Source organism: Protopterus annectens, chromosome 1.part1 (genome assembly GCF_019279795.1).
Source record: "Protopterus annectens isolate FY-2018-M chromosome 1.part1, PAN1.0, whole genome shotgun sequence".
In the NCBI taxonomy this organism is placed as follows: domain Eukaryota; kingdom Metazoa; phylum Chordata; order Ceratodontiformes; family Protopteridae; genus Protopterus; species Protopterus annectens.
Genome location: NC_056726.1, coordinates 1,125,212,578 through 1,125,356,756, shown reverse-complemented (window position 1 = coordinate 1,125,356,756; position 144,179 = coordinate 1,125,212,578).

The following is a 144,179-nucleotide window of genomic DNA, read 5'->3' as shown; positions in this document are numbered from 1 at the left end:
GACTACTGTATACTATATTAAGCATGAGTATAACAATCGACTCAGATGTCATGGAAAAGACTACTATATATTATAGTAAGCATGGGTATAACAATCGACTTAGATGTCATGGCACAGACTACTGTATACTACAGTAAGCATGAGTATAACAATCGACTCAGATGTCATGGCACAGACTACTGTATACTATAATAAGCATGAGTATAACAATCGACTCAAATGTCATGGCACAGACTACTGTATATTATAGTAAGCGTGAGTATAACAATTGGCTCAGATGTCATGGCATAGACTACTGTGTACTATAGTAAGCATGAGTATAACAATCGACTCAGATGTCATGGCACAGACTACTGTATACTATAGTAAGCATGAGTATAAGAACTGACTCAGATGTCATGGCACAGACTACTGTATACTATAGTAAGCATGAGTATAACAATCGACTCAGATGTCATGGCACAGACTACTGTATACTATAGTAAGCATGAGTATAGCAATCGACTCAGATGTCATGGCACATACTACTGTATACTATAGTAAGCATGAGTATAACAATTATCTCAGATGTCACTTCACAGACTACTGTATACTATAGTAAGCATGAGTATAAGAATCGACTCAGATGTCACCGCACAGACTACTGTATACTATAGTAAGCATGAGTATAACAATCGACTCAGATGTCATTGCACAGACTACTGTATACTATAGTAAGCATGAGTATAACAATCGACTCAAATATCACGGCACAGACTACTGTATACTATAGTAAGCATGAGTATAACAATCAACTCAGATTTCATGGCACAGACTACTGTAAACTATAGTAAGCATGAGTATAACAATCGACTCAAATGTCATGGCACAGACTACTATATACTACACATTCCCACATCCTTCAGAGTCCATCATATCTTCTTAGACAAGTGGCCCATTTCAATTCTATCTGCTTCGACAATGTAAAACAGACAGTAATTAGTACTATGCATTCCAGTTAACAGAAAGCAATTACAACAGTGTTGATAGAATGCACAGTGCTAAACTAAATACAGAATGCTTTCAAAAGAAGGAGAGTTTTCCTTTCACTAATCTCAACCTTCATTGGAAAAGGTTTATGTTGTGCCTTCACAAATCACTGCAACTGTGACAGTACTCTTTGTGATGCAACTTGGCTTCAGAAATCCATTTTACGAAGACAGCAGCCTTTCTGACATATGGGATACTACTTACAGTTCCTTGTTGCAGGTGTAGGAAGATTTTAGTTTCATGGCAACACCAAGAAGGAACCATGCAGATAAGAATGCACAAAGAGGCAGTATCCACTCCTCAGGCCAGAATGAGTCGAATAATGACAATCTAATTCAACATCAGAGGATACTTATCCATGGATACCATGGCTATTCATTGCAAAATATCACTAGCGGGTACGAGCAGCCCCAGTAGCTTCCCTGTTTTCCTGAAAAAACTCATTGTGTAAATGGCCTTCTAGCCTGAACAAGAGCACAGTCAAAGCATGGTAGTGATAATGGTGGCTGACAGCACAGGTCCTTATGGTTGTGACTGACAGACAACTGTGCTTCAGCACATCCTTCAGCACATCCTTAACAAAATTGTTTTGCTACAAGTTCCACTATTACACAATAAGACAAGTTAGGCAGTGGAAAAAGGCTTCTACAGCTGTATAAGTAAAAAATGTACAAGTGAGTCATTGATAAAATGATACCAAGATTTATTAACATAACCATAAATAACCAATTACTAGATCTTACACAAAGCAAGATGGACACATTCTCTCAACTACATATAGGAAGGAAAGCAATATATAATATAAATTGAACACAGCTTACTTATGACCTAAGTAGACTATATACCAATGAGTGTTGATGAAGAATTTTTAATAAATCATGGTGTTTATCAACTTTTCATAAAGAATGTCCAAAGTCCTTCTTATGTGCTATGCCTCATGCCAGACAGATGAGTATGTTATCTGTCAACTGCCTTTACTTCTTCCTCCCACATATCTTGGTTAACAGATGCAATGTTCATTTTATGTACTTGATTCCAAGCCCTCTCCAGGAAATTGTATTTGATGTATAAATAGACAGTGTTCTAGTAAAACACATTCACTTTCATATTCATGGATGACTACAATTAGCTAGCTGTGTTAGCCTGACCCTTAAAAATAGAGTAGAAAATACATTAAAACAATAGGTAAATAGTTTATATGACCATTTTAAATAACATATTTATCAGTATCTGATAGCTTTCCCTAAAATCTGTAGGCTAAGTGCACTGAGGGCCATTTTAAGTCTAGCCAACAGCACAAGGTCAAAATCAAACCTCATATCTCATGTCTTTATTGGAAATTTTAAATTATTTTGGCCATCTAGCTGTGTTTTGTTTGTAAGACCCACACACCATGTGGTTAGCTGGTGATCCATTTTCACCATTTAGTTAGCTGTTGAGCCATTTTTGGCTTTGTTCCTAAATTTTGTAATTTATTGATCCTTGCTGGTCATTTCTGGATTTCTCTATTATACTGAAAAAGCTACTAACATAAAAAATAGACATAAATGATCATTATCAGTTGTTCCTCATAGGCAACATTATAATTTCCAGTATTTAAAATGTTAGATTCCAAGTGTTACATCTTTTTTCTCTACAGATAGCAAGATGAAAATGATCTCACTAAAATAATATTGCCATTTGCATATATATCGACATAGTTCACAGCACTCAAACGATAAAGCAATATCTTGTACAAAATCAAATTTACCCCACTAAATCTTAATCTGTGGAATAACCTTTTAGTTTCCTTAACTCTAGCATCAGTCCAAGTAGAATGCAGAAACATTAGAGCAGACCAAGACTGAGTATAACTATAAAAAATGCATCAATTAAATGCATAAAAATTGTAAAACTGTTTAATAAACAAAAATGACAAATACAGACAGGTAAGCACCTTCACCAACATGGCTTCTTCAGACCATACACAGAGTAAAAACAGCCAGCTTAAAAACTATCTTGCCCAAGTGCAATTAATTAATCAGTCAGAATTACTTGGGGTCACTTCAAGTAATGACAACTAAAACTAATGTATCACATCATAAAAAACGTACAAACATCTATAAAAATATGTAAATACAAAATAATGTATAAGATATATATACATATATATATATATATATATATATATATGTATATATATATATATATATATATATATATATATATATATATATATATATATATATATATATATATATATATATATATATATATATATATCTATACACACATACACAAACTGATTACTTAATGCTCAGAGCTCGCTCTAGATTTAAGAATAGGTTTTAAAGGGACTTTGTCATTAAGGCCAAGTCCCCGATCTGCTCTAAGCCTAATAATCTATCTAGTTTCTCTCCCCTTAGTATAGTTCCTAACATCTCCACCATGAGTGTTGGGTCTGATCACCTTAATGACCAAAAATTTGAAGGCATGTTCAGAACCTCCTTGTACAGGCTTAGACAGAGCATTATTACCTGACTTAACTCTAATATGATATAAATGCTCCCTTATTCTGTCTCTAAACTTTCTCTCAGTTTTACCAATGTAATATGACCAACAGGATACACAATAAGCTAGGTATACAACATGTTCTGTCTGACAAGTAGATACTGAATTAAATTTGTACTTATATTTAATTGTAGGATGTGCAAAACATACACTGCTGTTTATATACCCACTATAATTGCAACTGTTACAAGGAGTAGTACAAAAAACGGTATCCAAAGTCACTGTATTGGTGGAACCCTTAGGATAGCATAGCAACCTTCTCAAATTCAATTTATTCTTATAGACAAAACTGGGAATATCACCTTTAATCTGTTTGATATCATGATCAACAGTTAGGATACCCTAATTTTTACTGATAATTCCTCTGATCTCATCAGCATCATGTTTATAAAACAATGGCGCCTTAACCTGATGGCTTAATTCCTTCCTCACATTATTGGATGCATCAGTCTCATGGTCAGAAAAATATGGATATGCTACATCTGTCCTCAACATAGATGTTCCATCCATTCCTCTACAGATTTCAAAGTTGTTATATCGTCTTGTTAAGAGCCTCTCTTTTAGGTTTAATATTTCCGATTGAAATCCCTCCTCAGAGGCATTCAACCTCGATGCACACATAACCTGACCCCTTATCACATTCCTAAAAACATAGTTGGGGTGCATACTATGTCTATGTTCCTGTAGCAAGTTTTCCTATGCACTCCAGTATTTACCATCCCATTTTCCAACCTCTCTATCAGGACATCAAGATATGCTATTTTAGTCTCAGAGGATGTAATAGTAAACTTCAAAAAACTGGTCAATTCATTCAATTTTTGAAAGAACAAGACCAACTGTTGTGAACTCCCTGTCCAAATAAAGAACAGGTCATCAAGAAAATCTCTATAAAACAGTATATATGCAGCAAAGTCATGTAATCTAAATAAATATTCTTCCTCCTAGGTGGCCATAAACATGTTGGCGTAGCTATTGGCACATGAAGTGCACAATGCTTTGCCATATTTTTGTATGTATACCTGTTCATAGGTGTGTACTAGGCTAATGACCCTGGAGCCTTTACAAGCCTAGCTCATAGAAGTGCTGCCCGACATTAGTTCCCAGTGCCTCTATCAAGTAGATCCACTGAAGTGATCCCCGGGGTCAACTTACTATTTCCCATCCACTCATCAAGATTTCTCTTGAAGAGGGCCAGTGAGGTTCTCACCTTGACATATATGGGAAGTTTGTTCCAGAGAATGGGCAGTGTCTAGGTTATGACCCTATCCCTCCAGCATGTTCTGTTGATTGTGGTAATGACTTTGAGGTCTTTGGAGCATGTGGTTCAGAGGGATTGGGATTTCTTTAGATGTAGCATTTCTAACAGAGCTGGGTCAGATATGACTTTGTAAGTCAAGCAGAGATCGCTTCTTAGTAGACGATATGAGACAGAGAATAGCTGGAGCTTTTTGAGTCTGTCTGTGTACGACATGTGTTTAAGGCCTAGGATCCTCTTTGTGCCGTACTTTTATGGCCTTTCCAGCTGTTGCATCTGTCTAGTGAGCTACATGCCAAATGGGGCATTATACTCAATGACTGGCCTAATGAGGAAAGAGTAGAGAGAGATGATGACCTCTTTCTTCCTGGATACAAAACCCTTGGTAATTAGGACTTTCTGACCACAGTGGCAATGTGGTGGTTGAAGGAGAGGTTACTGTCAACTGTGTCCCCAGATCTCTTATAATGCCTTCAGTGTTCATTGGGCTCCCAGCAATCCGGCAATTAGTGGGAATTGAGTTTTTCCCAAAGGGGATGATGACGCATTTTTTTGGCATTAAGCTTAAGGCCATGGTTTCAGTACCAGTCATTGGTCTCACTGAGGCCTTTCTGAAGGATGCCTACATCACCTGGGTAGTTAATAATGGCTCCCAGCTTGCAGTTGTCTGTGAACTTGGTCAGACAGAGTTCCTCTGTGTTGGCCTGGACTTCTGAGAAGTAGATGAAAAAAGGAAAGGACCAAGGACTGATCCCTGTGAGACTCCACTCGTGACTGGTCGGCAGTCTGACTTGGAGCCCACTACTTTCCCACTGTGGGTTCTATCTGTGAGACAGTTTGCAACCCACCTAGTGATATAGGGGTTGATGCCTAGTTTGGTGAGTTTATCAATAATTCATGAGTGAGGAATGGCATTAAGGGCCTTGGCCAGATTGAGGTAGGCTATATGAACTGCCTTGCTGTCATCCACAGCTCTGGTAAGTGACTCAAAGAAGTCAACCAGGTTGAGCAGGCATGATCTACCTTTCACAAAACCAAATTACATGGGATCTAGCGTTTGGAGATTCCCTGTATCTTTGTTATTTAGGTTTATGATGATGGGCACCATAGCCTTACATATCAGACTCGTCAAGCTAATGGGGCGATAATTGCCAGGTCTGTAGTCACTCCCCCTTTATGGAGGGGGATGACTGTAGCAGTGCGCCTTTTGGTAGGGACAAAGTCTGAGGTGAGGCTGTGACTGAACAGGACACACAGATGTGGTGCCAGTTCACTTTGTAGTTCATGCAGAACACTTCCAGGGATATTGTTTGGTTCCATGGAAGCTGTATTCTTGGCCTTGAACAATACAGCTTTAACCTGTGCTGCAGTAATGCTAGGTGCCCGGCATTCCTCTGGTATTGTGATTGGTCCTTTGAGGAGGGGAGAGGGGTAAAGTGGCACTGAATCTGTCAGCCAGTATGTTGGCAATATCTGTTGGCTCAGTATAGGAGGTGCAATTGTGCAGTAAGTGAGAGCAAACCTGGGTATTGCCATGGAGATTTTTGATATAACTATAGAAAGCTTTGTGTGCCTGAATAGGCATACTGATGTGATAATTGATAAACATGATTCACAAATTGCACCTGAATGTTAAACCTGATGTTCTTCACTCTGAAGTTTTATCTAGTAGTACTTCAGATGGTAATGAGCTTAGTAACAGAGGCTCCATAGTTGTACATTCACTAGGATCTGATTTAGACAGAAGGTCCCCATGTCTGATACTGTTAGCCTAAGTGATCATCTACCAAGTTCTGTGAACAATAGTATTATGCCCCCCTTCGCTTTAGCCATCAGTGGAGAATAGGGGATGCAGGACTCGCTCTATGAGCAGAGGGAGACAGAAACGGAAGTTGTCCCCGGAGAGGTCATCAGGTCAGACAATCAAGAAAATGTGGGTTCGGATGGGGACACGTTAGTGTGGAACAATTCCAAATGTGCCCTAACTCCTGATGAGACTGAAGTCCTAGAGAAAGGCTTATCTTTTATCCCTACATGTATTGTGAATTAACTGATACTGTTTTGGATGTTAGAGTTTTTACAAGGAATGTTTTGTTGAAATTGGAATTTGGAGGTGCATACCCACTAATGATATCCATCATTTTGGGAAACCTAGTGTGTATATGCCAAACTCTCATCCTTTGGTCGATGCTTTCATTAAATTAGTCAAGGATGACCTACACAAATTATACTCTAGCAGAAAATGTATGTCACAGAATAGGAATGTTAAATGGTTTAATCTTATTATGAAACAGAGGGCTGAGTTCTACCGGTCCAGCTGGTGAACCTGGGAATCTTGAGGCAATGTTACAACTGCCTCATGTACACAGACAACCCTCTCCTCCTCCCAACAAATTCCAACACATGTGAGAGATGCAACCATATAGCCATACTGGAGGCTAAGCTCTCTCAACTCAGTACTGGCGAAACCAGTCAGGAGGAGAAGGAAACCACACTCACTACAATTCCAGTCTCACATAGACCTACCACAACAGCAAACCAAACACATAAACACAAAAAAACATACTCGGAGGCTCTAAATAAAAATATGCCTAAGCAGCAGAGACCTCCAAAGCAGGCACCCAAGCAACCGCTACCCCAAAACAAAACACGTGCAACACATAGCTCACAAAGCCAGTGTGCCGAACAGTCACAGCCCTTAAGGCTAAACAACACACCTGATACACTTGTAATAGGTGACTCTATCATCAGGCACACTGACGTCCCACTCACCAGGCTGAACAAGGAGAAGGTCATGGTGAGCTGCCTGTCGGGCGCTAGGATCCGCCACATAATACAAGCAATCAGGTCACTCCAAGGTAAGTACAAATATGACTCAGTCATTGTCCATGCTGGTGTGAATGACCTGAGATGTACCTCCCTGGACTACATGAAAAGAGACATAGAGGAGCTCTCTGAGCATGTAGCCCAGGCCGGTGTGACTCTGACCTTGAGTAGCATCTTACCCTCACCAAGAATGATGCCACATTATGAAGACAAGATGATCAATTTCAACAATTGGCTTAAGTATTGGTGTCATTCAAAGGGGATCCAATGCCTGTCAGCCTGGGATGACATGCTCGACAAGCCACGATGCTTCATTAGGGATGGCTTGCACCTGTCACCCCTGGGCTTTTGGATATTGGCAAAGGCTCTTGCTACCCCCATAGTGCCTTTTTTAGGCAAGGCTCAAAAGACAAACCCACCTCCATAGGTATCACAAGGGATAAGAAACTAAGAGCAATGCTACTCCATGCCAGAAGTCTAAACCTCAAGATGCATGCACTCGAAACTCTCCTTAGCATGGAGAACATCGATATCTGTGCAGTAACAGAAACCTGGTTCAAGGCTCCAGAGAGCACCCCAGCACTACCAGGTTATACCTCATACCATGCTTTTCGGCCCCATAACTTGGACCGTACCACAAAAGGAGGGGGAGTATCAATATTTGTTAAAGATACCCACACCTCCAGGTTGGTGGCACAACACGAAGCATCAGAGACTATCCATGTGCAACTAACAGTGGGTAAAACTGCCTTCCAGTTTATAGCCTGCTACAGACCACCCTCCCAAACCCAGGAACCCCACTCGACCTTCCTGAGAACACTGGAAAATATGAAGGTCTCCCCAAACACTATTATATTGGGCGACTTCAACTACCCAAACATAGACTGGGAGCATTACTCTAGCTCCAACACCCTAGCCCAAAGGATCCTAGAATTTATAAACTCAAATGCTCTGGAACAACTTGTTACCACTCCCACAAGAGGGGACCAGACCAGAAGTGTATCCCTCACTGGTAAGATCAGACAATAAACTAATCTCGCTGGATATTCACATCCCGAATCCACCCCCTGCCCTGAAAACCACAGTGAAAAAATTCTTAAAAGCAAATTTCATACTCCTCAAAACCGAGGTGGAATCCTTCAAAGCCCCCGGGCCTGTGGAAAATACGGCCCAGATCGCAAAATCCTTTATAAACGCATTCTATGAACACCTTCAGGAATGCATGGATCATGCAATCCCAAATAAAACCAAGACCCAATCCTCCAAAGGCAGACGTCCTGTCTGGTAGACCCCAGCCATAAACAAACTATACAATAGAAGGAGGAAGCTACTAAATGATAGAGCAAAATCCCAAAAAGGGAAGGCATCTCTGATCACTATTAGCAAAAAACTACGGGCACTCATAAAAACGTCTAAGGCCAGCTTCGAGAGAAAAATTGCACAGGACACTAAGGATAATCACAAGGCTTTCTTTAGTTATGTTAGGAACCTGGGTGGGAATTCCCAGATATGCTCAGAATTAGTCCAAAATGACAAAAAATACACCGAACCCACAGGCATTGCCAACATCCTAGCTGACAGGTTCAACCAAAACATAAAACTACTGTTCAATCTTAGCCTTACTACAGGGTATGTACCCAAAGAGTGGCGTAGAGCAACAGTGGTCCCTCTCCACAAAGGTGGTGCCTCAACGGATCCTGGAAACTATCGCCCCATAAGCCTGACTAGCTTAGTCTGCAAAGCTATGGAAAGGATCATCATGAACCTCATAAATAAAGATATTGGGGACCTACAGACACTGGATCCTACCCAGTTCGGCTTTGTTAAGGGCAGATCCTGCCTCTTAAACCTGGTTGATTTCTTTGAAACAGTCACCAAGGCCATTGACGAGGGGAAGGTGGTCCACACAGCCTACCTGGACCTTGCAAAAGCCTTCGATACAATACCCCACTCGGGCATTATAGATAAGCTCACCAGCTTAAATATAAACCCCTATGTCACTAGATGGGTTGCAAACTGGCTCAAGGACAGAACCCACATGGTTAGAATTGCTGGAGCCATGTCAGACTCCAAACCAGTTACAAGTGGTGTCCCACAAGGCTCAGTCCTGGGACCTCTCTTGTTCGGTATATATTTCTCGGAGGTACAGGCCAACACGGAAGGACTGTGGCTGACCAAGTTTGCAGATGACTGCAAACTGGGTGCCATAATCGACTCTCCAGCTGACACAAGCATCCTCCAAAAGGGCCTCATAGAAACAGACAACTGGTGCCAGAGCCATGACCTCAAGCTAAATGCCAAAAAGTGTATAGTCATCCCCTTTGGCAAAAACAAAGTGCCCACAAATTACCACATAGGTGGTAATCCATTAAGTACAGAAGAAGTAATTAGGGACCCGGGGACCCAAGTTGATAGCAATCTCTCATTTGACAACCACGTGGCCAAAGTGGTTATAAAAACATTTTATATAGCCCACCTAATCATGAAGGGATTCACATCTAGATCAGTGGAGGTCATCGTGCCTCTTTACTCATCCCTCATCAGGCCCATAATTGAGTACAATGCCCCTTTCGGGATGTACCTTACCAGACACCTGCAGCAACTGGAAAGACCCCAAAAGTACCTCACCAAGAGGATCATAGGGCTCAAACAGATGCCATATGCTGCCCGGTTAAAGAAACTCCAGCTCTACTCAGTGGCATACCACCTGCTCAGAGGCTATCTGTGCCTGACGTATAAAGCCATGTCCAACCCAGAATTAATGGACATGCTGCACCTCAGAAAATCCAAATCCCATCGAGCTACGTGCTCGAGAGACTTGAACCTCAGCACTGAAATAAATAGGACATGCTGGAGGGACAGATTCATAACCCAGAGGCTCCCTTCACTCTGGAATACAATCCCAGTCCAGGTTAGGCAGAGTCCCTCATTGACTCTCTTCAAGAGGAATCTTGATGAGTGGATGGGAGATCGTAGGTTTACCCCGGGTATCACTTCTCTGTCACTGTTAGACAGAGGCACAGTATACTAACCTCGAAAAAGGGCATAGCAAAATTAATTTAAAATGGGTGGCGAAAGCCAAACACACACTGGCTAGGCTTATAAATGTCCTAGGGCAGATAGCCTAGTATGAACCTATGAACCTATGAACCTATATTGTATTTAGGCTGGATGATAAAAGTATACCCACTATTATCATGGATATATCATATTATTTTTCCATGATGAAGTCTATGTTAAATGATGTTAAGTTTATTCACCTTTTGATATGGCACAAGTCAGTGTTATAGTTGAAAGGATAAGTTTTATGCTTGAGGATTTGTTTGAGTGAACAGATTACAAGGGATCTGTATTGTTTCTTTAAGGTTGATGATCTCCTTATACCCTCCATCCAAGGCCTGCCAAAGATACATAAGGATGGTGTTCACCCACTGATGAGACCAACAGTAGCTGGTGAAGGTTGGTGCACCAAACCCTTGTCATTATTTGTAGAGAAGTTTTTATGACTAGTCATTGACAGGAATGTCTATATTCTTAAGGACTCCAAACTATTTTTGGTTAGATTTGTATGGTTTCACCAAGCATCTTTCTGCTGAAGCAAGGTTTTTATTTGTAACCTTAGATATACAATCACTGTTTACGGTTATACCGAATGCAGAAGTGGTTGAATGTATCCATAGATATCTGTTGAAACATGGTGAATATGCTGAATCCTTTGCTGACTTGTGTTCTCTATTAGAAGTTATCTTTGAGATCAATATTTTTGTTTTTGATGAACAGGTATACATACAAAAAGATGCTGTAGCTATGGGCAGTTTGTGTGCAAATAGTTACGCCAACATGTTTATGGCCACCTGGGAGGAAGGATATTTATTTAGATTACATGACTTTGCTGCATATATATTATTTTATAGACATTTTGTGGATGACCTCTTCTTTATTTGGACAGGGAGTTCACAACAGTTGGTCTTGTTCTTTCAAAAACTGGCACAGCTGTGATGGCTTAGTGGTTAAGTGCAGTGACTATAGTGTACAGGGTCCTGGGTTCAAGCCCTGCAAGGGCTGTTTATTCAGCTCTACTCGACAGAGGCACTAAGGTTGGGTGGTATGATGCCAGGGTAATCCTATGGGCTAGGCTTGTAAAGGCACCAGGGCCAATAGATTAGTACACACATAAACCTATGAATGACTTGACCACTTTTTTGAAGTTTATTATTACATCCTCAGAGACTAAAATAGTATATCTTGATGTCCTGATAGAGAGGTTGTAGAATGGAATGGTAAATACTGGAGTGCATAGGAAAACTTGCTACAGGAATATCCGCTTCCATAGACATAGTATGCACCCCAACTATGTTCTAAGGAATGTTATAAGGGTTCAGATTATGCATGCATTAAGGTTGAATGCCTCTTAGGATGGATTTCAATTGGAAATATTAAACCTAGAATAGAGGTTCTTAGAAGAAGGTTATAACAACTCTGAAATCCATAGAGGGATCCATGGAATATCTATGTTGAGGACAGATGTAGCATGCCCGTATTTTTCTGACCGTGAGAATGATGCATCCAGTAATGTGAGGAAGGAATTATGCCATCAGGTTAAGGTCCCATTGTTTTATACGCAGGATGCTGATGAGATCAGAGGAATTATCAGTAAAAATTGGGGTATCCTAACTGTTGATCCTGATATCAAACTGATTATAGGTTTCACTTCCGGTTTTGTCTATAAGAATAAATTGAATTTGAGAAGGTTGCTATGCTATCCTAAGGGTTCCACCAATACAGTGACTTTGGATACTCTTTTTTGTACTACTCCTTGTAACAGTTGCAATTATTGGGGGTATATAGATAGCAGTTGATGTTTTGTACATCCTACAACTAAATATAAGTACAAATGTAATGTAGTAGCTACTTGTCAGACAGAACATGTTGTATTCCTAGCTTGTTGTGTATCCTGTTGGTCATATTACGTTCGTAAAACTGACAAAAAGTTTAAAGACAGAATAAGGGAGCACTTATATCATATTATCATATTAGAGTTAAGTCAGGTAATAATGCTCTGTCTAAACATGCTGTACAAGGAGGTTCTGAACATACGTGTAATTTTTGGTCATTGAGGTGATTAAAGCTAACCCCTGTGGTGAAGATATTAAGAACTATACTAAGGGGAGAGAAACTAGATGGATTATTAGGCTTAGTGCGGATCAGGGACATAGCCTTAATGAGAAATCTAGAGTTCTGAGCATTAAATAATCAGTATATATTTATATATATATATATATATATATATATATATATATATATATATATATATTATATTATACATTATTTTTTGTCTATTTTTATTTACAAATTTTTATAGATATTTGTACATTTTTATGATGAGATACATTATTTTTAGTTGTTATTACTTTAAATGGTCCCTAGTTATTCTGATTGATTAATTAATTGCACTTGGGCAAGGTAGTTTTTAAGATGGCTGTTTTCACTCTGTGTATGGTCTGAAGAAACCTTGTTGGTTAAAGCGCTTACCTGTCTGTATTTTTCATTTTTGTTTATTAAACAGTTTCACATTTTTATGCATTTAATTGCTGGGTTTTTTTTGTCGTTATACTCAGCCTTGGTTTTCTCTACTGTTTCTGCATTCTACTTGGACTAATTTTTGGATTTATTTACAACAGTAGGGTGTTTGTTTCTTTGAAGTTTTTCGTTATATACATTTTAACTCTAGCATTAACTTAGCATTTATACTCACCGTAAATCATATAAACAAAAGCAATTATTAATTGATGATGTGATCTGTAAAACTGCCCATCTAATGAAAAATAAAGATTCTTACAAAATATCACAGTTTTCAAAGATCTAATTCAGTTTTTGTGTTTCAAAACAAATATATCAAAATATTATGTTCAGATATACTCCTTTCTATTTCCTTGTTTCTCAGGTACTGTACTATTCTTTGCTAGTCCCATGTTCGCATTTGTCAATCTATGAGCACTAAAAAACTCATACAAGATGTCACAGAAATACAAAATAAAATCTAGCTTCCCTTTTTTTTTGCGCTTTTGCAGAACTGCACATCATAACAAATGTACTCTACAGCATGTCATTTCTCACCGAATATTAGCATATCTAGAACAAACTTAAGCTAATATTTGCCTAACTCATACCAGTTGAGTAACATGTATGTCAGTTCTTTTAGTAATACATTAATTTTCATTTTAGGTCTTTGCAGTCATATAACCCTCATTTCATTACCTCTAATGAATATTAACTTTCCTCTCACATCACCCTTAAAAGAATTTGAAAATTACTACAACACAAAATTCATGTGAAAATATAATCTTTTGTAGACCATTGTAACTTCAGAAAAAGAATAACTTTTTTAATTTTGAAAATCGATATACATGCATATGTGTACAGTAACCTGGATGTAATCATAATGCATATACTATAGTAAGCATGAGTATAACAATCGACTCAGATGTCATGGAACTGAGTACTATATATTATAGTAAGCATGAGTATAACAATCGACTCAGATGTCATAGCACAGACTACTGTATACTATAATAAGCATGAGTATAACAATCGACTCAAATGTCACGACACAGACTACTGTAAACTATAGTAAGCATGAGTATAAGAATCGACTCAGATGTCAAGGCACAGACTATTGTATACTATAGTAAGCATGAGTATAACAGTCGACTCAGATGTCATGGAACTGAGTACTATATATTATAGTAAGCATGAGTATAACAATCGACTCAGATGTCATGGCACAGACTACTGTATACTATAGTAAGCATGAGTATAACAATCGACTCAAATGTCATGGCACAGACTACTGTTTACTATAGTAAGCATGAGTTTAACAATCAACTTAGATGTTATGGCACAGACTACTGTATACTATAGTAAGCATGAGTATAACAGTTGACTCAGATGTCATGGAACAGAGTACTATATATTATAGTAAGCATGAGTATAACAATCGACTCAGATGTCATGGCACAGACTACTGAATACTACAGTAAGCATGAGTATAACAATTGACTCAGGTGTCATGGCACAGACTACTGTATACTATAATAAGCATGAGTATAACAATTGACTCAAATGTCACGGCACAGGCTACTGTATATTATAGTAAGCATGAGTATAACAATTGACTCAGATGTCATGGCACAGGCCACTGTATACTATAGTAAGCATGAGTATAACAATTGACTCAGATGTCATGGCACAGACTACTGAATACTACAGTAAGCATGAGTATAACAATTGACTCAGGTGTCATGGAACAGAGTACTGTATACTATAGTAAGCATGAGTATAACAATCGACTCAGATGTCATGGCACAGACTACTGAATACTACAGTAAGCATGAGTATAACAATTGACTCAGGTGTCATGGCACAGACTACTGTATACTATAATAAGCATGAGTATAACAATCGACTCAAATGTCACGGCACAGGCTACTGTATATTATAGTAAGCATGAGTATAACAATCGACTCAGATGTCATGGCACAGGCCACTGTATACTATAGTAAGCATGAGTATAAGAATCAACTCAGATGTCTTGGCACAGACTATTGTATACTAAAGTAAGCATGAGTATAACAATCGACTCAGATGTCATGGCACAAACTACTGTATACTATAGTAAGCATGAGTATAAGAATCAACTCAGATGTCTTGGCACAGACTACTGTAAACTAAAGTAAGCATGAGTATAACAATCGACTCAGATGTCATGGCACAGACTACTGTATACTATAGTAAGCATGTGTATAACAATCGACTCAGATGTCATGGCACAGACTACTGTATACTATAGTAAGCATGAGTATAACAATCGACTCAAATGTCATAGCACAGACTACTGTATACTATAGTAAGGATGAGTATAACAATCGACTCAGATGTCATGGAACAGACTACTAATTATTAAAGTAAGCATGAGTATAACAATAGACTCAGATGTCATGGCAGAGACTACTGTATACTACAGTAAGCATGAGTATAACAATCGACTCAGATGTCATGGCACAGACTATTGTATACTATAATAAGCATGAGTATAACAATCGACTCAAATGTCACGGCACAGACTACTGTATATTATAGTAAGCGTGAGTATAACAATTGACACAGATGTCATGGCACAGACTACTGTATACTATAGTAAGCATGAGTATAAGAATCAACTCAGATGTCTTGGCACAGACTACTGTAAACTAAAGTAAGCATGAGTATAACAATCGACTCAGATGTCATGGCACAGACTACTGTATACTATAGTAAGCATGAGTATAACAATCGACTCAAATGTCATGGCACAGACTACTGTATACTATAGTAAGGGTGAGTATAACAATCGACTCAGATGTCATGGAACAGACTACTAATTATTAAAGTAAGCATGAGTATAACAATAGACTCAGATGTCATGGCACAGACTACTGTATACTACAGTAAGCATGAGTATAACAATCGACTCAGATGTCATGGCACAGACTATTGTATACTATAATAAGCATGAGTATAACAATCGACTCAAATGTCACGGCACAGACTACTGTATATTATAGTAAGCGTGAGTATAACAATTGACACAGATGTCATGGCACAGACTACTGTATACTATAGTAAGCATGAGTATAAGAATCAACTCAGATGTCATGGCACAGACTACCGTATACTATAGTAAGGATGAGTATAACAATCGACTCAGATGTCATGACACAGACTACTGTATACTATAGTAAGCATGAGTATAACAATCGACTCAGATGTCATGGCACAGACTACTGAATACTATAGTAAGCATGAGTATAACAATTGACTCAGGTGTCATGGAACAGAGTACTGTATACTATAGTAAGCATGAGTATAACAACCGACTCAGATGTCATGGCACAGACTACTGAATACTACAGTAAGCATGAGTATAACAATCGACTCAGATGTCATGGCACAGGCCACTGTATACTATAGTAATCATGAGTATAACAATCGACTCAGATGTCATGGCACAAACTACTGTATACTATAGTAAGCATGAGTATAAGAATCAACTCAGATGTCTTGGCACAGACTATTGTATACTATAGTAAGCATGAGTATAAGAATCAACTCAGATGTCTTGGCACAGACTATTGTATACTAAAGTAAGCATGAGTATAACAATCGACTCAGATGTCATGGCACAAACTACTGTATACTATAGTAAGCATGAGTATAAGAATCAACTCAGATGTCTTGGCACAGACTACTGTAAACTAAAGTAAGCATGAGTATAACAATCAAATCAGATGTCATGGCACAGACAACTGTATACTATAGTAAGCATGTGTATAACAATCGACTCAGATGTCATGGCACAGACTACTGTATACTATAGTAAGCATGAGCATAACAATCGACTCAAATGTCATGGCACAGACTACTGCATACTATAGTAAGGGTGAGTATAACAATCGACTCAGATGTCATGGAACAGACTACTATATATTATAGTAAGCATGAGTATAACAATAGACTCAGATGTCATGGCACAGACTACTGTATACTACAGTAAGCATGAGTATAACAATCGACTCAGATGTCATGGCACAGACTATTGTATACTATAATAAGCATGAGTATAACAATCGACTCAAATGTCACGGCACAGACTACTGTATATTATAGTAAGCGTGAGTATAACAATTGACACAGATGTCATGGCACAGACTACTGTATACTATAGTAAGCATGAGTATAAGAATCAACTCAGATGTCATGGCACAGACTACCGTATACTATAGTAAGGATGAGTATAACAATCGACTCAGATGCCATGGCACAGACTACTGTATACTATAGTAAGCATGAGTCTAAGAATCGACTCAGATGTCATGACACAGACTACTGTATACTATAGTAAGCATGAGTATAACAATCGACTCAGATGTCATGGCACAGACTACTGTATACTATAGTAAGCATGAGTATAACAATCAACTCAGATGTCACGGCACAGACTACTGTACACTATAGTAAGCATGAGTATAGCAATCAACTCAGATGTCATGGCACAGACTGCTGTATACTATAGTAAGCATGAGTATAACAATCGACTCAGATGTCATGGCAGAGACTACTATATATTATAGTAAGCATGAGTATAACAATCGACTCAGATTTCATGGCACAGACTACTGTATACTATAGTAAGCATGAGTATAACAATTGACTCAGATGTCACAGCACAGATTACTGTATACTATAGTAAGCATGAGTATAGCAATCGACTCAGATGTCACGGCACAGACTACAGTATACTATAGTAAGCATGAGTATAACAATCGACTCAGATTCAATTCACAGACTACTGTATACTATAGTAAGCATGAGTATAACAATCGACTCAAATGTCATGGCAAAGACTACTCTATACTATATTAAGCATGAGTATAACAATCGACTCAGATGTCATGGAACAGACTACTATATATTGTAGTAAGCATGGGTATAACAATCGACTTAGATGTCATGGCACCGACTACTGTATACTACAGTAAGCATGAGTATAACAATCGACTCAGATGTCATGGCACAGACTACTGTATACTATAATAAGCATGAGTATAACAATCGACTCAAATGTCATGGCACAGACTACTGTATATTATAGTAAGCGTGAGTATAACAATTGGCTCAGATGTCATGGCACAGACTCCTGTATACTATAGTAAGCATGAGTATAACAATCGACTCAGATGTCATGGCACAGACTACTGTATACTATAGTAAGCATGAGTATAGCAATCGACTCAGATGTCATGGCACATACTACTGTATACTATAGTAAGCATGAGTATAACAATCATCTCAGATGTCACTTCACAGACTACTGTATACTATAGTAAGCATGAGTATAAGAATCGACTCAGATGTCACCGCACAGACTACTGTATACTATAGTAAGCATGAGTATAACAATCGACTCAGATGTCATTGCACAGACTACTGTATACTATAGTAAGCATGAGTATAACAATCGACTCAAATGTCACGGCACAGACTACTGTATACTATACTAAGCATAAGTATAACAATCAACTCAGATGTCATGGCACAGACTACTGTATACTATAGTAAGCATGAGTATAACAATCGACGCAAATGTCATGGCACAGACTACTATTTACTACACATTCCCACATCCTTCAGAGTCCATCATATCTTCTTAGACAAGTGGCCCATTTCAATTCTATCTGCTTGGACAATGTAAAACAGACAGTAATTAGTACTATGCATTCCAGTTAACAGAAAGCAATTACAACAGTGTTGATAGAATGCACAGTGCTAAACTAAATACAGAATGCTTTCAAAAGAAGGAGAGTTTTCCTTTCACTAATCTCGACCTTCATTGGAAAAGGTTTATGTCGTGCCTTCACAAATCACTGCAACTGTGACAGTACTCCTTGTGATGCAACTTGGCTTCAGAAATCCATTTTACGAAGACAGCAGCCTTTCTGACATATGGGTACTACTTACAGTTCCTTGTTGCAGGTGTAGGAAGATTTTAGTTTCATGGCAACACCAAGCAGGAACCATGCAGATAAGAATGCACAAAGAGGCAGTATCCACTCCTCAGGCCAGAATGAGTCGAATAATGACAATCTAATTCAACATCAGAGGATACTTATCCATGGATACCATGGCTATTCATTGCAAAATATCACTAGCGGGTACAAGCAGCCCCAGTAGCTTCCCTGTGTTCCTGAAAAAACTCATTGTGTAAATGGCCTTCTAGCCTGAACAAGAGCACAGTCAAAGCATGGTAGTGATAATTGTGGCTGACAGCACAGGTCCTTATGGTTGTGACTGACAGACAACTGTGCTTCAGCACATCCTTCAGCACATCCTTAACAAAATTGTTTTGCTACAAGTTCCACTATTACACAATAAGACAAGTTAGGCAGTGGAAAAAGGCTTCTACAGCTGTATAAGTAAAAAATGTACAAGTGAGTCATTGATAAAATGATACCAAGATTTATTAACATAACCATAAATAACCAATTACTAGATCTTACACAAAGCAAGATAGACACATTCTCTCAACTACATATAGGAAGGAAAGCAATATATAATATAAATTGAACACAGCTTACTTATGACCTAAGTAGACTATATACCAATGAGTGTTAATGAAGAATTTTTAATAAATCATGGTGTTTATCAACTTTTCATAAAGAATGTCCAAAGTCCTTCTTATGTGCTATGCCTCATGCCAGACAGATGAGTATGTTATCTGTCAACTGTCTTTACTTCTTCCTCCCACATATCTTGGTTAACAGATGCAATGTTCATTTTATGTACTTGGTACCAAGCCCTCTCCAGGAAATTGTCCTTGATGTATAAGTAGACAGCGTTCTAGTAAAACACATTCACTTTCATATTCATGGATGACTACAATTAGCTAGCTGTGTTAGCCTGACCCTTAAAAATAGAGTAGAAAATACATTAAAACAATAGGTAAATAGTTTATATGACCATTTTAAATAACATATGTATCAGTATCTGATAACTTTCCCTAAAATCTGTAGGCTAAGTGCACTGAGGGCCATTTTAAGCCTAGCTAACAGCACAAGATCAAAATCAAACCTCATATCTCATGTCTTTATTGGAAAACTAATAAATATTTTAAATTATTTTGGCCATCTAGCTGTGTTTTGTTTGTAAGACCCACACACCATGTGGTTAGCTGGTGATCCATTTTCACCATTTTTGGCTTTGTTCCTAAATTTTGTAATGCATTGATCCTTGCTGGTCATTTCTGGATTTCTCTATTATACTGAAAAAGCTACTAACATAAAAAATAGACATAAATGATCATTATCAGTTGTTCCTCATAGGCAACATGCCTAATATAATTTCCAATATTTAAATTGGAATTCTGGGATACTGCAGAACTTGGGAGCTGTTGTGTTAGTGTTCATGACCATGTTTCTGTTTGCTGCATTACATTCGTAGGATTTTTTTTTCACTCAAGGGATCCTTTTGTTGAGTCATCTGAATATAGTCATTGAAGCCTAGTGCTCCTCATCGGGTTGTCCCCTCCCTGCCGAATTATTTCTTGGTTCCCCAGAAGCTACAAGGCAGGCGTTTTGTGTTGGCACCCAGGAAGCACCCCAACTACCTCTCAAGTGCTGGTTTTAACTTCTAACCTCATATTATTTTGCTCATTGAAGCCTAGTGCTCCTCATCGGGTTGTCCCCTCCCTGCCAAATTATTTCTTGGTTCCCCAGAAGCTACAAGGCAGGCGTTTTGTGTTGGCACCCAGGAAGCACCCCAACTACCTCTCAAGTGCTGGTTTTAACGTCCAACCTCACATTATTTTGCTCATTGAAGCCTAGTGCTCCTCATCGGGTTGTCCCCTCCCTGCCGAATTATTACTTGGTTCCCCAGAAGCTACAAGGCAGGCCTTTTTGTGTTGGCACCCAGGAAGCACCCCAACTACCTCTCAAGTGCTGGTTTTAACGTCCAACCTCACATTATTTTGCTCATTGAAGCCTAGTGCTCCTCATCGGGTTGTCCCCTCCCTGCCGAATTATTTCTTGGTTCCCCAGAAGCTACAAGGCAGGTGTTTTGTGTTGGCACCCAGGAAGCACCCCAACTACCTCTCAAGTGCTGGTTTTAACTTCTAACCTCACATTATTTTGCTCATTGAAGCCTAGTGCTTCTCATCGGGTTGTCCCCTCCCTGCCGAATTATTTTTTGGTTCCCCAGAAGCTACAAGGCAGGTGTTTTGTGTTGGCACCCAGGAAGCACCCCAACTACCTCTCAAGTGCTGGTTTTAACTTCTAACCTCACATTATTTTGCTGTATGTCCATCTTGTTTAATACTTTAGTAGATAGTGAGCTAATGTGAGCAGCACACACGTGGAACCAGCTAAAGTCGCCTTCTTTCCCTTGCATCCCACCATTACAATAGTAGCTTTACCCTCATTCCTCTCATTTCCAGTTAGGTTTCCTTACTCTACCTTGCCTCTGTTTGGCAAGAGTCACCAGTGTCTGCTAGCCTTATCACATCTAAGTCGTCCTGCTTTCTTTGTCTTTGTTTTTCTCTCCTTTGCCTTTTGGTACTCTCTGGCTGCTTTATCTGTTTTCCATTTCTTACTACCTAGTGATACACTAAGCGACTATATCCTGACTGTAAGTTGTTGTTGGACTTACTCATCCCACTATCTTCTTCCCTCTGTAAAGTATTTTCTTATACATACCATGTACCTTTTATGCTATACCACCTGCATAACAAACCACCTCAATACTTTCATATTCTTATTTTCCAAGCTACGTAGTGTTTCAGCTCTTCTACTGAGCTGATTGGCTATGCTCTCTCCTCTGGCTGTTTCCTAGTCTTGTAGATTCCCACCCCTTTTTCTCAGCCCTCCTCACTCATTGGTATTCTCTCTGCTCCCCCTCCACCTTAGCCTTCTAAACTCTTTATGTAGTAGCTTCCCCTCCGTGGCGCCATCTTTAAATCCTATTTTCTACATTAGGTGTCCCCCTGGTCGACCGCGTGGTGTGCTGCACATAGGAATTTATTTAGCTACGCAATGTGTCCTTTGTTCGGGTAAGAAATGTTATTAGTCCCTGTTACCATATAGCTGGCGATATAACTGTGTGTGTTATTTAGACTGTTTTCAACTACTGCATTGATCTTTCTGCACAGTTCAAACATTTCTTGTGATTTCATGTCTGATTTGCTTTGGTTTCTGAGTTGCCTTACTCCTTGAATTAGACACATGTGTCCTGGTTAAGATTAGGTTACTAGCTGTTACCTCCTAGACATTGTACATCCCGCTTTTCTAGAAAGCCTGGTGTTTGTTAATACATTGTGTTGTACAGAGGTTAAACCTCAGGAAAGTAGCGTGAACTGGGTTTGTTTTGTGTAACTTTTCCTAGCCTAGCTCAGTGACTGCTTGTACATATCACATCCTGTTTTGTTGAAAGCCTCATGATTAACTAATGCTTTATGTCGCAAAGAGGTTATAACCATAGAAGTGCAGTGAGCGCAGTCCTTACGCAGCTTGTATCTAACTTATCTGTTGATAAAGTTATCTTCAGGATGTTTCACTTGCAATAGTTTGTTATTATTTTAATCACTTATTGCGATAACCCTTATTCCTGTATCTAGCATATACAAGCTACAGTGTTTACCAGGATAAAGTACATTTCACTAGCATTGTTCTGGGGCCTTTAAGCTGGGCGCTCCTTTTGTGTTACGACTAGATACTTGTACTAATGCAATGCAACTGCTACTGTTAATGTTGTATGTTACCTTAATTTACCTGTTGCCATGAATTGTAAATGTTTATCCTTTTTACCTCACCTGTATTCTTTCTACTCCTGCACCTCTTTTCCCTCTCTTGCTAACCACCTTTGTAATTCCTTTTTGTCTTTTTCCTAACCTTCCTTCTCTTGTTTTTTTCTAGCATTGAAGCCTAGTGCTCCTCATCGGGTTGTCCCCTCCCTGCCGAATTATTTCTTGGTTCCCCAGAAGCTACAAGGCAGGCGTTTTGTGTTGGCACCCAGGAAGCACCCCAACTACCTCTCAAGTGCTGGTTTTAACTTCTAACCTTACATTATTTTGCTGTATGTCCATGTTGTTTAATACTTTAGTAGATAGTGAGCTAATGTGAGGGGCACACACGTGGAACCAGCTAAAGTCGCCTTCTTTCCCTTGCATCCCACCATTACAATAGTAGCTTTTCCCTCATTCCTCTCATTTCCAGTTAGGTTTCCTTACTCTATCTTGCCTCTGTTTGGCAAGAGTCACCAGTGTCTGCTAGCCTTATCACATCTAAGTCGTCCTGCTTTCTTTGTCTTTGTTTTTCTCTCCTTTGCCTTTTGGTACTCTCTGGCTGCTTTATCTGTTTTCCATTTCTTACTACCTAGTGATACACTAAGCGACTGTATCCTGACTGTAAGTTGTTGTTGGACTTACTCACCCCTTTATCTTCTTCCCTCTGTAAAGTATTTTCTTATACATACCGTGTACCTTTTATGCTATACCACCTGCATAACAAACCACCTCAATACTTTCATATTCTTATTTTCCAAGCTACGTAGTGTTTCAGCTCTTCTACTGAGCTGATTGGCTACGCTCTCTCCTCTGGCTGTTTCTGCCATGCTTTGCTCCCCTCCCTACCCCCTTATCCCACCCACCCCATGTACACTTACACTTATACCTCACTCTCCACACCCCGTCTGGAATTGAACCTATCCCAAGCACCTACCTCAATTGTAAACTCCTCCCACCTATACCTTCCGTTTCCCTCTCTTTTATCTCACGTCCCTCTTACACCTTAGCTTATACTTTCACCTTTCTACCTAGCTTATCTATCTATACTATAGTCTTATCTTTACCTTTACTTTGACATTCCCTTTCATCATCTCCTCAGCATGTCACATAAGACTAACAAAACTCCATCCAAGACCTCTACAACAAAAGATAACCTAGCTAAGTTACTACCCCTGCTTATTCCTTCTCTAATTCTCACCCTACCCTATCTCCTGACCTCTTATGAAATTAAATCTAATTCCAGCTTTACAAATTCTCTCAAGCAAATAGCCTCAGATCTCACAACCCAAAAATTCACTCATTTAAACATTACATCTACCTCTTGCTACCTCCTTGCCAATATCATAGACTATCCCACATTAAATCTAATAATGTCATGTTAAGGAAACTTAAATACCTATCTAACTTCTCCTGTAAGCCATACTTACTATATAACCCCTCTACCATGACAGATGGTGACATACATCCTAACCCAGGGCCCATAAACACTTCTTCTGAAGCCAAACCTATTATTTCAAACTCCTCCCTTCCATTACCAACCTCTAACTCTAATACCTTACTCATAGGACACCTTAATATCTGAAGTGTCAACAACAAAGTCACCCATCTCCACTCTCTTCTTGAATATCACTCCTTTGATATCTTCTGTCTAACTGAAACCTGGCTAAAACCCTTTACTAAAGATAATGAAATTATTCCCCCAGGCTACAACATTCTGAGACTAGACCGCAATACTCACAAGGGTGGGGGAGTAGCATTAAGACTGAACTAAATATATCCTTAGTACCCTATGTTCCCCAGGAAGATACCAAGACTGAACTCCTAATTTCAAAGCTGCAAATGAACCCAAATAAATCAATCTATATTATCTGTATCTATCTACCTCCTGGAAATAACTCTTCAATAATAGAAAATATCCTTAGTTGGGCTTCTTTCACCTACCCACAAGAAACTGTAATACTTGGAGACCTCAACCTCGACTGGTCCTTAGTTAACACTAACAACCCAACCTCTCATATTAATCTCCATGGCTTTACTCAGACAATAAACACCACTACTAGGATCAATAAACCTAACAACAAAGAAAGTATACTAGATTGGATTCTTGTTAATAAACCACAACAAACATATCAAACCGGTACTTTGCCTGATGACATTAGTGACCACACTTTAACTTATATCATAAGACAAAAGAATGTCACTACCAATACCCCAACCTTTAGGATCTCTCGTAGTAGTAAATATTTTAACCCTATACTATTTAAGACTGAACTAAATGCCTGTAACTGGAACCCTCTAAAAACTCTTCTACTTGAAGAAGCTCAATATTTTAACACCAAATTCTTAACAATCCTAGATAATCATGCTCCAAAACGAACCATCAGAGTTAAATCTAAACCAGCCCCCTGGCTAACTAAGGAAACAAGACAAAAAATGTTACTCAGAAACAAATCTTGGATAAAATGGAGAACTAGTAAATGTCCCTCAGATCAACAGTACTTCAGATACTTAAGAAATAGTACCAAAAAAGCTATTCTCTCTGACAAAAAAAAAACTACTATAGTAATCTCCAGCAAGTAAATCACAATAATCCCCAAAAATGCTGGTCTACATTAAATAGACTTCTTCACCCTGGACAGACTACCACTCCCTCCCCCTCTGGGTCTGAAAAGAATTCATCCCATGAAACTGCCAATGCCTTTAACTCCTTCTTTACAGATACCATCAACTCACTGGCCTCTCACCTTTCCATTGACCATTCTAGCATCCCTGATCTTGCATCTTCGAATCTACCTACCTTCAAAGTACAACCCATCTCTACCACCTTTATCCAAAAATGTATTCAAAAACTTAAACCATGTACCCCCTCTGCTGACCAGCTTCCATCTGAATTCCTCCAAAAAGCAGCTAATGAAATAGCCTATCCCATATTCATTCTTATAAACAGAACTATCAATGAAGGAACCGTACCGGATATCTGGAAAATCTCTCACATCATACCCTTACATAAAGGAGGTAACTCCAATGAATAGTCTAATTACAGGCCCATAGCTCTCCTGTCGCCACTAGCAAAAATCATGGAAAAATGTGTTCACTACCAGTTAATGAGTCACTTAACCAAAAATAACATTCTAACCAACTGTCAACATGGCTTTAGGCCATTTCATAGTACTACCACCGCTCTCCTCTCCTTTACGGACTCTATAAACAAGAATCGCAATAATAATATCCTATCTTCAGCACTCTTTATTGACCTGTTAAAAGCCTTTGATATGGTCAACCACCCACTGCTCATAAAAATCATGTAATCTCTTTCTTTAGCACCCAAGGCTATCCAATGCTTTACTTCCTATCTCACTAACAGGAAACAGGCAGTCCTCTGGGATAACAAACTCTCCTCTCTTCTCCCAATTTCACTTGGTGTCCCCCAAGGCTCTATTCTCGGACCTCTTCTATTCTCCTTCTTTATAAATGACCTACAAGTAGCTATTCCCCAAGCCACATGCATACAATACGCTGACGACTCCACACTAATTTGTTCTGCTAAAACCATCTCTGAGTTACAAACTATTACTCAAAATGTATTTCACACAGTTGAGGCATGGTTCTTAAAATGCTGCCTACTTTTAAATGCTAAGAAAACGAAACTCCTCCTCTTTAAACCCACTACCAGGTCCCCCGCATTAGACTTCTCTATCTCATCTAGTAATGGCACCCTTATATCCCCAGATTCTACTACCAAGCTGCTAGGTGTCATGATTGACAACAACCTTACCTTTGATTGTCATATCAATAATACCATTAAAACTGTAAATAGAAAATTTGGCTCCTTCTACAGAATTAAAACATTCTTAACCCCTACAGCCAAACTTACTCTTGCCCACTCTCATCTTATTTCCACACTTCTCTATGCCTCTCCTATTTATACAAACCTGAAGATAAGTAATCTCTCTAAACTGGCTAACACAATAGTATCGCTAGATTTGTAACTGGTAATCCCTTCAGAACTCACCACTGTCTGAACCTACAGCAACTTCACTGGCTTGAATTAAAAAACATGTTGCTTCTCTCCCAACTTACCTTTGTCCAAAGAGCTTTCTATCTACCTAATAACACACCTGTTCTTTCCAACCTTCTTACCCCTTACTCTAACCTTAATTCACTTCGGTCCTCAAGCAAACTTCTAGTAACTTTAACTAAATCTAATAACCTTGCTGGTGACTCCCTTTTCTCCAACACCATTGGCAAATACTGGAATCATCTTCCCATTGAACTTACTTCCATTCCATCTCCTGTTATTTTTAAACAAAAACTTAGAATTTACCTAAAAAATCACTGGTTATGCCCCTGCTTTAACCCCGACTAATACTCTGACTTCCACAGTTTCCTCTCCTTTTCTCTATCCCTCTCCTTTAGACCTTCTAATTACTTCAGAGGTATATTACCTCCACTCTAAAAGGGTTACATCTTAACTATCCTCCCTCCAAATGGTAACTCTTCTAATCCCCAAATACTGCAGATAGTACATAAAATGAACTAATTTTGCTTACTCTATTTTTTTCCTATTAATGTCTTTTTTCTATACTATTCGTTTTATGTATTACATTGTTAAATAATGTTAAATAAGTTGTCCTTTTTTATGATATGTTTTGTTGAATCCTACAATGTAATACTGTATATTGTCTATTCCCTCCATATATTATTCTGTTAATTTTTTTTTTGCTTTTTATGTAATTGTCTTGTCTCTATGTGGAGCTTTTCTCCCCGGGCCTCTGCTGAAAATGGAAATATATCCAGTCAGACTAGCCCGGTTAACAAATGTAAAATAAAAATAAATAAGTAAATAAATAAATAAAATGTTAGATTCCAAGTATTACATCTTTTTTCTCTACAGATACCAGGATGAAAATGATCTCACTAAAATAATATTGCCATTTGCATATATATCGACATAGTGCACAACAGTCAAACGATAAAGCAATATCTTGTACAAAATCAAATTTACCCCACTAAATCTTAATCTGTGGAATAACCTTTTAGTTTCCTTAACTCTAGCATTAGTCCAAGTAGAATGCAGAAACAGTAGAGCAGACCAAGACTGAGTATAACTATAAAAAACGCATCAATTAAATGCATAAAAATTGTGAAACTGTTTAATAAACAAAAATGACAAATACAGACAGGTAAGTGCCTTCACCAACATGGCTTCTTCAGACCATACACAGAGTAAAAACAGCCAGCTTAAAAACTATCTTGCCCAAGTGCAATTAATTAATCAGTCAGAATTACTTGGGGCCACTTCAAGTAATGACAACTAAAACTAATGTATCACATCATAAAAAATGTACAAACATCTATAAAAATATGTAAATGCAAAATAATGTATTATATATATATATATATATATATATATATATATATATATATATATATATATATACACACACACACATACACAAACTGATTACTTAATGCTCAGAGCTCGCTCTAGATTTAAGAACAGGTTTTAAAGGGACTTTGTCATTAAGGCCAAGTCCCCGATCTGCTCTAAGCCTAATAATCTTTCTAGTTTCTCTCCCCTTAGTATAGTTCCTAACATCTCCACCATGAGGGTTGGGTCTAATCACCTTAATGACCAAAAATTTGAAGGTATGTTCAGAACCTCCTTGTACAGGCATAGACAGAGCATTATTACCTGACTTAACTCTAATATGATATAAATGCTCCCTTATTATGTCTCTAAACTTTCTCTCAGTTTTACCAATGTAATATGACCAACAGGATACACAATAAGCTAGGTATACAACATGTTCTGTCTGACAAGTAGATACTGAATTAAATTTGTACTTATATTTAGTTGTAGGATGTGCAAAACATACACTGCTGTTTATATACCCACTATAATTGCAACTGTTACAATACAGTGAAAAAACGGTATCCAAAGTCACTGTATTGGTGTAACCCTTAGGATAGCATAGCAACCTTCTCAAATTCAATTTATTCTTATAGACAAAACTGGGAATATCACCTTTAATCTGTTTGATATCACGATCAGCAGTTAGGATACCCCAATTTTTACTGATAATTCCTCTGATCTCATCAGCATCATGTTTATAAAACAATGGCGCCTTAACCTAATGGCTTAATTCCTTCCTCACTTTATTGGATGCATCAGTCTCATGGTCAGAAAAATATGGATATGCTACATCTGTCCTCAACATAGATATTCCATCCATCCCTCTACAGATTTCAAAGTTGTTATATCCTCTTGTTAAGAGCCTCTCTTTTAGGTTTAATATTTCCGATTGAAATCCCTTCTCAGAGGCATTCAACCTCGATGCACACATAACCTGACCCCTTATCACATTCCTAAAAACATAGTTGGGGTGCATACTATATCTAGGTTCCTGTAGCAAGTTTTCCTATGCACTCCAGTATTTACCATCCCATTTTCCAACCTCTCTATCAGGACATCAAGATATGCTATTTTAGTCTCAGAGGATGTAATAGTAAACTTCAAAAAACTGGTAAATTCATTCAATTTTTGAAAGAACAAGACCAACTGTTGTGAACTCCCTGTCCAAATAAAGAACAGGTCATCAAGAAATCTCTATAAAACAGTATATATGCAGCAAAGTCATGTAATCTAAATAAATATTCTTCCTCCTAGGTGGCCATAAACATGTTGGCGTAGCTATTGGCACATGAAGTGCACAATGCTTTGCCATATTTTTGTATGTATACCTGTTCATAGGTGTGTACTAGGCTAATGACCCTGGAGCCTTTACAAGCCTAGCTCATAGAAGTGCTGCCTGACATTAGTTCCCAGTGCCTCTATCAAGTAGATCCACTGAAGTGATCCCCGGGGTGAACTTACTATTTCCCATCCACTCATCAAGATTTCTCTTGAAGAGGGCCAGTGAGGTTCTCACCTTGACATATATGGGAAGTTTGTTCCAAAGAATGGGCAGTGTCTAGGTTATGACCCTATCCCTCCAGCATGTTCTGTTGATTGTGGTAATGACTTTGAGGTCTTTGGAGCATGTGGTTCAGAGGGATTGGGATTTCTTTAGATGTAGCATTTCTAACAGAGCTAGGTCAGACATGACTTTGTAAGTCAAGCAGAGATCGCTTCTTAGTAGACGATATGAGACAGAGAATAGCTGGAGCTTTTTGAGTCTGTCTGTGTACGACATGTGTTTAAGGCCTAGGATCCTCTTTGTGCTGTACTTTTATGGCCTTTCCAGCTGTTGCATCTGTCTAGTGAGCTACATGCCAAATGGGGCATTATACTCAATGACTGGCCTAATGAGGAAAGAGTAGAGAGAGATGATGACCTCTTTCTTCCTGGATACAAAACCCTTGGTAATTAGGACTTTCTGACCACAGTGGCAATGTGGTGGTTGAAGGAGAGGTTACTGTCAACTGTGTCCCCAGATCTCTTATAATGCCTTCAGTGTTCATTGGGCTCCCAGCAATCCAGCAATTAGTGGGAACTGAGTTTTTCCCAAAGGGGATGATGACGCATTTTTTTGGCATTAAGCTTAAGGCCATGGTTTCAGTTCCAGTCATTGGTCTCACTGAGGCCTTTCTGAAGGATGCCTACATCACCTGGGTAGTTAATAATGGCTCCCAGCTTGCAGTTGTCTGTGAACTTGGTCAGCCAGAGTTCCTCTGTGTTGGCCTGGACTTCTGAGAAGTAGATGAAAAAAGGAAAGGACCAAGGACTGATCCCTGTGAGACTCCACTCGTGACTGGTCGGCAGTCTGACTTGGAGCCCACTACTTTCACACTGTGGGTTCTATCTGTGAGCCAGTTTGCAACCCACCTAGGGATATAGGGGTTGATGCCTATTTTGGTGAGTTTATCAATAATTCCTGAGTGAGGAATGGCATTAAATGCCTTGGCAAGATTGAGGTAGGCTATATGAACTGCCTTGCTGTCATCCACAGCTCTGGTAAGTGACTCAAAGAAGTCAACCAGGTTGAGCAGGCATGATCTACCTTTCACAAAACCAAATTACATGGGATCTAGAGTTTGGAGATTCCCTGTATCTTTGTTAATTAGGTTCATGATGATGGGCACCATAGCCTTACATATCAGACTCGTCAAGCTAATGGGGAGATAATTGCCAGGTCTGTAGTCACTCCCCCTTTATGGAGGGGGATGACTGTAGCAGTGCGCCTTTTGGTAGGGACAAAGTCTGAGGTGAGGCTGTGACTGAACAGGGCACACAGATGTGGTGCCAGTTCACTTTGTAGTTCATGCAGAACACTTCCAGGGATATTGTTGGGTTCCATGGAAGCTGTATTCTTGGCCTTGAACAATACAGCTTTAACCTGTGCTGCAGTAATGCTAGGTGCCCGGCATTCCTCTGGTATTGTGATTGGTCCTTTGAGGAGGGGAGAGGGGTAAAGGTGGTACTGAATCTGTCAGCCAGTATGTTGGCAATATCTGTTGGCTCAGTATAGGAGGTGCAATTGTGCAGTAAGTGAGAGCAAACCTGGGTATTGCCATGGAGATTTTTGATATAATTATAGAAAGCTTTGTGTGCCTGAATAGGCATACTGATGTGATAATTGATAAACAATATTCACAAATTGCACCTGAATGTTAAACCTGATGTTCTTCACTCTGAAGTTTTATCTAGTAGTACTTCAGATGGTAATGAGCTTAGTAACAGAGGCTCCATAGTTGTACATTCACTAGGATCTGATTTAGACAGATGGTCCCCATGTCTGATACTGTTAGCCTAAGTGATCATCTACCAAGTTCTGTGAACAATAGTATTATGCCCCCCTTCGCTTTAGCCATCAGTGGAGAATAGGGGAGGCAGGACTCGCTCTATGAGCAGAGGGAGACAGAAACGGAAGTTGTCCCCGGAGAGGTCATCAGGTCAGACAATCAAGAAAATGTGGGTTCAGATGGGGACACGTTAGTGTGGAACATTTCCAAATGTGCCCTAACTCCTGATGAGACTGAAGTCCTAGAGAAAGGCTTATCTTTTATCCCTACATGTATTGTGAATTAACTGATACTGTTTTGGATGTTAGAGTTTTTACAAGGAATGTTTTGTTGAAATTGGAATTTGGAGGTGCATACCCACTAATGATATCCATCATTTTGGGAAACCTAGTGTGTATATGCCAAACTCTCATCCTTTGGTCGATGCTTTCATTAAGTTAGTCAAGGATGACCTACACAAATTATACTGTAGCAGAAAATGTATGCCACAGAATAGGAATGTTAAATGGTTTAATCTTATTATGAAACAGAGGGCTGAGTTCTACCGGTCCAGCTGGTGAACCTGGGAATCTTGAGGCAATGTTACAACTGCCTCATGTACACAGAAAACCCTCTCCTCCTCCCAACAAATTCCAACACATGTGAGAGATGCAACCATATAGCCATACTGGAGGCTAAGCTCTCTCAACTCAGTACTGGCGAAACCAGTCAGGAGGAGAAGGAAACCACACTCACTACAATTCCAGTCTCACATAGACCTACCACGACAGCAAACCAAACACATAAACATACAAAAACATACTTGGAGGCTCTAAATAAAAATATGCCTAAGCAGCAGAGACCTCCAAAGCAGACACCCAAGCAACCGCTACCCCAAAACAAAACACGTGCAACACATAGCTCACAAAGCCAGTGTGCCGAACAGTCACAGCCCTTAAGGCTAAACAACACACCTGATACACTTGTAATAGGTGACTCTATCATCAGGCACACTGACGTCCCGCTCACCAGGCTGAACAAGGAGAAGGTCACAGTGAGCTGCCTGTCGGGCGCTAGGATCCGCCACATAACACAAGCACTCAGGTCACTCCAAGGCAAGTACACATATGACTCAGTCATTGTCCATGCTGGTGTGAATGACCTGAGATGTACCTCCCTGGACTACATGAAAAGAGACATAGAGGAGCTCTCTGAGCATGTAGCCCAGGCCGGTACGACTCTGACCTTGAGTAGCATCTTACCCTCACCAAGAATGATGCCACAATATGAAGACAAGATGATCAATTTCAACAATTGGCTTAAGTATTGGTGTCATTCAAAGGGGATCCAATGCCTGTCAGCCTGGGATGACATGCTCGACAAGCCACGATGCTTCACTAGGGATGGCTTGCACCTGTCACCCCTGGGCTTTTGGATATTGGCAAAGGCTCTTGCTACCCCCATAGTGCCTTTTTTAGGCAAGGCTCAAAAGACAAATCCACCTCCATAGGTATCACAAGGGATAAGAAACTAAGAGCAATGCTACTCCATGCCAGAAGTCTAAACCTCAAGATGCATGCACTCGAAACTCTCCTTAGCATGGAGAACATCGATATCTGTGCAGTAACAGAAACCTGGTTCAAGGCTCCAGAGAGCACCCCAGCACTACCAGGTTATACCTCATACCATGCTTTTCGGCCCCATAACTTGGACCGTACCACAAAAGGAGGGGGAGTATCAATATTCGTCAAAGATACCCACACCTCCAGGTTGGTGGCACAGCACGAAGCATCAGAGACTATCCATGTGCAACTAACAGTGGGTAAAACTGCCTTCCAGTTTATAGCCTGCTACAGACCACCCTCCCAAACCCAGGAACCCCACTCGGCCTTCCTGAGAACACTGGAAAATATGAAGGTCTCTCCAAACACCATTATATTGGGCGACTTCAACTACCCAAACATAGACTGGGAGCATTACTCTAGCTCCAACACCCTAGCCCAAAGGATCCTAGAATTTATAAACTCAAATGCTCTGGAACAACTTGTTACCACTCCCACAAGAGGGGACCAGACCAGAAGTGTATCCCTCACTGGTAAGATCAGACAATAAATTAATCTCACTGGATATTCACATCCCGAATCCACCCCCTGCCCTGAAAACCACAGTGAAAATCTTCTTTAAAGCAAATTTCACACTCCTCAAAACCGAGGTGGAATCCTTCAAAGCCCCCGGGCCTGTGGAAAATACGGCCCAGATCGCAGAATCCTTTATAAACACATTCTATGAACACCTTCAGGAATGCATGGATCATGCAATCCCAAATAAAACCAAGACCCAATCCTCCAAAGGCAGACGTCCTGTCTGGTAGACCCCAGCCATAAACAAACTATACAATAGAAGGAGGAAGCTACTACATGATAGAGCAAAATCCCAAAAAGGGAAGGCATCTCTGATCACTATTAGCAAAAAACTACGGGCACTCATAAAAACGTCTAAGGCCAGCTTCGAGAGAAAAATTGCACAGGACACTAAGGATAATCACAAGGCTTTCTTTAGTTATGTTAGGAACCTGGGTGGGAATTCCCAGATATGCTCAGAATTAGTCCAAAATGACAAAAAATACACCGAACCCACAGGCATTGCCAACATCCTAGCTGACAGGTTCAACCAAAACATAAAACTACTGTTCAATCTTAGCCTTACTACAGGATATGTACCCAAAGAGTGGCGTACAGCAACAGTGGTCCCTCTCCACAAAGGTGGTGCCTCAACGGATCCTGGAAACTATCGCCCCATAAGCCTGACTAGCTTAGTCAGCAAAGCTATGGAAAGGATCATCATGAACCTCATAAATAAAGATATTGGGGACCTACAGACACTGGATCCTACCCAGTTCGGCTTTGTTAAGGGCAGATCCTGCCTCTTAAACCTGGTTGATTTCTTTGAAACAGTCACCAAGGCCATTGACGAGGGGAAGGTGGTCCACACAGCCTACCTGGACCTTGCAAAAGCCTTCGATACAATACCCCACTCGGGCATTATAGATAAGCTCACCAGCTTAAATATAAACCCCTATGTCACTAGATGGGTTGCAAACTGGCTCAAGGACAGAACCCACATGGTTAGAATTGCTGGAGCCATGTCAGACTCCAAACCAGTTACAAGTGGCATCCCAGAAGGCTCAGTCCTGGGACCTCTCTTGTTCGATATATATTTCTCGGAGGTACAGGCCAACACGGAAGGACTGTGGCTGACTAAGTTCACAGATGACTGCAAACTGGGTGCCATAATCGACTCTCCAGCTGACACAAGCATCCTCCAAAAGGGCCTCATAGAAACAGACAACTGGTGCCAGAGCCATGGCCTCAAGCTAAATGCCAAAAAGTGTATAGTCATCCCCTTTGGCAAAAACAAAGTGCCCACAAATTACCACATAGGTGGTAATCCATTAAGTACAGAACAAGAAATTAGGGACCTGGGGACCCAAGTTGATAGCAATCTCTCATTTGACAACCACGTGGCCAAAGTGGTAATAAAAACATTTTATATAGCCCACCTAATCATGAAGGGATTCACATCTAGATCAGTGGAGGTCATCGTGCCTCTTTACTCATCCCTCATCAGGCCCATAATTGAGTACAATGCCCCTTTCGGGATGTACCTTATCAGACACCTGCAGCAATTGGAAAGACCCCAAAAGTACCTCACCAAGAGGATCATAGGGCTCAAACAGATGCCATATGCTGCCCGGTTAAAGAAACTCCAGCTCTACTCAGTGGCATACCACCTGCTCAGAGGCTATCTGTGCCTGACGTATAAAGCCATGTCCAACCCGGAATTAATGGACATGCTGCACCTCAGAAAATCCAAATCCCATCGAGCTACGTGCTCAAGAGACTTGAACCTCAGCAGTGAAATAAATAGGACATGCTGGAGGGACAGATTCATAACCCAGAGGCTCCCTTCACTCTGGAATAAAATCCCAGTCCAGGTTAGGCAGAGTCCCTCATTGACTCTCTTCAAGAGGAATCTTGATGAGTGGATGGGAGATTGTAGGTTTACCCCGGGTATCACTTCTCTGTCACTGTTAGACAGAGGCACATTATACTAACCTCGAAAAAGGGCATAGCAAAATTGATTTAAAATGGGTGGCAAAAGCCAAACACACTCTGGCTAGGCTTATAAATGCCCTAGGGCAGATAGCCTAGTATGAACCTATGAACCTATGAACCTATATTGTATTTAGGCTGGATGATAAAAGTATACCCACTATTATCATGGATATATCATATTATTTTTCCATGATGAAGTCTATGTTAAATGATGTTAAGTTTATTCACCTTTAGATATGGCACAAGTCAGTGTTATAGTTGAAAGGATAAGTTTTATGCTTGAGGATTTGTTTGAGTGAACAGATTACAAGGGATCTGTATTGTTTCTTTAAAGTTGATGATCTCCTTATACCCTCCATCCAAGGCCTGCCAAAGATACATAAGGATGGTGTTCACCCACTGATGAGACCAACAGTAGCTGGTGAAGGTTGGTGCACCAAATCCTTGTCATTATTTGTAGAGAAGTTTTTATGACTAGTCATTGACAGGAATGTCTATATTCTTAAGGACTCCAAACTATTTTTGGTTAGATTTGTATGGTTAAGGTTTTGTAACCTTAGATATACAATCACTGTTTACAGTTACACCGAATGCAGAAGGGGTTGAATGTATCCATAGATATCTGTTGAAACATGGTGAATATGCTGAATCCTTTGCTGACTTGTGTTCTCTATTAGCAGTTATCTTTGAGATCAATATTTTTGTTTTTGATGAACAGGTATACATACAAAAAGATGCTGTAGCTATGGGCAGTTTATGTGCAAATAGTTACGCCAACATGTTTATGGCCACCTGGGAGGAAGGATATTTATTTAGATTACATGACTTTGCTGCATATATATTATTTTATAGACATTTTGTGGATGACCTGTTCTTTATTTGGACAGGAAGTTCACAACAGTTGGTCTTGTTCTTTCAAAAACTGGCACAGCTGTGATGGCTTAGTGGTTAAGTGCTGTGACTATAGTGTACAGGGTCCTGGGTTCAAGACCTGCAAGGGCTGTTTATTCAGCTCTACTCGACAGAGGCACTAAGGTTGGGTGGTATGATGCCAGGGTAATCCTATGGGCTAGGCTTGTAAAGGCACCAGGGCTAATAGATTAATACACACATAAACATATGAATGACTTGACCACTGTTTTGAAGTTTATTATTATATCCTCAGAGACTAAAATAGTATATCTTGATGTCCTGATAGAGAGGTTGGAAAATGGGATGGTAAATACTGGAGTGCATAGGAAAACTTGCTACAGGAATATCCACGTCCATAGACATAGCATGCACCCCAACTATGTTCTTAGGAATGTTATAAGGGATCAGATTATGCATGCATCGAGGATGAATGCCTCTGAGGATGGATTTCAATTGGAAATATTAAACCTAGAATAGAGGTTCTTAGAAGAAGGTTATAACAACTCTGAAATCCATAGAGGGATCCATGGAATATCTATGTTGAGGACAGATGTAGCATGCCCATATTTTTCTGACCGTGAGAATGATGCATCCAGTAATGTGAGGAAGGAATTACACCATCAGGTTAAGGTCCCATTGTTTTATACACAGGATGCTGATGAGATCAGAGGAATTATCAGTAAAAATTGGGGTATCCTAACTGTTGATCCTGATATCAAACAGATTATAGGTTTCACTTCTGGTTTTGTCTATAAGAATAAATTGAATTTGAGAAGGTTGCTATGCTATCCTAAGGGTTCCACCAATACAGTGACTTGGGATACTCTTTTTTGTACTACTTCTTGTAACAGTTGCAATTATTGGGGGTATATAGATAGCAGTTGATGTTTTGTACATCCTACAACTAAATATAAGTACAAATGTAATGTAGTAGCTACTTGTCAGACAGAACATGTTGTATACCTAGCTTGTTGTGTATCCTGTTGGTCATATTACATTGGTAAAACTGACAAAAAGTTTAAAGACAGAATAAGGGAGCACTTATATCATATTATCATATTAGAGTTAAGTCAGGTAATAATGCTCTGTCTAAACATGCTGTACAAGGAGGTTCTGAACATACGTGTAATTTTTGGTCATTGAGGTGATTAAACCTAACCCCTGTGGTGAAGATATTAAGAACTATACTAAGGGGGGAGAAACTAGATGGATTATTAGGCTTAGTGTGGATCAGGGACATGGCCTTAATGAGAAAGTCCCTTTTCTTAAATCTAGAGTTCTAAGCATTAAATAATCAGTATAAATTTATATATATATATATATATATATATATATATATATATATATATATATATATATATGTATATATATATATATATATATATATATATATATATATATATATATATATGTATACATATATATATTATATTATACATTATTTTTTATCTATTTTTATTTACAAATTTTTATAGATATTTGTACATTTTTATGATGTGATACATTATTTTTAGTTGTTATTACTTTAAATGGTCCCTAGTTATTCTGATTGATTAATTAATTGCACTTGGGCAAGGTAGTTTTTAAGCTGGCTGTTTTTACTCTGTGTATGGTCTGAAGAAACCTTGTTGGTTAAAGCGCTTACCTGTCTGTATTTTTCATTTTGGTTTATTCTTGTTTATTAAACAGTTTCACATGTTTATGCATTTAATTGCTGTGTTTTTTATGGTTATACTCAGCCTTGGTCTTCTCTTCTGTTTCTGCATTCTACTTGGACTAATTTTTGGATTTATTTACAACAGTGGGGCGTTTGTTCCTTTGAGGTTTTTTGTTATATACACTTTAACTCTAGCATTAACTTAGCATTTATACTCACCATAAATCATATAAACAAAAGCAATTTTTAATTGATGAAGTGATCTGTAAAACTGCCCATCTAATGAAAAATAAAGATTCTTACAAAATATCACAGTTTTCAAAGATCTAATTCAGTTTTTGTGTTTCAAAACAAATACATCAAAATATTATGTTCAGATATACTCCTTTCTATTTCCTTGTTTCTCAGGTACTGTACTATTCTTTGCTAGTCCCATGTTCGCATTTGTCAATCTATGAGCACTAAAAAACTCATACAAGATGTCACAGAAATACAAAATAAAATCTAGCTTCCCTTTTTTTTTTGTGCTTTTGCAGAACTGCACATGATAACAAATGTACTCTACAGCATGTCATTTCTCATCGAATATCAGCATATCTAGAACAAACTTAAGCTAATATTTGCTTAACTCATACCAGTTGAGTAACATGTATGTCAGTTCTTTTAGTAATACATTAATTTTCATTTTAGGTCTTTGCAGTCATATAACCCTCATTTCATTACCTGTAATGAATATTAACTTTCCTCTCACATCACCCTTAAAAGAATTTGAAAATTACTACAACACAAAATTCATGTGAAAATATAATCTTTTGTAGACCATTGTAACTTCAGAAAAAGAATAACTTTTTTAATTTTGAAAATTGATATACATGTATATGTGTACAGTAACCTGGATGTAATCATAATGCACAGTTTCAAATGGCAATATATTTAATCCATTTGAAAATCTACAATGAATTAACTATGCATACTAATTACCAACATTTGCAAGAATGACAGTTTCCATAAACTACCCATAACCTTCATAGGGTTGAAATTATTTGTCATACTCAATTAAAGCTATTAAACTGTTTTCTGCAGTTTCCTAGCATAGCCATTTTTAACTAAGCTGTCACAGGTTGAATTTTAATATATTGTACCAGCTATTTAATTACATATGTGTCAGATTAGCAATTGTAGTTAGTCAGGAGTCGAACTCAGAATAACCTGATTAACATAGTTAAATGTAATCTTTAACTTCTCTAATACTGTAAACACATAAAACACTTTAGATAACAGCTTGTATTTGTTTACCTGATCAGATTCTAACTTTGGCCAACAAAAATCAGAAGTATTTAATTGTGTATAAACTTAAAAAAATCTTGTTGATGTAAGGAGCTTACTTAGTCATATCTAAAATTGTTGAAAATCATGTTTGTTTATTTTCAATATTTTCATACTCAGTTGACGATGGCTGGATTAGCCATTTTGTCCATCCTTATGTTGCCTATAATGTGCTTGTTCACAGTCAGCGTCAATGCCTGATGTATCTAAATGTACAAGCTTAGTAAAATTTTGGATGTTTTATCTACCCTTGCTATAGGTTCCATGGGAATCATAGTTAGAATGCCTTACAAAATCAAATCACAACATGTTACAGACATATACCCCAGAAAGCAGCAATCTAACCTCAGTTAGAAAATGCAATACAAAACTATGCTAAATGACCATTTTTACTGAATATTGCTAATATCAGTTTTACTTTTTGTGTACATGCAAAACAGGATTGCAAAAAAAAAATGTCTATTTTGTTAACATCTGGACCCTTAATTGCACACAAGAGCACATTCCTTTCTTTTATTGCAGTGTCCTAAAAAAAAAAATTAAATTGTTACGTAACCATGAAAACTTGCTTGCAGTGCCACAAATGCACATTTATTTATTTATTTATTTATTTATTTATTTATTTATTTATTTATGTGTTCATTCAATCAATAATTCATTCAATTATTTTGTATGCTCTTTGTTGACCAGATTAGCCCCACTAAGCCAGTGGCCCTTTTTCAGGGGAGACCTCCAGCAATATTCATACTCATAAGATCATAGGAGGTTACTAGGCTATAAGCCCGGAGGTCATTTCAAGCCTAGCCATTTCATCCCACTGTAATACCATCGATACTCTAGTCAATACCCAGGATTGTTTTTAGTAATGACTGCTCATGTCCAGTAGGGTTGTGGGAGCTATCCTAGTAAGAATTTACGGTGCACCATCCACTAATCCAGGTCCATTTTCAACAGTGTCATAGAGGTGCTCTGTTTCACATGGATTGGAAGCTTATTCCAAAGATATGGCAGTCACTGGGAGACAAATCTGTCCCTCCAGCATGTCTTATTCAAGTCGCAGGCTATATTTACGTTCCTGCTTAATTTATGGATGTGCAGCAAATTCATTAGGTTTGGGTCAGAGATTGCTCTGAAAGCCAGGCATAAATTACCCCTAAGAAGTCTATATGATACTGAATATAGTGACAGGGACTTTAATCTGTTTGTGTAAGGCATGTGCTGGAGTCCCTTTATCTTCTTTGTTAGAAACCTCTGAGGTCTCTCCAATTGCTGCAGGTGCTTTGTACTGTACATGCCAAAAGGGGTGTTATGCTCAATTATGGGTCTGACTAGTGACGAGTACAGAAAGGTTATAACCTGTCTGGTTTGTGATCCAGTTTGCTACCCATCGTACAACAAAGGGATTTACATTCAGTTTGCTACATTTATCGGCAATGCTTGAGTGAGCAATTGTGTTGAAGGCCTTTGCCAAGTCAAGGTATGCTGTGTGCATAGGTTTGACCTCCTCAATGGCCTTGATCATGTTTTGGAAGAAATCATCTTTAACAGGCAGGATCTGCCCTTATCCAAATCAAATTGGGTTGGATCCAGGGTTTGGAGGTCGCTTATATCTTTATTTATGAGGCCCATGATGATACGTTCCATGTCTTTACAGATGAGGATGGTCAGACTTATGAGTCTATAATTCTCAAGGTATGTTGCCAAGCCTCCTTTCTGGAGGGGAATAACTGTTGCTGTTCTCAATTCTGCAGGAAGAAAGTCTGTGGTTAGAGAAATGTGGTAAGGGCACGGACAAAACTCCCCCTGCTCTTTTATGTAGGGCGAGCTATCACAATTTTCTAAGAATATATGTTGGAGGGAACCAAAATACAGCCAGAACCAGAGGGAATAAGAAGCATCAGGCAAGCAATTATAGATAATAATTACAATGTCAGCTTACCTGAGGATCAAATTGCCATCATGGATATTAGTACGTTGGGTTAGAAATGCAGATGCTGCAAAAAAATGATGGAGGAGAACAAGCAATGTCAGCAAGTAGCGTTAGCATAGTTGGATGTATTGGAGAGGTGCCATACTGTCATTAATGAGGAGGAACATACAAGCATGACTGCAGTATCCCAGGCAGTCTCTCAAACTGAACCACACAACACATGGGAGTAGTCTAGCTTTGTAGATGTATTCAGGGAGATGCTGAAAATGTATAAGGACTACATGGCTGTAGTTGTATGGCTGTAGCTGTATTTACAGAGTGGAGACCGGAAAGTGGACTGCATAGAAAAGATATCCAATGACTCATAGCTGATAAAAAATAGCTGTGAGGTAGATCATAACTTTATTTGGGAAGATGTAGTTAAAACTTGTTCATTCCTTGATTCATTTAGAGAAAAGTAGAAGAAAAAAATAATATTTCCATAGTAATCCTTATATACTGGAACTGTGAATATTCAGAGAAAATAAATAATTGCTCATTACAGAAATTATCACTGAGGAGGATACTAATGAATAGATAAGAGTCATGTGACACTGTGCATAACATAGAGCATAATAAGTGGGTCACCAGTCCTAACTTACTTATTATGTGTTTGAGATACTGATGTCAAGAAATTCACCTCACAAGTGACCAAATCAAAATTTGTTTTAGTGCATGGAGCCCTATATGGTCTATGTATAACTATTTTCAGTAAACAAAAAAGTTTTTTGCCAGCCTTCAGAGCCATAAAGCACTTAGCAGCACTATTAGAAAGGCAGTGTAACACAGTCCTTTTCATTTTTACTTACCTTCAATGCCAATCAACTGTCCAGATTTTTGCAGAATATCCAGAATTTTGCTTCATATATTTGGTCTGTTCCTCATGAAGTCAATGGTTTTCAAACAAATTACTGAGGATTGAATTGATAAAACAATGAAATATATTTATGTTTCAGACATTGTATCCTTCAGAAAATGCAGGTGAACACACATCTTGTCATTGTGGTAACTTTCTAAGTTTATAATAGGAAGTCAGGGACACATTATCAGCACAGATAGAAGGCATGGACTAATATTTTATTCTGCTGCTGTCATTTGCCTGTCAATTTTGATGGATTTTACTGCCTAACCCAAGATCTGACCATAGCAACTTAAACAACTTAAACAACTTAAACAGGGAGTGCTTAACATTTGTTAAGGTTGGATATCTTGCAACATTAGTGCTTAACTGATTAGTCTTTTTCCAAATATCAGAGCATAATCACCTAACTCTATGCACTATGTAATAATAACAATAATAATAATAATAATAATAATAATAATAATAATAATTCTCATTTGCTAAGCAAATAGGCCTATTGGATACACAGTACTCAAAATGAAGTGCTGTACAATGATGGCCAATGAAGTACGATTCTCTTGAGAAATAAGTAGCGTAATTAAATGATATAAAGCTTATAAAAGTGCAGCATATATATAAAGACTTGCATGAATTTCCAATGCTTCAATTAAACGCACTTGCAAGATATGGATATATTTCTCAAGAGAATCATACTTCATTGGCCATCGTTGTACAGTGCTTCATCTTGAGTGCTGTTCTTACTTGTCACTGATAGCTGTACTTTAGCATTAGAAGGTACGCTCATTTTACTATTGGATACACTGTCCCTTTTCAGTGGTGGCCCAGGAACAATGTTGGCTTAAATGAGATGTTCATGGTCACATGGTATGAATACAGCTAATAGCCTTAACCTTCTGTTCCAACTGCTGAAATAAATGATGAAAGAGACTCAAGAAATGAGCTTTGGAAATGTTACTAACCTTAGATGTATATGACAGAGCTATGAAGAATTGTACATATGTCTGATAAAGGGGTAAGAGTAACACTGGAATACTCAGTCTAAATGTCCTATTCTTTCACAAATAGAAAAACTTTAATTAATGGCTATTGTAAGCAAAAATATAATCAATGTGCCAAAAAGGTCTATTTGCCAATAACACGCAAAATGATTTATTATTAATGTGAAAAGAAAGCATTCCTGTATTTAGTTGTATGACTGAAAATATTAATAGGAAGTAGCAAAATATCAACTGTGTGGATGGAAGGACAGATGATATTGCAGAAAAACAATATAATTAAAGTTGAAAATAATGTAAATCAAAATATAGGACAAGAAGCTATGAAAACATATTTGTAAAATAAAGGGGTAGGGAAGAAATTCTGCAGTTAGAAGTAGTTAATGCTGAAATGAAAATAAATATGATGCCATACAAAATAAGGGTTTTGCAGATGAAAAGAAAAAAGAGATTTCAACAAGAAAATGAAAAAGGAATAGAAAAAGAAAAAAAAATGTTTTTAAGACATGGAGACACTGAGAAGGGATTGAGTTAATCTTTCACTTAAAACTTGAATGTAAATATTTGTATAAATGTTGAAAAAGCATTGATAGTATTAAAGTGTAAAATACTCAAAAAGGAAGTTCACTCCAAAATGTGATTTCTTACCCAGTTACACTTGCCTAAACCCCTTAAGCCCCTCCATACCCTTACCTCATTTCCCTTTAGTCATCCCTCATTACCATTTAACCCATTCATCTCCCCTTACTCTCTTAGTTCCCACTATAAATTTATCTAACCCCCTTTGAAGATGTCCCTGGACAAATTGGTTTGTTGCCAAACCTCATTTATTGCATGTGCCTCCAGTGAAACTTGGACAGAGAGAACAGTTTAAAAAGCAAAAGAGAAAGGAAACTGTGGTGTTTAAGAAATTATATAAAAACAAGCAGGGAGTACATCATCAAGCCTTTAAATAAAAAGCAATAAAATACAATGGAAAGCTTTCAAGCAACACTCTTTTTCAATGCATACTCAAACAGCAAAAAATTATCAAATTTATACAGATGAGCATCCAATCAGAAACCAATAGTAGTCACAAGACCACAATATTCAGAAAACATATACAGATGTCTGTCAGCCTCATAAATAGTACTGAAAGGTCATATAAAAACAAAAACAAAACAAAAAACAAAACAATAATATAGACACACACAGCCTGATAAAATATAGTCACATATAAAAAAATGGGTCTACTTCACATTGTCGTAAGCTGGCAATATCGAATACGATATTGTTGGCATGACAATGTCAAAAGTTCAGAACATCTCGCAGGTAAACGGAAATCTCTGTAAGGAGGAGATTTCCATTTACCTCAATGTAGTGCAGTCTCGGAGTTGATATATAGTAGGGGTGTGTGTGGGGTGCAGCCCCCAACATGGGGGGTGCAGGGGTGCTTGCCCCCCTGCCTACGCTAGTTAGTTTTTTTTTTATTGATTTATTTTTTTATTTACGTTATTCAATATTTTACTAATACTGCGGTGGTGGTGCTGCGGTAGCATTGTTGCCTCCCAGTAAGACATTGTCCTGTTTGATTCTCAGCTAGAGCATCTTCTGTGTGGAGACATGCATGAATGGGCATACCTTCGTTGAAGGATGTGCATCAGGGCCGGCAACTCGGCATGTAAAAATCTACTGCCAATCATTAGCGGACCGGAGTTCCGCTGTGGTGACCCCTATCCGGGAAAAAGCCGAAAGACACAACCATTCAATATTTTACTACTTCAATCAATAAAGTTCGACCTTTATTGATTCAATGTAGTAAGATTTCGATAATATGATATAGATACAAAATATATATATGTTATATACAATCATGTTTAAATTTAAGCATAGGTTTTAAACTATTCTAACTATTAAGCCCTGGACTATTTGCTGCCCTAAAATAATCTATCCATTTACATTCAGCTAGCTCAGTAAGAAGTTTGATATCACCCCCACATTTCCCTACACTTACTACCTGAATAACACAACATTTAAAGCTATGAGTGTTACCCAGCGACTGAATATGTTTAAATAATGCATTACTTTCAACTATGTATTTTCCTCTATGTATTTCTGACAAATGTGAACAAATCCTTTGTTTTAACTTCAAATTAGTTTTTCCAATGTAGAAGCAATTACAAGCTATGCACTTCACAAGATATACCACATTTTCAGTCTGACATGTAACATAAACCTTAAATTCAAAATACTTTCTTGAAACAGGATGCTGAAATGTCAAATCAGTATTAATTGTGCTACAAAAAGTAGAATTATAACAAGGATGGGTTCCTTTAGATAATATAGCTATAGATTTATTATTATAATGCATATCTTTATAGCATAATAATTGCTTCAAGTTTTTTTCTCTTTTATGTGCAATCATAGGTTTATCACCAATAATGCCCTTAACCTCCAAATTTGATGTCAACATGGACCGATATCTCCTAATAATTTGATTTACATGCTTCATATGCCTGTTATACTTCATTAAATATCTAACAGGTCTATTTTGAGATGTAGCACTCCTATTACTATTCTCACTCATATCCATATTAGCTATTCGCAGCTCTTAAAAAAAGTCTTCCTATTGTTATACATTTATTCATAGATACATATCTCATTTAATTTAATAAACTCTCATTATAACCTCTACACTAAAAATCTTTGGTCATATTATCCAGCTCATGAATAAACTCTTTATCCTCAGTATTCAATCTGCTAGCTCGCAAGAAGTGGCTATATACAATACTCTTAAACATATATCCAGGATGCATACTCTGAGAATGTATATATCTTATAGCTTGTACATTTTTCTTAAATATGGTTGTCTTAAAGCAAGCCTCTTGAACACTAATAGTTATATCTGAGAAATTAATCTTATCAGTAGCATAATTCAAGTCAAAAGTAAGAAACTGTGTATTTTCATGCAAATAATCAATATACTTCTTTAAACTATCAACATTATCATTCCAAAGGAAAAAATACATTGTTGACAAAACGTTTACAGAACAATTCTTAAACAAGTGCTTTCAAAGATGTAATATTCTATCCATCTTGCTAAAACTATGTTAGCGTATGTATTAGCAATGTGAGTACCCATTCCTTCTCCCATTTCTTGGTGATATAATTCATTATTAGACATAAAAATGATATTTTCTAATACAATCTCTAACACAGAATATGTATCAACTCTATCTTCCTTGATGTAAAATAACTATGTATACTTAAATATTCCCAAATATACTGCACTCCCAAATCATTGGGTATCATAGTAAAAAATGATTCAATTTCTAGCATTTCTAGTATTAAGCCATTTCATTCATTCACTTCAAACCATATTCATAAATCATTAAAAAAATCACTTGTATCTAGTACGGCTAGATTTTAAAAAGTATTTAATTGTACTTATAAACACTTAGATATAGTTTCTGTAACCCATTTACTTCCTGCCGTTTTTGGCCTCATAGGTGGTAAACTTAGATTTTTATGTATTTTAGGTAGGCCATAAATAAATGGCATAACTGGTTCAGCAATATAAAGACAGTTGTATTCATCAGGGGCTATACCACCCTCCATTAATATCCTATATAAAGATTATTTTACCCTATAAATAATATTGTTAGCAACAGTAACACTGAAATGCTTGAATATATTAGAGTTAGACAAAAGCTCATACATTAAAGGCAACCATGCGATAATAAAGTAGAAACAGTCGCTAACACAATAAACTTCCAAACTTTAATGGCGTGCACAGGTAAGCGCTTTCACAATCACTTCATCAGACCAAGAAATACCCTTTCAAAAACTCAGTCCTTATATAACCAATCTAAAAGCAATGACATAATAGACTAATTAGAAAATAATTAAATAAAACTCATATTATAGGCATGACATATAAAAGTGCATAAATAAAACACATAACTATGCTAAAATTTATATATGAATGGTAACTTCATCAACAAAACAGGGCAGAACCAGATTAAAAAATATAAAAATATAATATATAATTTCATTGGAATTAGTGCCTCACATAAATCATAATAATGAGCTCAGAAAAAGAATAAAAACCTGGTCTATAAAGGAAAATAATTATTGAACCTTTAGTCTACATGATTTCAGTATAGGTTGAAGGGAAGCCCTCTCATTAAGTCCCCTACCTCTATCAGCTCTAAGCCTTAAAATCCACCTGATCTCCTTCTTCTCAGTGCCATTTCTAACGTCCCATTGTCTAATCATAGGTGTAACTACATCTATAACCATGAAACTAAATGTATGGTTATCGCCTAGGGTCATTACATGTTTGTCTAAGGCATTGTTGATATGATTAATTCTAATAGCATACAGAAGTTCTCTAATTCTAGTCCGAAATGTCCTATTAGTTTTCCCAATGTAGAATGATGAATATGTATTAGACACTGCCAGATAAACTACATGCGAGGTGTCACAACTCGCAGCTATATTGAACTTAAATTCTCTACCAGTATCTGGGTAAATAAAACTGTCACTGGTATCTATGAAACTACAGAAATGACATTTCGCACATGGCATTGTACCCATTCTTCCTCTGTGAAGGCCTTTATATGCAGACTGACATGATATCCTTTTTAGATTAGGTTTATTCTTAAATCTAAATACTGGTTTTCACCAACAATATTCTTAAGGTCAATGTTGGTGGTAAGTATTTTTCCAATGATTATTAATAATATCAAATATAGCCCCATTATCATTAGTATAAAACATGGGAATTTTGATATTGGGAAATTCATTCCTTATTAAGCTAGTTGATGTTACATTACTAGAATAGTAAGGGGCAGCTCTACCTCCTCTAATATTGTCAAGGTCTGAGAGACCTCTTTCTATTTCTGCTTCATTATATCCTCTATTTAAAAGTCTGTTCTTAAAACATATTAACTCATGTTGATATCCTACATCTCTAGCATTTAATCGAGAAATTCTCATTCCTTGCCCTCTTATAATATTCTTAAAGATATATGAGGGATGCATGCTACGTCTGTGTAAAATAGTACTCCTGTAACTTGTTTTTCTAAACACACCAGTGTTAACATGGGTGTCCAATGCTTTTTCTACAAATACATACAAATATTCTATTTTAGTACAAGAATACTTCAGGGTGAACTTGAGGTAGTCTGTCATAATATTCATTACATTCACAAATAATTCTAACTCATCAGCCTTCCCATTCAAAATTAAAAATATGTCATCGACAAAATGTCTATAGAACAGCACATGTTTTTCGATCACCCACATCCCCCGGAGTCTTTTTAAAGCTTTTGTCTATTCCTTCTAGCATGTCGAGGGATCAGTTGCTAGTGTCCTCTCCTGCTCAGCTGGTGAATCTGGGAATATTGAGGCAATGTTACAATTGCCTCATGTACACAGACAACACTCTCCTTCTCCCACAAAACACAAATACATGCGAGAGATGCAACTATATAGCCAAACTGGAGGCTGAGCTCTCTCAACATAGGACTGGCAAGACCAGACAGGAGGAGAAGGTAACCACACACACCACAAACCCAGTCTCACATAGTACTATCACAACTTCAAATCATACACATAAACACACAAAGACATACTCGGAGGCTCTGATCAAAAATCTACCAAAGCAGCAGAGGCCACCAAAGCAGACACCCAAACAACTGCCACCTCAGGACACAACACATGCAACACATAGACCACATAATCAGTGTGCCAAACAGTCACAGCCCTTAAGGCCAAACACAATGCCAGACACACTCGTCATTGGTGACTCCATAGTCAGACACACTGACGTCCCGCTCACCAGATTGAGTAAGGAGAAGGTCACAGAAAGCTGCCTGTCAGGCGCTAGAATCCGCCACATAACGCAAGCACTCAGGTCTCTCAACAGCAGGTACAAGTACGACTCAGTCATTGTCCACGCTGGTGTGAACGACCTGAGACGTACCTCCTTGGACTACATGAAAAGAGACATAGAGGAGCTCTCTGATTATGTAGCCCAGGCAGGTATGACCCTGACCTTGAGCAGTATCCTACCTTAACCAAGAATGATGCCACAATACAGAGACAAGATGATCAGCTTTAATAATTGGCTTAAACTCTGGTGTCATTCAAAGGGGATCCAATGTCTGTCTGCCTGGGATGACATGCTGGACAAGCCACGCTGCTTCAAGGGATGGCTTGCACCTGTCACCCTGGGCTTCTGGATATTGGCAAAGGCTCTTGCCACCCCATAGTGCCTTTTTAGGCAAGGCTCAAATTCTAAACCTACCACCCTAGAACACAAAAGGAAAAATACTAAGGGTAATGCTGCTCAATGCCAGAAGTCTCAACCTCAAGATGCACGACTCGAGGCCCTTCTCAGTATGGAGAACATCGATATCTGTGCTGTGACTGAAACCTGGTTCAAGGCTCCTGAGAGCACCCCGGCAGTATCAGGTTTTACCTCATATCATGCGTTCCGGCCCCAAAATCCGGACACCACCAAGAAAGGAGGGGGGGTGTCCATATTCATCAAGGACACCCACACCTCAAGGTTGGTGGCAACGCATGATGCATCGGAGGCCATCCAGGTGCAATTAACCATAGGCAAGACTGCTCTGCAATTTGTAGCATGTTACAGGCCACCCTCTCAAACTCAGGAACCTCACATAGCTTTCCTGAAAACACTGGAGGGGATAAATGTATCTCCAAACACCATCATACTAGGTGACTTCAACTACCCGAATATAGACTGGGATCACTACTCAAGCCCCAACACTCTAGCCCAAAGGTTCCTAGAGTTCATAAACTCAAATGCCATGGAACAACTAGTCACCATCCCCACAAGAGGAGAAAACATACTAGATCTCATCATCACCAACATGGGGTCACAATGTTCAACACCGTTAGTATACCCCTCACTGGTGAGATGAGATCATAAACTAATCTCACTGGAAGTCCACATACCGCCCCCACCTGAGATAAAAAAGTCCACAGTGAAGAACTTCTCAAAAGCCGACTTCACACTTCTAAAGACTAGTGTGGTCTCTTTTAAGGCCCCTGAGCCTGCGGAAACCATTTCTCAAGCCGCTGAATCACTTACAAATGCCTTCTACCAGCACCTACAGGACTGCATGGATCGGGCAATCCCAAACAAAACAAAGACTCTTTGTACCAAAGGCAAGCATCCAGTCTGGTGGACCCCAGCCATAAACAAGCTCTACAACAAAAGGAGGAAGCTACTACAAGATAGAGCAAAATCCTTAAAAGGGAAGACACTTTTGATCATTATAAGTAAAAAGCTAAGATCTCTCATAAAATCATCCAAGGCAAATTTTGAGAGAAAAGTCGCCAAGGACTCAAAAGACAATCATAAGGCCTTCTTTAGCTATGTTAGAAACCTGGGAGGAAACTCCCAGATATGCTCAGAATTAGTTCAAAATGATGTAAAAATTACTGAACCTACAGACATTGCCAACATACTGGCTGACAGGTTCAGTGCAAACTTCTCCCCCCCAAAAGGAGAGATATCTATACCAGAGGATTGTAGCCCCCCAAACATCTCTAACGCTCAGGTGAGAACTGCTCTCTCCAAGGCGAAAAACACAGCATCCATGGGACCAGATGGTGTCCCCAGTTGTGTGCTCCACGAAGTCAATGAGGAATTAAACCCGCAGTTAGGACAGCTGTTTAATCTTAGTCTCACCTCAGGGTACATACCCAAGGAGTGGCGTACAGCAACTGTAGTCCCACTTCACAAAGGCGGTGCCTCCACCGACCCTGGAAATTACCGTCCCATCAGCTTGACAAGCCTGATCTGAAAAGCTATGGAGAGGATCATAATGGAACTCATAAATAAAGACATAGGTGACTTGCAGACTTTGGATCCAACCCAGTTTGGCTTTGTCAAAGGCAGATCATGCCTTTTAAACTTGGTTGACTTTTTCGAAACAGTCACCAAGGCCATTGATGAGGGAAAGGCAGTCCACACAGCCTACCTCGACCTGGCAAAGGCTTTCGACACAATACCCCACTCGGGTATCATTGAAAAACTCATCAGCTTAAATGTAAACCCATACGTCACAAGATGGGTTACAAACTGGCTAAGTGACAGAACCCACAGGGTCAGAGTTGCTGGCGCCTTGTCAGACTCAAAGCCTGTCACAAGTGGTGTCCCGCAGGGCTCAGTCCTGGGCCCACTCTTGTTCGGCATCTACTTTTCAGAAGTACAAGCAAACACAGGAGGGTTATGGCTGACAAAGTTTGCAGATGACTGCAAACTGGGCACCATAGTCGAGAACACATCTGACACAGATATCCTTCAGAAGGGTCTTATAGAAATGGATAACTGGTGCCAGAGCCATGGCCTAAAGTTAAACGCCAAAAAATGCATAGTCATACCCTTCGGGAAAAACAAGGTTACCCCTAGCTACCATATAGGTGGCAATCCACTAAGCACAGAAGAGGTTATCAGGGATCTGGGGACCCAGGTTGACAGTAACCTTTTGTTTGACACTCACGTTGCCAAAGTAGTTAGGAAGATCTTCTACATTGCCCACCTGATCATGAAGGGATTCACATCTAGTTCAAGGGAGGTCATCGTCCCCCTGTACTCATCACTCATCAGACCAATGATTGAGTACAATGCCCCATTTGGAATGCATCTGACCAGACACCTGCAGCAACTGGAAAGGCCCCAAAAGTTCCTCACCAAAAGGATAAAGGGTCTCAAAAATATGTCTTATGCTGCCCGACTGAAGGAACTCCAGCTCTATTCAGTCGCTTACCGCCTGCTCAGAGGTGACCTGTGACTGACATACAAGGCCATGTCCAACCCGGATTTGATGAACATGCTTCACCTCAAAAAATCTAGATCCCTCAGAACTACAAGAGCAGGAGACTTAGACCTTGACACGGTTATTAATAGGACATGCTGGAGGGACAGATTCATCACCCAGAGACTCCCTATGCTGTGGAACAAAATCCCAGTACATGTGAGGCAGAGCACCTTGCTGGCTTTGTTCAAGAGAAATCTTGACCAATGGATGGGAGATCGCAGATATACCCCAGGGATTATCTCAGTGTCACTGCTTGACAGAGGCAAAGCAAAATAATGGGCATAGTATCCTTCAAACTAAAGGGGTGGCGAAAGCCACAAAACTCTGGGCTAGGCTTATAAATGTCCTTGGGCAGATAGCCTGGTATGAACCTATGAACCTATGAACCTATGTTTCTTGAACTCATCAGTAATAAATAGGCAATCCTCTTTCCAAAGAGCTAAAACCATGTTCGCGTAGCTATTGGCACATGAAGTGCCCATCATGGTGAAGGTAAAGCTTTTCTTTATAAATAAAAATGTTATTTTCCAAAATAACTTCAGGAAAAAGGCATATCAGGTCAATATAATTACTATCAAAGCCACTGTGCTTAATCAAATATTTTTTGACTGATTCCACACTTTCTTCTTTCGGAATAAAAGTGAACAATGATTGCACATCTAATGTAAAAAATAATATGTCTGAATTCATTGCATATGTAGTTGTGAAGCTATACAGGACTATCAAAAATTGTGTAGTATCTTTGAGGACAATTATATTCTTCTCTAATAAAGGTCGAAGAATTTTCTCAACATATACGGAAAAAGTTTCAGTACACCACCCTTTTCCTGAGACTATAGGTCGTAACAGGGGGTTTAAACTATCTTTATGAATTTTAGGCAGGCCCTGTATAGCCGGAACCATTGGATACTCTTCCTCAAGGAACTTGCCCAATTCATGTGTAATACTGAAACTCGTAACCAAATCTTCTATCATTGAAAATAGCGTACATTTAATCTATTCCACTTTATTCATACTAATGACTTGATAATACTTAACGTCACTTAACATTTTAAACATGGCTTCTCGGTATCCCTCCTTATCCATAATCACCACAGGGCCACCTTTATCTGCAGGTATGATAACTCATGTTGATATCCTACATCTGTAGCATTTAATCAAGAAATTTTCATTCTTTGCCCTCTTATAATATTCTTAAAGATATATGAGGGATGCATGCTACATCTGTGTAAAAGAGTATTCCTATAACTTGTTTATCTAAATACACCAGTGTTAACATGGGTGTCCAATACTTTTTCTACAAACACATCCAAATATTCTATTTTAGTACAAGAATATTTCAGGGTGAACTTGAGGTAGTCTGTCATAATATTCATTACATTCACAAACAATTCTAACTCATCAGCCTTCCCATTCCAAATTAAAAATACGTCATCAACAAAATGTCTATAGAACAGCACATGTTTCTTGAACTCATCAGTAATAAATAGGCAATCCTCTTTCCAAAGAGCTAAAACCATGTTGGCATAGCTATTGGCACATGAAGTGCCCATAGCCATACCATCATGTTGAAGGTAAAGCTTTTCTTCATAAATAAAAATGTTATTTTCCAAAATAACTTCAAGAAAAAGGCATATCAGGTCAATATATTTACTATCAAAGCCACTGTGCTTAATCAAATATTTCTTGATTGATTCCATACCTTGTTCATTCGGAATAAAAGTGAACAATGATTGCACATCTAATGTAACAAATAATATGTCTGAATTCATTGCATATGTACTTGTGAGGCTATACAGGTCTATGAAAAATTGTTGAGCATCTTTGAGGACAATTATATTCTTCTCTAATAAAGGTCGAAGAATTTTCTCAATGTATATGAAAAAAGGTTCAGTGCACCACCCCTTTCCTGAGACTATAGGTCGTAATGGGGGGGGGTTTAAACTAGCTTTATGAATTTTAGGCAGGCCCTGTATAGCCGGAACCATTGGGTACTCTACCTCATGGAACCTGCCCAATTCATGTGTAATACTGAAACTCCTAACCAAATCTTCTATCATTGAAAATAGCCTACATTTAATATCTTCCACTTTATTCATACTAATGACTTGATAATACTTAACGTCACTTAAAATTTTAAAAATGTCTTCTTGGTATCCCTCCTTATCCATAATCACCACAGGGCCACCTTTATTTGCAGGTCTGATAACTACAGTGGAATCATTTTGTAATCTGTGTAAGGCTGCTCAGTCCCTGAAAGTGAAATTTTGTCTACAAAATTTATTCTGACCTTTACCAGTACCTCCTTCATCATAAAGAACATGCAAGTCATCCTCAACCAACCTACAGAATGCTTCAATTAATGGATGGTTGTTAGGCATATAAACACTTGTTTTTTTAAAACTGCATTTGCGTTCCATAATATTATTTCTAAACTCATACTGTAACATAACATTTCTAAGAAACATCCTTACATCAATTAATACATTAGTCAAATTATTATTACTAGCAGGAATAAAGTTAAGTCCCTTATTAAGAACATTAAGCTCATCGGTGACCAAAATTCTTTTAGAAATATTCCATACTAAACTGTCCCCATCTGTTTCCACATCTTTTTCAGAGACTGATTCGACTGTATCTCCACTGATAATTTCCGCTTCTGTCTGCCACGGCTGAGAGAGCGGCCTCTCTTCACCCCCTTCTCCATAGAAATGGGAAGGGGGAACTGTGGAAAATCCATGCCATTAGTTTGATTATAGTCAACACTCATTCTGGTGGTTTGAGGGACCTTTGGTCGTACCATCGGTTATTTTACTGTCACTGTGTTACTGATTGTAACATTACTATTCTGAGTCAATTCATGATGCAAGGCATTTGAAGAAGGTACCGGGAGATTGGTGCCTTCTATCACCCTTTCATTAATCAAAGTACTAGGGTGTCCTGTTGTATTAGAATGATTAATGGAATTATGAGCAGCAACACGACTCGAAACCTCAGCAAAACCCTCATGCACTTTTTCTTTATCTTTTGCATTGGTATTATCTATACTTGTGGAAGTAATGTTATATCCAGGCTGATGGTCTCCATGAGCATTATTAAAATTATTTCTATTTAGGGTTCCCTGTACATAGGCTTGATTCAATCTAGGCCTAGTGAAGACATGGCCTTCTCTGAAATCCTTAGTGTCCATGTCAATTTTGCTGCGTTTTTGTTGCAGCAAACGCCTTTCATGTTTTTTCAAGTTATACATTCACTAATAACACAAACTGTCAAAAATTGTGTTAAACATGTTGAATAAAACAATCACATAAAAACACTAAAAAATTAAATTATAATTTTGATGCTTTATATTTAAGCTGACTGGTATCTACTATAGTGAAATATGGTACTCACAAATGTCACAACTGTTCTTGTTGTGATGACATTTGTAGTACAGAAAATGATACGTTTGTGCATCCTATCAATGGTAGGACATTTAGTTTTAGAGTAGCAGGTACATGTATTACTACCCATGTGGTTTACTTGGCTACCTGCCAGGCATGTAATGCTTTCTATGTAGGCAAAACTACCCGCAGGCTTAAGGACAGGATGACTGAACATAAGTCAGAAATTAGGAGATGCTATGACAGGAATGCACTATTCAAGCATATAGAGGAATTTGGTCAGCAGCATTTTTAGGTTTAGAATTATTGACCATGTTACACCTACACCTAGGGAGGGACCTAAATAATCACTTAGAAATTAAAGAATATGAATGGATCTTGAGACTTATGAGTGATTCAAAACCAGGCTTGAATAGCCAAGTCAGTCTCAAACCTATTTTAGTTAAATTAAGTAGAGCTAATCTCTCTTAGCCTGAAGTTTTATCTAAATATATATATTTTTAAAGTTTTATTAAAGTATTTCAAGTTTTTGTATTAAGTTTTTTAAAAAAGTTTTTTAAAATGTTTCTTTAAAATGTTTTTGTGATTTGGATGACATATCATGTGATTTTGGCTGCATGTCATGTGATATATTTGGACCTATATATAAAGAGCTGGTTCTATGCATTGTTTTGTATTGAGAAAGGATTGTATCCAAAGCTTTACTTATATAAAGTGTTTATCCAGTGGTTTCCTGCCTTGTTCTTTGCATTTTGGTTCCTGGCGTTTATTTTCTTCAATTCCTTGTCCTGCCTTTGGGAGACTGTTTTAAGGTCTACTTTGCAGCCTACTAGCTATCATGGCAGCTCCAACAAGCTCTCTTAAGTCTCTTATTAACATAGAGAAGAATCCCTTATTGGGCTATATTGAGCCCTTTAATTCTGCAAATATGGACTCTACAACCTCAAATACAGAAGGTACTGTGGAATATACTAAGACTTTGCAAATGCTAGAAAGAAAATTACATACTTTTAAGCATCTGCAGTGGCAGCTTTAGCTTTTAGCATACATTGACAAGGGTATTCTTCCCAGGGGGCTCAGAATTTTAAAAATGCCCTCATATGGGAACGCTTACCCTGATTTGTTAAAGAGATGGCAGCAGCTGAATATCAAACTCAGTATTGATTATATGTGTTTGATGAATGACTTTTTCACCAAAGTCGAAGAGGACCTTAAAAGGAGATTTTTACCCTTGAAAGTACTCTACTTAACATGCCTGTGTTTACTGCCATGTCGGATGACTATCAGCGTATGATGGAAAGAATACACACACTTGATGGAAGGATGGAAGCGACCAAGAAGTGAAAGCTGTGGCGCGATATAAACGATTTTAATAAGGGTAATATCTTCTCTTGGCCTAAGGAGAACGTTGTTACTAAAACTAATGTCCAACCTAAGACACTGAATAAAAATACCCTTGATACTTTAGATGATTTTCATCAAATTGCACCTAATGCAGCTGGCTCGTCTGTCTCACTCGTAGAAGAACGCCCCCTGTCCCTGGAAGCTAATAGCTTGTTCCAGACGTCGTTACGTCAAGTAAATATGGAAACCAGTACTGAGGGAAGAAGTGCTACGTCACAATCGATTGATGGCGTTCAGAACATGTCTATGAAGAAAACACAGCAGTCAACACTTAACTTTACGAACTTTTCTAATAAGCGCTTCCAGTTAGAGCGCCCAGAGACAGTTAAGGCATATATTGCAGCACAGAGGTTCCCCGGTGCTGCAGTCAGGTATGTCTAATAAAAGAAAAAGTGAGAGCCCTTTAGGACTGGGGAAACAGAGCCGCAAGTTATCCGAGGCACGTTGAATCTATCAGCGATAGAGTTAGATGACACTCATTATTCATTGTTTTCAAAGGGCCTGAATTTCATCCCTTGCTGTGAAGAAAATTTAGTATCAGCATTAACTGATTTAAAATCTTCTCCAGACTTTTAAATTTAAAACTGCTATTTGGTGGTTCTGAAGCTACTGGGGTAACAAGCGGCGTGATGCGTTTGTACCCACCAGTACTCCAGTGGTTAAAGCATTTCATGATATTTGTGAAATTCATATCAGGCAGTTATTTAATCCATCTATCAGAAAGAAAAAAAGATTTAATTTAAATTATGGTGAATTTAAGGCTTTGAAGAGCTTACAGTCCTGTAAAGATATAATTATAAAACAGGCTGATAAAGGAGGTGCTGTGGTTCTTATGAACCGAGTTGATTATATGGATTCTATGTTTAAGTTACTACAAGACACTAAAGCTTTTAAATGCATTACCAGTTTGGATGTGAAAAAAGTGTTGCATATGTAAACATGGTTGTGTATGATTTGCAATTGAGTGGTGATATAGATCTTGAGTTATTTAATTATCTCACTGTTACTTGTCCAGTTATACCACATCTCTATAGTCTCCCAAAATTCATAAATCTAAGCTAGATCCACCTATGAGACCTATTGTCTCTGGTGCGGGTTGGTTACAGAACCCATCTCGATTTATCTACATGGGCAATTGCTTCCATACCTGGCTAAATGTGATTCTATCATTAAAGATAGCTTTGATTTATTACAGAAATTAAGGGGATGGATGGATAAAGAAAAAGCTTCTTTAGTCAACAATAAGTATCTTTTAGTTTCTTTGGACATTGTATCACTCTTCACCGTTATTCCTAATGATATAGGCCTGGAGCTTTTAAGAGAATTGTTGTGGACACATACATGTGATAATCCCAACAAAGTTGAAATTATCTGCAGCCTTATGGATGTTACATTGAAAAACAACATCTTCCTTTTTAATGGCTCCACATATTTACAACTTACAGGGGTGGCTATGGGTACCTTTGTAGCCAATACTTATGCCAACCTGATACTGTATCAGTGGGAAAGAACACATTTGTTTGGTGATGGGAACCCATTTAAAAGTAATATCACATTTTTTCAATGCTTTGTAGATGACTGCCTCCTACTTTGGAAAGGTAGCCATGAGGATCTTGAAAAATTTCTGGAATATCTAAACTCTGCATCTACTTTTCTAAAGTTTAAGATGACAGTATCTGAAACTTCTATTACATTTTTGGATTTGAAGTTAGATCTTGCTGGAGATACACTGCAAACTAGTATCTTTAGGAAAGAAGTTTGTTCAGGTAGATACACTTATGCCACAAGCAGGCATGCACCTCACATATTTAGAAGTACTGTTAAATCTCAGTTCTGCAGACTCAGTAGGCTTAATACCGATGATGACTGCTTTGAAGTACAATTAAATGAGATGGTTAATGATTTCTTGCTTAGTGGGTATGATAGATCTCTACTTTATGAACAGGTCATTAAGATTAGGGAAGATAGGCGGACTTTATTTAAACCAGTTTTGTATGAGGATGTTGTTAGTATTGACTCTAGGTGCAAACAAACATCTGTAGCACCTATTAGATATGTAACTACATATAATTTAAGGACACCCGCTGTTAGAAAAATTATATCTGATAATTGGGTCATCTTGATGGCATCAGATGAACTAAGAAGTTTATTGGGACCTAAACCCAATTTCTCTTATAAGAATATGAGGACCCTTAAGAGTTCACTATGCTACAAGGACTTTGAGAGGACTACACCTGTATCTACTATAGTGAAATATGGTACTCACAAATGTCACAACTGTTCTTGTTGTGATGACATTTGTAGTACAGAAAATGATACGTTTGTGCATCCTATCAATGGTAGGACATTTAGTTTTAGCGTAGCAGGTACATGTATTACTACCCATGTGGTTTACTTGGCTACCTGCCAGGCATGTAATGCTTTCTATGTAGGCAAAACTACCCACAGGCTTAAGGACAGGATGACTGAACATAAGTCAGAAATTAGGAGATGCTATGACAGGAATGCACTATTCAAGCATATAGAGGAATTTGGTCAGCAGCATTTTTTTAGGTTTAGAATTATTGACCATGTTACACCTACACCTAGGGGAGGGGACCTAAATAATCACTTAGAAATTAAAGAATATGAATGGATCTTGAGACTTATGAGTGATTCAAAACCAGGCTTGAATAGCCAAGTCAGTCTCAAACCTATTTTAGTTAAATTAAGTAGAGCTAATTTCTCTTAGCCTGAAGTTTTATCTAAATATATATATTTTTTAAAGTTTTATTAAAGTATTTCAAGTTTTTGTATTAAGTTTTTTAAAAAAAGTTTTTTTTAAAATGTTTCTTTAAAATGTTTTTGTGATTTGGATGACATATCATGTGATTTTGGCTGCATGTCATGTGATATATTTGGACCTATATATAAAGAGCTGGTTCTATGCACTGTTTTGTATTGAGAAAGGATTGTATCCGAAAGTTTTACTTATATAAAGTGTTTATCCAATAGCCTCAATGAAACCAAGTCTGTTAGCGGCATCCAGCCACAACTGCCAAATCAATTCTTTATGTAGTAAAAGGTTATATCACCAGAGGGTGAGTTTCTATTATTGGACCAATTAAGCAACTGGATAAAAGTCTGTATAGATTTAAATCTCTCCAGATGGATAAGGAGAGCGGCCTAGTCATAATGGATGTAACTGATTATGTCAGTAGAATGTTCATATTGCTTACTGACATAAATGTATACCATCCATTCTTTGAGTGAAATCAATACAGCTCATAGGTCCATTGACATCTGGCTAGATGAATTACTGTTGTTTGAGGAGATTTCCCTGTATTTATTCCACTATTTAAATGTCCTGTTTCCTATTATACCTAAAATCTTTGGAATTCTGAAAATACATTTTAACCTGCAGGATCCACCGATAAGACCTATAGTAGCGGCTGCAGGTTTGATTACCAAACCATTTGCAAAGTTTTTCGATTCAAAGTTAAAATCATTGTTCCAGGATTCTTCTTACATTCTATGTGATTCCTGGGACTTTTGAATAAACTATGTAGGGTTCCTGTGAGGAATGCAATTTTTTGTTTACGCTGGACGTAAATAACTTGTTCAGCGTGATCCCACACATGTTTAGTGATGTTGTGATGAAAGTTGAATCTCTAGCACCAAACAAAATCAGACTGATCAGTGAATTTATGGAGACTATTCTAAATAATAACTTCATTTTTTTGACAGTGAATATTACAAACAATGTTCAGGTGTCACTATGGGGATCCCATGTCCCCCATGTATGCAAATGCAGCACTTTTCAAATGGGAGCTAGACACCATGTTCAAAATGAGTTCCTTCCAGTATTGTAAGTGTTTTTTTACATTTTTTGAACCACATCCTTCTGGTCTGGTCCAGAACACAGGACCAGCTTGATCAATTTATTACAGATCTTGGGTTGTCCACTAATTTTTTTTTGAATTCACATCCAATGTGGAAGACACACTTCCTGGATATGACAATCAGTAAGAGAAGTGATGGAACTTTTAATACATCTATTTTTCAGAAACCAACTCACTGTAATGCATTATTACATTTTAAAAGCAATCACTCATACCAACAGATGTGTGTAATAAAACCAATTTATTCAAATTTCGAGGTTGACTTCAGAAGCCAATGAATGTTGCAAACAATTTGACATATTAAAGGCTATGTTTTTGGAATGTGGATACCCTGAATCATTAAGAAACACTGCCCATTTTCAGGTCTGGTCGGCCAGATATGATAGGTAATTGCTGATCATATATAAAGGTCTGTATAAGTTGGAAGAAATCAGAACAGTGGACAGTGAAAGTAACAGTAATGGATTTTTTTGTCAAGTAACAACAGCCTTGTGATACACTTTCCTTTGGATTTGACTGATATTGACTATAACCTTCAAAAATTGGTCAATCTTGCAGAGTGAAGGCAGTTTCAAGAACTGTTTTGAGGTTATCTGCATGTATTTAAAAGAATTGACCAAATACAAAGAAAGTTCTAGAGAAATCTAATGATAAAGTCAATGGTGGTGATATTAGATCCTTCAAGTGCAGCCAGTGTCATCAGTGTGTACATATGGTATTGGAATACCATAATACACTTTGAGATAAAACAAAAAATGGAGAGACAGGGATAGTTTCTATTGTGAAACTATGAAAGTGTTCTATCTAGGTAGATGTCAGTCCTGCCTGGTGTTTTATGTTTGACAGATTGATAATGCATTTAAAAGTGTATTTATCAACATTTATATAGTATACGCAGAAGGGACGATAAAAATGCCCTTGCAAGGCATGATCTGGATTGTCAAAATTACATCACATTTACATTTTTTGTATTTTTGGAACATTTACATCTGGACAACCAGGAAGGTAACTGGCAAAACCATGTGCTACATAAGGAGTTGATTTGGTAGTTCTGTTTGGATGCTGCTTATAGAGTTTGTTTGAATGAGACTATTTCAATTGCCAGTGAGCTTAAATATAAAGCCTCACAATTATAATTTAATTTTTTAGTATTTTTATGTGATTGTTTTATTCAGTATGTTTAACATACTTTTTGACAGTTGGTGTTACTAGTGAATGTGTAGCTTTAAAACATCTGGCAAAACGTTGATACATTTTTACGATCCTTGGCCATTATTATTAGTAAAGGGGTGTGGCTACAGGACTTTAATTCATTTGGTCATTTTTTAAGTTTGCAAATTGTTCTGAGGAAAACTATTTTTATTTAGAAGAAAGCACTTAACCTTTTATTACATTTTATTAAAGTCTTTTCTTTGGAGTCAATAGCTTCCAGATTATTTTAATCTGGGCTATTGTATTATATTCTGTGAGTATTTGTGCTTCCTTGCCAATTTGGTTACATGTGGTTGCACAATGTACTAAGCACAATATCAAGTCATGCAACACAGGGGAATTCACACTCCAAATGTGAGATACTGCAGGTATGGTAGCATTATATAATCATTGTGTGGCCAAAAAGTTACTTTCCCTGGGGATGCTAGGATTGCTAAAGTCACAGAGTGTCACTGTATATCCATCTTATAATTAGAAGTATAAATAAAGGTGGTTGTGAGGTGGTAAACATTATATGTCAGTAATCACAGTCACACTGTTTAAGCAGTGATGGACTTGAACCACCAACCTATCTATGAACCTATCTGCTTAAACCATCTATACAGCACATTATCAAGAGCAGGTGTCACAGCAGAATACTAAGTACAAGTGAGACATACAACATCTATGAAGGAATGACATCAGCAGTGTACTGCCAAGGAGATGTGTCTGGTAAAATGAGTTTTAAAGCCATCTGGGATTGTAAAAGTTGCCACTGCAAATGTGTGTAAAATATCTTGAATTTGTTTGCAGTCATACATGTCAAAGGTAAGCACTGCTGTCTTCAAACCTCATACCTTTCAGTACACATTATATTGTGTAATAGATGCAAGCACCACAGGAGAAGTCCAACATTTAAATAGTGACAGTTCACTCACATAAGAATGATCTCATCATTATGTTACACCAGTGGTGTAGGCAGAAAACACAGTTTTGTAATTGTGTGTTCTTATTGCTGCCTCACAAAGCACCTGCTATTTGGAAAATGAAAATGTTCTCCCCACACCTCACTTAAATGTATGCATTACTTTTCTCTCTAAAAACATTAAACAGATATTTTTTCAGTCTATGAAACTCTTATTGAAAGCATTCATTTAGACAGTTGTGGACAGAGTATGGCCTAAAAAGCCATGCTTTCTTTAAGTAATGGCTAGAAAATTGTACTCAACATGGCACATACAGTATGCATAGCTACACTCTTGCATTGCTAAGAAGTTGAGGATATGAAAGGTGGGATTAGGGGATGGTGGAGATTCAGACACAAAAGTTCCCCATATGGAGTAATGAACCTCCTTCCCACCTAGTTACACAATGTAGAAATTACTATCTTAGTTGCAAGCCCTACAAAAGAAGTCTGACTATTCATGTCAGAGAGTACACTTTTATCAGGATGGCCTCATCAGTATCTTTCATAGAAGATGTTTCAGTAAAAATTGGAATAAGGGAGCTCTGTATACATTAAAATGCATTCTTCCCATGGGAAGCGGATACAGAAACAAACACTACACACACACACACACACACACACACACACACACACACACACACACACACACACACACACACACACACACACACACACACACACACTGCATAAACAGGGACTATCAACAGAAGTGGGAAATTACAGACCCATAAGTTTGACTAGTCTTATATGCAAGACCATGGAAATAATAATCATGGACCTGAAAAATAATGACATAGGAAACCCCAAACACTAAACCCAACCCAGTTCAGTTTTGTCAAGGGCAGATCATGCCTACTAAATCTGGTGGAGTTCTTTTAAAAAGTCACTAGGTCAATGGATGAGGGTAAAACACCTCACATTGCTTACCTTGACCTGGCTAAGGCATTTGACACAATTCCCCACCAGGATATTATAGATAAACTCAAAGAACTGGGCATAAACACAGACAGGACACATGCTGTCAGAGTGGGAGAATATAGATCCAACAACTGTCCAGTTACTAGTGGTGTGGCACAGGGATCAGTGTTGGGACCTCTTTTGTTTAGAATATACTTATCTGAAGTCAAGGCTAATGTAGAATGCCTTTGGCTAACTATATTTGCTCACAACTGCAAGTTGGGGAGCAATCATTGAATCCCACAATGATGTAGATATCTTTCAGAAAGATCTGTCCCAGACAAATAATTGGTGCCAGAAGCATGGCCTAAAACTAAATGCAAAACAATCCATACTCATACCCTTTGAGAAGTCAAATACCCCTGCAAATTACAGCATTAATAGCATATCCATGAGTGTGGGCTCAGATGTGAGAGATCTAGGTACATAGATAGATAGTAGCATGAACTATCACTACCATGTGTCCCCAGTAGTGAGGAAGTCCTTCTAAGTGGTACAGCTTTTAAGTAAAAGCATACTATCCAGATCCAAGGAAGTTATAGTTCCAGTGTACTCGGCCATGATCAGACCAATAATCAACTGCAATGCACCTTTTGGCATTTTCCTGAGAAGATACTTGCAACAGCTAGAGTGGACTCAGAGGCTCCTCTCAAAGAAAATACAGGGTGTAAACAACAGGTCCTATGCAGACAGACTAAAAGGCTTATCCCTTTACTCAAGTCTCCTACCAAAAATTAAGGGGTTATCTATGCCGAACTGATAAGGCACTCACAAATTCAGCCTTGGTGGAACTGTTGCACATTCACAAGACACACTGCCTGTAGGTTATATAATCTAGGGAACTAAATTTGGTCTGTGACATGAACAAAATATGCTGGAAAGACAGATATGTGTCTCAGTGATTGCCCCGTCTCTGAAACAGGCTTCAGATTCATTTGAAGCAGATCCCTTCCCTGACCTTCTTCAAATGTAGTTTAGATCAATTGATGGGGAATCATAAATTCACTCCTGGAGTGGCAACCATGTCATTTATGCACAGCAGCAGTCTGTAAAATACTCAGAGGCACAGAAATAAATCTAAGCCATTTTCTAACCATAAGGGTTTGAAAACTGGGTGAAGTTTAGGTAATCATGGGTAGACTTGTAAGGGCTCTTAAACTGTTAGCCTAATAATCTCCTATGAACCTATAAATCTATGAGACGTAACTCCACAGACTATATGAAGAGAGACATTTTGAAGCACTTCAAACATGTCACAGGCTGGTATGTGCCTAGCATTGAACAGCACTCTACCTTCAGCAAGGATGATGCCACAATATGAACAGAAGATGTTGACTTTGATAATTGGCTTAGTTTTTGGTGACATAGTAGGGGTTTGGAAAGTTTGTCAGCATGTGAGGACATGGTTACCAAACCATGTCGTTTTGCCAAGGATAGTCTGTACTTGTCACTTCTAAGTTTTTGGTTATTGGCTAAAACATTGTCTTCTCCCATAGGGCCTTTTTTAGGCAACACATTGACAAACCTAACCTAGCAAAATCTACCCAAAGAAATCTAAAGTTGTTACTTCTCAGTACCAGCAGTCTAAGCAAGAAGCTCCACTCCCCCCAAGCTGTCCTCACATTGGAAAATGTAGACAATGCAACATTTTTTAAAGCTGCACAGAGTAACTGGCAATGCAAGGCTTCAGTCCTTTTTTTACATTTAGAGCAACAACTGCATAGACAGGGACAGGTGGAGGTGCCAGGATCTACATCAGTAACATACATGCCTACGGGCTAGTGAAATAGAATAATGCACAGGATTTCCTCCATGTTCAGATTACCATAGATAAAGTCCCATACCATATCCTAGCAAGCTAGAGGTCAGGTCACTCTCTATGTACCATGGCAAATATAGTTCATACTATATATTCTTTTAGTGAGGAACCTCTGTGGATGCACCAATTGTTGGATATGCCTGCTTAGGTACATACCAAAGGGGGCATTATACTCAATGATAGGTCTGATGAATGCCGAATACAGTGGAACAATGACTTCCTTGGACTTAGATGCCATATCTTTGTTTATAAGTTGCACAACATAGAATGATGTCCTCACTACTGTAGACATGTGATAATCAAAGGCTAGATTACTATCTATGTGTGTTCCTAAGTCCCTGACTACTGGATCAACTCTAAGGGATGTTTTGTCAATATGATAGTTACCAGGGATGGATGACTTCCCAAAGGATATTATTATGCATTTCTTGGCATTTAGTTTTAGTCCATGGCTCTGACACCAGTTGTTTGTCTGTGTCAGCCCTTCCTAGAGAACATTTGTGTCAGTGTGAGATTCAATGACAGCTCCTAATTTGCAATCATCTGCAAATTTAGTCAGCCAGAGACCACTGTCATTGGCCTTGACTTCTGAGAAGTAAATGCCAAAAAAGAGCAGTCCAAGTACTGATCCCTGAGGGACTTCATTTGTGAGTAGCCTCTTTGTAGAGATGGGCTCCCCATTTCTAACTTCCTGGGTCCTGTCTGTGAGCCAGTTGGCTATCCTCTGGGTGAAATATGGATTTGTACCTAACCTCTTGAGTTTGTCAACAATACCTGAGTGAGGTATTGTATCAAATGCCTTGGCCAGGTCAAGATAGGCAGTGCGAATGACTTTGCCCTTATCCATTGCTTTGGTGACCTTCTCAAAGAAGTCCACCAGGTTGAGTAGGTATGATCTTCCCTTTATGAAACCAAACTGGGTTGGGTCCAGTGTCTGGAGGTTTACTATATCTCTACTGATCATCTCCATGATAATTCTTTCCATGGTTTACATATAAGATTAGTGAGTCTTACGGGTCTGTAGTTTCCAGGGTCTGTAGATGGCCCATGTTTGTGCAGAGGGATTACTTTTGCCTTTCTCCTTTCATGAGGCACAAAGCCTGTTTGGAGGCTACAATTAAACAGTAATTCCAGAGGCCCTGATAGATCATGTTTCATGCTATTTAGAAGGCATCCTGGGATATTGTCTGGGCTCATTAATGCAGTGTTCTTGGTCTTAGAGAGAGCATTAAGGACCTCTTCCCTAGTGATAGTAGGAGGAGTTATATTTGATGATATTATTGAGGGAAGGTTGAGGGGGATAGAGGGTTAAAGTTGGAGCTGAATTTAGCAGCCAGGAGGTTTGCTATATCTTTTGGCTCAGTACAGGTGGCTCCATTTACAACAAGCTCTGCACACAATTGTGTATTGCCTTTGAGGTTGCAACATAGTTAAAGAATGCTTTGTGGTTGTTCTTGGCCTGGGAGACCAATCTTACCTCAAAGGTGGCTTTGGTAGACTTTATTTGTCCTCTGAGTTGTTTGTTTAGTTTGATGAGAGTGCTTTTATCCTGCTTTGTGCTACACCTACTAATTTTTGCCATGATTTTCTTCTTCCTGTTACAAAGCCAATTGATTTTGTGATTCCAACAGGCTGGCTTGTTTTTTGAGTTTATTCTATACTTCTTCCTAGGGGGTACAGCTGCCTCTATGCAGCTATTAACATGCTTGTACAGGGTGTTTGTGAACAGTTCTGCATAGGCAGAGGTGTTGTCAGGGTTTATGTGGGCTTGCAATTTTGCCATGTTCTCACTTAATAGCGGGCGGTTAGCCTTAGAATAGTTAGTGAATATTCCAGGTTTAGCTGGGGGTCCAGGTTTCATTTTTACTTCAAAGGAGATCATTTTTGTGGTCTGATCTTACCAGGGAAGGCATTATAGTAGGGGGTGTAGAGCAGTCTCCCATATTAGTGAGCGCCAGATCCAGTATGGTTGCACCCCTGGTTGGTGTATTGACTATCTGGTCCAGGGAGTTTGTGTTTACAAAATCCAGCAATCTCTGTGCATGTACATCTGGTGTCGTATAGGATTCTCAGTTAACAGAGGGGTAATTAAAGTCACCCATGAATATGGTATTGAGTTGGATGTTTAGTGTTTCTAATAAGTTTAAATACATGGTATGGGTTTCCTGGGTCATAGAGGGGGGTCTATAGCTTGTAAGGAAATGGTACTAGATTTTTCCTATGGTGATTTGAACATAGATCAGCTCAACTGCATTGTCCTGTTTGATCAGCCTTGAAGTTTATTTATTTTTTATGTAAATAGAGACACCTCCACCTTTAGTGCATGCCTGTGAAGTAGCTGCCCTAAATGTGTGGAAGGCATTATAACCTTGCACTGTTCGTGTGCTCTCTGCAGCTTTAAACTATGTATCAGTGACTGCACAGACATCAGCATTCTCTAGGGTAAAGAGAGCTTCTAGGGAGTGCAGTTTTTGTTTAGACTCCTAGCACTGAGCAGTAATACCTTTAGATTTTCTTGGTTTTGCTTTGCTATGTTGGAAGTACTTTCAGTTTGGCATTGCCTAAAAAAGGCACTATGGGGAAAGACAATTTATTTTTATTTATTTTATTTATTTTACATTTGTTGACCAGGATAGTCTGACTGGATATATGTCCATTTTCAGCAGAGGCCCAGGGAGAAAAGCTTCACATACCAAAAAAGATGTTTTAGCTAATATTTGAAAGCCTAGAGGGGAGAGGTGTAGACCATCCCTGGCAAAGCAGCGTGGTCTGTTGACCATCTTCTTCCATGCTGACAAACATTGCACCCCCTTAGAATGACACCAGAAACTAAGCCAATTATTAAAGTCAATCATCTTTTGTTTATATTGTGGCATCATCATTGAAGAAGGTAAAATGCTGCTCAATGCTAGATTCATACCAGCCTGAGACATATATTCTGACAATTCTATGATGTCACTCTTCCTATAGTCTACGGAGGTACGTCTCAGGTCATTTACTCCCACATGGACTATGACTGAGTCATATTGGTAATTGTGATCCAATAACCTGAGTGCATGAGTAATGCGGTAGATCCTAGCACCTGATAAGCAAATGACCGTCATTTTCTCCTTACTCAGCCTAGTGAGAGGGACATCAGTGTGTCTCACAATGGAGTCTTAAATGACTAGAATTTTGGATTGTGTGGTGACTTGCCTTATGGTCTTAGAGGTAGAGGCTCTATGAGATGTAGCTCTATGTGTTGATGTGGGTGTTTTGTTGAAAGAACAAATTTGGGGATGCTGAGGGTATTTGTTAGGTGTACTTCATCTAGGAGGTCTTTGTGGTTTAGGGATGTTACATGTAAGTACCTCAGCATATGCAGGTCTATATGTCTGCTTTGAATTTTGTGTGATGGGTGCAGCGTGTGTACTATTGACAACCTTATTGACATTAGGAGTACTTTTATGTGAGAGCTTTGCCTCCAGTGACATTGTGTAAATACATCTCTCACATACCATATCACATACCATATCAATTTGTTTGAGAATAAACTGATTGTCAGTAAACATGAGGCAATTACAATCACTGTTAGGAGTATCCAGTATGCAACTATGTGGACAGTGCTTATCACTGCAAACTAGTTGCCCAGTATGCAACTAGGTATTGGAGAAATTTCAATTGTGATCTTACTGGAAAAATGTCACTCAAGGGCAGAGCACTGCCAAACACTTGAGGGGAAACAAATACGTAGACCTAGAAAATTTAAAGATGAAGTATTTAGGCAGATAGTCAGAAGTTAGAAACAAATCAAGCATTACTTACTGAAAACAAAGAATTAGCTTGTCAAGAATGATGAAAAGAGGGGAGTTGCATGAATGGCTACTGCCTGGCTACTACTAATGCTGGTCTCACCACAGCTTCACTCTGCTGGGATACAATACTCCTTTGCTACTTCTGTCACTACAAAAATATTAGCACCAATCCCAAGAAGAGAAGCAGGCCACAGCCTATTTAGTGATCTACAGTCTTGTCCCAGATGATGCAAGGGTCTGTAGGCTTGTTGCCTTTCTCTGGTAGATGCCTTGAACAGCAACCAGACCAAACAAGTACGTTAAGCACAGACACTCACTCTCCAATCAGAAACAGTCAGGAATCAATGCACTCTTCTTCCTCTCAGCAGGGCCAGAATATAAGCACAGATTCCAGGCTGTTACCTATGAATTAGTTATTAGGCTTTCTGGTGATCAGCAGTCTCCAGGAAATAACATAACTGCACTCATTCTCTCACCAGGACAAAACAGAAGCACTAATCCCATGATGGCTACTGAGAGACAGAATGTGGGCTCTCCAATAACTGGTGGTCTTGCCGTAGATGCTTAAAGGTAAGATGAAAAAAAATGGTTTATCCTAAACACTGCAGTGTGCACTAAGCAGTTAGACATGAAATTGAGTAATGTAAGTTTTAGTTGTCTAAAAAGTTAAGTTTTAGTGGAGAGCCACTATTTTTAAAAGAGCAAGATAGATTGAAGGGGGGTGGTCAGTTCTGTATTCTGGTATTATGGAATACAGTAGGTTGGCCAATAAATTTAAATAGTTGAAGGGGAGTTATTTCACAAAATGATAATCTTGTGCTTACTCACACCAACCAGTGTAATGAGAGATGGACAGACATAGATGGTCAAATTAACATAAGGGGCAGGCAACTAGAAAGACAGTGGTGTTTAAGATCACAACAGAAACAGGGTGGGAGGGTGAGAAAAATACTGTCTGACTCACAAGAGACAGATGTGGTCTCTTTTCAAGTTTTAATATGCAGTTAAAATCAGAATACAAGTAAAGCACAGTGTAAAGAAAACAAATCACAGTATGCAAAATAGAAAAAGGCAATAAAGTAATACAAAATACAAGAAATAAAAAGCAAACTAATCTTTCCCTCACAGTGAGCTGTGCCAGAGTCTGGATAAGCCTTTCCAGTAAAGCTCTGAAATGTTTTATTAGACCCCTTAAATAGAAGGTTTAGTTTCCAGCTCTCAGCTAGAGCGTCTTCTGTGTGGAGGCATACGTGAATGGGGCATGCCTTCATTGAAGGTTGTGCATCAGGGCTGGTAACCCGGTATGTAGAAATCCACTACCAATCATTAGCAGACCGGAGTTCCGCTGTGGCGACCCTAACCGGGAAAAGCCGAAAGATACAAAGTTTCCAGCTCCACCCCCTCAGTTCACAGAAGATTAACGTTAAGTGACCTGTTCTAACTTATGTGTGACTCCTTAACTGACCTGTTCTAATTTCTATCAGACTCACAAGAAATGGAGCTGTGGTCTGCTTTCAAGTTTTAATATGCAGTTATAAGCAAAATACAAGTAAAAGACAGTGTAAAGAAAACAAATCACAGTTTACAAAATAGAAAAAGGCAATAAAGTAATACAAAATACAAGAAATAAAAAACAAACTAACCTTTCTCTCACAGCAAGCTGTGGCAGAGTCTGGGTGAGCCTTTCCAGTAAAGCTCTGAAATGTTTTATTTTACCCCTTAAATAGAGGGTTTAGTTCCTAGCTCCCCCCCCCTTAGTTCACAGATGATTAACCTTAACTGACCTGTTCTAAAGAGCTGTGGTCTCTTTTCAAGTTTTAATATAGTATATATTGTTTTCTTTGGGAACTTTGGTTCTCTTCAACTTCTCATAAATGTGGTAGTTGATTTGCAAATCTGAAGTGCTTATATATATATATATATATATATATATATATATATATATATATATATATGGTCTACTTTCATTTAATGTGTTTACACTTCATTGAATTACAAAACAACACCACTATGCTGAAAGTCCATTACTCCGAACATTCACTTCTCTGAGCTACAAAACACTGAAACAACATCTATTTAAAGAAAAAAAAGAACAATATACATTCTCTAATGTTTTGCAGTGCCCCCCAAAGCTCCTGCAAATTATATATATAAACTCCAAGATTGAACTACATTAAGAAAAATGGTATATTTCCCGATCTTCATTGTACTACGATCTACATACTTTTATAGCTTTTACTTTGCGTTTCTGTAAGCCCAGTTTTTTCAGCTTTTTGTACATTTCTCCAAATGTTAAATGTAACTTTCCATTACTAATATTTATCTTCCTCTTTGTGATTCTCCTGTTCTATAAACATTCCCAATAATGCCAAGTGAGCAGCACATCACATTCCCAATGTTGAAAGTGGGTACGGTGTTTGGCTGAGTTCAAAATTACATTGCATTTATACTTCTTACGACAGTTAATTAGCAGAATCTTTGATAAAATAAGTGTTGGTAAAGTGTGGATTCGGTGTAATGGATTTTCGAAATAGTGGTCTTGAATTCATGTTTGGTGAAGTGTAAATTTGATAAATGAAAGTAGACCCATATATATATATATATATATATATATATATATATATATATATATATATATATATATATATATATATATATATATATATATATTTATATTTATATAAATATATACTTGTCCTTGTGATATGTGTCACGGCTGAAAAGGCTCAATGACAGCTCATGCAATTACCTACTTAAGCAATGAATAAATAAAAAAAGAAAGAATGGATGCTGCTTTAATTTGAATTCATCATTCACATTGCATTTTCTCTCAGTCTTTACATAAGTCTTAAAGTTATAAAAGATTCACAAAGGTGAGTTAATTCATCTGGTTAACAAATATGTAAGTACATTTTAAAATGTAAATGTTTACATCACACTAGTTTATCCATTTATGTCTTTACAACCTGTCCTCTTGCAGTTACTGTTCTCATGTTCACCACAATTGTGCTAGACTACTTCATTCTTCTATTTATAAACTGCAAATATATAAAATGCATGTAATGTCTCATGTCCACTGATTCAGAGTAATATGTATGTAAAATTCCTTTACTACTTGTATTTCATATAGCTACTGAATAACAGACTGCACCTACTCATACCTCATAGGTTCATAGGTGCATCTTGTCAACATAAGCATGGCAGTAGTGTATCTTTAATTCCATGTGAGCCTTAAAATATGAAGTATTTTTTACAGCATTTTCTTAGTTACACCCAATGCTACCATATGCCAGACACCATATCACTCCTATACGGCATGCTATGTCATGACACCAAATGCACCATAATATAGGCACAAATAAATACAGAAATGATGACCTGTACAGGGATATATTCTTATGAAATTGAGTAACTATTTTATCTACAGCTCTTTTCCTTCAATTTACTAATTTCCCATAACTGTGACATTGAAACTGATAATAATAAAAAGGGGAGGTGTGGGTAATTTCTGCCCATAACACCCAAGCCTATTTTTAGCTCTTTTAATTCTGTACTTTTTCAGAAACTAACTTTCATAAAAGAAACCCAAACTCTTTACTCATAACTAGCTACAAAACTTCATCTGTAGAAATGGTGTACATTTGTAAAGTGTATGAATTTCAGAAGTCATACTTTTACACTCTAACATTTATAAATTAATACTGGCATACTCATTTTATAAAGAATCCATCCAGTTTTATTATCCACAACATTGTTTCCATTTATCACGTTTATTCATTGTTGTTAAGGTTATATTACTCATAGAAACATTAATTTAATGTACAAGCTAGATAATTCTTATTTTTTTCAGATAAGCCATGCATCAGGGGTTTCAATTTTAAGTGACAAACATCAGTTCCCTTCCTTTGTGAGGACGGATCCAAATCTTTCCCATCAACCCATTGCCCTTGCTCACCTTCTTGTGCAGTACCAGTGGGAGTGGGTGGGGCTTTTGGCTGCAGGAAATGACTATGGGGTAGATGGAAGTCAACAGCTCAAGAAAGAATTTATGAAATCTGGATCCTGCATTGCATTTTATGAAATTGTTCCCCTACAATTAACAAGATCTAAAATTATATCAATTGTTCATACAATAAAAGAGTCTTCAGCTATGGTAATAGTGATTTATGCGTTCCAAGAACAAGTAATTCCTCTGATGGAGGAAATTACTCAACAAAAAATCACTGGTAAGATCTGGATAGCAGCTTCTAGCTGGGTAATTTCTGCAGTATTTACTGTTAAAAGCATCTGGAAAGCACTTCATGGAACTGTCGGGATGACACCTATCAGCAGTAACATTCCTGGTTTTAAGGACTTTCTTTCCACTATTCATCCTAACAAATTTCCAGATGATATATTCATGACAACCTTTTGGGAAACTGCATTTCAGTGCAAGTGGACAGATAATAAAACTGGTAAGAATTTAGGAAAAGAACTGACTGATGATCTAAGGTACTGCACTGGTCAAGAAAATCTGCAGACACTGGAAGAAAGTATGTACCATATTTCAGATTTTACATTCCCATACAGTATGAATAATGCAATATATGCAGTAGCACATGCATTGAAAGACTTGAGGGCTTGCAGGAATGAAGAAGGATCATTACTTAATGCAACTTGTTCTGACATTAATGCTTTCCAGCCACAGCAAGTATGATTTCATCTTTTCGTTCACATTTCTTCATATATACATCAGTATTGTATGTTTTTTTTAACTTAACTCTCTATATTATTCTGGCATCACTTTTTATTGTGCAGTGAATCCTTTCAAGTGTGGATGTGCTGTAAAATGCACAATGCTCCTACATCAGCATGATAATAATGAAAATAATACACAGTACTTAACCAGGTAGGGTCATTGAATGCACACTCTCTTTTTAGGGGTGAGCCAGGAGCAATATCTGGGTTAGTGACTTGCTCCAAGTCACACAGTAGGCAAATGAGAGCCGAGGGAATCAAACCCTGTATAACAGGAACCACAGTTCACATCCTTAACACAATGGTCCCGCACTGGAGTAGTAGTGGTATTGAAGGATAAAAGCTCCCACAGGTAAGTAGCTGTGGTACAATGAACAAAATGCCTGTGTATTGTAGTGATAGTGGTGCAAGAAACACAATGATCTGATACAGGAGTTGTAGTGCTGCATAGAGCACTATGATCCTACATCAGAGTAGCAGTGGTGAGCTAGGCACAATACTTTCACTTCAGAGTAGCAGTGGCGTATAAGGCACAATGCTCCCACATCAGAGAAGCAGCTATGCAACAGATACTAGAGTCTCACCGAGTAACAGTGATCCTCATAATGCTACCACATCAGAGAAACATTGGTGCAGGAATCTCAGTGGTCCCATATGTGAGTAACAGTGCCATGGGAGGCACAAGGCTTCCTCATCTACATAGGTGCAGTCGAGAGGTAAAATTCTGCAACATCAGAGCAGCACTGATGATGGAAATAAAATGCACTTACACAGGACTAGCAGTGATTCAGGAGGGACAATGTTCCCACATAAGTATGGCAGTGTTTATAGGAGGTAATATGATCTGAGTAGGTGTTAAATGTTTCAGGAAATATGATGCTCCAATATCAGAGAAGCAATGGTGGAGGAGGCACGATGTTCCCACAGTGGAGTAACAGAGAGCAGGACATTCCGTGCTCCTACACAAAAGAAATAGTGGTTTAGGAAGCATAGATCTCCCACACAGGAGTAGCAGTAGTGCAGGAGGCACAATGCTCCCACATCACAGTAGCAATTATGCAGGACAGTCTAGGTGCCCACACTGGAAATGCAATGATGTAGGAGGTACAATACTCCCATGTTAGAGCAGCAGTAATTTAGGAGGAACAACTCTTCAACATTGGAGTAATAGTGGTGTGGCTGCACAAATCTCACACACAGTTGTGTGGTAGACACAGTTATCCCACATTTAAATAAATTATTTAACCCAGCATTTATAGAAATCATCTGGAAGGAATGTCAGCTTCTGTATGGTATTGTTTTGTCAGGATGGGGTCAAATCCATTATAACTGCACTCTCATGGTAATGAGAAACCTTAATCCCTCACACAAAACATCATTCCACAAGTATTTGATTTCTCTTGGGCAGTAATTTGGGTTTGAAGGCTAAGAGCTTTACGGGACATGATAAATGTAATAAGAACATTTGGATTAAGTTGCAATGATTATTCTTCTCAGAACGTGAACCAAAGTGAAGAATCTAGTTAAAATCCTCACATTTGAACATATTGAGGTATTCCTCATTTACCCAGGTAAAGACAATGTGCAAATAAAGAAAGCATAATTACACACACTACATTAGAATAAGGTCCGGATGCATTGTTTAAAAAAACACTTGTTAGATGAAGATTATATTGTCTGGCTTCTAAATAATGAAAAGCAATTTAGTCACCTATGAGTTATCACAACATATCTATAAAAAAGAAGAAAACAGAAACATTAACAGCAAGCATTTATTTTTATCTGAGCCTTGACCCCACCCCACATTTCAGTCTATCATATATAAGGAAACCTTAAACAAGACCAAGTCTAGGACTGAATGATGCAGTCAAAACATTATTGAATTTTAAACAACAAAGCGGGCATTCCGATCTCTGTAAGAGAGTATAGTTCTTATTTTGTTCTATAGATGCACAAAAATGATCTGTCACACTTTTAAAGCTGGAGTTTTCTTCTTTACAAATGTGTTTTGCTGTGTCTTGAATGCCTCAGGATGTCTGCCATACAGCACTTCAAACATTATGACTAGCATGGAAAATTGAGGTGATTCACTTATAAAGCAGAAAAGATAAGGAAGCATTTTTCTTAATGTCTCCCATATACTTCTAGGGATTTTTGCAACATGAAGCTTAAAGTTTTATTAAAGCACCCAATTAACCCATCTGTTTGAAGGTGAAATACCAATGTACTTTTCTGTTACTCTTTAAAAAATTGACAGGCCATGCGTTACTCCAGACATGAATGGGTTCATAGGTCTCATCTTCTCTGATCATGTACAATATACCTTAATTTTGTCTCATGCTTTGGTCTGCTCTTTGTAAAAAAGTTGTGGTGTTCTAGAAACTCGTTGAGGAATGCAGTCACCAAATGCTGACTGACATTTGAGTTTTGTACTTTAGATCCTTTAGAAATTATATGCTAATGCAAATTCTATCAAATTTTTTACTATATAATAGCAATATTTAAAATCTGTTCCTAATGTTGGGCCTTTGCCCCATTACTATCTGACTGTTTTCCTAATTCATTATGTAAAAGGTCGACAGGTTTTACTGGATACTTTCTTTCCTATGCCATTTGTGTTGACCCTTTGTAGTAGCACTGCCTTTGGAAACTATGTTACTTAATAATTGATAATTAATGATTAGGATATACCTGATGGTCCTTACTTAATTTTACCTTTATGTCCACGATATCTGTTTTAGTGTGTTCAAATGGGACACTTGCAATGGATAAGGGTAACAAAACGCTCTTAAACCAGGTGTTGGATGATATCCATTCCCAATTCTATGCTTTTCATCATACCAGGCCAGTAAAATCTAGTTAAAAGGATAGCCTTCATCTTGTCCATTTCTGAAAATCCACCCAAAATGCATGTATTGCTGTGTATGGCCTAACATCATTACAAGTGTTTGAAAGTTTTGTACCTAATGACTGAATATATTTATTAGCTCCTTGTCTTTTGTTTATGGCAGAGGACCAACAGATTGGCTTCCTTTTTTAGAGGAGGGCATCTTGGTTCTATTGGGTATGGCGAGATCCATGCATTTGTGTATGTGTTTGTACAGTGCATTGGTGCATGATTTGGCGGTCATGCAACTATTCTCCATTTGCATGGGTGCTGTGAAGTTAGCCACCTCTGTTTTTAGGAGCCCAAATTTAGCTTTGAAGAAGTTTTTCTTGGTGTTACCTTTGCGGGGGGTGGGTGGGAGGGATGTGAATTTCCAATGTGATTAGCTTGTGGTCAGATCTAACCATGGAGGAGTTGGCTATTGGTGTAGTGCAATGGTCGTCCATGTTACTAATGACCAGTTTAAGGATGTTGCTACCTCTAGTGGGGGTAAGAATGAGCTGGTTCAGGACATTGGAATTAGTGAATTCCAGGAAACATTGGGCAAGTGTATTGGTACATGAGTAGTTTTCCCAGTTAATGGAGGGATAGTTGAAGTCGCCCAGTATGAGAGTGCTACATTGGACCCTAATATTTTCTAATGTGCTTAGAAACGTGGAATGTGAGTCTTGGGACATGGTTGGGAATCTATAGCAGGCTACGACATGAATTGCTGTCTTACCTAATGTTAGCTGCACCTGAAGTATCTCAGATGTGTTATGTTGGGGTACCAGTCTGTAGGTGTGTGCATCCTTTATGAATATGGAAACACCACAACCTTTGGAGCTTGGGTCCAAGTTCTGGGGCCGAAAGGTGTGGAATGAGTTATAGCCTGGAAGTGCAGTGGTGCTTTCTGCTGCCTTGAACCAGGTCTCTGTTAGGCACAAATGTCGATGTTCTCTGTTTTAAGGAGTGCTTCAAGTGAGTGCATTTTGAGATTTAGACTTCTAGCATTGAGCAGCGTGACCCTCAGATTGCATTTGTTTGTAACTGCTACAGTGGTAATTTGGTCTTTGGAACACTGCCTGAAAAAGGCACTATAGGGGTGGCAAGAGCCTTGGCCAGTATCCGGAAGCCCAGTGGTGACAGATGCAGGCCATCTCTGGCAAAGGATCAAGGTCTGTCAATCATGTCATCCCAGGCAGACAGATACTGGATCTCCTTAGAATGAAACCAGAAACTTAGCCAATTCTTGAAATCAATCATTTTCTGCTTGTACTGTGGTATCATTCTGTGTGATGGTAGGATGCTGCTTAGGTCTAGGGTCATAACCGACTGGGCTACATAATCCAAGAGCTCCACCATGTCTCTTTTCATTTAGTCCAGGGAGATATATCTCAGGTCATTCACACCCACATGTACAATGACAGAGTCATATTTATACCTGTTGTTGAGGGACCTGAGTGCATGCGTTATGTGGTGGATCCTGGCACCTGACGGGTAGCTGACTGTTACTTTCTCCTTATTCAACCTAGTGAGTGGTACATCACTGTGCCTCACTATCGTCACCTATGACTAGTGTGTTGGGCATGCTGTTTTGCCTTAGGAGCTTTGGTTGAGTGGCACACTGTTTAGGAGAGTTATGTGTCTCGTGATTAGTGTTGTGTTGTATTGGTCGAGTGCGTTTCTCCCTTGGAGGTTTCTGCTGTTTGGGTAGATTTTTATTGAGAACCTCCATGAAGGTGGGTGTCCGGTTTGTGTTTTTATATGAAGGAAGTGCTGGTGTGTGTTCTGGAGGGCTATGTGTTTCATGTGGTGTGGTGCTGGTGTGTGTTCTGGAGGGCTATGTGTTTCATGTGATGTGGTGCAAGTGTTGACCTTTTCCTCTTGACCAGCTAATCTGGTCTTGGCTGGAGAGTACATGGCTTCCAGTTTGGCTATATAAGTGCATCTCTCGCAAGTCTGAGTGCTGGGAGGTAAGAGGAGAGTGTTGTCAGTGTACATGAGGCAGTTGCTACTCTCAAAAATCTGTCCTATGCTGCCCGACTGAAAGAACTCCAGCTCTATTCTTGCTCAGAGGTGACCTTTGCCTAACATACAAGGCCATGTCAAACCCAGATTTGATGAATATGCATCACCTCAAAAAATCTAGATCCATCAGAGCCACAAGACTTAAACTCGCGACACGGCTATTAATAGGGCGTGCTGGAGGGATAGATTCATCACCCAAAGACTCCTATGCTGTGGAACAAAATCCGGTACATGTGAGGCAGAGCACCTGCTGGCCTTGTTCAAGAGAAATCTTGACCAATGGATGGGATTACCTCAGTGTCACTGCTCGACAGAGGCACAGCAAAATAATGGGTATAGTTCCCCATACTAAAGGGGTGCAGATAGCCTAGTATGAACCTATGAACCTATGAACCTCAGGATGCCCAAGTTCACCAGGTTGATAGGAGAAAGCACAGGACACTGACCTTTAGACATGCCTGGAGGGGTGGGAATTAATACGTTCTGGAGCTGTTTCCTTGTAGAACATTTAGTGCTGGTAGCACTTTTGTGTGCTACAATAATTGCTACAAGAATTCTGGTAAAGTGCTAGACTAATAAGGTAGTAAAAGTGCAGGAGAGGAGAGAACTAGTAGATCTAAGAGAAAAATTGAAGAGCAGACTTTGACACCCCTCAGAAGCTTACAGACAGTCTTGGATAGAGCAAATCTGTATCTGGACTAGACTAGTTACAGGAAAGTTGGGAAACAAGCGCAAACACTGGCTTTTAAACCAGAAAGTTCATAGTTATTGATCAGGTCATTTCATAGTTCAGACTAAGGGTATGTAGTGCATCTCTTCTTTTCTTTGGATTTCTGTTTATTCTTTCTGGATTTTATTCTACTCTCTTAGTTCATTGAATTTACACTTGGCATTCTTGGAATTGACATGGCTTATGTGTCAAATCATCATCAATTTCATCAGTATTCTGGTTTGAATTGGAGACTGTGACCTCACCTCTACAAACATAGCTATGAGCTTTTCTATTTTTTTTTTTTATTCATTTAAATTTGTTCAGAGAGATAGAGCACTGATCAATTCTAACCAAGATCAGTCTCAGCCTGGGGTCAGAAACTAACGTTCATACAAAATAGACAAGAGTTCAATACCACATAAGTGACAGTAATATAGTACAATGGTAGTATTGTGCTTAGGACACGTAGAAAATCCAATGTATCAATTTTCAATATCTACAAACATTTCAAAACATTTGAGTGATTAGAGTAAAGCAAATTAAAAATGTGAAATGGAACAAGGATCTTAGTGTTTGACTTGAGTGGAGAAGAGTTAAAGTAGACTTAAGTGATATGACCCAAAAGGTAAGTGGTACAGTCTGCTTTTTTAACTAGATGTGATTTTAGTAGAGAAAGAAAGTGAGGTCAGCCATTATAAAAGGCAACTCATGAAAATAATTTTCTTCCATAAGGGGTACTGTCCACTTCCCTTTTTTTTTTTTTCACTTACTGTACTTCTACAAAGTTAGTCATGTTCCCTACTGCTTTTTAGTTATCTGATGAAGTCTATTTGTTTTATGATGAAAACACAGTGAAACAGTTAAGCATTCATGTTCCTTATGGTGCTTAATTAAATTGTGGTGATTTTACAGCCGGTCATTGGTGTGTTCTGTGAGGTGTGCTTGGTTTCTATTTGGTTCATCTTACATTTCAGCACACTGTCTCTTTTACTTATTTTTGGTTACATGTTCCCTAATGTCGGCACATTTGGTAGTAGCACAGTAACAAAAAGCAGATGTCTCACTGTCACATTTTAGAGCTTCAAATTCTACCGGAACAGTTTCAGGTGCAGTTCATTGGCTAATATTAACACTGCATGCAGTCATAATATTGTTGTCACTTATTGCACAGTACTTGATAAGTCTTTTTCTAGAAGTTTTAAAACAAGCCAGCTTTCATAATGGCATGTTTTCTTGTTTGCATACAAAACAATGTACTTTGATGAAAGCTTATTATTAACCTTTGGTGTATGGAAGTCTGACTTAGGGTTTGCAAATTATGTTCTACTAAAACAAACAGTGATTCAGAACATTTAGAGTTATTATAGGACACCCAGTTTTGTTAAACTTTATGGAGTGGCTTTTCAAATTATTCACTATGAAGTACCCACTGAGTAAAATTATTAGTGATTGCCTTTTTTTTTTATTTTTATTTTTCAAATAGATTTGAATGGATTCCATTGTATTTATACATAACATCTTAAATAACTATGTACACTATTTACATTAGCCTGACACTATAACAGATCTTAATGTAAGCAGTTACTTTATAGGTATGTCCAATCCATTATCAGAGTGTCTGATTAATTATTGTATAGTGTCAATCAACGATAAGACTTTTCCCCAAGGGTTGTTGATAAATGGCTTTGGATAAATTCTTAGTTCTTTAATTTTAATTTCCAATAATGCTGTGGTCATCAGTAGGCTGTAGAAGTCTTCCAAAGTTGCACTGTGTTTGTATTTCATCTTCTTGTTATACACTTCCTTGAAATTGCAAGTATAGTCCATACTCAATACATGTTTGACCTATTCAAATGAGGACCTTCATTCACATTTAATAATACAAGAGCTTTAGTTAAATAAAATGATTAATTAAATAAAGCTTGTAGAAAGTTATTAATACCATTCCAAAATGGCTTAATTTTAACATAGTCAAAGAAAATGTAGCTCCAATCTGCATTGTATACTTGCTCACATCTCCAACATATTCCTTTTATGGAATAACTAATTTTATTGATTCTGTCTGGGGTTAAGAATACTCTGTGCAAGCATTTCCAATTAATAACTTTCCAGTATTGTGTAACGGATGTATATTTTATCGATAATAAGATATTTGTTTTAATATCTTCAGTTAACTGTACTGAGTGTCCTTTTGTTATACATTTCCAATATGAGGTTTTGGGTGTTGTTTTATATTTTATCAATATTTTGTAAAATTTTGAAATACTTTTTCCCATGTCAAAGTCATTATATATGATTTCATATATGTATTTAGTAAATTTAGGTATTTCTTTAAATGAAGAATTATTAATTATTCTACTTATATCTTGTACATATGACAGAATACTCTATAAAGTTAGCCAGTCCTGTTGTGGAATTTTGTATGTTGTTTTTATTTCTTGCATATCTAAAACATTTAGTTCTTTGCTACATTGGATCCAACAAACAAATCCTTTCTGTTCCCAGGAATTAATCATTTCTCTATATATTTTATGTTGAAAGTTCTTTGTGACTATAAATGGTGTTAAAAGATCAAACCAGATTTTTAAATCTATATTTGCATTAATAAGTGATTGCCTTTTAAACTACTTTGTGAACTCATTTTCTAAGACTTTACTTAAATTGTTTACATTGGGTTCTAATTTTAAAGTATGCAGTGTCTATTGTCTGTGACCTTGCCCATTTATTCATGGCAAATTCATAGTTGAGAAAACTTACACTGTTTCAGTATGACAGTGTATTTGGTTGCACAACCTGCCATCCTCATGGGCGATTATCACAGAGTTTGTTTCTACTGACAACATGGTCATATACCCAGCTTCCTGCCCAAAGGTCTACTTGTTTTCTAAACAATTTCAAATTTAGTGTCAGTCTAACTCTTAAAGGTAGAATAGTTTGTAATCTTCCATCCCTTTACATTAATTCCTTCATACATTCCTTAACACAGATATGAAACCTTGGTACATTAGCCAGATTCTTGTTTTTCCTGGTTAAAAAAAATGTTGTGAGGGTGTGAGTTAAAGAAATGCTGGTTGCCAGATGTTCATTAGCAAGCATTCACCTATCAGAACTAGATCACCATTGAAGAACCTATGACTAATAAAGTTTCTTAATCTATACCTATAGAAAATGCTCACATATCCATAATTTGTTTATTGGACATATTCTGACCTTTCATTTTCATGTTTCATTTCCTTAGCTAGGTTTGGTTCTAAGAACAGGCTGAAATGCAGTACTCGGTAACAGGTCTAATCAAGAACATTTCAATGTTATCAGTGCTTGCTTGCTTCTACAGACAGGTCTTTGCTTTATATTCCCCAGAAAACATAACATTTTCACAAAACACATATAACATTAACATCTATTCTAAAAGTGCTGTGAACTTTGACCCCAAGTATATTTCTGTGCCTATTGATTCAAGTATTTGACTAACCTTTGCATGTGGATGCTTTTTACTTTTACTGCCAAAATGCAAGACTATGCATCTTTTTGTATTAAGTCTTATATTCTGACTAGTCAATCAGTGTCTCAAGATAGCGCTGCATTCTTTTTTGTTCCTCTACATTGGTACATATTAATAATATTCCTAATCATTGAGTGCTCATTCAGCTCATTAACCTATATTCCCTCAATACATAGATTTATAGGTTCATCGGTGTTTAATAGGCTAATGAGCACAAGGGACTTTTTAACCTTAGTCATGCATCCCAAGTCTCTGACAAGTTTTGGTGCCCTTGATAATTGCATGTAGGGGCTTGGGAGATGAAACATTTACAGGCAGGGGCCTGAGTGATGAACTATTGTCAATCTGCCTGTGTCCATTAGAGACATAGGTGCCAAACCAAGGATGAATTTCCTGCTCCCAATCCAGTTGTCCAAGTTACACTTGAATTGGGTTAGGGAGGAACTCTGCTTTGCACGGATGGGGAGCCTTTTCCATAGACTTGGTAGTCTCTGGGTTACATACCTGTCTCTCCAGCAGGTCCTATTTATATCATAGGCAATGGTACTTCTGGTGCTGGTTATTTTGCAAATATGCATCAGGCTGGGGTCTGATAATGCCTTGTATGCTAGGCATAGATCTCACCTCAGCACCCTGTAGCAGATAACATACAGGGATAGGGCAATCAGGCTGTCTGCAAAGGACACATTATTTATGCCCAGTATTCTTTTAGTGAAGAACCTCTGTGGACATTCCAATTGTTGGATATGACTGATTAACTATATACCAAAGGGGGCATTGTATTCATTGATAGGTCTGATGAATGTTGAATGCAGTGGAACAATGACTTCCTTGGACCTAGATGCCATGCCTTTGTTTATAAGTTGTATAACATAGAATGATTTCCTTACTACTGTAGACAAGTGATGGTCAAAGGCTAGGTTACTGTCTATGTGTATCCCCAGTCCTTAACTAATGAGTCAACTCTAAGCAGCGTGTTGTCAATATGATAGTTACCAGAGGTGGTTTACTTCTACAAGGATATAATTATGCATTTCTGGGCATGTAGCTTTATCCCATGGCTCTGACACCAGTTATTTATCTGTGTCAGTCCTTCATGGAGAACATTTGTGTCAGTGGGGGATTCATAGGATCATAGGAGGTTACTAGGCTAATGGCCCTGAGGCCCATACAAGCCTAGCCATGTTTTTCTCTCATGTAATGGTACTATTAGTAGACCTTACTCAGCACCTGCTGCCCCTGTCAAGAAGGGACTCAGGTGAAACAGCAGGGGTGAATTTGCAATTCCCCATCCACTCATCCAGGTTATGCCTGAAAATGGTCAGTGAAGGGTTCTGTTTTACTAGGATTGGATTGGAAGCTTATTCCAGAGTAGAGGGATCCTCTGGGAGATGAAGCTGTCTCTCCAGAAGGTTCTGTTAATATCACTTCAAACATTGAGCTTGCTAGAGTGGGTGCAGCGAGTACCATTTGTTTTGCTAATGTGTAGCATTTCCATCAGGGTAGTATCCGTGGTTGCCCTATAGGCTATGCAGAGATCACCACTGAGTAGTATGACACAGAGTACAGTGACAGAGATTTCAGTCTATCAACATAAGACAGGTGTTGAACACCTTGAATTTTCTTTGCAAGGTATCTCAGTGGTCTCTCCAATTGTTAGAGGTGCCTGGTGAGGTCCATACCAAAGTGTGCATTGTACTCTATAATTAGTCTGATATGGGAGGAGTACAGGGGAATTATAACCTCTTTTTTTCTGGAGGCAATGCCCTTATTGATGGGATGGGCAATGTAAAAGGCTTTTCTTACCACTGTGGAAACAACATGGTCAATGGAGAGGTTGCTGTCAATGTGTGCACCCAGATCTCTTACTATGGATTGGGTACTTAAGGTGTTGTTGTCAATGTGTTACTTTGCAGGGATGTCTCCCTTGCTGAAGGGGATGATGATGCACTTTTTAGTTTTTAACTTGAGCTTGTGACTTTGACACCAGTCATTGGCTTTATTAAGACCTTCTTGGAGGATGTTGATGTCACTAGGATTCAGTGATCTGTCCCAGTTTGCAATCATCTGCAAACTTTGTTAGCCACATAGGTTCTTAGATTCATAGGTGTGTACTAGGCTAGTGACCTTGGAGTGTTTACAAGCCGAGCCCAAAGCATTCCCTGGAATTGTGCCGTCCAATGTTAGTTTCCAGTGCCCGAATCATGCAGGGCCACTGAAGTGATCCCCAGGGTGAATTTTCTATTTCCTATCCCCTCATCAATATTTCCGTTGAAGAAGGCTAGTGAGGTGCTCTGCTTGACATGTATAGGAAGTCTGTTCCAGAGCATGGGCAGTCTCTAGGTTAAGAACCTGTCCCTCCACCATGTTCTGTTGATTGAGGTAATGAGGTTGAGATCTCTGGAATGTGTTGTACGGAGGGATTGGGATTTTTTTTAGATGTAGCATATCTAACAGTGCTGGGTCAGACATTGTTTTGTAGGTCAAGCAGAGATCGTCTCTAAGTAGGAGATATGAGACAAAGTAAAGCTTGAGTTTATTGAGTCTGTCCACATAGGGCATGTATTTAAGTCCTAAGATCCTCTTAGTGAGGTATTTTTGTGGCCTTTCCAGTTGTTGTTGTAGATGTCTAGTGAGGTACTTGCCAAATGGGGTGTTGTACTGTATAATAGGTCTAATGAGGGAAGAGTAGAGGGAGACTATAACCTCTTTCTTCCTGGATGCAAAGCCCTTTGTAATGAGATGTGCCACATAGAAGGATTTTCTGACAACAGTGGCAATGTGGTTGTTAAAGGAGAGGTTGCTATCAACATGTGTTTCCAGATCTCTTATTATGCCTTCAGTGTTTAGTAGACTACCATCAATGTGGTAGTTCATGGACACCGAGTTTTTCCCAAAGGGAATGATGATGCATTTTTTGGCATTGAGCTTAAGGCCATGGTTCTAGCACCAGTCATTGGTCTCAGTGAAACCTTTTTGTAGAAAGCATATATCACTTGGAGAGTCAATAATGGCTCCCAGTTTGCAATCATCAGCAACATTGCTCACAGAGTCCCTTTGTGTTGGCCTGGACTTCAAAGAAGTAAATGCCAAACAGAAAAGGACCCAAGACCAATCCATGTGGGACACCACTCATGACTGGTAGGTAGTTAGACTTTGAGTTGACTACTTTCACAGTGTGGGTCCTATCAGTAAGCCAGTTTGCAACTCACACTGTGATGTATGGGTTTATGCCTAGTTTGGTGAGTCTATCTATGATCCCTGAGTGAGGAATAGTATTGAAAGCCTTGGCCAGATCGAGGTAGGCTGTGTGAAGTAACTTGCCTTCATCCACAGCTCTGGTGACAGACTCGAAGAAGTCTACCAGGTTGAGCAGGCATGATCTACCCCTCACAAATCCAAACTCTGTGTGATCTAGAGTTTGGAGATTCCCTATATCCTTGTTTATTAGGTCCATGATGATGCATTTCATAGCTTTGCATATCAGACTCATCAGGCTAATGGGGCAGTAGTTCCCAGGGTCTGTATTCTCTCCCCCTTTGTGGAGTGGGATGACCTTAGCGGTGCACCATTCAGTAGGGAAAAAGCTTGAAGTGAGGCTGTGGTTGAACAGGGCACACAGGTGTGATGCCAGTTCACTTTGTAATTCATTTAGAACACAGCCAGGGATATTATCAGGTTCCATGGAAGCTGTATTCTTGGCCTTGGACAGTGCGATTTTAACCTGTACAGCAGTAATATTGGATACTTGACATTCCTCTGGTATTATAATTGGCCCTTTAGGGGTGAAAGGGGGTGAGATTTGCACTGAACCTGTCAGCCAGTATATTGGCAATGTCAGTTGGCTTGGTATAGGAGTTACCATTGTGCTGTAGCTCAGAGCAGATCTGAGTATTGCCATGTAGATTCTTGACATAACTATAGAAGGCTTTGTGGTTGTTCATAGGTTCGTACTAGGCAAACTGCCCTTGCGAGCCATTGCAAGCCTAGCCAATTATCCCTTGTGAGACTCAAACCCTGCACCTTATGTTTGTAAGGCAAACACCTTAACCATTAGGCCACCCTCCCAACCTCTGACTTTGGTATCTGCTGCAGTTTTATTTTCGTAGCTAGCTTTAGAGGATTTAATGAGGGATCTCAATTTTTTGCTGACGCTAGCAAGGAAGTTTTTCCAGTCTAGGGATTTCACCTTTTTCTGCAACAGATTCTTCCTTTTGTTGTAGAGTTTGTTTATGATAGGGGACCTCCAGATTGGCTTCTTTATTTTGGAGGAGAGCTTCTTGGTTCGGTTTGGTATGGCCTGTTCCATGGATTTGTGTACGTGTTCGTACAGTGCATATATGAGTCAGCGGTTATGCACCCATTTTCCATTTGCATAGGTGTCATGAAGTTAGCCACTTCTGTTTTTAGAAGGCCAAAGTTTGCTTTGGAGAAGTTTTTCATGTGGTTACCTTTATAGAGGATGTGGGTAGGATGTGGGTATCCATGGTGATTAGCTTGTGGTCAGATCTGATCAGGGAGAAGTTTACTGATAGTGTAGAGCAACGGTCGTCCATGTTTTATTTATTTATTTATTTGCAGTTGTTTAACCAGGATAGTCCATTGGGCCTAAAGAACCCATTTTCAATGGAGTCCTGGGGAGAAAAGCTCCACATATAGATTATACAAAGATTAATTACCACACATAGATTACAAGAAGATTACAGAGATTAACATCTGTACTATTTCTGTTTATAAGCCCGATCAAACATATTTCAATCAAAAGTAATAAAGACAAAATCAAAAGTAATAAAGACAAAATCAAAAATAGAATTTTTTTTTTTTTTTTGGGATTAAGGATAGGTAGTTTGATGTAGAAGACTAAGAAATTACTGGTATAAGTAAGGAGATATATACTGCAGGCCAGCATGCTTTTGCTATATGGGATTTATGAGAAGGAGTAGAGAAAAAGATTTTGAAGTTAAGAGTAGGTTACGAGGGATGGGAGCAGGGGCATTCCCATGTTGGTAATAACAAGGTCAAGAATGGTGCTGTCCCTAGTGGGGCTATGAATCAGTTAGTCCAGGGTGTTGGAATTAATGAATTCCAGGAACTGTTGGGCACGTGTGTGGTACTTGAGTAGTTTTCCCAACTGATGGAGGGGTAATTAAAGTCACCCAGTATGAAGGTGTTGGGTTGAACCTTAATACTTTCCAGTGTGCTCAGAAATGTGGAGTGGTAGTCTTGGAACATGGTGCGGATGTATAGCAGGCTACAACCTGGATTGAAGTCTTACCCAGTGTTAGTTGTATCTGAAGTAACTCTGATGCATTATGCTGGCCTGCTAGTCTGGAGATATGCACATCCTCTATGACTATGGAGACACCTCCTCCTTTAGGGCTTCGGTCTGAGTTCTGGGGCTTAAATGTGTGGCATGTATTATAGCCTGGTAGTGCAGTGGTGCTCTCTGGAGTCTTGAACCAGGCCTCTGTTGCTGCACAAATGTCAATATTCTCCATTTTAAGGAGTGCTTTGAGCAAGTGCATCTTGAGATTTCGACTTCTAGTGTTGAGTAGCATAACCCTCAGATTACATTTGCTTGTAGCTGTTACAGTGGTAGTTTTGTCATCAGGACATTGCCTAAAAAAAGCACTATAGGGGTGGCAAGAGCCTTGGCCAGTATATAGAATCCCAGGGATGCCAGATGCAGGCCATCTCTGGCAAAGCATTGCGGTCTGTTGATCATGTTATCCCAGGCAGACAGATACTAGTTCCCTTTGAATGACACCAGAAACTTAGCCAATTGTTGAAGTCAATCATTTTCTGCTTGTACTGCGTTATCATTCTGCGTGATTGTAGGATGCTACTCAGGGCTATGGTCATACCTGCCTGAGCTACATGAACCGAGAACTCCTCCATATCTCTTTTCATGTAGTCCAGGGAGGTACGTCTCAGGCCATTCACAAAAACATGGACAATGACATAGTCATATTTGTATTTATTGTGGAGTGACCTGAGTGAGTGCATTATGTGGCAGATTCTGGCTCCCGATAGACAGCTGACTGAAACCTTCTCCTTATTCAGCCTAGTGAGTGGGGTGTCAGTGTGCCTTACTATGGAGTCATCTTTGACTAGTGTATTGTGTAGGTTGTTATGCCTTAGGGCTTTGGTTGAGTGGCACACTGTTTATGTGAGCTATGTGTTTCATGGATTATTCTGGGATGTGGTGATTGCATGCATTTCTGCCTTGGTGGTCTCTGTTGTTTGGGTAGATTTTTACTGAGATCCTCCACGAATGTGGGTGTGTGTTTTTTGTTATTATGTGAGGCCAGTGGTTGTGTATGTTCTGGAGGGCTGTGTGTTACATGTGGTGGGGTGCAGGTACTGGTCTTCTCCTCTTGACTGGCTATTCTCGTCTTGGCTGGAGAGTCCTTGACTTACAATTTGGAAATATAGATGCATCTCTCAAAAGTCTGAGTGTTAGGAGGTAAGAGGAGAGGGTTGTCTGTGTACATGAAGCAGTTGCTACATTGCCTCAGGATTCCCAGGTTCATCAGCTTAATAGGAGAAAGCACAGGGAACTGACCTTTGGACATGCCTGGATGGGTGTTCAGTCTAGTAAGTACTGAAGCTGTTTTTACTTTTCCTTATGGAAAGTTTAGTGTTGGTAGTTGTTAATGTGCTACAAAAAATGTTTAGAGAATTATTGGACAAGTGCTACCCATAATAAGCTATTTAAGGGCAGAAAAGTAGAGAACTGGCAAGATCTAAGGGAAAATCTGAAGAGCAGACTGCCTGGCACCAGTAATAGTTTACCCTGGCTTAGCAGCACTGTGTGTCACTCAAACCCATGCAAACATGTTTTTTTAAGACAGAAAGTTAAAAGGGATAGAAAGCAGCCCAAAACATGCCCTTTGTTTTGGCCTGTACTCTGAAAAGTAGATTACAAACAACAGGGACTCCAGAACTGAGCCCTGTGGTAATCCACTGGTTACTGGTCTGAAGGTGGAAGAAGAGTCCTCTATTTTAACTGTGTGTTCTATTGGTGAACCAGTTTACAACTCACCTGACTATATACTAGTTTATGTTTAGATGGGTAAGTTTATCTATGATGCCCTAGTAGGTGATGGTATTGAAGGCCTTTGCCAGGTCTAAATAGGTAGTACACATAGTCTTGCCTTCATCTAGGGTCTTGGTGAATGTCTTGAAGAAGTCCAATAAGTTTAGTAGGCATTATCTACTTTGATGAAACCGAATTGGGATGTGTCTCATGTTTGGAGGTCTCCTATATCCTTGTTGATAAGGTCCATAATAATTCTCTCCAGTGCCTTGCATATGAGGCTGGTCAGACGTATGGGTCTGTAATTCCCAGGATCAGCCAAGGAACCCCCTTTGTGGAGGGGGGTGACAGTGGCAGTTTTGTAGTCTGCAGGAACATGCCTGGTGCATAGACTGTGATTAAAGAGAGTACTCAGAGGTACAGCTAACTCTTGCTATAAGCAATTTAGGACACAGCTAGGGATGTTGTCAGGTCCCATAGGGGCCATGTTTTTAGCCTTGGAAAGGGCATTAAGTACCTGTTCCTAGTGATTTCTGGGGGAGGACATGTAGGAAGGATGTCTTGTGGTATTTTGGGAAAAGACAGGGGGGGAGAGTTTTCACTGAACTCATTTGCCAGCAGGTTAACAATACCATCAGGTTCAGTATATGTTGTGTCATTTACAATGAGTTCTGTGCAAACCTGGGATTTTCCTTTGAGGTTGCGGACATAGCCAAAGAATGCTTTATGGTTACCTTTGGCAAGTCTGGCTAGTTTAGATTTGTAGTTAGCTTTGGATTTTGTCACTAGGTGTCTTATTTGCTTGTTCAGGCCAAGGAGGATGCCCTTTCAGTTTGTGGACTGTCTTTTAGACAGCAGTTTCCTTCTCCTGTTATATAACCTGTTTATGTCAGAAGTCCAGCAAGCAGGTTTCTTCTTAGATAATGAATTTACTTTTATCCTGTCGGGTACAGCTGAGTCAATGCAGCCTTAACAGGGTTTATACAAGGCTTTGGTATAAACCTCAGCATAAGAATCCTTGCTACCAGTAGGGGTAGGAGCTATGAATCTAGTAATATCATCTTGTAAGAGATTATAGTTTGCTTTGGAGAAATGTTTCAGTGTAGTTTCAGCTGGGGGAGGGTCAGATGCTATTGTTACTTCTAGTGTGACTGACCTGTGGTTAGATCTCACTAGAGATGACTGTACACTTGGTGTGGTCCACTGATCACTCATGTTCATAAGTACAAGATCCACAGTGTTTGAACCCCTAGAGGGGGTGTTTACCAACTGATCCAGAGCATTAGAGTTCATAAAGTTCAAGAATCTCTGTGTGAGAGCATTGGTACAGTTGCAGCTGGACTCATTTATTGATGGGGTAGTTGAAGTCTCTCAGAACCAGTTTTTTTTTGTTATATTGAAGGATTCCAGGAGATCAAGGTAGGCATTGTGAGTTTGCTGGTTAATGGAAGGGGACTTATAACTGGTGATAATTTGCAGAGGGGTTTTACCTACAGAGAGTTATACTGGTATAGGTTGTGGGACTCATTTAGTCTTACCAATCTGGAGAAATAATTGTCTTTAATAAAAATACATTCCTCATCCTTTGGATTTCCCATTCTCATTTGATGGTGTGAGTGAGTAGAAGGCACTGCAAACCGGTATGGCTGGGATGCTTTCCAAAGCCTTAAACCAGGTTTCTGTGACAGCACCGATGTCAGCATCCTGTAAGGTGAGGGCAGCTTCTAACAAGTGCAGTTTTAGGTTCAGACTCCTAGCAATTAGCAGCATGACCCTGAGGATGGTTTTTGGGAAACAATTTATGTCGGAAACATTATACTTACGACTTTGCCTAAAAAGGCACTATGGGGAGGCAAGAGTCTTTTCCAGAAGATGAACTCCTAGGGGTGACAGGAGAAGACCATTTCTGACAAAGCACTGAGGTCTATTAACCATATCATACCACACTGACAGAAACTAGATCCCCTTAGAATGACACCAGAGGCTAAGCCAATTATTGTAGTCAGTCATCTTTTGCTTGTATTGTGGCACCATCCTAGGTGAGAGCAATATGCTGCTTAAGGCTAGGGACATTTCTGCCTGGAACACATAATCAGAGAGCTCAGTCATGTCTCTCTTCATATAGTCCAACGAGCTACATCTCAGGTCATTTACACCAACATGTACTATGACAGAGTCATAACAGTACTTGCTGCTGTTGAGTACATGTATGATGTTGTGGATCCTGGCAGCAAACAGACAGCTAGCTGAGACCTTGTCATTATCCATCCTGGTGAGTGACTCATCTGTGTACCTCATGATCAAATCACATATGACTAGTATATTTGGTTTTGTGTTATGCCTTAATGGCTTACTTGGTGAGACATTATCATGCGAGTGTTTATGTGCTCTGTGTTTATCTGCAAGTAAGCTATGCGTGGTGTGCTTGTTTGGGAGGTGTCTATGCTTTGGGTAGGTTTTTAGAGAGGACCTCTGCATATGTGGGGTTATATGATGTTCGCATGGATGGTAGTAGGGATTGGTGAGTTGTGAGTGCTGACAACTTTCTTAGGGTCAGGTATACTGACTGGTGACTGAGGGAGTTTTGATTCTATATTTTTTTATGTAGCTGCACCTTTCCCATGTTGAGTTGGAGTATTGTACAAGAAGTGGGGTGTCAGTGTACATGAGGCAATGTCTAAATTGCCTCAGGATGCCTAATTTGACCAGGTAGGCAGGAGAAATGGTGGAGTATTGTCCTTCCATTGTGCCTTCCATTGTGCTAGGGAAAAGGTGTGGTCGGTAACAGGTGCTGACTAGAAATCATCAGTTGGGGAGCCTATGAGAGGATAGACCACTAGGATAGATGAGAAGAACTAGAGAGGGTAGCACAGAGGATGTACTAATCTGTAGACCTATAGGGGAGATCAACCGGGAAGATGTCCCACTGGAGAGCAGACCATAGCAAAGGGAAAATTTAATGTACAGATGGTTCCTATAGCCACCAACAATGAGATCAACTGTGTGTTAGTTCACGGCAGTGCATATCTTGCAAACCCAAGTAAACACAGTGCTTTTAAAATAAATGAAAAAGCCTTCCTGGTGGGCAAAAATAGAGAATCAAACTCTCACAACAGAGCCCTAGACCAACAACCTTCAACAGATGGGTCTCTAGCCACACATCTCCTGCCACAAGAGTGCAAAGGGCCCTCTCCAGAAAAAGTTTGCTGGGGATTAGTGCTCAATTCAAATAGTAGCAGAACTAGACACAGCAGAGCCTGTGGCTAGTGTTTGCTACATAGTGCAAATGCCCACAAGATAGATGCAGAGGTTGAAAAATAGGCAAATTACAGTAAAAATGCAGAATGAAGCAGCAAAAACAGTGCTAACAGTTAGCAAGTGCAGAAATACAAACAATAATGTTCTTATCTTTAGTTGTAAGCCTTGGATGGCTCAAATGCACATAGCAGAGTACTGGCTGCTCATCTAACTCAGTGAAGCCTGGTTTAAACAAGAACAAACCAGTGCAAACATGGGCTTTCAAAATAATTGAAAATACCTCACTGGTGGGCAATCAAAAGCTCAGAACAGAGACCTAGACCAATGAGATTTTTGGATGAGTTTCTAGCCATACACCAACTACCACAAGGGAGCAGAGGGCCCGCTCTAGAAAATGTTTGCTGGGAACAAATGCTCAATTCAAATAGAAGCAGAACTAGACAAAGCTGAATCTGTGGCTAGTCTGTACTATGCAGTACAAGTGCCCATAATGCACATTAAATGCAGATTTTGAAAAACAGGCAAATTATAGTAAAAATGCAGAAAGAATCAACAAAAACAGTGATAACAGTCACCAAATTAAAAAAATACAAGAATAACATTCTTATGTTTAGTCTTAAGCCTCGGATGGCTCAGGTGCAGATAGCAGAGTATCGGCTGGTCACCTAACTCAGTGGAGCCTGGTTTAAAAAAGGGCAAACATGTGCAAAAGCAGGGCTTTTAATATAAATGAAAAAAACTCTACATGGGGAAAATAGCCAATCAAAAGCTCAGAACAGAGCCCTAGACTAACGAGCTTCAACATATTGGTCTCTAGCCACACACCTCCTGCCACAAGGGTACAGAGGATCCTCTTTAGAAAAGGGTTGTTGGGGATTAGTGCTTAATTCAAATACAAGCAGAACTAGACACAGCAGAGGAGTGGTGGATGGTGACTTCAAATCAAAGAAGGGCATCAGGAGACAGCTGAATGTGTGGGGCCAACATGAAGGGGTGTGGCCAACAAAGAAGGGGTGTAGCTATGCTGAAAACCACAACAACTGGGACTTTAATTAAATATGCTGCTCTGGGTGCCAAACCACCATTATGAGAGTGCAATCAAGACAAAATGGAGTGGAGAAGAAAAAAATATTTCAATGCATTGGCTACATGACATCTTACTTAATATCTAATTGATAACAAAAAGGTTGTGAGGCATGAAAAAAAATAAATTACTTTTTAAATACATTAATGGAATGTCATTCAAAACCAAGTATAAAAAACAGGCAGCACTCAACTCAAACCACATCTTTTTGCACTGCAGTTCTAATTATAATTTATATTCAGCTTTATAAAAGTACCAAGTAACATGCTGAAAGTAGCAATCTCTGCAATAACCCCACTTGTAAAAATGTTTCTTATCCAAAAAAGACCTGCTGCCTGACAACAACTATCTACTTGTTTCATGGGGAAACATGATCAAAGTAAAAAATGAACAGCAAACAAGAAACAAGCTCAAGAGAAATTGCTTAAAGGATTACTGCACAGGTTATGGACCACACATGATAGACTGGCTTTCTGTTTAGTTTATGGGTAAAGCCTGCAAAGATGACTGCAAGTCTCCAACAAATGTAATGAGCTTCTGAAAATACTGCAATCCCGTCCTTTATTACAAATACTCTCATATGCATGTTAATACCTATGGCTTATAAATTATCTAGTTATGTAAATATCCTCTGCATGGCAAAACTAAAAAGGCTTTCAATGTAGATAATTCGTTAACAGTATGCTTATTAAAGCTTACTTGCATCTTACAATCCCAGACAAGCTTACCTGATGGTCATTAAAGCATTGCTGCGTAAACACAGAGCAACAGGCACTGCAACAACATGCATTTTCTGAATAATAAGAAGCATAAATCAATGGTATAAAAATATGACAGAAAACCAGAACATTCAGCAAAATGAAGGACAGATGAAAAGCCACTGTAGTACTTTTGTCTATCTTGGATGTGTGGGATACTCCACACACTTACAATGCATAATTGCTCCTTGCTTTGTTTGGACACATTCAGAGTCACTACATGGGGTGTAGGGTGCATGCATAATTTTAAATGTCTCTGGCTGACGGTGATGCCTCTGACACATTTGTCATATCTCTCAACCTCATAGCAAGAAATCTGGACAAAGTCATAAATAGAAGTGGGACAAAGGCCCAAAAATAAGGACAATTTTTAAATATTGCTCTTATAAACTTAGAAAGATAATAGTATAGTATGCATTAGTATGAATTTTCTGAAGGGTATGAAATCTGAAACTCGAATTTCTATCATTATTTTCTAACTTCAATCTTTAATGATTTGCCACTAATTTGCCAGAAAAACACAATTTTATGAAAAATGCACCAAAAGTGTCTTGCAAAAATATAAAATAGCTGCACACTACAGCTGGGAGCCTGTAAAAGAAGGGAAACATTTTTAATATTAGTACTGTTAAGTGGAGCAGCTGACAAAATAAGAGAATCTGCATGCATTTATGAAATAAAAATAATCTATAACTCTGATCATTACAATTATTAATTGTAAACCCTCCACGTTTTCTTCCAAAATTGCCATTTTGTGGAGGGAGTATTAGGGGTACAGCAACATTCTGAACCAGAATCAGGGACAGTTGAGAGGTTTGGATATACCTAATTCTATAAAGTGATTTATTTGCACATAACTCTCAACCTCTTAATGCAGGAAATCTGGACAAGGCCAAATATATTGGGGGAACGTACAAACAGTATTAAAAAGTGCTCTTGTATGAACTTAGATAGTTGATAGAATAACAGGTCTTGCTTTAGGATGCATTTTTCTGAAGAGCATGAAGTCTGAAACTCAATGTCTGTAATTATTTGGTGACTTCATTCCTAAATGATTTGCCAGAAAACCACAAATGTTATGAGCAACAAACCAAAATAAGAAGTAAAAATCTATTAATTCTGTGAAAATCTGGACAGTTGAGAGATATAGTTCAGCCGGGGCTGTTTTTGAGTTTGCCACCATTCCTCCCTTACAAAATCATGGTCAAATGGGTCCTCGCCCCTGCAGCCATTCCTATATCCCATTACTTGGCAATTTCATCCCATTTACCATAAGCACTGTAATATGCATACTGCTTTACTTCTGCAATGATTTGGATTTCATTTAAAAGTTTTATTTTACATTTTACAGCACAAACACTGATAGGCATCTGCTAAACAAAACAATGCAGTCTCTCAATGAAAATAGACTTAGCATTAAAACTTCTCTGCCCTTGAAACTCACATTCATTAAAACAACATTGAAACCCACATTCAAAGAAAATATATCTGGCCAGTGGCAGATAAAAAATTAACTTTGGGCTGTTTTCAAATCATAGGCCCTTTGCACACGAAACATATGTGTTTTTGATACACCTTCCTGATTGTATTAAATTATATTCCTTGTATAATACAGTACAGTTATTAGAGGGCATTTTATATTTGTTTTGAACATTTCCAGTAAACAATTAAACAAAATGCATGCACCAATAATGACAAAACTGCGCAATTCAGAACATTTCCATCATGAAAGTCTACTCAAACATCTACAATCCACCAATATCAGTAAATATGCACAATCTCTGCAGAAGTAAAAGTCATATAAATAATTCCACATTAAAGAGATCTGTAACTAATGAAGAGGTTGCTATATATATATATATATATATATATATATATATATATATATATATATATACACACACAGAGGAAAAATAGTTACACATGGTTAATACAATAAGTATACAATTTCAATCAGCAGTGGAAGAAAACCTAGGCTGTAGTACATATTACAGTAGGTATATTAGGAAGTGAGGTATATAAGTGGAATAACTGGAGGACTTATGTATGTAATACATGGACATAACCACTTATTCTTTAAGTGTGATCTAAGTAAGTTTTAAAGTGAGAAGAGGTAGAGGCAGAAACCAGAGCAGGAGGGAGGTTATTCCAGGTTCTAGCTATGGAGTGAGAGAATGGTGCTTTTCCTGCAGTATTGTTAGCCCTAGAGATACAGCGGAGGGGTTTATCAGAAGATCAGAGAGAACAATTTGTATTTTAGTGGGTGAGAAGTTGGTCTAGTGCTGGGTTTTTTTCAGGATGTGCTACCACATTGTAGGCAATGACTAACTGGTGGTAGGTTAGTAGCTGGGGAAGTTCCAGCCATTGCAGTTCCATTAGAGCCTGGAAATGGTGGGTTCTAATGGTGGAGTTGTTCACAAACTTGGCAATTTTATTATAACATAATTCAAGTCTGGCAAGGTCAAATTTTCTAAGCTGGGTAAAAATTAGAGCAGCATACATTAGAGTAGACAAGAGCTGAGTTTGGGCTAGGGTAATCTGTGCTTGTTTAGAGAGGTATTTCCTGTGCCTATATAGTGTTCTCATTTTTTATGGACTTTTTTGATAGTTTGTGAAACGTGAACGTCAAAGTGTAGATTTTTATCAATTTCAATGCCTAGGAGTTTGGTATGGTCAGAGGGAGACATAATAGTGCTATTTTTGGAGGAGGTAGTGAAGGATAGAGGGTGGACATCGGTTTGTTTGGGGTGAAAAGTAGTAATTTGGTTTTGATGGGGTTTAGGATAAGTTGGATCTGAGTGATCCAACTTTCCACAGAGCTAAAGGATTCCTGGGTGAGTTGTTGTAGAGTGGGAAGGGATGGAGCTGAATAGATAAGAGTTGAATCATCAGTGTATTGCAGAAGTGAAGCATGCTGTGTGGTGGTATGGAGATTATTGGAAAATATGGAGAAAAGAAGTGGGCCTAATACTGAGCCTTGTGGTACATCTATGGTAGCTGGGAGTAAGTGGGATAATACATCTTGCCATTGGACAGATTGTTGCCTATTTGACAAATAGCTTTTAAACCAGGCTATAGTGGAAGGGGCAAAGGATAGGGATGCCAGGGTGTCTACTAGTAAGGAATGTGAGACCATGTCAAATGCTTTTGAGAGGTCTAGAAATATTGCAGATACATATTTATTATTATTTCTATGTTTGTTGATCAGATTGGTGAAAGAGAGCAAAGCGGTTGTTGTGCTATGGTGTTCTCAGAAGCCATGCTGTGTGGGGGAGAGGAAATTATGTGAGTTTAGGAATTGTTACATGAGAATGTATACATTTCTCTAGTATTTTAGATAAGGGGAATAGAATGGCAATTGTGCAATAATTTGAGTATTTGTAAGAGTTTCTGCTTTTATGTAGTGGAATAATATATGATACCTTCCATAACTGTGGGATATATGCTTCTTGTATGGGGTGATTGATAATATAGAAACAGGGTAGGTTAAGGATTCAGCAGCTATTTTTAGGAAGTTGGCTGGTAGATTGTCAGCAGCAAGGGTGGTAGGTTTCAGTTTTAGGAGGTGTTTTTTTAATTCTTGAGGTGGGAACGGATGAAAGAGTAAAGGATGGGATGTTGTCAGGGCATTTGGTTGGATTATATGTAGGGCTGTTTTTGGATAGTTGGGAGTATAGTGTTAAGATAGATTCTGTGAGATGGTGATTAAATTGGGAGGCAATGTCCTTATTGTCATTGGTGGAGTCAGGAGTGGGAGTGGTAGTTTTGCCTGGTTATAGGAGAGAGTTAATGGCATGCCAAAACTTTTGGGGATCTTTTGAATGTTTGTTTTGGATATTAAGGAAGTAATTGTGTCTATCAAGTTAAGTTTGCCAATTAGCCTGATTACCTGTAGGCAATTTTGTTTGGCTAGGCTATTATTGTCTTTCTTCCAGATTCTACAAGCCTTATCTCTTGACTTTAGAAGGGGTCTTTTTCCCTAGTTAGCCATGGTGCATAGTTTGCCTTGGTTCTTATTTTTCTAATTGGTGCAAGTCTACAAAGACATTGGTAAGAATATTGTTGAAGTAGTCAATGGCTTGGTCTAGTTTTAGGGTTTGAGTGGTTTCCAGTTGCTATGTTTTAGAATACTGTTTAGTTCTTGTATATTTAGTTTATGATCGTCTCTGACTTGTCTAAAAACAATGGGTTTGGCTATGTTGGTACGTTTCTGCAGGAGGAAGGTGGGGAGATGGTCACTAAGTCCATCTGGAAGGCATCCTGTATGATAGCTTTGTTTGGGGCAGTTAACTAGTGTCCAATCTAGAATAGACTGTTTGTTGTTTTTTTGGTCGATTCTAGTGGGTTCTTGGATAAGTTGGGTAAAACTGAAAAGTTTAATATGGTTAGTGGGGATGTTAGAGGTATAAGCTGACCAATCAGTGTTCAGGTCACCTAGTAAGATGGTTTCTTGAGGGAGATTATCTGTGGCCCATTGTAACATTTCTTCAATGATGGGAGAGTTATTACCTGGGGGAATATAACAGCAGAGAATGATGATAGTTTTTGTGTCATTTTATGCTTAGGGTTGAACCTAAGGTTTCTGCATTTTGAAATTTAGGCATGGGGGGTTTTAGAGCTTTAATGCTGAATTTATTTTTGTAGAAGACAGCAACTCCACCTCTCTTTCTGCCCACTCTGTCCAGTCATAGAATATTATATCCTAGTGGGAGAATTTCTTCATTTTGGGTACTAAGTTTTAGCCACGTCTCAGTAATGGCTAGTATGTCAGGGTAATAGTGAGCTATAAATGCGTGTAGGTCAGAAAGTTTGTTAGAGATACTTCTGATGTTGACATTCAGAATAAATAGGTCAGAGATTTGCCTAGCAGAGAGCAGAGAGTTTTGTGGCCCAAGGTTTTGGTGTATGTCTCCAGAAATAAGTAGATTTTTAGTGATAAATAGTATGTGTTTAATTGTGTGCGCTATGTCTATGTTGGACTTAAATGATATTTTTCTAGTGCTAGATGGTGTTATGTAAAACTTATAAATGTGTGCGATTAGGCTGTCTTTAAATAATGTAGAAAAGATAGTAAAGAAAATGTGTGAGTATGTATTTGTTTGAGAAAGTGTTGTATGGAATGATGTGTTTTCTCGTGATGTGTTTGCATATAATGATGCAATGTTTATTAGGTATGTGAAGGTTAGGAAGTGAAATCCTAAGATTAATGGTATTTTTTGAGGGAGTAGTGGTTGGGTCTTAGTGGTTTTGGGGTTCAAGTATGGGTGTATACATGAACGCATGGCAAGTAGATACTATGTACCTTTTTAGGGTAGACATTTGATAGGGGTGTGAACAGGGGAAGTGAATGAGAGGTCTTTGATTGGAGGAGGGTGTGGTCAGGTGATCTGGGGTTAGAATAAATGTAGGGGTATTGGGGGATGTGGGAAATGGGGGCAGGGTAAGGGAGCGGAATGAGTTCAGCATAGTGAGGTGAACAGAGAGGGCTACACCAGTCCCTGAGACTGCAAAACCTATCTATAGGGCTGGTCAGGTCAGAACAGTAAAAGGAAGAATGATTTCTAGTGAGTATACTGCCAATTTCCAAAAAATGTTGTTTTCTATCCAAGGTTATATTTTTGATAAACTTAAGGATTTAAAGGATAGCCAAAAGGAAATGGTGCCAGTGCTGCAGGTCCCTGAGTGGTACACTATGCAATCAAGCTCCACAGTTTACAGATTAGCAGATAAAAAATGTCATTAACCTTGATTCTTTACTATATTTTATAATATAGGGTTAGAAAGCTGTAGACTTCAGTTTCTGCCTCGAGCAGTTGTCCCTAATGTTGTGAGCCTTTCATGGGGACCGGGATGGGCAAGGTGTAGGGTTTTAAATCTCCTGGGAAGGAGAAAGGAGAGAATGAGAAAAATAAAGATGGAGAGTTAGCAGAATATGCTAGGTACTGAAAATACTTACATAAATTGCCCAGTATTCAGCTGGTAATATAATAGAATAAACATCTCCGCCAAAGAAGACATTTTCAGGACTGCAGCATCCACCCCTTTAAAAGTACAACACAGTACAGTATCAGCAATGCATCTACATACTGTGAGAGTAGAACCCACAACCTTCTGTGTTAAAAGCAAGCATTGCACCTGTTATGCTATTAACAATGCAAGTAGACTCAGCATAAGTAGCACTAAACTTCTCTTCCCCTGAAGCTCTCAGCATCTTGTAAAATCCATTTGACACTCAACTGTATCTCTCAACTTTGCAGCACAAGAAATCTGGAAAAGGCCAAAATTTATTGGGGGGGAGGGACAAAAGCCCAAAAAGCAGGGACACATTTTAAACATTGCTTGTATAATCTTGGAAAGTTGCTAGAATAAAATGTTTTGTTACCACCATGCATTTCACTGCCAAGTCTTGAACCCAGGACCCTGTACACTACAGTAAGAGCAATGTAACATGTTGGCAAATCAACTGTTTCTTAAAATACAGGAAGACTGAAACTTAAATGGCTATCATTTAGTGAATTCAGTTCTCACCATAGCTCTCAACCTCTTAGCATAAAACACCTGGACAAAGCCAATAATGGGGGAACACAGCCCTCAAATATAGTCAGTGAATTCAGTTCTCACCATAGCTCTCAACCTCTTAGCACAAAAAACCTGGACAAAGCCAATAAAGGGGAAATACAGCCCCAAAAATAGGGGCAATTTTCAAATATTGATCTTATAAACTTAGAAAATTACCATGTACTTCCTGAAGAATATGAAGTCTGAAACTGAAATGTCTGTCACTATTTAGTGAATTCAAAATCCAGATAACCACAGATTTTATGAGGAACAGAACAGAACAAAAATATGAGGGAAAAATCTGAATAGTTTTCACAAGTGTAGGTGGGTAGGGAATTCAGGCTCTTGCTACTTGTACCCGAGGTAAAGGGTTTGAGCCTGAGTCCTGAGTTTCTCTCTAGCCACCAGGTATATTTAACTGGACACACACACACACACACACACACACACACACACACACACACACACACACACTGGTACCTGTGAGTGCAAACTCTTTCCTGCAGCAGCTTCATTCTACAAAGTCCCAGCTGAAGTCCCCTTCCTGCAGCAGTGTTCTTTCCCACAAGAACAGCTATCCAGCCTGCAGATATTGCAGCCCAACCTCCTTCCAGTCTATGCAGTTGTACCTGCATAGACTTCTAGGCAACTGTAGTCTGATGACTTCTCCTCCTAATCTTACAGGTAGGTGGCTGCATTGTGTAGTACAATAGCATGAGCAGTCCCTGCAGTAGAGTCTGTGGCTAGTCTATGCTACACAGTACACGTGCACAGAACATAAGTTAAATGCAGAAATTGAAATACAGGCAGATTACAGAAAAATGCAGAAATAATCAGCAACAACAGTGTTAACAGACAGCAAATGCAGGCATATAAGCAATAATGTTCTTATCTTTAGTTGTATGTCTTGAATGGTTCAGATACAGATAGCAATGTACTGGCTGGTCACCTAAGTCAATGGAGCCTGGTTTAATCAAGGGCAAACACATGTAAATGTGGGGCTGAAAAACCTTACTGGCGGGAAAACTAGCCAAGCAAAAGCTCAGAAGAGAGCTCTAGACTAACAAGCTTCAACGGATGGTTCTCTACCCATACACCTCCTGCCACAAGGGTGCAGAAGGCCGTCTCCAAAAAGGTTTGCTGAGGACTACTGCTCAATTCGAATACAAGCAGAACCAGACACAGCAGAATTTGTGGCTAGTCTATGCTCCACAATACAAGTGCCCAAAACACAAGTTTGAAAAACAGGAAAATTACAGTAAAAATGCAGAACGAAGTGGCAAAAACAGTGATAAAAGTCAGCAAGTGCATAAATACAAGCAATAATGTTCTTGTCTTTAGTTGTATGGCTCATATACAGATATCAGAGTACAGGCTGGTCACCTAACTTAGTGTACCATAGTTTAAACAAGGGAAAACCCAAGAAAACATGGGGCTTTTACAATAAATGAAAAAAAGCCTTACTGGTGGGCAAAAATAGCCAATCAAAAGCCCAGAATAGAGCCCTAGACCAACAAGCTTCAATGCATGAGTCTCTAGCCAAACACCACCTGCCACAAGGGTGCAGAGGGCCCACTCTATAAAACGTTTGTTGGGTATTAGTGCTCAATTCAAGTACAAGCAGAACTAAACAGAGCAGAATCTGTGGCTTATCTATGCTACACAGTACAAGTACCCAGAACAGAAGTTAAATGCAGAGGTTGAAAAACAAATTAGAGTAAATATGCTGAAAGAATCAGCAAAAACAGTGATAACAGTCAGCAAGTGCAGAAATGCAAGCAATAATGTTCTTGCCTTTAGTTGTAAGCCTCAGATGGCTCAGATACATATAGCATAGTACTGGCTGGTCACTTAACTCAGTGGAGGCTGGTTTAAACAACTGCAAAGCTAAGCAACTGCAGGTCTTTTAAAATAAATGAAAAAAAAAACTTACTGGTGAGAAAATAGGACATCAGAAGCTCAGACCAGACCCCTAGACCAACAAGCTTCCACAGATGGGTTTGTAGTCACACACTTCCTGCCACAAGACTGCAGAGGATCATCTCCAGAAAAAAGTAGTTTGCTGGGGATTAGCGCTCAAATCAAATAGAAGCAGAACTAGACACAGCAGAGTCTGTGGCTAGTGTATGCTACATAGTGCAAATGCCTACAAAACAAGTTAGATACAGAGGTTGAAAAATAGGCAAATTACAGTAAAAATGCAGAAAGAATCAGCAACAGCAGTCATAACAGTCAGCAAGTGCAGAAATACATGCAATAATGTTCTTGTCTTTAGTTGTAAGCCTCGGATGGCCAAGATGTAGATAGCATAGTACTGGATGGTCACCTAACTCAGTGGTGCTTGGTTTACCCAAGGGCAAACATGTGCAAAATCAGGGCTTTTAAAATAAATGAAAAAACCCTACTGGTGGGAAAAATTGCCAAACAAAAGCTCAGAACAGAGCCCTAGACTAATGAGCTTCAACTTGTGGGTCTCTAGTCACACACCTCTGCCACAAGGGAACAGAGGGCCATCTCCAGAAAAAGTTTGCTGGGGATTAGTGCTCAATTCAAATACAAGCAGAACATGACACAGAAGAGTCTGTGGCTAGTCTATGCTACACAGTACAAGTGAACAGAACACGAGTTAAATGCAGAGGTTGAAATACAGGCACATTACAGTTAAAATGCAGAAATAATCAGTAAAAACAGTGATAATAATCAGCAAGTACAGAAATACAAGCAATAATGTTCTTATCTTTAGTTGCAAACATTGGATGGCTCAGATACAGATAACAGAGTAATGACTGGTCACCTAACTCACTGGAGCCTGGTTTAAACAACATTCATACAATGTTGTCATAAATACACTGAATAAAAATGGACCTAGTGCTAAGAGCAGGATAAGTTATTTCTTGCACTTATTTCACTGAAACGCTTATAAGTGTGCTATACAGCTGGTCTACCACATTCTGCACTGTTATAAAGCTTTTTTTATTGTTTCACTGCATTTATGTCCTGTTTTATACTGTTTTAACATTACTTAGCTGTAAACTGCTTTTTCATACTGAGAGTTGTATTTTCTGTTTGTGAGTGCTCTATCTGAGCTTTTCTGTGCATTTTTGTCTGTTTACAGTTAAAAGCATTCTCGAGTCTGCACCTTGATCTGTTTAAAACTTTCATTTAGTGGCTACAGCTAGGAACTGTAATTTTTTACACCCACCATCCCTAGTGTTGTGTGTTCTTATACTTCGTGGCTTTGCAGTTGCCCGCCCATACTGTATATTTGATCTGTGACACTCCTCCCAGTCTAGTGTCATTAGTACACTCAATCTAATAGAGAACATTTGTGAAGGCCAACCCACTTAGATTCTTAACGTTGAATTAACTTCTGTTACAGCTTTCTCCATTTCCATTTTTCTGGGAAAAAAAATTCTAAGCTTGCTTCCCCCCTTTCCTGTGGCAGGTCAGATATGGATTTGCTGTGTCCAGGACTGTTTGTGAGCTCCTAAGCCCCCCCCCCCCACTTAACTGGGGTCAAACTATTCCTGGTGCCATAAAGTGTGTTCTTCAAAATTTCCCTTGCAACTAGCCAGCTTTTTAGTTTTAGCACTCATCCGCTTCTTTGATCTCAGCACTTGTTCAGAACTCATTGTAATCACTAAATAAGTTACAAATTACTACAGCACTCAACTTTCCTCACTTGTCTAGAGGAAAACAGTTTTTAGTACTTAATAAATGAGCACCTATTCAGGCATGTCTAAAGGTCAGCTCCCAGTGTTTTCTCCTGTCTACCTGATGAATCTGGGCATCTTGGGACAATGCAGCAATTGCCTCGTGTACACAGAAAACCCTCCTCTCCTACCACCCAACACTACGACTTGTGAGAGATGCACTTATATAGCCAAACTGGAAGCAAAGCTCTCTTCACCAAAGACTGGCCTAGACAGTCAAGAGGAGAAGGTAAACACTTGCACTGCACCACACTCATCACATAGTCCCTCAAAACCTACACCACCAAAACACACACACAGAAGCACAAAACACACACCTACATTTGCAGAAGCTCTCAGTACAAATCTGCCTAAACAGCAGAGACCTCCAAAGCAGAAATGCAATCAACCTCCACCCCCAACACAACCTAAATGACACATAGCCCACATACTCAGTGTGCCACTCAACTACAGCCCATAAGGCATAACGTACCCAACAGTCTAGTCATAGGTGACTCTATAGTCAGGCACACTGATGTTCCACTCACCAGGCTAAACAAGGAAAATGTCAGCTGCCTGTCAGGTGCTAGGATCCGCCACATAACGCACTCACTCAGGTCACCCCACAACAAGTACAAATATGACTCTGTCATTGTCAATGTTGGTGTGAATGACCTGAGACATACCTCCCTGGACTACATGAAAAGAGACATGGAGGAGCTCTCCAATCTTGTAGCCCAAGCTGGTATGACCCTAGCCATGAGTAGCATCTTGCCATCACACAAAATGACACCACAGTACAAGGACAAAATGATTGACTTTAACAATTGGCTAAGCTTCTGGTGTCATTCTGTCATTCTAAGGGAATCCAGTATCTGTCTGCCTGGGATGACATGATTGACAGACCACGCTGCTTTGCCAGAGATGGCCTGCACCTGTCATCCTTGGGATTTCGGATACTGGCAAATGCTCTTGCCACCCTTATAGTGCCTTTTTAGGCCAGGTTCAAATGACAAATTCACCACCCTAACGGGTACAAGCAAGCAAAATCTGAGGGTAATGCTACTCAATGCTAGAAGTCTAAACCTCAAAATGCACTCACTCGAGGCACTCCTTAAAATGGAGAACATTAACATCTGTACAGTGACAGAGACCTCGTTCAAAGCTACAGAGAGCACCCCTGCATTACCAGGCTATAATTCATACCACACCTTTCGGCCACCAAACCCGAACCGAAACACTAAAGGTGGAGGCATGTCCATATTCATTAAGGATATCCACACCTCCAAGCTAGTTGCTCAGCATAATGCATCCGAGATTATCCAAGTTCAACTAACTCTGGGCAAAACCACAATCCAGATTGTAGCTTGCTACAGACCCCCCCACCATGCCCCAGGATTCCCGCTCCTCTTTTCTTGATACACTGGAAAATATTAAGGTACAACCCAACACTCTAATAATGGGTGATTTCAACTACCCTACCATTAACTGTGAAAACTAGTCATGTACCAACTCTTTTGCTCAACGTTTTCTGGAAATCATCACTTCCAACACCTTGGATCAACTTATCCACACCCCCAGCAATATCCTAGACCTGGTCATCACCAACATGGATGACCGGTGTTCCACACCAGAGTTCAGCTCCTTGTTGGTCAGATCGGACCACAAGCTAATCACCCTAGACATCCACATCCCGCTCCCACCCCCATTAGGAAAACAACCATAAAAAATTTCTCCAAAGCCAACTTCACGCTTCTTAAGACAGAAGTGGCAAACTTCATGACACCCATGCAGATGGACAATAGAGGTATGACTGCTGGATCCTACACAAATGCACTTTTTAAGCACTTACACGAGTGCATGGATCCTGCTGTCCCTAAAAGAACCAAGATGCTATCCTCCAAAAAAAGGAAGCCAATCTGGTGGTCTTCTGCCATAAACAAACTCTACAACAGAAGAAAGAAACTGTTGGAAAAAATAGTAAAATCCCACGATTGGAGGAACTCCCTGATCAGCCTCAGTAAGAAGCTGAGATACCTCATAAAATAATCCAAAGCTAGTTATGAAAACAAAATTTCCATTGATTCTAAAGACAACCACAAAGCATTCTATAGCTATGTCAAAAATCTCAATGGCAACACTCAGATCTGCTCTGAATTACAGCACAATGACACTAAATATACAGAACCAACTGATATTGCCAACATCCTGGCAGATAGGTTCAGTGCTAACTTTACCCCCCTCTCACCCCCTAAAGGGCCCTTATTTATACCAGAAGAATGCAAAGTTCCTGTAATCACAGCTGCACAGATAAAAACCTCACTCTCCAAAGCCAAGAACACAGCATCCATGGGACCTGACAACCTCCCAGGCTGCCTTCTACATGAACTACAGAATGAACTGGCACCCCACCTAGTACCATGTTCAATCATAGCCTCACCTCAGGCTTTGTGCCCATTGAATGGCGCACCATGACAGTTATTCCCCTCCACAAAGGGGGGGCCACAACAGACCCCGGGAACTACCGCCCCATTAATCTGACGAGCCTTGTCTGCAAGGTCATGGAAAGTATCATCATGGAACTCATAAACAAAGACATTGGAGATCTCCAAACTCTGGACCCCACACAGTTCAGGTTTGTAAAAGGCAGACCATGTCTCCTAAACCTGATAGACTTCTTTGAAGTAGTCACCAAAGCCATAGATGAGGGTAAGGTGGTTCACACAGCCTATCTAGATCTCGCCAAGGCGTTCGACACCATCCCCTACTCTGGAATTATAGATAAACTCACTAAACTAGGTATAAATCCCTATGTCACAAGATGGGTTGCCAACTGGCTTACTGACAGAATCCACACTGTGAATGTAGCAGACTCCAAATCAGACATCAGACCAGTGACAAGTGGTGTACCACAGGGTTCAGTCCTGGGTCCTCTCCTGTTTGGTATCTACAGTGGCGGCTGGTGACTTCAAATTAAAGGGGGGCTGCAGGAGACAGCTGAATGGGTGGGGCCAATATGAAGGGGTGTGGCTAACTAGAAAGGGGTGGGGCTATACTCAAAACCACAACAACTGGAACTTTAATTAAATACGCTGCCCTGGGTGCCAAACCATCATTACAAAAGTCCAATCAAGACAAAATGAAGTGTAGAAGAAAAAATATTTCAATGCATTGGCTACATGACAACTTACTTAGTATCTAGATGGAAACACAAAGGTTGTGAGGCATGACAAAATAAATTACTTTTCAAATACATTACTGGAATGCCAGTCAGAATCAAGTATAAAAAAGAAACAAGCAGCACTCAACTCAAACCACTTCTCCTTGCACTGCAATTCTAATTATAATTTATAGTCAGCTTTATAAAATTACCAAGTAACATGCTGAAAGTAGCAATCTCTGTGTGATACCCCCACTTGTAAAAATTTTTCTTATCCAAAAAAGACCTACTGCCTGACAACAACTATCTACTTGCTTCATGGGGAAGACATGATCAATGTAAAAAATGAACAGCAAACAAGAAACAAGCTCAAGATAAATTGCTTAAAGGATTACTGCACAAGTTATGGATCACACATGACAGATTGGCATTCTGTTTAGTTTACAGGTAAAGCCTGCAAAGATGTCTGCAAGTCCCTAACAAATGTAATGAGCTTCTGAAAATACTGTAATCCTGTCCTGTATTACAAATACTGTCATACGCATTTCAATACCTAAGGCTTATACGATATCTAGGTATGTAAATATTCTCTGCATGGCAACAACGAAAAGGCTTTCAATGTTGCTAATTCTTTAACAGTATGCCTTTTAAAGCTTACTTGCATCTTACAATCTCCGACAAGCTTACCTGATGGTCATTAAAGCATTGCTACTTATACATAGAGCAACAGGGCACTGCGACGGCATGTATTTTCTGAATAATAAGAAGTATAAATCAACAGTATAAAAATATGACAGAAAACCAGAACATTCTGCAAAATCAATGACAGATGAAAGGCCACGGTCCTACTTGTGGTCTACCTTGGATAGGGGAATACTCTGCACACTTACATTGCATAACTGCTCCTTGCCTTGCTTGGACACATCCAGAGCCACTACAATGGGGAGTGAGGTGCAACACGTATGTCACAATTTGAAATGTTTCTGGCTGACAGTGATGGCTCTGGCACTCATACCTCACAGCAAGAAATCTGGACAAAGCCATACATAGAAGTGGGACAAAGGCCGAAAAATAAGGATATTTTTTTTAAATATTGCTCTTATAAACTTAGAAAGATAATAGAATAGTAGGTCTTGCATTAGTATGAATTTTCTGAAGGGTATAAAATCTGAAACTCAAATGTATGTCATTATTTTCTAACTTCAGTCTTTAATGATTTGCCACTAATTTGCCAAAAAAACACAATTTTATGAAAAATGGACCAAAAATATGATGTAAAAATATAAAATAGCCACACAATATAGCTGGGAACCTGCCAAAGAAGGGACACTTTTTTAATATTAGTACTGCTAACTTGAGCAGCTGACACAATAAAAGAATCTACATGGATTTCTGAAATAAAAGTAATCTAATTGTTTTTCTTCCAAAATTGCCATTTTGCTGAGGGGTTATTAGGGGAAGAGCAACATTTTGAGCCAAAATTGTGGAGAGTTCAGAGGTTTGGATATGCCTAATTCTATAAAGCAATTTATTTGCAAGTACCTCTCAACCTGTTAATGCAGGAAATCTGGACAAGGTCAAATATATTGGGGGAACATATAAATAATACTAAAAGATTGCTCTTGTATAAACTGCGACAGTTGATAGAACAACACGTCTTACTTTAACATGCATTTTTCTGAAGGTTATAAAGTCTGAAACTCAGTGTTTGTCATTATTTAGTGACTTAAATCCTAAATGATTTGCCAGAAAACCACAAATTTCATGATGAACAAACCAAAAATAAGAAGCAACAATCTATTCATTCTGTGAAAATCTTGACTGTTGAGAGGTATAGTTCAGCCGGAGCTGTCTTTGAGTTTGCCCCCTTCCCACTCACAAAATCATGATCGAATGGAGCCTCCCCCCTGCAGACATTCCAATGAACCATTACTTGGTTATTTCACCCCATTTACCATAAACCCTGTAATGTGCATACTACTTTACTTTTGCAATGATTTCAATTTCATTTGAAAGTTTTATTTCGCATTTTACAGCACAAACACTAATAAATATCTGCTAAACAAAGCAATGCAGTTTCACAATGAAAACAGACTTAGCATTAAAACTTCTCTGCCCTTGAAACTCACATTCATTGAAACAGCACTGAAACCACATTCAAAGAAAATACATTTGGCTAGTGGCAGATAAAGATTAACTTTGGGCTATTTTCAAATGATAGGCCCCTTGCAGACAAACCATACGTGTGTTCTGTGATGCACATTCCTGACTGCATTAAATTATATTCCTTGTATAATACAGTACAGTTGTTAGAGGTTGTTTTAAATGCATTGTTTTGAACAGTTTTCCAGTAAAAAATGAAACAAAATGTGTGCACCAATAATGTCTAAACTGCCCAATTGAGAACATTTCCATCATCAAAGTCTACTCAAACTTCTACAATCCACCAGTATCAGTAAATATGCACACTCTCTGCAGAAGTAAAAGTCATCTAAATAATTCCACATTAAAAAGATCTATAACTAATGAAGAGGTTGCTGCTAGCAAAAAACTTTATATTCCATTGTTTCATCCACAAATAAATGCCTGTTGCCCTAGAGGAATAAATTGCCTATATTACATTAAAAAAAATGATAAGCTAGTAATATTGCAATAGGGAATGGATGGCAAATAATGGACGGGTTCATAGTTACTGGGTATCTTTGTGAAAAAGGACAATCTTAAGATGGCAGCATCCACCTCGTTTACAATACAGTACAATATCAGCAATGCATCTACATACTGTGGGAGTACAACACACAGTCTTCCACATCAAAAGCAAGTACACTACCTGTTGTGCTATTAACAATGCAAGCAGTCTTAGCATAAGCAGCACTAACCTTCTCTTCCCCTGCAGCCCTCAGCTCCTTGTAAAATCTACTCGGCACTCAGCTGTAACTCTCAACTTTGCAGCACAAGAAATCTGGAAAAAGCCAAAATATATTGGGGAGGGACAAAAGCCCAAAAACCAGGGACACATTTTAAAGAAAGTTGCTAGTATAAAATGCTGTGTTACCACCATGCATTTCACTGCCAAGTCTTCAACCCAGGACCTTCTGCAAAACAGTCAGAGCAACATACCACTATGCTAAAGCAGCTGTTTTGTGAAAGAGAGGAAGACTGAAACTTAAATGGCTACCATTTAGTGAATTCAGTTCTCACCATAGCTATCAACCTCTTAGCACAAAACACCTGGACAAAGCCAGTAATGGGAGAATACAGCCCTCAAACATATTCAGTGAATTCAGTTCTCACCATAGCTCTCAACCTTAGCACAAAAAAACCTGGACAAAGCCAATAATGGGAGAATACAGTCCCAAAAATAGGGACAAATTTCAAATATTCATCTTATAAATTTAGAAAATTGCTAGAAAAAAAGGGTTGTGTTACTATGTACTTTCTGAAGAATATGAAGTCTGAAAGTCAAATGCCTGTCAATTTTATTTATTTAACATTTGTTAACCAGAAAAGTCTGACTTGGAACAAAAGCCAATTTTCAGCAGAGGCCCAGGGAGAAATACTGCAGACACATGCCTTCGTAACATGGGAGGACATCAGAACAAACCCACAGAAACACAGGGAGGACATGCAGACTCCACACAGAAGGCACCCCAGCCAAGAATCAAACCAGGGAACCTCTAGCTGTGAGGCAACAATGCTACTACTGCACCATCAACTATTTAAGGAAGTAAAAACTCAGAAACCACAGATTTTATGAGGAACAGAACAGAACAGAATATGAGGAAAAATATGCAAGCATTTCATAAATGGTGGTGGGTAGGGAATTCAGGCTCTTGTTACCTGCACCCAAGGTACAGAGTTCAAGCCCACCAGCAGATATCCTGAGTTCTCTCTAGCCACCAGTATAAACCAAGTGGGGCATTTCACACACACACACACACACACACACACACACACACACACACACACACACACACACACACACACACACACACACACCTTCTTTATTCTATACAGCTTACTACATGAGAGCATCATAACTGTAACCCAAGTGCCTAGTGTCAGGGATAAACCCTATAAATGTCTGATTTTCCAGTATCAAAGATGAGCATGCAACTAGCTAATCAACTGATACTATCAAAGTGTATATAACAAAAAATGACATACAGGTTATGCATTTCATAAATCAAATGCATTATATACTTCACAGACTAGACAGTGGTGATTGTAGAGACATACAAAAGAAAACATTTGGCTTGTTTAAAACCATTCGACATATTGCTGAAAGAGTGGTTATTTAAGTTGTATGGTGGTGATGCATGTGGCTTTACATGCAGTGCCAATCTTTTTTTAATATATATCTTTTATTAACAACTTACAAGCATTTTCAATATAGCTTCTTTACCAGATCTATTATATAACCAAGTATTTACCATCAACATAAAGATAATAAGGAAACACACATACGTTGGCAGTGTTGATAATGGTCACATAACTAGGTATAGATCAAGAACAGGACACAGGTCACTTAGTAAAGTCTGCAAAAAGAACCAGTAAATTTACACCAGTGGCCATGAACCCTCCAGCACACCTACAGTTGTCAGAAGCAGTGCTCCACAACCCATCTAATTACATTTCACTATCTTTGAGATGGCTGTACATCAGATTAATGGGACTACACAAGCTCTTAGTGCAAAAATCATGGTCAAAGCCAAAAATAATGGGAGGGAGGCAAAGGGCCAAAATCAGGGACAGATTTTAGTACTGCTCTTATAAACTTAAAAAGTTGCTAGAATGATATGTTTATCATTTGCATGCATTTTCTAAAGGATATGAAGTCTGAAAGTAAAATATCTGACATTATTTAGTGACTTCAATCTTCAATGACTTTCCAAAAAAAAATAAATAAATAAATAACCCACAAACCAAAAATATGAGGCAAAGTTCTGGACATTGTGTAAAATTCTGGACAATTGAGAAGTATGCAGGTTTACATATATTTCCCAGACAGGCACCTTCGGTCTTGTTATTCCAAAGATCAGAATTATACTCTTTGGAATTTCAGCAAGAATCTGTTATCCTTTTCTTCCCAAAGCCTCATCAGAACCTTTAAGCATTGTTTTATTCTTCCAAAACCAACTGAGGCTACTGAGAGTAGATGAGATGATTGAACATGTTACTGCAGTCTTCCACAATCGATGGGCTAGTCTAAGAACAATATTTACTCACCAGTTCAGCTGCAAAGGTGTTTTAAGTGCCTTTCAGTTAAAAAAGTATATTGTTGCACTACTGGAGGTATTAACATCAAATGGGGGGAAAATTAAATATGCATTTATATTCTTCCATGGTCAGCAGAGTGCATTTGTCCCAGTTCCATACATCTGTCACTAATGTTATGTCATGATCATCCTGAGCAGCCATTAGTGTGTATTTTTATTACTCTGAATAGTACCTTTGAGGAAGGCAGTATCATATGTAAGCCTCCTGAGAGACAGGGATGGCATTCTCCAGTAGATGAACCACTTCTACCTGCATTTTGTTTGACCTGAGTCAACTTAACAAGTTCCAAGTCGACTTTGCCAGATCTTTCATAAAGCCTACCACACACACACACACACACACACACACACACACACACACACACGCGCACACACACACACATGCGCACACACACGCGCACACACACACACGCGCACACACACGCGCACACACACCTGCTTTCATATGTCAAAATCCCAAATGCATGCATAACACTGAAATGTTACAATGTCAAAGATCAGAATATCAAAAAGTACAAACATACAAACATAACCCAAAACAACTTATTTTTTTTACATTTTTGCAGGGGGGGGCTGCTCCACCCCTGCACCCTCCCACATCCCCTGCAAGTTAAATATACCACTTTCGAGATTGCAGTACATTATGGGAAAACAACAGGTACAAAAATGCTGTAACAGTTTTAACATCCCCAATGAGCAACTAATGCTTGAATACAAAATAATAACATGAACTAGGCTAGCTATATAAAATCACTAATTTATTCCGGCCTCTATAAAATCATTTCCTTACTTAAAGAGTACACTTACTTAAGTTCTGCACCTTCACTCTGTTCTTCTTCTAACTTCTTTTCTTTCTTCTTCTTTCTTCAATTCTTCGTATGTATGTTCTTCCTTCAGCACAGGCTGCACAGCAGAGCTGACAAAATATTATAGCGCCCAAATAAAAAAAAATTAAAATCCAATGGCAAATTATTAATAAAATAATCGTTCCTTCCCTCAGACAGTCACAAATCAATCCACAAGCCCACAACTGACTATCTGATTGATTCTTACTCTTTTCCCAGCACATAAAGCCCGGGAAGAGAGCGACAACCAATCAGCAGCATTTAGCCCAGCAAGCACGTCATGACGTGCCTGTGGACGTCGCAGTCCGAGCCCCTTCCAATTCTATGCGGTTTGGAACCGCATAGACTTCTGGGCATCACAATGATGCCTTCATTACTCCTCCGGGCTGCAATCAAAACAAAAAAAGAAAAGCTGTTTAAAACCACCGCAGCCTGAGGCGGTTAAAGTGCGCATGCGCGTACTTCCGAGTCGCGGACTCGAAGTTTGTTTTAAACAAAAAAAAAAGGTTTTTTTTTTTTTTTTACATTTTTTCTCACACATCACACTTTATTCTTTTTAGCTGAGGGGGCTGCAGTCCGGCAGTCCGATGCCACGAGCTGTCCCTAGGTATCTACTTCTCTGAAGTACAGGCTAACACAGAAGGTCTTTGGCTAACTAAATTCGCAAATGACTGCAAACTAGGAGCCATAATTGAAACTCCTAACGATGTGGACATCCTACAAAAGGGCCTCACTGAGACAGATGCCTGGTGTCAAAGACATGGTCTCAAGCTCAATGCCAAAAAGTGCATTGTCATCCCCTTTGGTAAAAACTCTGTACCCATGAACTACCACATAAGCGGTAGTCTACTTAACACCAAACTTGTGATAAGAGACCTTGGGACACAGGTGGACAATAGTCTCTCCTTTGATAATCACATCGCTACAGTGGTTAGGAAATCCTTCTACATGGCACACCTCATCACAAAAGGTTTCTCATCCAGAAAAAAAGAGGTCATTGTTCCCCTCTACTCATCACTCATCACTACTACAAAGAATTTAGTTTATTTGGCAACCTGTACATCATGTGAGGCGTACTACGTAGGTAAAACCATAAGGAGGTTATGTGACAGGATTGCAGAACATACCAGATCCATCAAAAAGAAAGATATGCACAATGCACTTTATTTGCACAGTAGGGAATGTGTGGATTTTAAAAAATGTATATTTTTTGTCATAGGGCGGGTGGTGGACTATGGTGAAGGAGGTGATGTATCAAATAAGGTAGGAGCATTAGAGACGGAATGGCAGATTAGATTAGATGCCTGTAGACCACCTGGCCTGAATGACTATATTTCACTTAAACCTATTTTGAAGCTTAGGTCCCAGCAGATTTGATGTTTTAAACTTGTTTTTAGAGATTGTGTAGGTATTTTTAGAACATGTTTATTTTAATTGTGAGTGTATATATTTTCAAATATTACAGTCTTCACATTTAGTTATGATGTATGGTTACATTTATAGTGTAGGAATTATTGCAATTTAATTGCAGGTTTAACAAGTATGTATTGTACACACATACATATATTAATGTTTTAGAAGATAAATAAGGATATGTATATATTTTTATATTAATTAAGTTTATTAATTGTTTTGTGGGTGGCAATTAGTTTTAACCAATGGAATTGGTTTGTGTGGGATATAAAATTGTGGGTAATGTTGTAACACACGACTCTGAAGAAGCCAGATTGTTGGCGAAAGCGCTTAGTCATGGAATTGTTTTTGTTAAGAAAACTGTTAAAATAAACTTATGCTGCTTTAAAGTGAAAAGGAGTGGAATTGATGTCAGAATCTACAAACGCTGCCTTATTGGAAGTGAGATTGTGCTTTGCAGTGGTTCACTATTCATTGGTTTCGGCCCTTGTGGGTGGAATTTGTTTTTTGACTATTTACAATATATATATTTATGTTAGGTTAGCTTGTACTCAGAGTTAGTCAAGAGTTTAAGGGGTGGATTGATTATTAGGCTAGGTGGGGAGAGTGCGGTTGCATTTCCTGTTAGAGGAAAGGTAGGAATGTAGCTGAGTTTTAAAGTTTTTAAAGTTTTCATAAATCCTTAGACAGGAAGGAAGAGAACTCCATTTTTTAGCTAAGGAAAAGGATAGAAGAAGCTGACCAGCAGGACGATTAGGTTTGCGGACAGTGATTAGGTTTTGGTGAGTAGATCTTAGAGTTCTCTGAGTGGTGTAAGGTTGTAGGATGTTGGTTAGTGCTGGGTACTTAGTAGGTAGAAACCTTAGTCTGTGGGCTGTAGTAATTTGGAGATAGTCTAGATTATGTTATTTGTTTAACACTTCTCTTGATTTTCAAAGCTGTTGATATCCAATGGTTAGGCCTACACATTGTCCAACTTTCTTAGTTCACCATTTGGGGCTCTCAGTAAGATGGGAGGTAGTTTCACAATGGTAGTCATTTGTTTTTTGCAGACTACGTGGGTGTCAGTCAGTAGTTAAACTTCTTTGCAGGAAGCTGGATAGGTGTAAAAGTGCCTTCTTCACTTTAATCAGTGCCTGAAGTAGCCTATTTTGTCCAGATTTCAGCAGTTGTAGTTTGATGTGCTATGGTCTATGGCCTATGATGTAAAAACACAATCAGAAAACAGTGACAAAATCACTCAAGTTCATTGATATGAGAATTATTGTCAAGAACACACTACAGTATAGGCTCATCAATTTACTCAATTCCAGCAAGCTTTTTTTTGGCAGCATAACATAAGTTCATACTAATTTAACAGGCACCATGCTCTTTGGAGGTTTATTCTTCTTAAACTGTCAGCAATCACAGCATACGTGGATGGTGAAGAAAAAAAAAACAAGCAGAGTACTCTTCAAATTTATTTTCATTTATTTACTGTTTCATTTATCCTTATAAATTAAATAGCATTTGGAAGTCATGAATTATAAACAAGATGCTTTTTTGCCCACTTTAGCCACAGATGCAGTACCTTTCAGTAGTTTCAGAAACAATCATACATTATAGCCAGTTTCACAGTTTCAAATGGAGATCTCTTAAAAGGAGAAATGCAAAATATGGAATAACTAGAAAAAAGAATTGCATTCTTTCATATCTTAATAAGGTTTTGACAATCCATTAAAGAAGCACAGTGTCCTAATGTAGACACTGTACATTTCGATGGGCATACAAATATTCAGCACTTACATGGTTCAGTCTTTCCCTCCAGGTGATTCATAGTTTACAGTTTTCATCACACTCACATGGTAAGTACCCTGTGAACAAAGAGCTCTGTTCTTACTAAGATCGAGATACAGTTTTCCTTATCACTTCCCAGGAATTGGAGATTCCCCATATGGGTTCCTTTTACCTGATCGAACGTTTAGGTTAGCGAATACCTAAACGTCGATCTGGTAATAATGAAAGCAAAAAAATGTGAACTGATGATTTAATGCAGGGAAATAATTCCCTTGGCCGTTATTTGAATTTTGCCCCTTTCCCCACTGTAGAGTGATCTCAGAGTTGGTATATTTAGTTGGGGGGTAGGGGGGATAAACCCCCATATTGAGGTGGTAAGCGAAGCCCCCCTCCCTTCATTTTGGTTTCATTTTTTTTTGCGGCCGAGGGAATTCATTCCATATGTTAAATCAGCCATTCACTGTTTTAATTTTTCGATATTACCAGGTCAACATTTAGGTATTTGCTAACTTAAACATTTGAGTGGGAAATATAGACACTCCTATACAGACCAGGTTCTGAAGCACAATATGCCCGTCTCTCACATGCCGCTGTTCCTTTTCAACACTTAGCTTCCTGCTGTGTGTGTCACTGTCTTAAAGAGCCACACTACTACAGAATTTGTTTTACGTAATCACTGGACAAGGATTAATGAAACAGAGTAGTTTATATTAAAATTAAAACTATATGAAATATTTTGAGCAGAGATGAGGCTAGCAGTATAGTTTTGAGTTTTTGGGAGAATTTGTACGGAGTGTTGTGCCAGCTAAAGAGTAAGTATTGTAAATGAAAGAGTGGTAGCGATTGAATAATCTATTTAATTATTTTGGTGGTGGTGTTCATAAAGCCTTGCATGTAATATTCATGTGGAGAAGCAGACTGAATTGTAAGAGACCAGATGGTTTAATGGTTAAGATCTCTGCCTCCCATGTACATGGTACAAGGTTTGATCCTGACCTCTGACCACTGCCTGTTTGGAGTTTGCATGTTCTTGCTGTGTCTCCATAGGGTTTATCTGATGTTTGAAAAACATGCTGAGTGTTTCCATCTCAAACTCACTAATGAATGGAGCTGTGGTCAGCAGCACAGACTCTACATGGTGCCTATGGGGGAAGAGTTGTACAGACCAACCACTTTGGGCACAGTATCCTCAAGATAGGAGAACATGGATTACAGACTGTGTGCCATGGTGAAAGAGTAAAAATATGGCTCTAGGTGGTTCAGTCATGTTGACTAATGTCATAAGTGGGTTCAGGGCCTACTCTGACCCACTCCCTAACAGCCCTGAGATGGAAGGGCAGTACACTTGGTTTGGGATCCAGACTTGGGATCCAGACTGTGGCCAGAAATAATGTAGGAATTGTGGAATTGTGGTGAGAGAGAGGAGTCTGCATGGAGGAGTCTGCATGGGTGGCAAGAAGGAGAAGCCATTCTAGACAAATGGCTTGGTAGTAGCCAATGCATGTCTAAGAAAGAGAGACAGTCACAGGAGTAGCCAATAGAATCCATGATTGCTCATCAGGCTGAAGACCTGGAAGTTGACTGGAGAGTACAACAGTTCAAGAATCAGGGCAAAATAGGAGGAGGAACTACATGGTGGTACAGAAGTGCAGGAAGACGTGGGAGATAGACTGACCAGGAAGGGCACTGGAGGCTCTCAACAACTTCTGGAAAGTGACTCAGTAGGTGGCACAAAGAACTACATCAGGTTGCAAGGCAAAGATAAAAAGATAAAGAAGATGGTCAGACACCCCATACTGCCTGCTCATCAGGACAAATATCAAAGGCAGATGGAAATTTATTGAAAGAAGAAAACCCTGCACCAGAGATGGGAGAAGAAAGGAGCCCACCTTAGAAGAAGTAAGAACAGAGATGAGGAAGTAGGCTCAGATGAGGTCACAGCAGATATGATAAAGATGCTGGGTGAGATAGGGGAGAAATGGCTCCTGAGGGTACTAATAGCAGTGTGGAGAGAGAGCCATATACCATATTACTGGAGAATAAGCATATTGTGTTGGGGTACAAGAGCAATGGGCAGTACAGAGGCATCAAACTCTTACCATTGCATGAAAGTTCTGGAGAAGGTGATTGAAAAATGGATATGCAGGAGATGAGCAATTGCACAATTGACCTGGCATTTGTGTTGAGATAGATACTTGAGAAGAAGCTAGAGACGAGGAGACAGTCCAACTGGGCATTCATATGACAAGGTCCCAAGAAAGCTAATCTGGGTAGTACTGTGGTGGTTTGAAGTCTCAGAAACATTGATAGAATTAGTGCAGGCTATGTACAAGGACCTAATGGACCCAATGACTCAAGTATAAACAGTGTTCAGCCTCAGTTCCCAGTGGGAGTGGGCGTACACCAGGGTTCAGCTCTAAGTCCACTGCTGTTCATACTAGTGATGGACTACATTAGCAAACAGATTGGAGGGGACAGATCAACAAAGCTGCTGTATAAAGATGTGGTAGTACTCTGAGCTATCAGCAAAGGATAGGAGAGTGGAATGCAAATCTGAAGACACATGGGATGTTGAAGGCACATGGGAAGGCACATGGGATGCTGAAGGCACATGGGATGAAACTAAGCACAGAAAAGACAGTGGTAATGGCAGCAAACTGGGGAAACCAGAAGAAGCTGAGAATAGAATAGTGGAACAGGTAAACAGCATCAAGGGAGGGGTGGTTGAGGAGAAGGGTAGTCTGAATGAATGTCAAAGCGGGCTGCAGCCAACTGGCATAGAGTATCAAGTGTAGTCTATGACAGCAGAATGCCAGAGAAGCTGAAAACTAAGGTGTGTAAGACAGTGGTGTGACCAGTACTGTATGGTACAGAAACCTGGACATTAAAGGCAGAGCAGATGAAGAAGCTAGAGGTGATGGAAATTAAGTGCCTGAGAAAGGTGGTAGGATGCACACTGTGAGACAGATGAAAAAATTAGTACATAACAGCAGAAGCCAAAGTAGCTCCAATTGTAGAAAAGATCAAAGAGAACAGATTATGGTGGTTTGGGCACATGTGAAGAAAAACAGAAGACAATCTGGTGAGGAAGATTTGGGACAGACAGGAAGAAGGTAAGAGGAAGTGAGGACATCCAGCATAGAGGCGGATGGATTATGTGAAAGAGCGGCAGTCAGGCATGAGTGTTGAAGAAGGCAGGAGTGTGGCACTGGATCAACAGAGTTGGTGACAGTTAACACGAAACCCTGACCCCATGTAGAAAAATGGGAAAAAGGAGGCTGATGATGAAATAAACTTCATATATCTGAGATTAAAAGATAAAACTGAAAATATAATTAGATGTTTGATATTTTATGAATGATGTAGGTTTGGACTTCGAAAATAAAAGTGGCGATTGTCAACAGAGGTTGTCTATTATGTTTGTTTGAAAAATTGCAGTGGTGCATTCTTATCACTAATTGTTACACTTTACTGGACAGGATTATATACATGAGGTTTAGAACTTGTATTAGTTATAGTAGTTTTATGTACTGTTTAAGTGGGAGTGAAAATTGGTGTTATTCATATGAGAAGAACATAGATATTTCCATCTATTTGCTGGTGTCTCTAGGGACTACAGAGTGTAGATTTATGCATTTTAGAATGGTGGGTAATAGACTATAAAGTTAGCAAGGTGTGGGGTTGCTTGGGAATGGCAGTATGAGGTGACTGAAGTTGGCCACACCTCCCATGTTATCAGTCTGTTAATACACAAGCCTTTCATACAAGCTAAACATAGCTTTCAATACAGGTAAGCAGATAAGGAAAACTAATAAAAATAAAATAAAATAAACAATAAAGTGTGTAGAAATTAAAAAAAATCATCAAATTTTCAGTCAAGGGCATATAAATTCAGTATAAGTAATACATAATAAATACGAGTTTTTGCAAGCAGTAAAGTAACGGTTAAGAGCTTCAACTGGAATTAGAAGTTAGAAGCACGCTTTCAGAAATGTGTTCATAAAATCTGTTTGCCAGCTTTAAGTTTGGGTAAACAACCTCAAGCACACTTTACTTGGGGAAATTCAATGAAACACATTTGAGCTTGTTAGCAATGCCTACATTTTATTTATTGGCATTTGTTTACCAGGAAAGTCCACTGGACCAAGAAGAACCCATTTTCAGTGGAGGCCCTGGGAGAAAAGCTCCACAAAACCAGTTAGTATAAAATTACATAATATTGGAACAGTTTTATTAACAAGCATAGTCATAACAGGCAGTATAAATACAATAAAATACATTATGGAAATGTAGGTGGTACAGATAAATAATAAAAAAAAACACAAGGCATGGAAGTAAACCCAACTACATATCCTAGTACACTCTATTGTGAGTGAAGACGTTGAGTAATACAGGTAGAATTAGAATAACTATCTAAAGGTATATGTATTAGAACTAGGGAGAGATTAGTACTGGGAGTGAAGAGTGTGAAGAAGGAATAGTAGTCAGGTTTTTGGAGGACAGAAGTAGAGAAAAAAGGTGCTATAATGTAAGGAAGAGGAGTCAGGTCTTAGGAAGACGGAAGTTAGAGCATCTACAGTGCCAAAGAGTGGGGAGATGTTGCTTCAGAGATATTTTGTAGGAAGAGATGTTACTGGTAGTCCTAATAGCTAATGGTGGTGTATTCCACAGTTTGGCGATAGAGAAGGAGTACAGCATTTGAATACTTCACTGAAGTTAAATGTAGCAGAATTCTCCCTCACAAAGAATAATGCCTAAAATTAAATTAGCTACAATAATTGCCTTGTTAACTGATATCTTTCAAGGGGGTCCTTTTTGAAGCAGCCTGGAGGAAGGTGCTCGGCAGACCCTCCTACTGTCCAGTAGATGGTATGAACTTCTTGTCACATCACTTTTATTTTATTTAGGTTTGTTTATAAGGTTAGAGCACTGATCAAGCATGACCAATTGCAGGCTTAGCTAAGGTCACTTAGTGCAGCATATAGTGAGTAAATGTACTAAGTCAGTTGAATACAAAATAAGGTTACAGCTATTATATCTGACAAGATAAAGCTTCATATGTTGACACCAGTATGATACTAACAAGCAGTAAATGCATTCAAAGATTACTTAGCAGAAAATGATAGACATAGATACAGATAATGCTTGCCTAAGCAGAAACCTATATGTATATAAACAGGTTTTGCATTTCTAGGGGATGTTTAGAAATTCAGACATTGTGTTTGAAAGAGAGGAGAAGTTAAGTTTGTTTAGAGAATAATTACCTAGGTGGTGAGTATGTTAATGTGGGAACTAAATTTAATTGATGAGTGATGAGACGGTGTTATGACCATTATGTGACATGTCCTGTGTTGCTATATTTGCATTGGCTCTGTCTGAATTGAGTAGGAGTCTAAACTCAATAAAGTTGCAGACAAGCACTTGCCATTGTTTGGGAACATGTACAGGGGAAGCTGGGGTCAGTGGAGTGGAGTTTTCTTTGAGAGTTTGGAGGACTGTGCCTTAATTGCACTAGCTATAGACTTTATAAAAGGATGGATTTTTAAGTAATCTGGGTGTGAGGGAGTATCCCGATGGAGGAGTTTAAAAAGACAGTGGACCTAGGAGGAGGTCTGCAATTTGTTTTTGAGGCAGCCATTTGCCTTTTTGGAGATATAGGCAATGGTGCTCTAAATGAGGCAAATTAGTTATGAGTATGATACTAACAAGCAGTAAATGCATTGAAAAATTACTTAGCAGAAAATGATAGACATAGATACAGATAATGCTTGCCTGAGTAGAAACCTATATGGGGATAGGGGGGTGGCCTAATGGTTAAGGTGTTTGCCTTACAAACACAAGGTGCAGGGCTTGAGTTACACAAAGGATAATTGGCTAGACTTAAAAAATGGCTCGCAAGGGCAGTTAGCCTAGTACTAATCTATGAACCAATGAATCTATGAACTGGCAGTTTTTATAGATGGATTGAAGGATCACCATACTTTAAAGGATAAATTAGTAAATCATAAGGTTTATTCCACTTGGGAAAATAGAATGCCTTTACCTATGATCTCCTCTGGCATGTGTTGAAAAATAAGCAAGACAGAGTTTGGGCCCAGAAAATCATGTAATGGATTTTTGATCTGATATTCTCAATGTGGTTTGCAAATTTCAGAATTAGATTTAGACAGATTTTCAAGTATTTGGATGTATTCAGATTTGCATACTGGCTAGGATGTTTACTTTCTCCTCAGTGTATTTTGAGATACATTTCTGCCATTCAGTATGTCTGTCTGGCCATTTCTTTTTTTTTCAATAATAATTCTTTATTTTATTTTTCCCAAACAACTAATGCAGTACTACCAACTACTTACAATATGTACATGAATGCTTCCAACAGTTACATAGAATCATTATACATACCTATACACTTCTAAAAAAAAAAATAATGAAGAAAAAAGAACTAGTAACCATATAAGACTTATCTCAATAAAATTCAACAGTTATTCAGTTTTTCCCAGAGAATAGTGGAATGGAACTTTAAGCTAATACAATGTTAAAGATTTGTTCCCATATTTTTGTATTGTTTACATTTTTCTTATGATCACTAATTAGAAATTTATGTGCTAAAATATGTTTGGTGGCTACTATCTTGAAATTTTGCCATGATGTCTGTAAAGGGTTCAACCAATTGGAAGCTATATATAACTTCATCAACAAAAAATATTGACTAGTATAATTCTTTGGGTTCTTTCCAAGTTGGGTGGTGGAATATGTAAAATCGTAAATTCCCAGGAGAGTGTGGAATGTTGATATCCCATTTTTGTAGTTGAAGTTTCAAGGAATTCCAGAGTTTGAAAATACATTTACAACTCCAAAACATATGTAGGAGGTCGGCTGTTTGATCTATACAATATGGGCATTTTGGTGAGTTCTTTGAGTTAAATTTGTGTAGAGTGAGGCAGCGTATATCTCGCGTTATTAAATATCATCAATTGGGTAAATAATAGCTTCTGAAGGGACACAGATTTTATGGTTAAGTGAATTGCTTTTAGTATTTTACTTTCTTCAATTGTCAACAATTTCTCTCTCAGTATTTGGAAATTAATATTTGATTATTATATTTTATTTCTTTAATCAAACCATATGCTGCAGTTATATATTTACATTCCTGTGTAAGGGTTTGCCATAAGTTCAGACACATGTTTAAATCTTCTTCTTTAATTATGTCATTCCCTTTACTAAGGTAACTTATTGATAGGTCTTTTAATTGTCTTATTATAATTAGATACGATTTGGGGAGATTCAACTCTTCTAAAATATTGTGAATCGGGATACCTAAAAAAGGATATAAATCAAGTAGGGTTAAATTAATTATAAGTGGGAATTTCTTAAGGTCTATCAGCTGGTTACCAATTTTCAGACTTGGATTTTTGTGAAATGGTTGAAGAATTATCATACTTTGCGAAAGATTTAATGAGTTAAAAAGATTTTGTACTGAAACTATATATGTTTTGATATGTTCCAACACGAAGTACACTTTAAGAGTATTTTTGTTTAAAAAAGGTAATGCCTTGCAGTTAATATCCAATTCCTTGACATGTTTATGATTAAGAACCAGCCATTTGGGAACCCATTTTGAGTTACACCCATCAAAGTTAATTATTCTTAGAAGTCTATTAGTATTTATTATTAAATAATATGTTTCAAATTAGGTAGATCCAACCCTCCCTATTTTTTGGAGCCATCAATTTATCATATGATATCCTAACTTTTCTAGGTTCCCATAGAAATCTAGCTAGTTCTGTATGAAGCTGTTTGAAGAATTTTTTGGAGATTTGAACTTGTGACGCTCTAAAATATATAGTAATCTAGGAAGTATATTCATTTTAATAATTGAAGTCTTCGCCATTATTGGTAATTTCAGATTATCCCATCTTTTCAAGTTAGATACTATCTGCTCCCAAATAACCTTAACATTATTGAGATAAAAATCTCTGTTGTCTGTTGAGAAAACCACTCCTAAGTATTTTATTTTTTCTTCTGGTTTTACCTGCCCTACTAATGGTAATAGTGAAAAAGGTGTAGGTGTCTTTAATGGGAATATCTTAGTTTTTTTAAATTTAATTTATAATTGGAAATTTTCGCAAATTCTTCTACTGCCTTTAATATTTTATTAGTATCCGAAACAGGTGTTGTGCAATAAATACTCAAATCATCTGCAAAAGCAGCCATTGTGATCTTCGTACCATAGATCCTTGGAGCATTATGATAGATATTTTGTTTAATGTGCAAAAATAGAGGTTCCAAATACAAATTGAATAACAAGGGAGATAAAGGACAGCCTTGACGTGTACCATTTTTAATTTGAATTCTATTGAAAGATTCCTGTTAATGACTAGATTTGTACAAGGATTGGTATATAATTTTTTAAAGTTGAAGTGAATTCTTGCGGTATGTTAAAACATGTTAAAATGTCAAATAAATATTCTAAGTTCACTCTGTCAAATGCTTTTTGTGCATCAATTATAAGTGCGTAAAGATTATGGTTTTATGTGTGGCATGAGAAATCATTGTATGCAGTGTTAATGTATTATCTATAGTTTGTCTGCTATTTATAAAACCGGCTTGTTCATCAGATATTATAGGGTTAATTACCATTTTCAACCTGTTAGCCAAAATCGATGTCATAATTTTCATATCTATGTTTAAAAGTGAGATGGGTCTATAATTATCCGGGTTTTGTCGATCAGTATTTTCTTTTGGTATGAGAATAGTTTTCGATGCATTAAAGTGTGGGTCAGTAATTTTATTGTTAATAATATAGTTAAAGACCACTGACAGTATTTTCCCAGAATATCACTAAAAGTTTTATAAAATTCTGTAGTCAAACCATCCGGTCCCGGAGCTTTGTATGGCTTCAATTTCTTGATAACATCAGTTATTTCCTCTGAAGAAATAGGTTTAATCAGGTTCATATGAAGCTCATCATTAATCTTTGGAAATATAATTTTCTGAAGAAAATCATTATTATTCTTATTTGGATTTACATCCTGTTGTTCACCATATAGTTCTGAAAATATTAGTTCAAAACCTTTATGATATCTTCCGTATTGGTGTATGTTTTATTATTGAAGTATATTTCAGGGATTTGGGAAGGTGACTTCGATTGATTAATAATACGTGCTAGTGCTTTTGACGGGGTCTGTATGTGATTAGCATATTTTACCAGCATTTTCTGTTCATGGAATGATTATTTACTGTTTTGTAATAAAAAAAGTTTCTTCTGACAATTTAATAATTCCATTTCGGTTTGTTTACTATAATTTCTAATTAATTCCTGATCTAATAATTTAATTTTTGATTCCAAGTCATGCATATCTTTCACTTGTAATTTCTTGTAGAAAGTAGCTTTTTGGATAAACATTCCTCTAATTTGCGCTTTGATAGTTGCCCATTCTATGTCTGATGGATGTCGGTGTTCTAAAAGATTATTTAATAATTGATTAAAAAACTCCTGAGCTTCTTTTAATACATCCTCTTTATGCAATAGATATGGATTTAATGTCCAATTATAACCCCTAACATGCAATTTATGACAAATATCTTTCTTAAAGGTTAATGTGATCCTGGAGTGATCCGACAAATAACGAGCTTGTATGTATATATAGGGATCTAAACACATTAGTGTATCTGATATTAAAAAGAAATCGATCCTGGACCACATTTTATGACAGCTCGAATAAAATGTGAAGTTATTTGGATTCATTTGGTCCTTATTATATTTAAATGGATCATAAAGTTTAAAATCTGCTTTAAGTTCCTGCAGTGCTATCACTGCCTGATTATTATAAGATCTATGGGGACTTGTTTTATCTAGTTTAGGGTCTTGGTATGTATTCCAATCACCTCCTATTATTATATAATAATTGTTATATTGGTTTAAAATAAAGTAAAGTGATGTTATGAAGGTTTGCTGATTGGTACATGGGGCATATATATTAAGAAGAATCACCGGTTTATCGTAAAATTTTGTTATAAAAATTACATAACACCATCTTCCTTCTTTATCCATTTTAAAATCTAAAATTCTCTCTTGGAACTGAGTTTTGATGATTATTGCTACACCTGCACTATTAGATGTCCCTTCCGAAGCTATTACTTCCCTGATCCATTTTTTATTTTTAATGGCAGTCCATTGATCATTAGCCAAGTGGGTTTCTTGTAACAAAATAAATGGTGCTTTTGACTGAAGAAGTAAATGAAAAAATAGTTTCCTTTTTTTCAGATTCTGGAAACCTTTAACATTCCATGAGTCTATTATCCACATAAAAATGCTTTTAAAATGTTAGTGTATATGTTGAATTTGAAAAACGATACTAGATTCCGGTATAATATCAGATTTTGAAATATCTGGAAGCAAACTAAATGCCCCATCCCTAACCAGTGCCTATCCACTATTCTCCTGGACCAGGACAAACATAGGTTTTTAACACTGTTTAGACTTCTATTGGTATACATCAATCCTAAATGACTATTATATAATAACACCCTAACAAGATATACAAAACCTATGATAACTACAACTAACCCTACAAAAACTAACCTACACATTCCCCATTAAACACTAGTACCTATCTACAGCTCTTGAACATATTAGTTAGTTAACACACTGTTATGTCTTACATACCAATTTCTTATTCTACCCTATAATGATTTACATACATTATTAATTAAATAATTGGTTATATTATCCTAGAATAACTAACTGTCTTATCTAACTTTGCCTAGGTAAGTATAACATGTTAACAGCAGCATTGATAAAACAACATCAGTAACATTTTTTTTTCACCATTAATGTATTAATACTGTAAGAAATATATAGCTAACATAATGCACAGAATCTCTAGAACCACATAAAATATATATCCTTCCATTCCCTTAGGAATAGGAGAGTGAATTATACATGTTAACACACATAGATTATCATAGCATTAATAAGGAGAAAGTTTTTTTTTTTGTAGTAACATAAACAATATAACAGTCATTTCAAAGGCAGAAAAGCAAAAATATCAATAGTATATAATTATAACTGCATTTCTATCTTCAGGCACACTATCTAGAACCAAAATAGAATAACTGTAGTAACTTTATATTGTTTCTAACATTGTAGTTAAATTACTCTATTTAACCATATGTTACAGCCCAGTTTAAATCCTTACCTGAATAAGCTGACATTTCTTTATACAAAATAAAAGTCAAACCTCTCTAAAATAGTCCAGGAGCCTCATTTTGCAATTCTCAAAGCTTCCCCTGGCTCCACAGAGCTCTGGCTACTTCCTGGTATAAAAATCTTGATTTCGAGTTCTCGAAGGGGGACCCATTATGTGGACAGAATTCCGGAAGTGCCACAACAAAAGCTGACCCTCTGGAGCATTTCTAGGACTTCCTGTTGACTCACAGACACACACAGTTCATCAAGGCAGCAGGAGTTCGTGAAATCTTTGGATTTAAGCTGGACCTGTAAGAAAATACTGGTTAATGATTAAACAGGGGGCCTGGTGAGAAAAAAGAAGCAAACAAAGGATTCTGAAGCCTTGAGGTATAGTAGACATGGAATCCCAGAATCTGTATTGCTGTACACAGACTGAATGTTCCAGTTAAGCTTCTGAAGTTGGAAGGGATTTAAAAGTCTTCAAAAAGGTGAGTTTTGCTTCCTTTTTTGTAGAAACAGAATATTTGGCTCCATCAAATGTAAAGATTAATGTACTTGGATACTTCATCTGGAATTTTATATTTTTATCAATAAGAAATTTGCAGTAAGGGGCTAATGCTTGTCTAGCTTGTCTGATTTGCAGTGGTAGATCTTGACCCATAGAAACTTTGTTATTTTGCCACATTACAAAACCTCCTTTCTTTTTCATAGTTAGAATTATTTTATTTACATCCTGGTAATTCAGAATTTTGACATAAACCGGTCTAGGAATATTTGATGCTTGTGATTCCCTGAGAGCTCTGTGTGCTCTTTCTATGACTATTTGCTTAGCCATACCCGAGTCCTCGAACAATATTTCCAGTATCTGTGTAATGGTAGGCATTAGATCATTATATTGAATATTTTCTGGGATTCCTCTAATAATTATGTTGTTTCTTCTGGATCTTGCCTCTAAATCCAGGATCTTGGTCTGCATAGTTTGAATGTCCAGGTCATGAATATCTGTTTTTTTTTGTAAGAAATATTATTCTGTCCTCATTATCGGATATTCTAGCCTCAGATTTATCTATTCTGTCGAGAATTTGACTGCATGTGGCATTAAAAGCAAGTATCTGGTTTGAAAGTGCATTTAAAGATTCTTGTATGGGTAACAGTGCTGTTTTAATGTCCTCCATGTTAGCTAGCTGATCCGGTTGGTTTGTTCCTCCTGTTTTTAAAAGATCTTGTGGTTTTACAGTTTTCTGTCTTTTAAATGTAGAGTCTTTCTCTGGTGACATCAGCGTTGATAATTTAGTTTTAGTTGTTGTTGTGTCCATACCTTTGTCCAGTTTTGACATCTTGAAACAGAAATCAGATAGATCCTTTGTTTATAGCTCTATTCAGAGTCAGGCAGACAATCAGCTTTAATCCTGTGAAATTAATTAGTTTTTCCTTCGTTCTTTTGATTCTCAGTCGTAGTTTGGTTGTAGTAGAATAGTTATATCCAGTAATTAATGCAAAAAGACTTGTAGTATATCCTCAGGGTTACTTATTCTTGCGAGTAACTGGAGAGCTGTAGATGTACAGTGTCTACAGAAAGGCGGCCATCTTTGTCTGTCTGGCCATTTCTAATTTGAGCAATGTGAGGAGCATAAACAACAGAATGGCTGGTCTTTTGGCAAATCTTATCCTCAAGATAGTGATATCTATGTAGTTCATGACAATCGGCTTCAGAACAATGATAGCACTCCCTGTTTACCAAGGTATTGTTGCTACCATTTCTTTTCTAGAGTCACAAATTCCAAAATATCCTCTGAGATAAGGAGGAGATTTATTATAATGTTTGACTATTTCCTTCTTTTGTCATGGAGTTTCTTAATACAGGAACTCATCAGAGAGGTGAATTTCTGAATTTACCATTGCAGTTAGGATGGAGAGGTTTTCACCTTTCTATCCAGTTATTTAGCTGCTGATATAAGTCAGAGGTAAATGCAACAGATCTGTCAGTTGTGTCCATATTTTGGGAAATGTATAGACATTTCCATTGGGGCTTTTACAAGCTGTAGTAGGTTTGCTCTGGAAAGGACTGTAGAGATGGTCTAATTTGGTGGTAGGGATACCACTGAGCCTGTCAGAGAAGATTAGTGATTTGTTGTCAAATTTAACCAGGGAGGAGGAGATGCTGGTGGGGTACAAATAGGAACTAAGTTGGTATGGACCAGATCAAGGATATTATTGCCTCTGGTAGATAGTTTAACCATTTGCTCCAGCACATTAATAGTAACATCGATAGTAACAAAGTCTGAAAAACATTGATTGTATCCATTTTTAGAAATTTAAGTGCATCAATTAATTACCTGGGAATTGAAGCCCCCTAGGAAAGAAGTATTTGTTATGGTAGCTAACCTTCTTAAGTATTAAGATAATTTTCATTACTTTTGGGAGACGTTGTGAGAGTCTACAGCTACTAGTGAAGTAATAGTTAAATTTGCTTAGGATGAGTTGGATCCCCAAGAGCTCCACATTTGGGTCATTGGTGGTATCATATGAGGTGATGGTCATTCTTACAAATGGAGATGCCCCCCCAGCCATTACTCAAACACCTGAAGAACCCTTGTATAGTAGGAGTGTTGTCGCTGTACTGAAAGTATGTCTTAGTAACTATACAAATATGACTGTGTTCAGCTTCCAGGAAGGCCTCAAGATCAAACATATTTCTGTTTAGACTGCTGTCATTGAGTAGTGCTACCGTAATGTTGGATTATTAGTTTAATTTTATTATATACAAGCGTCCGGGAGGGAGATTATTATTAAAAAGGCACAAAGGGGAAAATGCTTTTGTCAGCCTGTGGAAATCCTGATATAAGAGATGTAAGTCACCCCTGGTAAAACAGGAAGTCCTAGCTACCATCTTGTTCATGACTGACACATATCTGATCCCATTACAATGACAACTACGTAGAAAATTGTTAAAGCTAATTATCTGGTCTTATTTTGGTAAAGACAAGATACTAATTAAGCACAGTATTTTTTTCTGCCTCTAATGAAGACATAGAAGGTTGTATCATGTCTTTCTCCTTGATCCTCTGAGTGCAGCTCCACAAGTCATTCACTCTCACACTGGCCACCACTAGGTCATAGTTATATTTGTCTGGTGTAAGGGAGCTTAAGTTCCTTATGACATAATAGATCTTGGAACCAGCTTACAATTACTCAAGTTCTATTCTAGGCTGGTGAATGTGGAGCTTGTATGCCAAACTATGGAGACAAAGATAACTAAAATATTTCTCTGTGTGAAAGTAGAATTAGCGGGCCTTACGGACCTACATATGCTGACAGGTAACCCTTGGGTTAGCAGTGTGCATTTGTATCTGTGTGCAGAGAAAAAGTAGATACTGCCCTGTGTCCTGGAGTCTGGGATCATAGTGATTTCTAGGAGGCTTTGGCATTTTTTTTCCTTTATAGCCTCAGCTTATGTTATAGACCTAGTAGTGCATTATGCTTGATGTGATTTTGTGGATGTACAATGCTCACCGATGAAAGGATGATGCAAGTGAATTGCTTCTGTGTCTCTTAAATATTTACATCTATGTGAGCATAAGGCAGTTGCTGCACTACTTTAAAATATCTTGTGTGATCAGACTGGCAACAGATGGAGAGACAGAAGATTGTTGAGCATTTCACCAGAAAGTAGATAATTAAGACTGACTATAGGCTGGAAGGAGACTGTTACAGCAGACCGTAATGATTTATGGATGAAGCACTTAGGGAGATAGTCTAAAATTAGGTCATATGTCAGCTAGTTTGACAGAGTATATTGAATAGACAGAATTAAGTTTGTCTACAATAATTAAGAGTTATGATTTGTATGTTAGCTACTACTGGTGCTGGTCTCATTGCAGCAACAGACAACTAGGGATCATTCTCCCCTTGTCCCTTCACACAGCAGAAGCAAAACAGCAGCACTAATTCTATGCTGGTTCCTGCGAAGTGCATGACAGATTCACCAGCAATCATCCCTCATGTCTCAATCCTGGCATCAAGATACATGTTGCAGTCTTCTCTTGGTAGAAGTCATTGATAGCACATACAACACTTTAGCTCAATAGAAAGCCAAGTTGTACAATGGTTCAAAATTAAAACTGAAGATGTTTACACCAAAATGGCAACTAAATGAATCAGGAAAGTTCCACATACTCTCCCACTCACTAGTTTGAATAAGGAGAAGATGACAGTCAGCTGCCTGTCATGTGCCAGGATCCGCCACATAATGCAATCACTCAGGTGTCTCAACAACAGGTACAAATATGACTCTGTCGTTGTACATGTAGGTGTGAATGACCTGGGATGTAGCTCTCTGGACTACATGAAAAGAGACATGGAGGAGCTCTCGGATTATGTAGCCCAGGAGGGTATGACCCTAGCCCTGAGCAGCATCCTACCATCACCCAGAATGATACCACAGTACAAGTAGAAAATGATCAATTTCAACAACTGGCTAAGCTTCTGGTGTCATTCTAAGGGGATCTAGTATCTGGCTGCCTGGGATGACATGACTGACAGACCTCGATTCTTTGCCAGAGATGGCCTGCATCTGTCACCCCTGGGCTTCTGGATTCTGGCCAAGGCTCTTGCCACCCCTATAGTGCCTTTTTTAGGTGGTGTTCCAAAGACCAAATTACAACCATAACAGCTACAAACAAATGCAATTTGAGGGTCATGCTGCTCAATGCTAGAAGTCCAAATCTCAAAATGCACTCGCTCAAAGCACTCCTCAAAATGGAGAACATTGACATTTGTGATGTAACAGAGACCTGGTTTAAAGCAAAAGAAAACACCCCTACACTACCAGGCTATAACTCATTCCACACCATTCAGCCCCAGAACTTGGACTGAAGATCTAAAGGCAGTGGTGTTCCATATTCATAAAGGATGCGCACACCTCCAGACAGGTAGCCCAACATAACGCATTAGAGATACTTCAGGTGCAGCTAACATTGGGTAAGACAACAATTCAGGTTGTAGCCTTTTATAGGTCCCCAACCATGTCCCAAACTCATGCTCCACATTTCTAAGCACCGTGGAGAATATTAGGATCCAACGTAACACTCTCATACTGAGCAACTTCAATTAACCCTCCATTAACTGGAAAAACTACTCATGTACCAATACACTTGCCCAACGTTTCCTGGAATTCATTAATTCCAATGTCCTGGACCAGCTGGTTCTTACCCCCACTAAAGGTAGCAACATCCTTGATCTGGTCATTACTAACATGTGCGACCATTGCTGTACACCAATAGTCAACTCCTCCATGGTTAGATCTGACCACAAACTAATCACCTTGGTAATGCACACCCGCCCCTGCAAAGGTAACCACCATAAAAATCTTCTCCAAAGCTAAGTTTGAGCTCCTAAAAACAGATGTGGCTAACTTCACGGCACCCATGCAAATGGAGAATAATTGTATGAACACGTACACAAATGCATGGATCTCACCATACCCAATAGAACCAAGACTCTCTCCTCCAAAAAAAAGGAAGCCAATCTGGTGGTCCTTTGCCATAAACAAACTCTACAACAGAAGGAGGAAACTGATGCGGAATAAGGTGAAGTCCCAAGACTGGAAAAACTTCCTTATCAGCCTCAACAAAAAGGAGAGATCCCTCATCAAATCCTCTAAAGCTAGCTATGAAAACAGGATTGCAGCAGATAGTAAAGACAACCACAAGGCCTTTTATAGTTATGTAAAGAATCTCCATGGCAATACCCAGATTTGATCTGAGCTACTGCACAATGGTACCTCCTATACCTAGCCAACTAATATTGCCAATATACTGGCCAACAGATTCAGTGCCAACTTTACCCCCCTCATACAACCAATCACAATACCAGTAGATTGCCAGGCACCCAGTATTACTGCTGCACAGGTTAAAACAGCACTGTCCAAGGCCAAGAATACAGCTTCTATGGGACCTAACAATATCCCTAGCTGTGTACTCCATGAACTACAGAGTGAACTGGCACCTCACCTGTGTGCCAGTTCAACCACAGCCTCACCTCAGGCTTTGTCCCTACCAAATGGCACACTAATACAGTCATCCCTCTCCACAAATGAGGAGTGATTACAGTTCCTGGGAACTGTCGCTCCATTAGCCTGATGAGTCTGATATGCAAAGCTATGGAACGTATCATCGTGGACCTAATAAACAAGGATATAAGGAATCTCCAAACTCTGAGTTCCACACAGTTTGGTTTTGTTAAGGGTAGATCATGCTTGCTCATGCTGGTCGACTTCTTTGAGTCAGTCACCAGAGCTGTGGATGAAGGCAAGGTGGTTCATACAGCCTACCTTGATCTGGTCAAGGCCTTAGATACCATTTTCCACTCAGGAATCATAGAAAAACTCATTACACTAGGCATCAACCCATATATCACTAGGTGGGTTGCAAACTGGCTTACAGATAGAATTCACAGTGTGAAAGTAGCTGACTCCAAGTCAGACTGCCGACTAGTGGAGTCCCACAGGGTTCAGTTCTGGGTGCTCTCCAATTTGATATCTACTTCTCTGAAGACCAGACCAACACAAAGGGACTCTGGCTTAACAAGTTCACAAATGATTGGATGTTGAGAGCTATCATTAACTCCCCAAGTGATGTTGGCATCTTACAGAAAAGCCTCATTGAGACCAGTGACTGATGTCAGAACCATAGCCTTAAGCTCAATGCTATGGTTCATTGCTACATTTTTTGGCATTGAACCATAGCCTTAAGCTCAATGCCAAAAAATGTGTCATCATCTTCTTTGGGAAAAACCTGGTTCCAATGAATTACCACATTGATGATAGTCCACTGAACACAGAAGGTGTTATAAGAGATCCAGGAACACAGGTTGACAGCAACCTCTCTTTTGTCCACCACATTGCCACTGTGATTAGAAAGTCCTTCTATGTGGCACATCTCATTACTAAGGGTTTTGCATCCAGGAAGAAAGAAGTCATTGTGTCCCTCTACTCTTCCCTCATTAGGCCAATCATAGAGTACAATACCCTATTTGGCATGTACCTTACTAGAAACCTGCAACGACTGGAAAAGCCACAAAAGTACCTCACAAAGAGGATCCTAGGCCTTAAACACTTGTCCTATATGGACAGACTCAAAAAACTCCAACTATTCTCTGTCTCATATCACCTACATAGAGGCGATCTTTGCTTGACTTACAAAGTCATGTCTGACCCAGCTCTATTAGAAATGTTACATCTAAAGAAATCCCAATCCCTCCGCACCACATGCTCCAGAGACCTCAACCTCATTACCACAATCAACAGAACATGCTGGAGGGACAGGTTCATAACCCAGAGACTGCCAATGCTATGGAATAAACTCATCCATACATGTCAAGCAGAGCACCTCACTGGCCCTCTTCAAGAGGAATCTTGATGAGTGGATGGGAAATAGAAAATTCACCCCGGGGATCACTCCAGTGGCTCTACTCGACAGAGGCACTGTGAAGTAAGATGCCAGGGTAATCCTATGGGCTAGGCTTGTAAATGCTCCAGGGCCATTAGCCTAGTACACACCTATGAACACACACTGTATAAAAAGAGACAGTCAGGGATTAATATTCTTCTGTTCTTTCTCCCATCAAGAGCAAACAGTAGCATTAATCAAGCAGGTTCATAAGAAACAAGTTTTTAGGTTTTCCAGTCACACAGCAGCAGCAGCATTTTCAGAACAGTTGCAGCTCCAAATAATTAAACCTTTTCTTACTCTGCTTACCTTAATAAATCTATTCTCATTTCATTCAGTAAATTAGCTAGACTTAATCCATTTGCAATCAAAATGTAAAAAAAAAAAAAAAAAAACCTTTCATAACTGGCTCTAATAAACAACTATAAAATTTCAAGAATTTTTTTTTTAAATAAAACACATATTTACAGTTAAGACAACACCAGAATTTCTTAAGCTCAATCAGTCATTGTTTCAGCTAGGAGTGTGTGTGTGTTTGGGGGGGGGGGGGCTTAGGCTTGCAAACGTCCCTAAATTGCATGGATGACAGTAGGACTTCCATCAGTCATCCCTCACCTCTGCTGAGTGTAAATATTTAATCCATAAGTTCAGCCCTCAGATGGAAGGTGGACAAGTTTTTAAGGAGGAATAATTTGAGGGAACAATGAGGGTCTGGATGAAAAATAAAAACAGCTGGGGTTTCAGAAAAGTGATCATGAACTATATGAATGTGATACATTTGATATTTGCCACTTGCTTGATAAGGCCAGTGCTCCAACTCCCACTACCTCAATCTCCCATAACTATTTAGCCCCCATAGTTAAACTGAAGAGTCCTTTCCAGCTCCTTAACCCTAAAACTCCCTTACCATCCCTAAACCTAAAACTATAAAACACTCTCCATAAATCTAAAATGTCCTTCCACTTCCTAGACCTAAAAGTCAACCCCCCCTTTCCCTAAATATAAAACCTCCCTTCCCACTTCTAAAGCTTAAAACTCAAATCCAAAACCAAAAATTGCCTAAACCCAAACTTTCCATCCCACTCCCTATCCCTAAAATCCACACTCCCTAATCCTCCTCTCCTGCTCCTTCCCCACAGCTGCTTGCCCAAACTCATTTTCAATTTCAGTCATATGCACCATCCTATACAAGCTGCAAATCACTTGAGCCCCTGATTTTGAGACAGTGGTCATTGTGCACTTGGGGCTTGAATGCCTGTTAATATAAAACAGAAAACATCATTGTCCAGCACTTCAGAAAGTTAAATGATTAAACTCAATCACACTGTAACTATTCCCAACTTAAAGCTGTGCATAATATATTAAACAGCCTTATTAAATGTCCTTTTTACATATATTATGACACAGTGCATCCCCAGAACAGAACTTAGATGTCTGTAACTATATCAATTAACAATGGCTAAATGCAGTAGTCACTTCAGTGATTCATGACATACAGTACATGTTTCTAACTTCTGGAACTCCCTCCCAGGAGCACTTAAATGGAAACCACTCTGCATAACTGAAGTTACTAGAATCACTTACCATTTAGCCCAAAACACTACTCATGGGTGATTTTAACTACACCTCCATAAACTGGGAAACATCTACAACCACTAATATGTAGGTTCAAAGATTCCTAGACTTGCAAATGCTCTGGAACAGCAGGTCTGCTCTGCACTCCCATTAGGGGCTCAAATATCCATGACAAAGTACTTACAAACATGCACAGCTAAATATACTCATTGGTAAGATCGGAACATAAATTGGTCACCTTTGAAATAAATGTAAAGGTAGTATCCTCATTAAACCCTAAAATTCTAAAGAATTTTTCCAAGGCAAATTGCCTGTGATATCATAGGTAATTTTAAAGCTCCCCTAAACCCAAAACATGGAGACCTATGCAGAAGTATGCACAAATGCCTTTTATAACCCCTTAAACAGCTCCATAGAAACAGAGAAGCAACAGTACCTGACCAAACTAAACCCAGGTCAAGACAGGAAAAACAAGTCACTCTGGTGGTCCCCTGGCATAAATAGATTATAGAACAGAAGGAAGAAATTTCTGTCTAGAAGTAAGTGGGAGGGAGCATAACACAGAAAACAAATACCTCATTAGTCTCAACAGATGAATCAAGGAAATAGTTAAGTCTTCCAAAGCTATATACAAGACCAAAACAGCCCACAAGCAAAGGATAATCACAAAGCATTTTTTTTAGTTATGTTCAAAATCTTAAGGGAACTGATCAAAAATGTGCTGAGTTGGTGGTGGATGGCATTACCTATATTCAGCTAAAAGAACTAACAAACCTGCTGGCTGATAAATTTAGCTGAGATTTCATCCGCTCATCATCTCTGACCACTCTCCATAAAATACCCCCTGCCATTCCTTTGTCTGTTATCACCAAAGAACAGGTCATCACTGCACTCTGTAAAGTCAGAAACATGGCATCAGTGGGTCCTGACAAAATCTCAGGGTGCCTATTAGTTATCTTGAAACATGACTTTGCAGACCCACTCAGATCTCTATTTAACCATAGTCTCCAGACACTCTTTGCTCCAGTAGAGTGGTGGACAACATTCAGTCACCCCTCTGCACAAGGGGAGATGGGACCATCAACTGACCCAAAAAAGTGCTGACCCATAAGTCTGACTAGCCTCATATGCATAGGTTTATAGGTTAATAGGTTCATAGATGTGTACTAGGCTAATGGCCCTGGAGCCTTTACAAATCTAGCCCATAGGATTACCCTGGCATCATGCCACCCGACCTTAGTTCCCAGTGCCTCTGTCGAGTAGAGCCATTAGAGTGATCCCTGAGGCAAATTTTCTATTTCCCATCCAGTCATCAAGATTTCTCTTGAAGAGGGCCAGTGAGGTGCTCTGTTTGACATGTATGGGAAGTCTATCCCATAGCATGGGCAGCCTCTGGGTTATGAACCTGTCCCTCCAGCTTGTTCTGTTGATTGTGGTAATTAGGTAGAGGTCTCTGGAGCATGTGGTGGGGAGAGAATTGGATTTCTTTAGATGTAGCATTTCTAACAGAGCTGGGTCAGACATGCCTTTGTATACAAGGCTATTGATAGGATAATAACAGACATGATTAACAGTGACATAGAAAAATCACCAAATTGTATACCCAACCCAGGTGAGCTTTGTCAAGCGCAGGTACCACCTGCTCAATCTGGTTGACTTCTTTGAGAAGGTCACCGAGGCCATGGATGAGGGTAAGACAGTGCATACCACCTGCTTTGACCTGGCCAAGGTATTTGAAACAATATCCCACCTGGGAATTATAGATAAACCTACAAGCTTGGCCTTAAACCTCTGTGTTACCAGAAGGATAGCCAAATGGCTCACATGTTGTTAGAGTAGAGTCCAAATCCAGCAAGAGGTCAGTCACCAGTGGAGTACCACAGGGCTCAGTACTGGGCCTCCTCCTCTTTGCAATATACTTCTCAGATGTCAAGGCAAATGTAGATGTCATTTGGCTGACCAAGTTTGCTGATAACTGCAAAATGAGGGTAATCAATGACTCCCCAAATGATGTTGATATCCTACAGAAATGTTGGATGCAGACTAATGATAGGTGTCAAAGACATGACCTCAAACTAAATGCCAAGAAATGCATAATAATGCCTGTTGGGAAATCAAATTTCCTGCAAATAACAACACTGATAGCACGCCCTAAGAGTGGACCCAGCACTGACAGATCTGGGCAGTCAGACAGATTATCTGAACTTTGACTAACGTGTATGCAGTGGTGAGGAAGTCCTATGTGGCAGAGCTTGTAAGTAAGGGTGTGGCATCCAGATCTAAGGATGTCATAGTACCACTGTACTGAGCCCTAATCAGACCAGTAATTGATTACAATGCACCCTTTGGCATGTACCTCACCAGGCAACTGCAACAGTTGGAGCATCCTCAGATGTTTCCCAACAAACAATACAGGGTACAGCCAATATGTCATATGTGGAACAATTGGAAGCTCTATTACTGTATTCAGTTTCCTACCATTTACAGAGGTGTGATCTGTGTCTGACCTACAAGGCCATCTCTGATCCAGCCCTAATAGAAGTGTTGTGTATTTGAAAAACTAACTGCACAAGGGTTACCCACTCCAAAGATCTAAACCTTATCTCTGACATCAATAGATCATACTGGAGAGACAGATATGTGTCCCATAAATTGCCCCTTCTCTGGAATAGGCTTCCTATTCACATGAGGCACAGCCTTTCTCTGGCCATCTTCAAGCACAATCTGGACCGATGGATGGAAGATCACAAATTCACTCCTAAGGTGTTGCCCATTTCTCTTATGAACAGACACAGTCTGTAAAAATAGTCAAAACCTTACTTGCAGACCCTTGTTGTCTTTCCCTTAGGAATACAAATTGGATAAAATTCAATAAAGAAGGTATCAGATATTGGAGATATACTCAACTTTTTTAAACATCATTATACAGTCCTAAATAAATCTATTAATATGGAGGCTAATTTCTCAAGTTTAAATTCAACTTTTTTTAATAGTTTGAATATTTCTGAGGAATTAAATCAAATCTACAAAAACAAATCTCATATAAAAAAGTTACTGAAAAAAAATGTTTTAAGCTGAATAAAGCTCCAGGTATAGATGGCATAATAACTGAAATTTATAAACGTTTTCCTCCATCTGTAACATCTTTCTTCCATAAAACTTTGGTAGAAGTTCAATCACTAGATAAGATTCCCCCATCTTGGAGATATCCATTAATTACCCCTATTCTAAAAGAAATAAAGAGTTTCAATTATGCAGTTCTTATAGAACCATCTCTCTTCTAAACAATGATTGCAAAATGGTTATGTGCATCTTCACAGACAGAATAAAAATACCAATAGGTAGGTACTAGGCTATAGGCCCTAGGGCCTATACAAGCCTAGCCATAACAATTCCCTGGCTATTGCTTCCCACAAATATTTACTTTCCTGGACTCCTGTCTAGTAGGGCTACTGATGTGATCCCCAAGGTGAATATCTAACATAATTAAAGAAGACCAAACAGGTTTTATTTATAACAGACATACTCATGACAATATTAGGAGAATATTAACCCTTGCTGAATATTTAAATAAAGAAAACAGAGAAGAATTGTTAATTGGTTTAGACATTGAAAAGGATTTTGACTCTTTAAAGTAGGAGTATTTATTTAAAGTTTTAAATTTATTTGACTTTCCTTCTTCTTTTATTTCTCTTCTAAGAAGGATCTATAATAACAATCTAGCTTATGTCAAATTAGGTCCCTTTACTTCAGATTCTACCAGTTTATCAAAAGGTACTAAGTGGGCTGTCCTATGTCTCCCATTGTATTTGCACTAGCTATTGAAGTTCTTGTAATACTAATCTGAAATAATTCAAAAATGAATGGTATTAACATATATAATCAATACTGTTCCAAAATTATGTTATTTGCTAAAGATATTCTATTAACATTATCTTACAATGAAAAATCTTTAGTAGAATTAGAATTCTTAAGAAATATCTTTCAATTAATGTCAGGTCTACATTTCAATAAGCAAAAATCAAAATATTTATTACTAAACAAAACTAAAAAGTACGAATTAAAAATACAATATTATCAGAGAGCAAACAAAATGTCTTGAATATCTAGGTATAGTTCCATGTAGTACAATAGAGGAGATAATTGCAACTAACTATGATAACATAATAAACATAATTAAAAACTCTATTAATAGATGGGTTAAGATTTTTATTTCCTTTGAGGACAGGCTTCAGTTAATAAAAATTATACTTTTGCCCAAAATATTATATATACCTCAAGGCCTCTCAGTCATTCATGATAAACATTTCATCAGGGATATAAATAATTATTAAAATTTCTCTGGTTTCTTAAAATGAACAGAATCGCCTGTCAATTCCATATCAGACCTTGGGACAAGGGAGGAAAAAAATTTGCAGATGTTGAAACTTTCATAAAACTTTCAATTTTTAAAATAGTTTTGAATTGGGTGGATCCAAACTATTCTTCCAATTGAAAAATTTTACACTTAACTGTTTTACAGAATGAAAATAATATCCCAACAAATCTTTCTTTAGTAGATTATTCTAATAATTTTTGTATCTTCTCTGTTATATTATACAGTGCAACTTATCTACACCAATAAAATGTATCCCTATAAATTCTATTATTAATAACTTTAGAAAATGTATCTTTTCTAATCTTGATATTAAAATATGATTTGAAACACTTATGCCCTTTAGTATAACAAAAACATTTTTCTTCTCAATTTTTTTTAGTTTTCAAATACATTTGAATGAATTCCACAGTATTTATACATAACATCTTAAGTAATTGTGTACACTATTTACATTAGCCTGACACTATAATAAATATTGATATATACAGTTACTTTATAAGTGTGTCCAATCCATTATCACAGTGTCTGATCAATTACTGTATAGTGTCAATCAATGAAAAGACTTTTCCCCAAGGGTTGTTGATAAATGGCTTTGGATAAATTCTTAGTTCTTTAATTTTAATTTTCAATAATGCTGTGGTCTTCAGTAGGCTGTAGACGTCTTCCAACGTTGGTATTGTGTTTGTATTCCATCTTCTTGTTATACATATCCTCGAAATTGCAAGTATAGTCCATATTAGATACGTTTAACCGATTCAAATGAGGACCGTTTTTCACATTTAATAATAGAAGAGTTTTAGTTAAATAAAATGATTCATTAAATAAAGCTTGTAGAACGTTAGTAATACCATTCCAAAATGGCTTAATTTTAAAACAATCAAAGCAAATGTGGTTCCAATCTGCATTGTGTACTTGCTCACATCTCCAACATATTCCTTTTATGGAAGAACTAATTTTAATGATTCTGTCTGGGGTTAAGAATGCTCTGTGCAAGCATTTACAATTAAAAACTTTCCAGTATTGTGTAAAGGATGTATATTTTATTGAT